Source organism: Poromitra crassiceps, assembly GCF_964638095.1.
Source record: "Poromitra crassiceps genome assembly, chromosome: 10".
NCBI lineage: Eukaryota > Metazoa > Chordata > Actinopteri > Beryciformes > Melamphaidae > Poromitra > Poromitra crassiceps.
The window spans coordinates 30557187-30701365 of NC_139631.1; the positions used below are offsets into that span (position 1 = coordinate 30557187).

General features: G+C 43.5%; 5 protein-coding genes across 5 annotated transcripts; 1 reads left to right on the top strand and 4 right to left on the bottom strand.

The window, feature by feature from the left end:
* Positions 1 to 24233: 24233 nt before the first annotated feature.
* tmem230b (transmembrane protein 230b) lies at positions 24234 to 26264 on the bottom strand. The gene is made up of 3 exons (XM_083643915.1): positions 25798 to 26264; positions 24846 to 24968; positions 24234 to 24763 (listed from the first exon to the last, which is right to left on the bottom strand). Exons 1-3 carry the CDS (start codon positions 25894 to 25896, stop codon positions 24626 to 24628), a joined length of 360 nt encoding a protein of 119 aa, XP_083500041.1. The 5' UTR covers positions 25897 to 26264; the 3' UTR covers positions 24234 to 24625.
* Positions 26265 to 61532: 35268 nt separating this feature from the next.
* adra1aa (adrenoceptor alpha 1Aa) lies at positions 61533 to 66051 on the top strand (the record flags this gene model as incomplete). The annotated part of the gene is made up of 2 exons (XM_083644156.1): positions 61533 to 62439; positions 65510 to 66051. The coding sequence occupies exons 1-2, from the start codon at positions 61536 to 61538 to the stop codon at positions 66049 to 66051; spliced, it is 1446 nt and encodes a 481-aa protein (XP_083500282.1). The 5' UTR covers positions 61533 to 61535.
* A 5855-nt stretch (positions 66052 to 71906) lies between these two features.
* On the bottom strand, positions 71907 to 80046 carry dpysl2a (dihydropyrimidinase like 2a; the record flags this gene model as incomplete). The annotated part of the gene is made up of 14 exons (XM_083644265.1): positions 71907 to 71998; positions 72122 to 72308; positions 72501 to 72680; positions 73731 to 73901; positions 74048 to 74189; positions 74804 to 74960; positions 75087 to 75207; positions 75635 to 75703; positions 75788 to 75868; positions 76005 to 76066; positions 76552 to 76716; positions 77471 to 77655; positions 77842 to 77930; positions 80005 to 80046. 14 exons carry the CDS (start codon positions 80044 to 80046, stop codon positions 71907 to 71909), a joined length of 1743 nt encoding a protein of 580 aa, XP_083500391.1.
* A 1271-nt stretch (positions 80047 to 81317) lies between these two features.
* bnip3la (BCL2 interacting protein 3 like a) lies at positions 81318 to 85251 on the bottom strand. The gene is made up of 6 exons (XM_083644088.1): positions 85184 to 85251; positions 83954 to 84227; positions 83766 to 83847; positions 83576 to 83682; positions 83303 to 83452; positions 81318 to 83201 (listed from the first exon to the last, which is right to left on the bottom strand). The coding sequence occupies exons 1-6, from the start codon at positions 85233 to 85235 to the stop codon at positions 83153 to 83155; spliced, it is 714 nt and encodes a 237-aa protein (XP_083500214.1). The 5' UTR covers positions 85236 to 85251; the 3' UTR covers positions 81318 to 83152.
* Positions 85252 to 86081: 830 nt separating this feature from the next.
* ppp2r2aa (protein phosphatase 2, regulatory subunit B, alpha a) lies at positions 86082 to 105442 on the bottom strand. The gene is made up of 10 exons (XM_083643931.1): positions 105172 to 105442; positions 104675 to 104752; positions 99924 to 100021; positions 99183 to 99348; positions 98865 to 98977; positions 95894 to 96071; positions 95234 to 95398; positions 94761 to 94930; positions 93565 to 93656; positions 86082 to 89871 (listed from the first exon to the last, which is right to left on the bottom strand). Exons 1-10 carry the CDS (start codon positions 105176 to 105178, stop codon positions 89592 to 89594), a joined length of 1347 nt encoding a protein of 448 aa, XP_083500057.1. The 5' UTR covers positions 105179 to 105442; the 3' UTR covers positions 86082 to 89591.
* Positions 105443 to 144179: the final 38737 nt, after the last annotated feature.

The window sequence follows — 144179 nt, forward strand, 5'->3', positions numbered from 1 at the left end:
GTGTACAGTACTACGTGTCTGGTGTAGGCATCTCCAGGCCGTGTGTACAGTACTACGTGTCTGGTGTAGGCATTACTGTCTGCCTCAGATCCTCATATCTCCCCTCCCACTAGAGGCAGATGGCAGCATGTGAAGCGTGTCAGTGCTGTGGGCTCTAATGTATTCTACCCTCAAATTAAAAGCTAGGGGGATTTCAGATTGAACCAGCAGACAGGGTGCAGGGTGGGCCGCCATTTCCTGCTCTTTGCCTCGGCATGCCTGAGATCAGGGACGAGAGAGCCGGGACGACTCTAACAGTTTCAAGACCGTGAAAATGAATCGTGGACATTGTAGAGAGAGTTGTACTTCCGTGTGGACCTGGATAGCATTAGGCCTGATTAAGATTGAGAGTGCAACAAGTAAGCTGCCAGTCACAGATGGTACAGGACTAATACTGACGTGACTTTGAAGTATTGTATCCTGTGACTGACTTCACTTTGTGGCACTTGTTGCATCATGGCAAACCCCACATTTAATAGGCTAAAATAAACCATCGAAAGCTTTTAGCGATGCTATCTGCCCGCCACGTCGGCTGCTTTGCCTCAAGCTCACTGATGCGACTGTCCATTTATAGAGTGTCAGATGAAAGAATCAGAGGCCGCGTTATCATTGGTTGAGTGAGTACATTTAAGTCATCCATTTGTCGATATGATATCAGGTCTATTTGAGATTGCGCTCTGTATTGCGGAGTGTTTGCTGTGTCAGTGCCACACAGAGCATTGTCCGTCTGTTGACCCCGCTAGGAAACCGGCCTGTCTAAGTCCTGGAGTGTTTCTGTTGCCTGCTGGCTGCTGCAAAGCTACAAGTTTGACAGTGGCCCAGTCTGTCTTGTGTGTGTGTCTCACATGCAGCACGTACCTACGGCCCGGAGGGCTGAACATCAGTTAACTCACACAACAAAGAGGCAGCAGCCAGATAAATGCTCGCCGTTCTAGTCTGCCTGAGTCAAGTCTGTGCAGTGTCAGGGCAGGTTACTGTTGTGGGGGCGAGATCAAATGTCTCCTGTGTGCTGAAGTAAATCGGTAGAGACTGTGTGAGGAGGAGACTCTGACCTGAGGCCAGTTCTCAGCAGGCCTCCATCACTCTCTCAGTATGAGCTCTGAACACTGGGAGAAGTTATGGCCTGGATTTACCACACACACACACACACACATGCGCAAACTCGCAGGCAGGGGCGCACGCGCACACACACACACGCACGCACGCACGCACGCGCGCACACACACACACACACACACACACACACACACACACACAGTTGAATGCATGCACGTGCACGCACACCAAACGTTGAACTCTCTAGTCTAACCACAGACCAAGCTGGAATTTAATATTTGCCAACCGTGCTTTTTGCAAACACAAGTCTGTTTTGACAACACAGAAAGCAGGAAAATGGCCAAATAGAAAAAGGTGGCCGCTGAAACTGATCACCTTAATCTGTCACCAACCAGTTTTTCTGCTACGACTGGACCAGGGAGATTTGCACCCAAGCAGTGACACAATGAGAGAAGAATGGATGGCTGGGGATCTCATGTTCTCCTGCTCAGGGCAGCAGGTCATTTACACACACAGGCCCTGTTACCTCATCCCACAGCCCTTAAGGTGTTTCATATGAATCATATGGCCAGATTCATATAGGAGCAGGATGAGATCATGCCCGTTCCAATCTGTATGCATTTAAAGGTATATTCAACTCTGCTCGCCTTTTGGGGATTAGAGCTGCAACGATTCATCGATTCATCGATTAGTTGATCGACAGAAAAATAATCGACAACTATTTTGATCATCAATTAATCGTTTTGAGTCTTCTTTTTTTGAGAAAAAAAGTCAAAATTCTCTGATTCGAACTTCTTAAATGTGAATATTTTCTGGTTTCTTGACTCCTCTATGACAGTGAACTAAATATCTTTGGGTTGTGGACAAAACAAGACATTAGAGGATGTCATCTTGGGCTTTGGGAAACACTGATTGACATTTTTTCACCATTTTCTGACGTTTTATAGACCAAACAACCGATCGATTAATCGAGAAAATAATTGACAGATTAATCAATCATGAAAATAATTGTTAGTTGCAGCCCTATTGGGGATGCAGTGTAAGTGACTGTTGTGTGGTAGCTGTCGTCTCTATCTACTCCTGTAAGATTATTGAATAATGTTCTCTAAGGTGGTGTTTATTTAATAAACATGGCTTATGATTTGCTTAACAGTAGCATTCCTGCCCTGCACTAAGGACCAGGATTATCCTTGGCGATTCTAGGCATATTTCTGGATTTTCTTTCCAAATGAGTAACTAACTACTACAGCAGCATATGTTTTAAGCAACTGGCAATGAATTATTAACTATCTCTTCTACTATAGAAAACAAATCTTATGAAACACCTGCACATTCCCGTTAGTCACGCTGGACGCATACCTCACTTTATATTTCCGTATTTTCAATGTATTCAATAGGTTTTCTGTGCTTGCTGTACTATTTAAGATGCCGGCGTCTACTTGTGCCAGTGTTTAGTTGGAGTTGCTCCTGTAGTGGAACTGGCGTGTGAGCTGTGTGTGTGCGCGTGTGTGTTGTTGCAGGGGTTAACAGAGCCGGACAGAGTGAGAGGGACAGAGTTAACTGTAATCTATCACACGACAAAGAGCTATTCATAAGAGGGTTAAACTGATTAGGGAGACAGGAGGATTGAAGAGAGAAATTTGGGGGCGAGGGAGGGGTGGGCTGTCAGGGGCAGGGGGCCGGCACCAGACGTATGATTGTATTCAAATCAAAACACATCCCATAATGCACCTCTGCCTGGCTCTCTTATGCACATAGGGATGGACAAAGGAAAACAACAGTGATGCCTCTCCAAACAGAATGTATCTGTCTTCCTCCATGGCTGCCGGGGCTATTGTATCATACGAAATTCAGTGTAACCCCACGCAGGATATGTCAGTAATAAGTAGCAGTGGGAACCGCCCCCACTAAAATCACATTTCCTTTGAACAATAACAGCCTTATCTCAGAGCTTTACTGGTGAGAAGCTGCAGAAACACAAAATGGACTGGCTCAACTCGGGAACACCACAATAAGCAATATAACAATACGCTCTCTACGTACAGCGGAAGTAGTGTTGTCAGCGCGACCCGGGTGGAGGGGAGTCATGTGAGGCGATTGTGCTCGGTATTGCAGTGATTTCATCCACACAAGTTCATCATAAAAAGCCTCGTTCATCTTGACTATAATGGGAAAAAAAACACGTGTTATCGGAGAAGAGAAAGCACAAGACTAGGCCAGCTCTCTGCCAGCGGCTCCGCTCTGAGAGCGGAGTGATTCCTAACCTGCCACCCACTGGGAGAGAACCTGACTCTGGCTAATATGAAGGAGGGGGGTGGTGGTGCGCCTTAGAGGTTCACACAGCACACCACTGGATTAGCCTTTCCATTTTCTACCCTTGGCTGCACTGCTAGACCTGTTGGAACGGGTGCTCATTTGAAGGTAGACTGGAGCTGTCATGTGATAGCTACTGGTGGAAAAACAGTGAGGATCGGCACGAGGAAGGGGCAGAAGGAGCAGCTATTGTTTTGGGCCTCCGTGTCCCCGTAGAGTCCAGTGATGCGCGGCTCCTGGAGACGACTCATGGACATTCTCCATGTCCCCGTAGAGTCCAGTGATGCGCGGCTCCTGGAGACGACTCATGGACATTCTCCATGTCCCCGTAGAGTCCAGTGATGCGCGGCTCCTGGAGACGACTCATGGACATTCTCCGTGTCCCCGTAGAGTCCAGTGAGGCGCGGCTCCTGGAGACGACTCGGGGACATTCTCCGTGTCCCCGTAGAGTCCAGTGAGGCGCGGCTTCTGGAGACGACTCGTGGACATTCTCCGTGTCCCCGTAGAGTCCAGTGATGCGCGGCTCCTGGAGACGACTCGTGGACATTCTCCGTGTCCCCGTAGTGTCCAGTGATGCGCGGCTCCTGGAGACGACTCGTGGACATTCTCTGTGTCCCCGTAGAGTCAAGTGATGTGCGGCTCCTGGAGACGACTCGTGGACATTCTCCATGTCTCCGTAGAGTCAAGTAATGCGCGGCTCCTGAAGACGACTCGTGGACATTCTCCGTGTCCCCGTAGAGCCAAGTGATGCGCGGCTCCTGGAGACGACTCATGGACATTCTCCGTGTCCCCGTAGAGTCAAGTGATGCGCGGCTCCTGGAGACGACTCGTGGACATTCTCCGTGTCCCCGTAGAGTCAAGTGATGCGCGGCTCCTGGAGACGACTCGTGGACATTCTCCGTGTCCCCGTAGAGTCCAGTGAGGCGCGGCTCCTGGAGACGACTCGGGGACATTCTCCGTGTCCCCGTAGAGTCCAGTGAGGCGCGGCTCCTGGAGACGACTCGGGGACATTCTCCGTGTCCCCGTAGAGTCCAGTGAGGCGCGGCTTCTGGAGACGACTCGGGGACATTCTCCGTGTCCCCGTAGAGTCCAGTGATGCGCGGCTCCTGGAGACGACTCGTGGACATTCTCCATGTCCCCGTAGAGTCTAGTGATGCGCGGCTCCTGGAGACGACTCGGGGACATTCTCCGTGTCCCCGTAGAGTCAAGTGATGCGCGGCTCCTGGAGACGACTCGTGGACATTCTCCATGTCCCCGTAGAGTCAAGTGATGCGCGGCTCCTGGAGACGACTCGTGGACATTCTCCATGTCCCCGTAGAGTCCAGTGATGCGCGGCTCCTGGAGACGACTCGGGGACATTCTCCATGTCCCCGTAGAGTCCAGTGATGCGCGGCTCCTGGAGACGACTCGGGGACATTCTCCGTGTCCCCGTAGAGTCCAGTGATGCGCGGCTCCTGGAGAGGTCTCGTGGCCATTGTGCTAATGTAGAACAAGGGGGAGTGATGAATGTGTCTGCTGGAGGGATACGGCCCTCAGAGGTCACAAAGGTCAGCCTCTCATTGGTCGTCAGTGGATTATCAATGCACACATTCTGGGTAACCTCTCCCTAACCTCTCGTTCAATTCCTCTTGGAATGAAACAAGCATTGGTTTCGGTGATTTGGTTAATCATTTTTCAACTCTTCTTGTTCAGTTATTATTCGAATATATTGGGTATTGGAATATATGTGGGTGAACATTTTGAAGATAGAATAGAGTATAATATATAGTGTTCTTTCTTTCTTTACCACCTCAGTGCAGAGCACCTGCTGAGTGCCTTTTGAGATTCCAGCCCAAGTCCAGAGATGCAATATTCAAATTCAAATCAAAGAGCATTTGTCACACAGTGTCAACCTTTTGTCTGTGGCAGATTGAAATGAAAGAAAACAAGGTCCTCTCTTTCTCTCATTTATTTCTCTCCGTCTCCTTTTGCGTCGTTTGCCCTGCTGGATGTCACGAGCCATTTGTCTCTATTTCAATCCAAACATGTTTTTCCCACGATGTGATTTTTCAAATCTCTGGCAGCAGCCACTACAAACCCACTCCCCCAACGTGGTCGACCCTCCCCTGCCCATGTTTGGCCCCGTTGCGTTTCTACAGCAACTGAATTCAAATCTAAACTCCCGGCTCGTCTTTCCCCCTCTTGGTCTGATCACTATGGCAACCTGAGAGAATGAGGAGTGTGTGTGTGTGTGTGTGGGGTGGGGGGGTGGGGGGGGGGGACTGCCGTCTCTTTGTAGTGATGGACAGGAGGGAGGCCGCGGGAAAGGGTTAAGTGTCGGACCAGAATTCCCCTGCCGAGACCCAGGGGGGGCGGGGCCACACATCGAATTTTGAAAATCAACACACACACCCACGTGCTTTTGAACCTGCACACGGCCAGTGAGACAGAGGCTCAGTCAGCCACTGGGATTTCCATAGGTTGTGTTTTACTCGTATTACAAACTATTAAAAGGGCTTTTGTTGGCTGCGGCGAGCTTAAAATATCCCATAATATTTAGCCGCATGGGGATTAGACGTGTGTTAACGAGGGTGTGTGTGGTGTTGCACGTGAAAGTGCTTCGTTCGCAGCGGCGGCGGCGAGTTGATTCCGCGTCCGACTGGAGAAGGAGGGAAGCTCGGCTCGGGGAGGAAAATGCCTGAAGTTTTCCCCACACCTGTTCTCATCTGGGTTGCACATCATTTCCTCTCTCAGAGAGCCCTGCCCTGTGGTTTCAGTGATGCTGCTGACCTGGAACCAGGCCCAGGGTTTTTATGGAAACTCTTAACTGAACAGCGCCCATCAAAGGCTCAGTCTGTCGTTTAGGAGGTCGGTCAATCATTAAACCCGACTATTAAGCACGGCAACAGCCCCGGTCAGGAATGCAGGGTTAATTGTTAGCCATTGTTGTCTCTCTTTTTTTTTTTTTTTTAACCACCGTGTGGTGTGTCACCCTGTCCTGAGGCTATGTGTTTAGCTCCAATCATTTCCTCGCCCTCAGGCTGTGTTCCAGCCAGCGCTGTCTGAGGGGAAAACCAGTCTGAACAGTGAGGATCCAATGTTTCTAATGTGATATCGTTGGCGGCGTCATTTCAACGTCGAAGTGCGTTCACGGAATATCTCTCCTGTCATTTAAGTCCCGCACGGACGGAGATGACCTCAGGTGCCGAAACTCCCAAGATGCACAGAGAAAAGATTCAACGAACAGAATGTCATTTCATTTTCTACCTCGTGGTTATTCACTGGCCCTATTGAGAGGTCCCTTTCAAAACAATGTTGTTGTTTTTTTTAACGTGGATGTATTTATTAATCAGTGTTTCATTCACTTTTTGCGGAGGAATGTGTCTTGCCTCTGACCAACATGTGAACCTAATATCCTCTATAAGCTGCTTGTTGGTAGGATGGTGGGATGCGGGACGTTTCTCCACACAGCTACCTTGTTTACTTTCAAACTCGTTTGCTCTGGTCTGGCGTGAGCAACGTGTGTGTCTCCCCCTCGCACGCACCCTCCTATCATTTAAAGGCCCTGAGATTGAAGGGGGTGGTGGGGGGGGGGGGGGGGGGGGGGAGTTCATTGAGAGACAGAATAAAAGGAAGGGGGCGGGTAGGGAAGGGAAGGGTAACTTCAGTACCCTGAAACCCAGACTGCAGTCACCAAGCAACCAACAGATCAAGTTTCAAAGCCTGACAAGGAGTTGTAAGAAGTATAGAAAGAGGGGGTGGGGGGGGGGGTATGAGTGTGTGGTAGAAAGATGTGTGTTTCTAAGTGTGTGTGTGTGTGTGTGTGTGTGTGTGTGTGTGTGTGTGTGTGTGTGTGTGTGTGTGTTGTGTGGTAGAAAGATGTGTGTTTCTAAGTGTGTGTGTGTGTGTGTGTGTGTGTGTGTGTGTGCGTGTGTGCGTGTGTGTGTGTGCGTGCGTGTGCGTGCGCGAGTTCATACAGTGCGTCTGCTGTTGCTCCGCGGTGCCAAATGTCCCTCTTCGATAAACAAAAACAGGTGGCTCATTTCATAACGCATCTCTTTTAGAAATCTATCTTCATCTGAAAACTTTGAAGAAAAAAACACAAACATGTTCATAATAACGCTGCGTTCAAGCGTTCCTCTCATGCCGCTGGTCCTGCTGGCTCTTCCCCTCCACAACCGTCAAACCTAAATGATAGGACATCATCTCCAGCTACAGTATAATCTCGCACATCATTACAACCATCACGCGGGTGATTCATGCGTTTGCACTTCTCCCACCCAAAGCCACCGGCTTCTCATCTTCTAAACGGCGCAATTTGCCTGCCACCTCTCCCATCTCCGTAACGTGACCAGAGAAATCTGACGTCGTTATGTGGTCATTTGCTGCACACATGAAAGCTCTAGTGCATGATCGTGCACACTGTGCGCACAGATGTGAAGCTGTAGTGCACGTGCACACACACTGTGCACGGATGTGAAGTTGTAGTGCACGTGCACACACACTGTGCACGGATGTGAAGTTGTAGTGCACGTGCACACACACTGTGCACGGATGTAAAGCTGTAGTGCACGTGCACACACACACTGTGTGCGCTACCACAAGGTCGGTGAGGTTTGACTTTGACGGTGGCCTTTGTGACACTGGATGCCTGTGTCCTCTGCGTGGTAAGCCCTCTGCCTGCATGTGCTGACTCTGCCTGTCTGGCCGTGTGTGTGTGTGTGTGGGTGTGTGTGTGTGTGTGTGTGTGTGTGTGTGTGTGTGTGTGTGTGTGTGTGTGTGTGTGTGTGTGTGTGAGTGCTGCTGACCCCGAGGTCTCTCTCTCTCTCTCTCTCTCTCTCTCTCTCTCAATTCATAGTGTCTTTATTGTTATGAAATACCGGAGTACATGTTACCAAAGCAAACTTATACAAACATTGTTAAAGAAAATATAGAAAGATGAGTTACATATTGCTTATATAAATAGGAAAACATTAATTGGAATAATAGTCAAATGTAAACAGACACATATAGCCTACATAGGGACGAGCTCTCTGAACTCTCTCTCTCTCTCTCTCTCTATCCCTTCCTCTTTACCCCCCTCCTCGCCCCTCCTCCCCCCAGGCCGTGTGTCTCTGACCCGGGGAGCCTCTCTGCTGGTGGAGCGGCTGACCCTGGAGGACGAGGGCTGGTTCGAGTGTCGCATCCTGCTCCTGGACAGCCAAACCGACGAGTTTCGCAACGGCACGTGGACCTTCCTCTCCATCACAGGTGCAGCACCGCAGGGTTTGGGCCGGGACTCGGGACGGGAGCTGTTCCTTTGCCTACTCGTCCCTGGTGCCGTCCGTGTTTAGAACAGCCACAGCATGGGGCTGGGACTGGCAAAGGCCTGGCATACAGCGTTTCCTGAGTGTGTGTGTGTGTGTGTGTGGGGGGGGGGGGTTCTGCTTAATGTTCTGTGTTGTATACGGTGATCACATCTTGTCTGGGTGACTGGGTCTGTGCATGGCCTACTGCGAGTGGATGCCAACATAGGAGCAAGCAAGCATAGATTCAGACAGCGTATGTGGCCTGGCCTGTGTGGGCTGTGAATTCAATGTTAAATACTCTCTCTCTCTCTCTCTCTCTCTCTCTCTCTCTCTCTCTCTCTCCCTCTCTCTCTCTCTTTCTCCCTCCCTCTCTGTCTCTGTCTCTCTCTCTCTCTCTCTCTCTCTCTCCCCCTCTCTCTCTTTCTCCCTCCCTCTCTGTCTCTGTCTCTCTCTCTCTCTCTCTCTCTCTCTCACTCTCTCACACACACACAGCAGTCATGCCCCAGGTGATTTTATAGTTTGAAGTTCTATCGGGAGTGGGACGTAGGGATTTGATCCGATTGTACTAGAACGGGTGAAAGCCTCAACATGTGTGGCGTCAGGTTCCAGATGAACACTGGACACCTTTCTTGCACATAATAGCATTACATCAGTGCATGTGTTGTGTTACATTTGCATACATTTCACCGCAGGATGTGCTGGGTAATCCCAAGGCCACACTTTCCACTGTGGCTGGCAGATAGAGAATGATGACACGACACATGATATAGGCCCACTTGGTGGACACAATGTATCCAAAAAGCATAAGAGAATGTGTGCGTTCACGTTTAGCATCGATAGCCCCGGTGGGGAAACAAACTGCCTATACACCCACTGGAGCATGGGGCAGAATGTAACTAAAGACGCTGTCCTACTGGCAGATGTTGGGCTCAGGTTCTTCCAGGTAAAGCGTGGCGTCTTGAACCGTTCAGTTACCGCAGCCAGAGTCAAAGATCACGTGATCGAGTGACTTATCATCTGTGCCTTTGCTTTCTCTAGCGCCACCTGTGTTCATCAAGACACCACCGAGCTATGTGGAAGTTCTGCTCGGGGCGTCTCTGACTCTCAGCTGTGGAGCTCATGGCAACCCCCGACCAACTGTTGTCTGGCATAAAGACGAGAGCCCAATCGAGAGACACGACAAGATAAAGGTGAGGCAGATAAAACGTAGCACCATGATGACTGTAGGAGTTGTAGCTTTGATATTCCTGCAAACTATTTTGTTGCACTACTGTAGGTGTGGTGTTGGCCTTGACTCCCTGTCGAGAAGCTATTTACTACAGGACAGCTACATGAGCTGTCTCCACCCTTTCTCTTTCACCATCTTTCCGGTCCTCTTACCATTCTCTCACCACCACCCTCCTCCTCCTCCCCTCTTGTAGGTGCTCAATGGTACCTTGTCTTTGGCCACCGCCACAAGAAATATCTCAGGAGTGTACACATGCCACGTGTCCAACTCCGAGGGGAACCTGACCCATTATACGCAGCTGCAGGTCAAAGGTCAGTGTTGAATCATCCTCCAGCCATCTGAGCCATCTATCTCAGTGTGTAGCCTACTGTGTGAAGTGCAGGTAAAGAGAGACCACCGCATTAGTTGAATAAAAAGCGACATCTGCTGAATATGTTTTTACTGGGACACAAAATCTGTCCAGACAGATTAAATGTCATTGTCTCCTCATGCCGTGTCCTGCTTAAAGGGTTTAACATGTTGACATGTATTACTGAAAACCGAGTAAGTGTAATAATCTGGATCACATAGTCTATACTGCCACCTACAGTTCATCCCTGGCCTTTGCCATAGTTGACTCGGGAGACCTACCTACTACACTCAGCATTGATTGCCATGACTGGCTGCATCAGTGACGTACGTTCATATGATTCAGCTTCAGAGGTGTGATGACTGCATCAGGGTGACTCACATGTTCTCCCAACTTGCCAAAACAGGTCCTCCAATCATCATCATCTCCCCAGAGGACACGGCTCTCAACATGTCCCAGGATGCTGTTCTGCAGTGCCAAGCCGACGCCTATCCCTCCAACCTCACCTACGAATGGTCCAAACAAGGGCACAATGTTTACCATATTGAGTGAGTCAAGGTCTTTACATTATCCACAAGCCCAAGAGTCAAGGTCTTTACATTATCCACAAGCCCAAGAGTCAAGGTCTTTACATTATCCACAAGCCCAAGAGTCAAGGTCTTTACATTATCCACAAGCCCAAGAGTCAAGGTCTTTACATTATCCACAAGCCCAAGAGTCAAGGTCTTTACATTATCCACAAGCCCAAGGTCCATAATGTGTCAAATAAAAAAACAAGTGTGAATTTGCAATAGCCCCAATACCCCCCCCCTCACTGCCCCCTTTTAGCCAATTAGCATGAACACAACACACACCTACACAGACTTGTCCTCCACACCAAATTTCTGCCCCTGCCATCCTGCATTTCGAAAAGTACCCCACCCCGCACACACACACACACACACACACACACACACACACACACACACACACACACACACACTCACACACTCTCACACACACACACACACACACACACACACACACACACACACACACACACACACACACAGCCCAGTTTTAGCCAATTGGCATGAACACACACACACACTTGACCTCCATGCCAAATTTCAGCCTTCTGCTCCTGCCACCCTGCATTTCGAAACCCTGCCCCCTTTTAGTCAATTGGCATGAACACCAACACACATGTTCCCACACCTACACACACACACACACACACACACACACACACACACACACAAACACTTGACCTCCGTGCCCAATTTCAGCATCCCCAGGCGAAACCTGTGCCCGCTAAGGGGTGGTGAACTTTTATCGACCGACTGACCAACAGAGTGACTCAACGAGCTGCTGGTCGCAGCTAAACAATAGTTGACCTCAGTGGAATGCTGTGAAGGATATTTAAATGACACCTATTAAATTGTATGTACATGTATGTTCTTGTAGCGAGCATATCAGATCAAAGCAGCTGCCAATTCAATGGGGTCTAATTAGATTGTAAGTTAATTACCTGTAGAAGATAGGGACACGGCCGCCCTATAAACCTTAGACAAAGGAGATTGACGTTCAGATTAAGGTGGCATCATTCTAAGGTCATGCTCTAATATATATAAGCATTATAAAAATAAAAATAAATCTCAAGAAAGTATGTATTTTAATGTCCATCCTTTAGGTCAGATGGCCAGAAAGACATTTCTTAAACCACTTGTTAAAGATGTAAAGCATACTTGTGTCTTGTGTCTTCCGGCTTTAGGTCCCTAAAGTCCCGAGTGAAGATTTTGGTGGACGGCACACTCCTTATCCCTAATCTCATCCCAGAAGATGCTGGCAATTACACCTGTATTCCAACCAATGGGATATTGACCCCGCCCTCTGCCTCCGCTCATCTGAAAGTCAAACGTAAGGGTTTAATCTGCTATAAGCAGCAGCACCTGTTTAGCTATTTATTGTAGCTTACCCTCCTTCTTCTTCTTTTGTTTTAGACCCTGCACGGGTGAGCCGAATGCCCAGGGAAACATACTTACCTGCCGGCATGGAGGGGGTCATTGTCTGCCCCATCCAGGCTGATCCCCCTTTGCTATATGTCAACTGGACCAAAGACGGGAACAATTTGAACCTTGACAATGTAAGTTATGAGGCATGGATACAATTGTCTCAATAATGAAAAATGACACAACTAAACCAAGACTGCGTGCCGTGTAACTTGTAAATCACAAATGCTCTCTGTTGACCTGTCCAGTTCCCAGGTTGGATGGTGAACGTTGAGGGCTCCGTTTTCATAGCGACATCCAATGATAACGCTGTGGGCGTGTACACCTGTACTGCCTATAACAGTTATGGCACCATGGGGCAGTCTGATCGCACCCAGGTCATTCTGAAGGTAAGGTGACTCTACCTTCAATTAGAGAGACATCTTTTCCTATGAACGTGCACAGTGATATACTGTATGGGGAGACGCAAATCTCTCTCTCTCACCCCCCCTCCCAGGACCCCCCGTCGTTCCAACTGCCCCCTCGAGCTGAGTATCTGCAGGAAGTGGGCAGGGAGTTGATCATCCCCTGTGAAGCTAATGGAGACCCCGCCCCCAACGTAACTTGGAGAAAGGTAGAGGAGGGCACCTTCCACACAGTAGTTAAGGGAGCTGTGTGAACTCAAGTGTATGCACAGTGCACACTCATTATATCTGTCCATTTATTTATGTGGTCTTCTCTTCTTCCTGACAGATTGGCCCCACCCCTCGTTCCCCGTACCCTGTGCTGGCCAATGGCTCCCTCCTGCTGTATCCACTCAGTAAAGACCACCAGGGGGCGTGGGAGTGCCTGGCCACTAATCGCGTAGCCACTGTTCGTGCAGGCACTGTGGTCATGGTGCTGGGTGAGTGGGCCAACCTCTTTTCTGCATAGATACAATATATGTGGCACTAGATCTGACGGACACTTTATTTGCATGTATATATGTATTATCTAGAGTTTTAGATCATTCAATGCATGTTAATTTAGCATTGTCTTACTATTATTATTTTCTTACACTGATTCTATGTACAACCATTTTGAATGTTGGTAATGGTAAACATTTCACGTCAATTATATTGAAAATCAAAAAGAACACGCTCAACTCGGAAATAATATTAACTGGGTGCTGGATCCTAAAGAGTTCAAATGATAAAGAAAGATAAGGACAGCACTCCAAGTTAAAAGAATTTATTGCCACACGGACGTTTCGGGAAACGTCCGTGTGGCAATAAATTATTTTAACTTGGAGTGCTGTGCTTATCTTTCTTTATCACGTCAATTATATTGAAATCTGTCAGAGGGACTTAAAATACACTGATCTGGAGGACTGACTCTGCTTCTCCTCCCCCCAGGTACCAGTCCTCATGCTGTGACCTCACTATCTGTCAGCACTGAGATGAACCAGGCCAATGTGTCCTGGGTGCCTGGCTTTGATGGTGGATACACCCAGAAGTTCACTGTTTGGTCAGTAACATACCACACATACCACATCTTCTCAGTTGTCAACAAACAATCCTAATGCCCCTTCTGTTCTGTAAGCTGCTGTTTATTAGTTTGACGCCTCTTTCCAGGGTCAAGCAGGCATCCAGAGGGAAACATGAATGGGCATCTTTGCCTGTGCCAACATCCAAAAACAACCTGCTGGTGACTGGGCTATTAGCTGGCACCAGCTACCAGTTTAGTGTCCTACCTCAGAACAAACTCGGCTCTGGGCCCTTCAGCGAGATCGTTCCTGTGCGAACCCAAGGTCTGTGCATGTTCAAGAATGTTCAGTTTTATTTCCCTTCTCCTGTATCCAACACTCTGTGTCTGTTTTGCTGAACATATTGCACAAGTGTGAGCTCATTTTGGGTCTTCTCATCAGCTGTGCCAACACAAGCACCTATAGTGGTCACCACTCTCCCGATCCTGGATCCTCCCATACTCCTGTCTGCCAACCGGACCAGTCAAGGCGTTCTCTTGCAGTGGGCGCCACCTGAGGCCCCGTCCTCTCCACTGACCGGCTATGTGCTGCAGGCACGCAGGGACCAGGGCCAGTGGGTTATCCTCCACAGCAATGTCAGTGCCAACCAGAGTGACATACTCGTGAAAGGACTGCTAAGGGTAAGGATAATTTTCTCTGTCAGATTTAAAGTGGTAATCTACAATTTTTTTTTTTTTTGCAACATTATGCATTTCCCTCACAACAACACACTACTGTAAAAAAAATTGGGCCTCAGAATTGAGTGCATTGAACTCCTGATCTTTCCTCCTCACAGGACTCCAGTTATCATCTGAGGCTGATGTCTCGCAGCAACAAACTACTTAGTGAGCCCAGTGAGTCCGTCAATGTATCCACCACGGGTAAGTACTTTAGTTAGTACCTTATTTTACCTTCAGTAAAATGTTGAGGTATAATTATATAAAAGGATCTTCAAACAATTTCGCATTCGTTTTCAGTAGCACCGGGATTTGTGGGCCACCATGTGTCTGATCTAATCAATTACAGGGATGGAGATGTACCCCCTACGCCCAGGTTTCCTGGCGTTTGTTCCTGAGCCCCTATTGGCTGGTGTGTTGGGTGGAGTGTGCTTCCTGTTTGTGGCCATCATCCTCTCCTTGGTGACGGCATGTTACATGAGTCAGAGGAGACGACGTCGACGTAGAAAGAGGAGAGAAGGTAAAGAACAAGATTGGAAAACACAAATGATTATTTTTCAGAATGTATGTAATGTGTTGCTGTTAAATGTATACTGTATGTAATGTAATTGTTGTTAAATCTCAAGTGTTTTGATATCTGATGGTTTGTCATAAAGAGCATGTGATGATAAAAGGAAGACATATAAACATACATTTGAAATGTATAGGAATTACTACAATTGGTCAGCTGAAAGCACCATTGATACACTTTTAACTGCCATCATATTTTGTTTGTTGAGTGTTGCATTTTAATCATCCCATTTGCCATGTGCCATTGTTTGACCTTTAACCCTCCCCTCCCCTTTTCAGATCTCCCTTCAGCCTTCCTGAAGAGTTCATCTCCAGAGTAAGTGTCCATCTTTACCAGACCAGCACGGGTCCCTCGTGACATTTTCTACCTTCTCACAAATCCACTTCCATTTATATTTGTGTAATTTGAATTTAACAGGTATTTATCCATAGCCATGTTTTTCTCTCTCCATAAAGTAACAAATGTTTTGATCCTTTTGTGTTCTCTCTCTATCTCTCTATCCTCAGAGGTCGCTCGCCCTCTCACAGCCCCGACAGTGTTCTAAAGCTGAAGCTGTGTCCTCCCCTCCCCTTCTTCCCCAACAACTCCTCCTCTCAGTCTGACCGCTCCTCCTTTGATAAAGGCAGCCGTGGGGAATACCAGGACCAGCGGAGGCAACTGCTCTCCAATTCATCTCCACCACCCCATTACACTCTCTTTGAGAGTCACCTTGGCTCTCAGGCGCCCTCACCCACCGCTCTGGAGTCCATCTCCAGGGGCCCAGATGGACGCTTCATTGTCCAACCTTTGCCAGAGGGTTCCAGCCCCACCAATAAGAAAAACTTCAAGAAGGACATCCTACAAAGTAATGGTGGAGGGAGTGGCACGGGGAGCAACCGGACATCATTCAGGGACTCTCCAAAGTCAAGCCTCTTGAGCGCTGAGAGGGATGAGACACAGGATTCTCCACTTACTGTGGATGTCCCAGAGTTGAGCAGGCCTCCCTCCTCCCCTGGGAGAGTTAAGGCAATGGCCAAGAACCTCTCCCGTCACGGCTGCTTTTACTCTGATGACGAGCAAGGCTCAGAGGCACTACTGGAAAGAGCCAGCTTTTATTCGGACAACAGTGAGAAAAGACCAACTGATTCCATCAGAAGGCATCGCATACCTGGCCACACTGAAGACCTATTCCCCAGTTTGGGCAGGGGAACCAGGCTGCTAGATAGGGAGAGAGACAGGCCACATTTTCCAGGCTACCGGCCTATGCAGAGAGAGAGCCAGCTGACCAATGCTAGCACCCTGGTCTCACAACTAGACAGTGAGCTGGAGAGGCATAGCATTAGCAAGTGTGTCAAACTGGCAAAGGAGAGGGAAGAAATGGAGAGGGAACTGGAGAACTATACAGCCAGTCCAAGGACTCGAGGGAGAGAGGATCACCAGTCCAATAAGACAGAAAGCCCTCACAAGGATGTGGCCAGGTCAGAAGATGACCCTGTATGGAAACCACAAGATGTTACCTTCAGACAGAAACACAGGCCCTCGGGTCAGACTACTCGGGTGTCCGACTATAGGAGGGCCTGCTACTTTGGGAATACTAGCAGTCCTATGGACCAGCTCCCTACCTCTCATGTACAGTGGGACATTAGCCCTGTTACATCTGTCACCAGCCTCATTCCAGTACAGAGCCCACGGGAAGCCACCACACCCAGGCACCAACGTCCTCACACACGCGCTGTTAGGGAAACTACAGACGACTCGCTCCTTGTTGAGTCGTCGCGCTCTCCAGTAACTCAGAACACTTCCTTACCCATGCTTTCCCCTGATGTCACCTCAGAAAGCCTCGCTGTTCTTTGTCGAGGAACGCCTGACAGGGCCAGGTTAAAGAGTCCTGACAGAGAACCAGCATGCATGACCGAGGAGGGCTGGAGGGAGAAGACACTGGGCGAAGGCGTTGCTTCAAGTCCCAGAAGGACATATGCTGCTTGTGGTTCTCAGCTTTGGGAGTCAGCTATCAGAACTCCTCCAGTAGACAGTGAGAGACCTGCAAGTCCAGCCCGGCCTTACACTGATGCTGCACCATATAATCAGCCTGAGCGTACAGGAGAAATAGATTACACAGATAGAAGAGATCCTAGTCCTTCAAGTTATTCGACCTTACCCTATGAACGCAGTGTAGGAGGGCAAAAGGCCAAAGACAGAGAAGATCAGGGCAGGGATGACCGTCAGAGTTCAAGGTTTTACACTGATTTGGAGAGAGAAGGGGTGAGAACACGCTCCAGGAGGAGCGATAAATGTCTTTTCTCTGATAGTCCCAGCCCTATCTCTCAATTAATTCTTGTCGAGGAATGTGAGAGTGAGATGTCCCAATTTTCTGTTCCTAGAATGTCAGAGTCCTTTAAGGCCAAGCCTGCAGCCCCATCTCCCAACATGTCCCCACTGCAGACAAGTGCAATTCTGGAATACCTGAGCCTACCAGGTTTCATTGAAATGAGTGTAGATGAACCTGTGGATGAGGGAGAAGTCACAGACACCACTGGGCAAAGTTCAGAAGTACAACCAGAAAGACCTCTGGTGGCTAAGCCAGACGTAGTTCCTAACTGGGAGGTTGATTTTCAGGAAAAACTACAAACGGTCTCAAGACAAAAGTCCGTTTCCTTTGAGAAAACTCATTCTGTGGGTGGTGCAGAGGCAAGCTTAGATGCTAGTGAAGAACCAGACTATCGACACTCAGTCAAAGTAAGATTTCCAGACCAGACAAGACCACAATCAGTTGGTCCAGAACAAACTAGCAGGCAACTTTATTATCAGAAATCACGAATTCCACTTGGTAATAACACGAAAGGCACAGACAGACCTCAGTCAAGACTTGGATCCAGTTCAGCCCACACCTTGTTTAGTGCAGCTACAGGCATGGCAGATATAGTGTCAAGTTGTGAGTCTCTCACAGAGCAAACCCAAAGACAAGCTTCTCAGGGCAGAAGGACTAATAATATTGCATCACGAATATGTCAAGCTCCAGTGCCATTTCTGAAGAAATCCTTAAGCATAGGTCCCTGTAGAACTCTCTCAGGTATGGGACAGCCTCGTCCTTTCCTAAAGAAATCCATTAGTTTAGGCTCACAAAAATGGGAACACTTCGAGAGCCCAAGGACATACATCTCAGAGAAATGTTACTGGGATGAGTTCCCAAACCCAGATGTCAGGGCAAAGTCCTATAGCTTGGGTCACAATCCGTCTTCCCTCCCCAGGCCAGGCCCCTCCTGGAGGGAGTATGTTCCATTCAGGCACCCCAGCTTTGGGAGCTTGGAGAGGCCACACCCTGCACAAAGACCTTTAGCTAGCCCTTCCTACCTCACTCCTATGTACCCACCCAGACAAACCTCAATCCCCAGTAGGCTGGAACCCTCCGATCCACGACGACAGGCCTCTGTTTTCCCCGAGTCCTCCAGGTGGCATGTCACTTATCAAGACAACCTGAGGTCTGCTCAGCATAAATATGTGCCCATGGCCTCTGCCATCCCTGTATCCCAGTACCAACACAGGCCAGGCTCCAGAGGGGACGGTATGAGACCGATGGAGCCGAGGAGGGCCCCTCCCAGGTCCTTCCTGCCCAGGGGTAACAGCTGGCCCTCACCCTACCATGCCCCCTTCCCACCAAGGGAGGTAGAGAGTCACAGAGAAATAGAGAGGGTATTAGGGAGGGGAGGGGAGACTGAGATGCGGGAGGGCAGAGAGGGAGGGAGGGCCAGTTACGCTAGCCAAAGCAGTGGCAGGGGGAGCGTGGGTCTCCTCCGGCAGTCCCTGTCCATCACTCCCACCCTCCTCAGCTCCCCCGAAACCACTGAAGAGAGTGAGCGATACAGAGCTGAGATGGAGCTACGTGAGAGAAGAGCGAAAAGGTGAAACACGACCACCAAACACACTGGAGTGTCTTCTTGGCAGAGGGATTCATGGATGTTGCCAAAATGTTATGTATTTTGTGAGTTCAAGGAGTACCGTAGGAATCAGTCCTAAGACCCAGATGTTAGCACTTCCCGGTTCCCTCGTCTCAAAGTCAATGGGATTTTTGTATGGGGACTTTGGTGAAATGCCTGAAATAATAAGGTCCGTGGTTAACAAAAGTTTATGAAACTGCGCCCTTTGTGTTCAGCAAGGTAATCTTGGTAATCATCTCAAATGAGGACCACTTTTATGATTTTTGAAGCGTAAATGTGATTTTTTTTAAATTGTGATTTTCAGACAACGCTATGCTGCATACTTGCACTAAGTCAAATTCCTCATTTGTAATCTGATTACTTACCGTGGGCTATTAAAGTGAATCTTGATCTTGATGACTTCTGGGTTGGCCTACAAAAATACATCATCCCTGCGGTACTCTATTGCTCCATTTCTTTGCTATTATCTGACCGCTTGTTTTGTATGTCTGTCATTAGAAGGAACACATCAGTAGATGAGAGTTATGAGTGGGACTCTGCCGATGCCTGTGTGGACTCGGAGGTCCTGGAGGCCATGGAGGTCGATCAATCACAAATGGGTTTTGGGAAAGGCAGGGGGGAGCTCAGATATGATCGATCTCACTCTACTGGCGGCCTCCAGGACCCACGAAAGAAAGGTAAGAACTGTTTTTCATTTTGTTTGTTGCATGTGTTCTTAGCGAGTGTAATGCTTCTTGGTATTGCAGTTGCATGTGTTCATCTTGTGCTGTGGTTATTGTGAGCTTAGCCCGTGACATTCCCATCCATGCATCTCGTCTCCCTGCCACCCTTCCCAGGCCCGTCTCCCTCAGTCAGCCCACCAGTTTCCAACCCGCCTCGCTGCCAGTACAGCCGCTCCCTAAGCGAGGCGCGTTTCAACGCTCTCCGCCTGGAGTACCAGGAGTACAGGCGGGCTCAGGAATCTGTCTGTTCCCGTGAGCCCTGCCTCACCCCTGGTCCCGATTCAGACTCTGACTCCAACTCGGCGCTGTTCTAGCAGCTTACCTCGGTCCGTTATCCTGCCTGCTCTCTCACCCTCTGGCCTTTCTTCCCCACCTCTCACCAGTGTTGCAGTCGAGTCCCAATCCAACTCCACTCGAGTCCAAGTCCTGGACACATGTTCAGGACTCGTGACTTGACTTGGACTTGAGCACTGATGACTTGGACTCGGACTTAAGCACTCAGGCACTCGGACTCGGAAGTTGGAGACGAGGACCCAAGGACTCATTTTGATCATGTTTTTTGTTCTATTTTGTTTTTGTAATTGGCCCTAATAATTTGGCATAAGATATTGATAGCTATATTAATACTGTGACATTATTCAATTTTGTGCAAGGGCAGGCACGTGTGTTCCACCTACATGTGGATTCACGCTCATGTTCAGGAGGCTATCTCCACAATCAGACTCAGGTAATGGGGACTTGACTCGGGCTCTTCTTTGATGACTTGGACTCACACTTGGACTTGGACTCGAGACTCGACTTGGAATCGAGATATAGTGACTTGACTACAACACTGCCTCTCACTGCTTGCCTGCCTCTCTCATTTCCCTGCCTGCTACTTTACCATCCATGTGCAGTGCCTTTGTACAGGCTATTAAAGCTGATGAAATCACAATGCTACTATTAAATGTGTCTGTCTGAAGACAATTCTCTAATTGTATGCTGCTCTGTCTTTCTCTTTTACAGGTATTTCCAAGAAACCAAATAGACCTGTTTTAATGCACAGAAGACTGCACTGTGGTCCTGGACACACTGTTTCACCTCACTGGAACTTTGTCATATTGAAACATCTCATTGATGAACTTTATTTGATCCTCTGTTACAACAGACTAAAGTCTAACCCATTTACAGAGACAATGCCCATATTCTATATGCCATCAATTGCCACAGACTACAACTGCTCAGTTGTCCCGATGATACTTGTTATTCAATTGAAGTTCTTATCAGATGGTGGATATTCATTTTCTTGTACTTTTTCCACTGTGCTTTGGGTACTGAAGATGAGAGGGGATTATTTATTTTGTTTAATAAGCGAGTACAATGATTTGGGGGTTTTGGTTTACCTTGACAATCACATACAGAGGGCCCCCATTAGAAAAGACACGTTCACCACTGAAGATCTGTTTACACAAAGTTGCCAACAGCATGCATTGCTTTATAAAAGCATCTGGATGCTGTGTGAACAGCTCAAATTGAAATTGAAATTGTATTTCTTTGTCAATGCCTATCACATAACACACTGCCCTTTAATAATAAACACATTGGAAAATTGAGGTCATGATAAATATGTAGGTATGTGGTCCAAGATAACCTCTGTTTGTTGAAATGTCTGTATCTGTAATAATATATATGTTTCTAATCAAACAATACTTGACACAACAGCATTTTCACTTTAGAACCACCGTCTCGCATTGCAAATGGCATTAAGCACTCAAACAGCGGGACTTTTTATGCATTGGAATATTCTTTTTGTTACTATAGTAACCATTTCTTTCCAAAGGAATTCATGTTACCTATTGTTCATTATTCCAAACAACAATCTATTGTAATTAAAAAATAATTATTATTACAAATTAAAACTTACTTTGATTTAGGCTACCTGATTTAAGTCTCCTAAAATCATTTCCTGTTTTCCGCAGAATATGTCACCATAGCATTCCACTCCTGAGACATTTTAAAACTAATCACTTAAAATAACATCCCAGTATTCTCTGTTAAAGTATATGTACAAATGTTTATATGTACCCTAACGTCAATCAACCCTGACCTTGTATATTTTCCATTAGTAAATGTTCACCATTTCATCGTATGAGAAAATGCTACTTTACTCCTCCTGGACTGGTCAAACCTCGTCTGTACATTTAAATCACAAATGATAAAACTTGAAAAGCTAGAGAATATCCTTTGTGAAACACAGAGAGAAAATATGATTTTTGCCTTGTAAATGTCACAATATAGTTGATTGACCATAAGAAGGTTGGTCATGGGCACCTGTTGTTCCATGAGTTCTGCTGGCATGATTGAGGATTTCTGTCTTTTTCAGGGGTTATGATATGCAACAATGTTTACAATTCACATGATTGATGTGGAGGCAACACTGTGAATATTTCATTAAGATGACTTATAGTTCTATGTTTGAATTGCAGGTCTCTTGTTATTAATTTTATGCCCATCAGCCTACATAATATTTTACTTTTTTTTTTTACTGCAAGATGATAAAACTTGTACTTTTGTACTTTCCCTGACAAACCTTTACACAGTGACCAAGAGAGATTAGATTTTTTTTTTTTTTTTGTATAACTTGGAAAGAGTCAACACTTGTATTATACAGTATAAAGATGGACATTTTCATATGGAGTGAGCATGCATTTCGAATGATGGTGTTGGATGTTTTGTACAAACTGAAATTTTTTATATCTTGTCACCTGGTTGTTTTTGACATTTTTATATGTTTGTAATGAATAAATTGATTCATTCTGAATGTACCTGACTGCGAGATAATGTCGTGAATCTGAGTCTCTCGATAAAAATCATGTGATAGTGACAAGTCATTTGCTCTTTAACTACATAATTTGTATTCATATTAATTTAATTACAGAAGTATTTGATATGGAGTTAAATATTAAAATCACTTAAGATTTGTAAATAGTTTTGCCTCTTTCCAGCCAAGAAAAATAAATTGGGCTGCTTTTCACCATTAATTTGCAAAGATTTACAGTAGGCTATGGGAAATCCAAATCAAGAACTGTCTTGAGTGTACAATACAAAGTAGAACCTTGTTCTAGACCAGAGGTTTTCAAAGTGGGAGGCGGGCCTCCCCAGGGGGGCTCCAAACAGTCTCAAGGGAGGCTCAGTGAATGGAAATGAAAAAAAATATTACATTAGTTATCACACTAGTTATCAAAAGGAGATCACATAGAATAGCCTAAATGTATGTGATTTGGTTAGTTTAGACATAGTGACATTCCAACTCAGTTCACATTCCCTTACCTTACAGCTGGGTGGTGTCTTCCTTCAGTCACACTCTGTTACCAGTAGCATGGTAGTGATGAATAGGATTAAGGTCAAGGGTGGCTATAAAGCACACAACATTATCAAGGTAATGAAACATATTGGATTGCTCATGTGCAAACAGCTGAGACAATAACAGTATGGATGCCGATAGAATATACAGTCAATCACTGCCGTTTATGGTGTTTGACCTCTACTGAGTAACAGTGGGACGTTTCTCTCAGGTTGTTGTGTGGGTGGGAATGTTTAGCAGCAATAAAAAGAAACATGGAGAAGCCAAAACTGTCCTCTTCACCGTGCTATCAGAAAATATTATTTAACCGTAACCACCTTTACTTGGAACCTTCATTCTCACTGCATCTCTCTCCTTCTCTCTCCATATATATATATATATATTATGTCTGTGTGTGTGTGTGTGTGGCATTAACTTGCATTATAATGGTCCTACCGTATCAAATGAAAATGGAGGGTGATGGGTCTGTTCCTGTGCTCCAGGGCCTATAACCAGCATGAATATTAAGGAAACGTTAAGGAAAATGCATTTGTCATGGGTTAACAGAGTCTCAGGTCTTGTGTGCTCTTCGCTCTTTGACAGTTTACTCAGTCAGGCCAGGTGCAGCATATTGAGATCAAAAGATTGCCATTATCAGATGAAATTCTCCAACCTCTGGAAAGCAAGGGGAATTAACTGGAAGACAGTGGAAATGTACTGTACTATATATTGGGTTTTGATTGATATATCAGTTTGCTGATCTTTTGGACTTGTACTTTCAGATTAGATATCAGCCAATCAGTGTCTTCCACATCCATATGGAGTTTCCTCTGTGACCACAGCTACAGAACTTCTGTAAAAGCTGCAATGATTTTTTTACACAATGAAATGTTTCTGTGAACCAATTCTTCATTTAAAGGTAGTAGTAATGTATCCATGTAGCCTGCCATCTTTCCCTAGTACCTGCTGCTGCAAACCCACCTAAAATAATTTAATTTGTATTTGTTGTACTGTCTATTATGACTCCAGTCTACAAATATTGATATTGTGTCGGTCTTCAAAAACCTCTAACATTCACATATTGTGTCAGGTCTTCAAAAACCTATAAAATTCAAACCTATACTACATACAGTATCATGAGCTAAGCTAGATGTGTCATACTCAACTGTCACACCCAGCCCAAGTCTATCAGTGACAGCATACAGAAGTTAAGCAGTGACACTGTGTGGTCTTTACCATGGCTTTATTTTCTATTCTCTACAGTAGTGTGCATGTCGATGGAATTGTGTCAATGTTGCTCCAAGTGTCAGATGGGCCAAACAATACAAATGTACACAAGTTAATGCAAACAACAGCAAGTTAATTGGAGACTGATCAAGGAGAATTATCAAATTACATGTTTTTATTATGTATTCCCAAGCTAACAAAAAGAATAGATGAACAATTGAATAAAACAATTAATAGCTAATCCAGATGTGGCTTTATACCAGGAGGTTGGCATTGACTACCTCAGAATAATGACTGATGAGAATAACATCAAAATCCTTCAGATTTAGATGTAATCCGAACAGAAGCCATATTCAATTCTATTTTCTTCACATCATCACAGCCTGAATATCAAGCATAGCAACATATGAGTTCATTTAAGCACAAAAAGAGTGAAACTAACGCTATGGGGGCGGGGTTGTCTGTCTCAGTCAAAGTCTGGGATATCATCATAGGAGTAGCCCCGGTAGCCCTTTGATGCATAGTACGCGATCCGTAGGTGGTAAAAGCCAGGAAGGAAGACGAGGATTCCAATAATAAGGACCGGCACGGTGCGGTCGGAGTGCTGAAAGAGAAAGACATGAATTCAATGGATGTAAATATACACTCTGTTGGAAATACTGTCTAAAGTGTGTGTTCATACTCACTGTGACACCAAAATATCCAGCCAGGAGAAGAGCGCCGATGATGATCAACAGAGAGCCGATTAAGAAGAGGACAGTGGCGAGTGCTATGGCTTTGTATGGGACTTTGGGTGGACTCCTTTTGAACTGTGGAAGAGGAGAAATCTGTCATTGCAACACTTTTGTGACACACTGTAACTGCCTGCTTTTGACTCATGCCTTATACTGTATTGTAGACTAGGTTAAACTGGTTTTGGTCATAATGTACTTGAATAACTTGTGGAATATTTAAGTCTACTTGACATGACAAATATTTTCTTTGCTTATCAGTGTGTGTGTGTGTGTGTGTGTGTGTGTGTGTGTGTGTTGATCCAAATGTAAACCACCACATATAATACAGTTAAACTATGGAGCTAGTTAAAAGTGATACTAGGATTTGACTCCATGACTCTGACAACTTATGTGCTACATGTATTTGAAGATGTGAAAGAGTTGATTAGCAAATTGTAAATACTGGATTGGAGTTTCCATGAGAAGTCACCAAGGGGTCATAACACATTTTGTCTGTCTATATGTATACACATTGTGTTTTAGTAGTTCCATTGTTTTTGAAGTCCAATCACTCAAACAATCTGGTATTGGGAGGGATTGTTGAAGCCTCGAGTCCAGTTAAGCAGTGTATGGCTGAAGTTCAGCCGCTGAACTATGACCTTCAGTCTGTGACGACAATAAGCCATACAAACAATTATTAGGCCTACTACTACAAGCAAAATTCAACCCTACTGCCAGAAAAGTGATTTTAGACTTTTTCACCCCCATTTTAGCATCCTATCCTACTCATCATTTTGATACTCAGATGTAATTTCTGAATTTCCTGTTATATCATATTAACTACTACTGGTGTGTGAGACTGCCCTGGCCTGCACACATGGGTAGTTGGGTGGGTTCACCCCACTCCAAACTCGGTCGGACTCACCTGTAAATCAATGTAGCCGTCATCATCACTGGCTAATCTGGAGTACCTAACCTTGCTGTTAGGAGTCCCATGATCGGACACAATGTTGCGAGCTGGCATCTTCAGGTGGGCAGGAACAAACAATGTTGTCAGAGCAGCAACACTGTAGCTATGATCATCACAACTACCGCGGGTCTCTTCTTTCTCAGGAGCGCGACAGCATCAGCTCTCATTTACCAGCACGGGTTAGTCAAAGAAGACGCCAGTACCTGACATGTACAGCTGAAAGTGATTTCTAAAGCGAGGGTTTTGGCCTCAGGTTACAGCGGGATCAGATGTTGGGATGTTGTCGTCTGTTTAGCTCATTGGTTTAGCTGATCGAAGACCTTCCGTATTATCTGCTCGCCTCTGCGCGCTTGCGCACACTCAAGTGTGATTGATTATCGGTATTACTAGGTTTTTGCAGAGGACCCCGTTTTATCGGTCAACGCGATATGATTATATGGACGAGAAACTAATATTTATTCGTCCAACGCCTTTTATCTGTCAAACAACTTCGAAAGAAATCGACGAGAGGGAGAGCCTTGGGAGATTTGAATGGTTTCCTGAATGGCGATTTGCACAGCTTCGTGTCTACCACAAGAGGGCGCTGTCGAGCTTTATAAAACACGAGAAAGTCGCTTCAGAGACTACACAGGCTCCCTCCCTACTAGTAATACACCCACCAGATATCTTTCTTGATGACAATGGAGGAAAGACTTGGTTTTAGGGAACAATTGTTTTAACAGAGCCGAGTTGAACAGGGTTGAACCAGCGATAGAGGACAGAACAGGCCACACCGAGGTATCTTGTAGCCTTGTCAAGTTGTTATTTGTATTACAAAAATGCTAATGTAGCCTAACAGTTAATGTTGGATCTAATTTTATGATTGTATTATCCCATTATTTTAACTCCCAGTGTGTATGTGTGTATTTGTCTGTTTTATATTGTCTGTTTTATGCTCTTTTTACTTTTCCTAGTGAGAGTGGAGTGGGAGTGATGATGCTGAGTGTGACAACCTGCCTCCCTGATCCCCTCCGCCCTGAAGAGGACTCTGTCCTGACTGAGGTACCAAGGTTTCCAATTCCAACTAACCAAAGGCTGTCTCTCTACAGTACACCAATACTCTACACTTTTTTTTTTAATTATTATTCCAACCAAGCACTGCAGGAGCTGATTTCACTCGCTATTTGTTTTGAATGAAGACCTGCAGACTCAGTCTGGCACATTGGCACATGGTTGCCCATCCCTGATCTAGTCTAGTGTATAACAGTGGTTCTCAACGTGGAGTCTGGGGACCACCAGGGGGAGGCTACTTGTGAGTGTTCCAGGGGGTCCCGAGCAAACTGATGAAATGTCACCAATATTTCATTTACAAGAAGTACCGTATGTAGAATAACATGGTAAATGGTAAATGGACTGCATTTATATAGCGCTTTTATCCAAAGCACTTTACAATGTGTCTACATTCACCCATTCACACACCGAAGACGGCCAGCTGCCACGCAGGGTGCTGGCACAGCCATCAGGACAATTTGGGTGTCTTGCCCAAAGACACTTCGACATGCGGACTGGAGGAGCCGGGGATCAAACCACCGATCTTCTGGTTAGCGGACGACACGCTCGGCTCTTCCTCCTGAGCCACAGCCGCCCCAGCCGAATAGCTGTTTTGATCATAGTTTATCTGTGATTTATTCACCTACAATACAGACAGTCATGGGATTCTGGGCAAAATCATATCTAACAATAAAAAATATTCTCAGATTTGGATCAGAGACAAAATCTCATCAAATGGGAGTCTGGTAATAAATCAGGGGTCCTTGATGTGAAAAAGGTTGAGATTTACTGAAGTACAATACCCTGTGCTACAGAGGGATTTATTTCCCGAGCCAGGTTTCTGCTCTCACTGGGTTGACTGATCCCTCCAGGCCAGAGTTCTTGCCTGGGTATAGGGTCCAAATCTTAATATGGTTTCATGTGACAGAAGCTGGCACATTGTAGTCTTCCTCTAAAAAGCTAGCCAATATACATGTGAATGTTCCTAAATCAAGTGGTTGGATCAGAACCTAAAGTCTTTATTAGCTATTAACCCAATGTATCAATATTCCCCCATGGCCCCATCAGCACAGGTCACCCGCTGCTGAGTCTAGAGCCACCAGCCGAGAAACCCAGAAATCAATGCAAAACTCAGCACGAAAGTCATCCATTTACTACTTTGCTACTTTTCCGCCTATAGAATCACAAGGGCATGTGACTTTCTAATATTGATTCGATTTTAATCAAAGTCCTTATATTAATACATGCAATTGTTTTTTTTTAAGACAAAAACAACATACCCTCGAAGAGATTTCATTTTTGGGAGGAACTGTCACTCCTTCAAATTGTGTGTGTATGTCACGTATAGGCCTAGGTCATGCTGCGGTGGGTTATTGATTCTCAGCCAGTGAATTGTCATCTGTCTGGACATGCACAGCCATAACGTGGCCAGGGAAAGACCAATAGATGAAACACGGCACACAAATAATAATAACTAGAGACTATCTTGTGATGGGATCACACCAGCCACGATGCCCGTGACTTAAAACGATGTGGTCCATGGGTGTAAAAAGAGATATATATATTTTTTATTGATGTAAGGTCACCTTACATCATATAAAATCAATAATATAACATACAATAAACAACAAAGCACCAGTAATAAGACATCAATACAATCAACAGTAAGACATGCAATAAACAACAGAGCGTAGCTCAGCAATGAGTTACAAATCAATATTCCAGTATGAAATAGGATGCAGTGGGGCACCCCAGTGGCTCACCTGGTGGAGCGCGTGCACCAAAGGCTCGGTCGTTCACGCGGCCGACCCGGGTTCAAATCCGACCCATGGTCCCCTGCTGCAAGCCATCCCCTCCCTCTCCCCACCCACCGTCCCATCCAATACAGGCAAAAAATCCCCCCCCCCCCCCCCCAAAAAAAATCTTTAAAATAAGTTGCAGTTGATGCAGACGCCGTTAAAGTGAGCAAGCTAGTTAAAAACGGGGTTTTAAGCTCACCGGTCAACAGACTTTCGTGGAGACTATTTTTAACCCTTTCTCCTGCTGTGCTCTCGTTTGGTAAATTATCCCATTTATCTCCCAAATGTATACTTCAAATGGCTGTCACGGGGTCACGGGGTCAGTTCACCATGTCATACTAGCTTGTCGGCAAGGGGCTAAATAATGCTCCGAAGTTAGGCCACATTTTGGCGAGGGGAAGACGGGCATGACCATTTTCAAAGGGGTCCGTTAACCTCTCACCTTGAGATATCAGAATCAGAATGGCTTCTCGAGGTACACCAGTCTCCCCTTACAGACAGGAGAGCAGCATGATCACTTTTCAACAAGGCAGCATAAATGGACAGAACACACTCATGTTACTGACAGAGTTCAGACAGACTTGACGGATCCCATTAAGGGGGTGGGGGGTGCATTTGCAGATACGCCAGAAAATCTCCCTCTTTTTTCCAGCCTAATGTTGCCAGGTATGCTTTTAAGAGCAGTTTTGAATTCTATAATGGATTCCAGTATGTGGATGGGAGGGGGAAGGGAGTTGGCCCTGGCACCCATCATGCTGAAGTTGATGGCTGGTAGTGCCGGTAGACCTGCTGCTGAAGACCACAGGGGGCGAGAGGGTGCGTAAGTCTGAAGGAGTTCTGTGAGATGAGAAGGGGACAGATTATGGAGAGATAATAATAATAATAATAATAATAGATAATAATATGCCTTTAAAGGTAATCCATAGTGACGCAGGGAGCCAGAGTCAGTGAATCAGCAGAGGAGTTACATGGCCAGTGCACTTTGAGTGTGTAATCATCTGTGTGTCAGATTTCTGGATCAGTTGGAGTCAGTGGGGATGCCTGCCAGCATCGCATTGCAGTAGTCAATGAGTGATTTGAGCATTGACTTTGTGGAGTGTTGTGTTAAAGCAGGGTGCAGTCTACTCTGGAGACGTTTTGCAGATGGAAAAAGGCAATCCCGGAGACATGACTGGACAGTCGAGAAAGAAAGGGTACTGTCCTCAAGGCTCTTAACCCGTGTGGAGACAGGTATGGTGGCTCCAGCAATGGGAAGTGAACTTATATTAGGTTTTGTAGATCTAGAGCCAATGAGGAGTAGCTCAGTTTGACTACGGTTGAATTTTAAGTAGTTGTTTGGTCATCTGTATATGTAGCCTACATGCGGGCGGCTGTAGCTCAGGAGGTAGAGCGGGTTGTCCACTAATCGCTTTGGATAAAAGAGGTTGGTGGTTCGATTCCCGGCTCCTCCAGTCTGCATGTCAAAGTGTCCTTGGGCAAGACACTGAACCCCAAATTGCTCCCATTGGTGTGCCAGCCCAGCACCCTGCGTGGTAACCTGCCGCCATCGGTGTGTGAATGGGTGAATGTACCTACTGACTGTAAAGCGCTTTGGATAAAAGCGCTATATAAATGCAGGCCATTTACGATTTACCATTTACATGCAACAAGCAGTGAGGGCACTGGAGGGGAGAGTAACAAGTGGCCTTAGTGGAGACTAATTAGTGTCTTGCTTGCACCTGTGTTACTTCCTGCCTTTTAGACACACACATGGGTGAATTGGGCGGGAAGTGAAATAGGCTAATGCAGGGATTCATATAAGCCAGGATGATGGAACGGAAAATGAGCCAAGCTTATCGAGATAATTAAGCCAGGCTAGTTCTGCAGCATAGGTTACCATGGTTACTGAGCTGGGATTCAGGACTTCAGACAAGCAGAGGTTGATGGAACGGAACACTCACTGAAATGAGCCAGGCTTATCGAAATAAGCCAGCGTTTTCTTACCCCCCAGTTTGTTTGTTTTTTCAGAGTTGGTCTGACTATGGCAATGTTCAGTGATGGGGGACTGACTCAGTGTACCAGTGGACAGAGAGGAGTTGATAATGGAGGTTATTAGGGAGATGATAGACAGCAAGCATGCTATAACTAGGGTTGTGGGGACTGGATCCAGGTGACAAGGTATTGGACTTCCGTCTGCATGATGTCAGCAGAGGCCAGCTGCCCATGGATTGCAGTAATTTTTCATTTGATATGAATTTTCAATTTTCATATTATATGAGTAACCTTTTCACTGTGGAGAAGAGAGTTCATAGCCTAATAGCCTGAATTGTCAACTCGTACAAAGTACATTTGGAGTGGGTGGATTTGATACCGATGATTCACTTGTATCGATGCTATTTGCATAATAGGTTTTGCTAAGAGCATTTTTTTGTAGTTGAGTGTAGGATCAAATATAGGCAGACATTTTCTCATGAACAAGCCCAGTCTTGGTGCAGAGCCTCTCTGGGCGCCGACTTGACCTCTCTGACATTTCCCCTGAAATGAATAATTAAAGCAGTTGGGGCAGTAATATGACTGTTTTTCCAAAAGTGTTTTTCACATTGACCTGCTGCTGCTCTGTGGAGAATTGGACTGTCACATAGACAAATATTGAGGCTCCTATGTAGGCAGAATTCAGATAACGGCAAAGCCCTTCGGCTGCAGAAAAGTGCATCGGCTTGATATTCTGCCAGGGACGTGCGCTACATGTAAGGAGGAGTAACTCTCCGCAGACTGTGAATAATCTTGAAGTACATTGTGTTTTTTAGGCAGCGGCGGGAACGCGCTAAATTCCCATTTCCATCAAATCTGCTTGCGGCATCAATAACAATGCTCTTGTTGGCACTGAATGAGTCTCCAGTGATCATTATCACACTCTGTGACCTTGACTGCCGGTCTCCGCTGTAGTTACAGGCCATAAAATGCAGGGTCTCCAGAGGGGAGAATCAGCCCTGAAATCATTTGATTCCCGCTTCATATTCTGTGTTCATTGCAGAGGAACATAATGTCATGCATTTGTATTGTAGCCTACGTTCCCCCATCTCCCTGTGTGCACGACTCATCGCCAGGCCTCCGAAAAGATATTATCTGTGCAAATCAGCTCGGGAGCCGACTGGATTTCATCTTTATTTTAAGGGTATTAAATATGCCCCGCCGTTTTGTCTCTCGCTCGCTGACAGTGTAGAAAGAAAATGCATCAGAATGGTAAATTGCTTAACGTGCAAGAAAAAGGGAGTAGACACATTTGGCTCAGTAGCTACAGCAAAGTCCTGCTGTTCCTCTGACAAAAAAAAAAGACTGTGTATAAAACCACCGATGCCTCTTCCAATAATTGATTTTGTAGACATTATTGATGGCTACCTTCTCCACATTACCTGTTACTGACAATAACATAGGTAAACTTTGCCACTGCATGTGTCCTTTGTTTTATTAATGACCGATTCTCCTACTCATTACTCACAGTGTGACTGCAAATTGGCTGTACTCATTAGCTAAGTCATTAGTCAGGCGGAATAATTGCTGCGTATTCCTCGATACGCCAAATACTTCCCTCTTATCTGTCCGGCTGTCCGGCTTCCTCACTTGGAAGTCCAATCAGTAGCGAGGAAACAAGGTCACCTCTGAATTTAGAAACATGGCGTTTGATTGATTTGCCCCATGACCACAAAACAATTGATTATAAAACACCAGATAAATCTGCAATATTATTTTATTCGCAAATTGAAAATGAATCTAGTTACAGAGGGATGTAACTGTAAGTAACCCTGCCTTTGTTTTCTATTGTGAAGCTGTGTGAAGCATGCATGCATGTGTGTGTGCACATCATTTATTCTCTATCTGTATATACAGCTTTTTGTTTTGATCTAGTTTTTTTTGTGTTAAAGCAACATGGGTTTCAATGGGTTCTATTCACCTTATTTATTAGTCTGACTCACCTAGTCTCACAGTGCCAGCCGTAGATTATATCTACGTCTCTGGAAGCTTGATGACGTCGACGGTGGGTCTGACTACGTGAGACTAGAATCACCTGGTCAAACCTAGTTTGACTCACATTATGACTAAGACTAGGTTTATGAGTGACAGGAAGTGTAAATACAATCGGAACTTCCGATTGTATTTACACTTCCTGTTAGTCTCTCAAGCCGGACGGTCTCTTTTAGATAAGGTGAATGAAGTGACTCAAAAGAATCAACGGATTAAAGCGCCTTTCTAAATTCTTTATTCAACACAGTTCAACTTTATTCAATATAGTACAACATTTCAACCCTGAGGTATAAATACACAGAATATAAAGGCCAGGTCTGTGTATTTATTGCATACGCTACTATTCTTAGTATTCTGTTACATCACCAAATGGCCATCTTGGTAGGAAAATAACAGGCAATTCTAATCAAATGACAGCCACAGTACCATTTTGGTAGGAAATGTCTGTGACATGGGAATTCTACGAATAGCCTTTGGATCTTGTAACTTGGTTTGTGTATCACTATATGGCAATGTGATCACCTGCTTTGACCCTACTCGGGCCCGGATGATCCACCGGGTCGATTGGGCCAGTGTCCCTTACCAACTGTGGTCTCATCCTCATCAGCGGCTGCAGCGGTCTATCTATTGGTATTAACCATGTCATGCTAGCTTGTCAGGAAGGTGGCTAAATAACTAAAATTAGGCAAAATAATTTTGGTGAGGGCGTGGCCATTTTCAAAGGGGTCCCTTTACCTCTTACCTCAAGATATCTGAATGAGAATGGGTTATATGGTACCCACCCACGAGTCTCCCCTTTACAGACATGCCCACTTTATCCCATGCAGTTTTTTGCAAAAGCAAAAACAAACATGCATGCAATATAAATATAAATGTGTTATTTTCGCCTAATCTATTTGAATATTTATGGATACTGGGGGTCCCTAAACAGTCTCTAAATGACAAAATGATTGATACCAAATCACAGCATACATTTTACTATGGTGTTCCTACTCCTGTTAGTGGCCCTGATCAATGAACTGGCTGCACTGCGGCTGCCCACTGCTTCTAGGTTCTAGGTAGGTATACCTACAGTATAGGGTGGGGGTCAAATGCAGAGGATACGTTTCCCCACAGGGATAATAAAGTATACAAATACCACCAAACTGAAACTTCACTAAATAATGAGGCAAATAAATAATTCACACACATTTTCGTCTGTGTTTCACCTTCTCTGTTTAAAAGAGAAGAGCAATTATCTGAGTCGACCATGCAGGGGCAGTGCAGCGGGTGCTGAGTTTGAAAGATACAGAAATCAATTAGCCTATTTCACAATGCCACCCAAATCAGCCATTTGTGTCTAAAGGCAGGAGCTAAAATAGGTGCAAGCAAGACATTGATTAGAGCCGCGGGACTGGAACACTTAAATGGGTGCAGTGCTGGGGCTCTAATCAATGTCAATTTAGTTCCTGCCTTTAGACACAAAATGGCTGATTTGGGTGGCATGTGAAATAGGCTATAGGTATACCATGGCACTCGAAGAAACATTTCCCTTCATGCAGGAAACTAGCTTACTCAAGCATTCACACTAATGTTGACATTTACACATGGCATTCATAACTGCATATGAAGAGATTTCCCCTCCTATGGTTTTGATTGACAGCATCCAGTAAAATGAGCACAGGCACAATTGAGTCTAAACAACAATCAAACACAGCAGAGTAGGAATATGCAACCAAATTATATTATACTGCATTTATTTAAAAAACACTCACAAGAAACACATTTTTTCTTGGGAGTTTGTGTGTCACTCCCAAGTCCTCAAATACTGAGGTCCGATCAGGGCCCCTTGCCGTCACTTTTTAACGCAATGGTAACAGAGATTGGGATTCGTGTCCCAGTGTGTTCAAAGTTTACAATCAAACCATGTCACATTTAACATTTTTGTTATTTAAAGGAAAACCACCGATTTTCAACCAGCTTTGTATCATTACAAAATCAGTAGTATATCAGAAGATTATGAACAGTTTTGCAGCCATTCATTTAGTTTGACAGTTATTGAGAGTTGATTTGAGTTAAGTTATGTATGAATGACATCACTGGTCCACAACTTCACTCAAATGAACTCTCAATATCTGTTGGCACTCAGAGCTGATTGGGTTTCACATTTGAAGTAAATACATGCATGATGGGTTATATAGCATTTTTATTAACATTCCATATGGAAGTGCTACAAGGCAGCATTTTATTCTGGGAACACTTGTACTGGAACTCACCTAGCTGGGAATTGGATAAGGCAGCATTTTAGTCTGGGAACAAATGTAAAGTGGTTTATCACGCTGAAGTGTACAGTAACATATATCTGTGTTTTGAACTCGTTTAGGGAAGTCGGAGTAGATCTATTTTTAGAGGAGTAAGAAACCGACGGTTTGAGGCCCGCAACAGGCTGGTGTGTGACACTCATTTCACACCGAGAGGGGATCATAACGGAACAGAGCCTATAGGAAGCAGGCTATATTTAAGGGAAATACATGTTAGTTATTTACTTTGATCTCAGCTGGATCATTTCAAGTCTTGGATAATAAGATCTGGTGGAAGCGTTACTTTGAACAAGGAGTTTTAGACTTGAATAGGGGAGAGAAAACACTTCCTCTTTTCACTGCATGAAGCAGGTTAACAGTGGCCGGACTGAGCTATTATTAGAATGGGTGCAGAAGGCCACATGTAGTCATTCAACTTTTACTGATACAAGTTACAGTAGCTATGATTCCAACCAGGTTAATTAATATTAAAGTGGAGCACCACACCAGGAGTATTTGGGCTTGAATAAAAAGGGTTTATTCAATTTAAGGTTAAGAAAGATGATTTGTGTGATCATGTTGTGTTTAAATGTATGCCATGTGAATGTTTGATAATGGTATTGAGATTGTATTTGTGCTGTGCTACGCTATGCTCTAATTAAAAAGCAATTTATTTGCGCCAACACCTGAGTCATCTCTCTTATTTGTATGAAGGTCCATCTAATAGTTAATAGCAGCTTCTTCTCGTGATGTGAAAATACTAGGAGAATTTGGTTTAGCCTGAAGTATCACGTCTTTTAAGGTTACTCTGGAGGCCTTTGTGATGACAAGCTTAAAACGACTACCTGACAGAGAAGGTGTATTAAAACATCACCAGGATTAAGCAAGAATTGTCATCTCGAGGGAAGAACTTTTAACATGACCTTAACCAGTGCAGATTAACACATAGTTAAAATTCATTTTCCAACAAACACAACAACAGAAAGTGCTAGAGGGAGCCACCGTTAACTCGAGTGATCACCCCTAGGGGATGAGGAGCCACTGCCCCCGACGGGTGACCACAGCAGGTCAGACTTGAGAATGAAGGTGGTGAAAAGTTGGATGAATCCCTCTACCCCGCGGGTTACTAGATGAGCTAGTCATGATATACCGTAGCAGATGTCCTTAAGAAAATAAACCAGCGGATAGGCTAGCTATAGAAGTAAGAGTGTAACCTGCGTCGATACGCTGTAAGGCATATCGAGCATTATTAACATGGAAGACTGTTTACAGTTTTCAGATACAGTAGCCTATGTGTGAGATTATGTGCAAAATAAATCATCATTGAAAATCTGCGGAGTGTCCCTTTAAGCCTAACCCAAATAATTTCTCTAACCTTAACCAAATTGTTTTAGTTGCCTAACCATAACCGTAACGCAAGTTGTTGGCTATACCGTCTTGTGGCGTACGTCGAAAAACGTCGAAAAACAAATAATGTCTCAGACTATATTTTCAATGATGCAAGACTACTTCTCCTAATCAATGTCCATCTCATTCATTAACCCATTGATACCTGATGCAGCATTTGCGTGTATATCCCTCATTTGTGTGTGTATCCCTTTAAGACCGCGAACCGCGTCACGCGGTCTTAAATGGATACACACACAAATGCTGCATCAGGTATCAATGGGTTAATCCATTGTTCCTTTCACTCATCTCTCACTCCCCCCTGCCGCAACGCCCTGTTCAGGTTATATCACTCATTCATAAATATGCATGCCCCGTCATTCCTGTCCAATCAATGTCTCCCACGCTTTCCAATGCTCTCCCTCTCTCTGGCCTGCTGGCCAATCACCTAACTGGAGTTCTATATCATTCCTTCATATTTTAGAGTGTTGTAACACTTTGTGTGTCTCCCCTCAGTGATGATCTTCACCGTAGCAGTTGCTTCACCCCACCTCCTCCCCTGAACATAATGTCATGACTCCTGTAGAATTCCCTATGGGGGGGTTCTCTATCCTATAAATCATTGATGTCCTCCTCACGTCTCAGGAGGAGCGTCATCATACCATGGAGTCATATGCCAAATCTAAGTGTTGTTTGTTACTGGGGTGGGAATCACCAGATGCCCACGATACGATACGCCCTTTACTTTTACCTTTACCTTACCTGAATATTGCGATATTTCGATATATTGTCACTCCTACTGTAACTCCTTTTCCATCCTACCTTTTCCTTGACCTCACCGGAAGGAAAACATGCAGTGTTTTTTTGTTTTGTTTTGTTTTTGCCCCACACGTAGGCTATACATTATTAAGCTTCTATGGACTCAATACGCCACTGCAGGTGCGGACTGCACCATCGGGCGCTTCGGGCAGATGCCCGGTTGCCTGGCATGGCCTGCATTCTTTAAAAAAAAAAAAATTAATATCGATACTTGGCGTCCAAATATCGATACAATATCGTCAGGCAAAATATCGCGATACTATGGTGTATCGATTTTTTCCCCCACCCCTATTTGTTACATCATTAAAGTTTATTGTACTTTCCTTCTAGTCTCTCATCATTGAAATGACGCTAAGGGGCATCCTGACCAAACGTCAGTATTTGATGACTTGCAACTGGTGTGTCATGCTGTGATTCTATTGTAGAGTACAGTCCCTGAGCGACAGTGGCTTGCAGTGATTGTTTTTTTGTCCGAAAAAGGAAGGAAAAATACGAGCTGACATTTTCAAATAAATATGATCGACTTCGTCATCATTTTGATGAAGCCCTTCATGTAAGGTGTCCATCACAGTTGTTCAAAAGTAAGCCGATCGGATTTCGGATAACGGATTGGATCAAATCTTGAAAATGGGTTGTTCAAAAGAAAAATAGGATTCTGAAATCGGATTGGATTACGTAATCCAATCTTGGTTTTTATCCGGATCAAACCTTCAGTATGCGTTGGTCAAAAGTTACCTTTTAGAAGGATTGGGATAACTTTGATCCAAAAAATCAGGATTAAACTGATCCCAGCAAAAGGGTGGATTCAGGGTGGATTTCAGTCACAAAATGTAATGAAACTTTAAATTTAGTTAAATAATTCAATATTTGGATCATGCAGTATACAGTATATACATTTATTTATAAGATTTTCACTTAATTTGTTCATCCGTTAGGCTACAGTGATTAAGTATATAAAATAGACATAGGCTACGTATTCAGCCTTTCAGTACAGCAAAATAAAAAGATGTTGGCCTCATAAAATAATCCTCCAAACAGCTGTCAATATTGAACACAAATAATATATTTAATTCTAACTGTCACTTATCACTGTATATTAATCACACTGATACGATCATCAGTCATTAACCAATCAAAAATAGTGTCTAACTATTGCATGTCCAGTCATTCCCCCATTCTGACCAAACACCGGAGGTTGGTCAGAGTCTCCAACGGGCTCAGGTGCATCACAAATGTCATCACAGAGAGGGACATTGCGCCTGGTCGTGATGTTGTGCAGGACAATACAGGCAAGTATTATGTTGCATAAATAAAATAAAATAAACTCTTGAAGTGACGCTGGCTATTCTACCTGTTGTTCTTTACATAGCTAGTAGCCTACATTGTGATAGCCTATATACCATTTCGAGCACTGGTTATCCGGATTTGGTAATCCTGAAAAGTTTGTATCCGGATCAGAGTAATCCAATCCAATGTTGCTTTGAAAAACCGGCACAAAAATAAGATGGATTACGTGATCCTGGATAGCAAAAAATAGGATTTCCAAATCCGGATCAGTTTTATCTGGATTAAACCTTTTGAACAACTGGGCAGGTGTCAGCTCTCCACCCACACATAAACGCACCTAACCTGATGCCTCAGCCCTGAAATGCAGGTTAAAGAACAATAAATCACTGGCTTTGATTGATCAGTGGCAATTGACAGGACTGCAAAGCAGAGAAAATACTCCTCTGCTGCAACCATACATGAATGCTGAACGGCGCATGCTGAATAGTGTGTGCAGTCTAGTGTCTTAACAGCAAATTTCCCCAGAATCCCCGGATCATTAAGTTTCATTATCACATCACTCTGCCATTATTGTATGCCCTGTTGTCTGATCATGTGTCAGAATGTGCAGTGATACAGTCAAAGATGACGAATTCATGTGTTGTCCTTGATTCTGACACTGATACAGTATAATATACTGTATTTTGTTTCAAGTAGCTTTTAGCGATGAAATCCAAATCAGAGAGTAATTTTATTGCCTTTTTTTGTGATGTGACTCTTTATTGAGACAACAAACTGTAACCAGTTTAAATTACTTCAGTCCCTTTTTAAGACTTGCTTTCTTGTCATCAAATGATACACCAGAGAGAGACATTAAAACACCATAAAACCTCCAGTCCTATAAATTACCCATACCCGCTTCCTCCTATACGTACAATACTACTGGGCACAGCTGTACGAGCACACACATATTACAAGCGAAACCATAAATCAACCCAATCATTTCCTCCCGCATGCTGCTTAGGAGTCTAAAAATAGCAAAGCTATGATATTTATCGGTGCAAATTATTTCACATTTGGAAAGGCTCCCTGCCGTGGCACCTGTGCACCACTCACATGGCACATTCGATCATTTCTGCAGTGAGTCTAAAGAAGTGAAAGCTGAGCCAGAGGGAGATTGCATGATGCTCAAGTGGTATCGTGGGTCCTCAAAGTGGGGTCCAGGGACCCACAGGGGTCATTCAGGGGGTCCCAGGGGGTCCCCAGCAAAAAGGCTAATCATTTATTTTCACTAGAATTCCAACCATACGTAACACAATGACAGAATGTATGACTATTTTGGTCATGGGTTTCATACACTTTCTGTAATAAAACATCTAAAAGTGTGATGACCCTCAAACTCACCTGGAGTCTGGTGTTGGGGTCGTTAGACTAATTGGGTGCACCTTGGCCTGGTGCGCTCATTGGGCTTAAGAAGACCTTCAGACCGTTCAGTTTCTTTCCCTCCTCACTCATGCACCTTTTGTTCTGTTTGTTTGTTTAATGTCGTTTGTATTGTCTATAGTTATCTTCCCTTAGTTTTAGTTCATAAATTATTGTTTTAACGTTTACTTTGTTGTATGACTCCCCTCATTGTTACAACCAGGAAGTAACAAATGAGGGGAGTCGTACACCAAAGTAAAAGTTGAATCAATCATTTATAAACTACGGGACAATTGTTAGATAACACAAACTACATTAAACAAACGAACAGAACAGAACAAATCGAGTCAAGTTTATTTGTATAGCCCTAATTCACAAGCATGTCTCAGAGGGATTTACAGAGAATATGTCTAGCTAAATCTAGCTAAGCACTAACCATAATATTAATAAACATGATTGAACAATCTTATATTAGAGAGAGACAGGGGGAGAGAAGGGAGAGGGGAGGGGGAGAAGGGAGATAGCAGGGGGGAGGGAGTTGGGGAGGAGAGAGCTGGTGCTGGCCGATACGGTTGAAATCAATATCATGATAGTCACAGGTCAGTCCTGTCCTAACCTACTCTAATCTAATCTAATCTTAGCCTGAACACTGTAACAATTAAAAGAAACTCTAGTTCAGAGGTTTTCAAAGTGGGAGGTGGGCCTCCCCAGGGGCTCCAAACAGTTGGAGGCTTAGTGAGTGCTTTTTTAAAATTATTTCTTTATTTTTCATTACTTATTACATTAGCTATCAAAAGTGATCACCACATGAACCTGTTTGCATTGACACCTGGTAAATGTAAATGGTAAATGGCCTGCATTTATATAGCGCTTTCATCCAAAGCGCTTTACAATCAGTAGGTAGTCTACATTCACCCATTCATACGGCAGGCAGCTGGGAGGGAGCGGGGATCGAACCGCCAACCCTTGCGTCAATGGCCGACCCGCTCTACCTCCTGAGCTAAAGCCACCCCTTATTGACACCTGCAGTATTAACATGTGTTTCCACTGTCCACATTGAGATCTGATTGTGATCTGTTCATGCAAGCTCCATAGAGTAGAGTGGCAGAAAAAAAGTGGTGACTATTGCTGTATGTGGTTTGAGAGGACCCATTGCATTTATACGTGGGTTCAATGTGGTCACAATGCGTATCTGACCACCGCTGGAGGTGGTTTGGCCGATCAGATCGCAACCCATCCTCAATGTGCCTTGGGAGCATTTACACCTGTACTTTCAAGTGGTCAAGCACAATCTGATCACAGAAAACGCATGTTAGTGCCAGGTGTAAATGGCCTCTCTGATGGTGGGACAAAACCGGAGCACCCAGAGGAAACCCACACAAACAGAGAAAACATGTCAACTACATACAGAAAGGACCTGGGATGGACCGGGGTTCGAACGCTGGATCTTTTTTGCTGCAGGCAACAGTGGTACTAGCACTGAGCCACCGTGCCATGGTAAAGGTTGTTTTACTGCCCTGCAGCTTCTAATGCAAACAACAACAGCAACAGCAACATGGAGCGAAATTGATCTGTTGTGAGTTCCATCTTTGTCAATCAATAATATTAACTCTAGTGTATGCATGGCAATCATGAACAGTTACACATTCATAAGACATCATGGCCATCACTTTTTATGACAATCATATTTAGCTGCTGAAAATTGTTCATTTCCATAAAAAAAAATTGCTTGTCATAATATAACCAATTTATTTTGAACTCAAAATAAAGATTTCACATATTTATGATACATGCCTTTTGCTCGACTACTTTTTCGAAGTTTGGATGTGTCATGAGTGATTTATGCTTAGACACAAAGAAGCAAATTGTCCCCAGGATGTAGCAGCAGGTGCAGAGAGAGAGAGAGAGACAGTATTTAATCTTCAGTCCACACAAGTAAGAGAGAGCGAGAGAGTGGGCAAGCACACTGCAAGATGAAAATAAGCCTCATCGTATAATAAGCAGAGGAGCCGCACTGTAAATGTAAATGTAGCTACACTTCTTCCTGCTCTGGAGTCTTCCTATGGGGACAATCAGCACTCTCAGGTATAAAGCCTTTACATCTGGAGCTGTCTGGAAGGCAGATAAGGATTTAGCCAAAGTGGGAAGAGAGGAATCAATCAATGTAGTGTTTGTTCATGTAAGCGTGTGTGTGTGTGTGTGTGTGTGTGTGCGTGTGCGTGTGCGTGTGTGTGTGCGTGCGCGTGCGCGCGCGTGTGTGTGTGTGCTTCATCTCTTCCAAATGGCTTGAGTGAAAAAATACAAGCACAGGCGGCGCTGGATAATCAAGTCCATAGTGAAATTGGAATGCTAGCCTACATAAATTAAAACTGTCTGCTACCCTAGGCCTTAACGAATGCATATTGAATTGCTCATGCAGTAGATAGAGTTACACCTGAGTGAGAACCCTTGGTTTTGATTTCTTATATAGGCCTAGGTGTCCTCTCTAATAATAATAATAATAATAATAATAATAATAATAATAATGAAACAACAATCATCATCATCAATTTAAATTGCCCTTTTCAAAACAGTTACAAAGTGCTTCATGAAGGGTTAAAAAAAAACATCTAAATTCAACAGCAACATAGGCTATAACAAAAAAGATAGAAACAAGGCGTAAAAGGGAATGAGATCACAACAAATTAACAATAATACAGAGTCTATAAAGATGATTTAAAAGATGATCCAGATTCAAGCAGCTTGAGCTCCTCAACCTGAAAGAATGCCACGAGGTAGCCTATCATAGCCTCTTTGGCAAAGGGCGCTATAAATAGCCTCTACAGGCTATACGTATTTAGTGCTGATGATGCACTAAAATTCTACAGGAGTGTTACAGTGATGCCATATAAAGTAGCTGCTATGGTCTCGAGTCACGACTTACTATACAGCCACACACTAATAGCCTATAGGAATATTGTCGTGATTTTTCTGCTGCACCTGCAAGTTCGCTCTTTCCACTTTTATTCACTTGCCATTTGAATGTCAGTTAGATGAATGGCTCGTTGGCACATTTTCTGAATGAATAGGAATTTTGCATTATATGCCGGGATAATGACTAGTTTTGATGACGCACCGCCTGGGCGGGATGCTGAAGGGTGATGAGGAGATGCAAGAATGGGGTGGTGGTATTGTTGTTGATGGGTGGTGGTGGTGGCTGGTGGTGGTGGTGGGGTGGGGTGAGGTGGTGGGTGGCAGGAGAAAGTGGGTAGGGGAGGAAGCAGAGTGACTCATTTGGTAGTCATCATCATTTCAAGAGAGTTGTGTAGCACCTGAAGGTCGGCTATTTATCCTGGAGGATGTGATGTGAGAGGACTCCCCATGATGAGCGCACTTGGCTTTCTCTGCGCCGTGTCACAAGAGCGGCGCGGCAATCATTCAGGCGTCTTCTTCCAGCGTGGCTGTAGTCAAGCCGGCGGGACCTGGAAATCAGCTCAAAGTTAGGTGAGTCGGTCCCCGCAATAATGCATTTCTTGCATCTCATTTTTCATTTGATATTTTCTCATTTTCTATCTTAATTCTAATTGTGTCTTATAAGTGTTCATTAGGCTAGTAGTCCAATAATTGGTCTCTTGAGTGCTATCCATGCTGTTGCATGCACTTGCGGAATTAGTGCAGACGGATGCAAAAAAAAGTATTGACAAGTATTTGTCAATATGAGAGAAGAAAAAAATTGAGGGGGGGGCGCGACAGAAATGACTGATAATGCGCTGCACAATAAGGTCACTATAACCGACTACTGAGTAGGCTATAGCTACTACAAACAACGTCCCTATTAGGAATATAGGAACATTAGATTGGCTGCCACAGCCTACTGTAGTTGGGAAAGAGGTTGAGAATATATGCCTCTCAGCCAATCTAAGCCACATGGATGTTTACTCCTGGCCAAATCAAATAATTTCACTTCGCATATAGAAAAGCTGCACGTCTCAGGCATTCCTTCTGGATTCCAGCCCAACAGCTGTTAGTTAAACCAGTGAAAACATTGTTGAAATTGTGATTCTGCCTGGAAGGGGGTGGGGGGGGGGGGGGGGGAGGCTGCATGTCCATTCTGTGGTGGAGAAGTGGACTTGAGACTGAACGGGCCGGTGGTTGGAATCCCAGGGATTCCTGCTCCCGCCCTGCTGAGAAAATGTGTTTGAGGAAAATAAATGAATAATGTATGTGTTAATATGAATGTGAATCAATGGCTTTGCTGGTAAAGAGCATGTTGTCCTATAGTATGCAGGCTAGCTATGTTATTCCACATTTTGCTATCCACTTCACTCCACTTGCATCCCAATCCAAATCCCATATTTCTCACCCCACTTGTGACGGTGTGAGGAGCTCCTGTGGATGATGATGATCATACCGGTAACTACCTTAGAGGGAACCCCAGTGCACAGCCCGGCACGGAGCGCACATTTGTGGGGCACAGAGGAAAAGGTCAGCCGGTGGTTAATGGTGTCACGAAGAGAGATTGAGGATAGGAAAGGAGGGGGAGGGAGGGAGGGAGGGAGGGGGTGTTAGGCTTGAGGTGACTATAATGGTTTATGCCCCCACCTTTATCCCTGCACAGTCTGTGTGTGTCAGTATGTGTTACTGTGTTTGCTACTGTTGTCATTGTGTAATTGCATGGAGCTGGGGGGCTGCGGAAAACGAGCAAGACCAGATAGACAGACAGACAGACAGACAGACAGACAGACAGACAGACAGACAGACAGACAGACAGACAGAGAGAGAGAGAGACAGATAGACAGACAGACAGACAGACAGACAGACAGACAGACAGAGAGACAGACAGACAGACAGACAGACAGACAGAGAGACAGACAGACAGACAGATAGACAGACAAATACGATAGATATTTTCTATTCATTGATTAACTGTCAAATGTCAACTAGTACTATAGCAATGAAAGTGGCCTGGGCTTTGAATGACCCCTTTATATAGGCTACAGGGATAGAGTCAATGAAAGAGAGAGCAGCTCAAATTAACCTTTAATTTGATCTCAAATGAAGCAGCTTAACAAAGTTTGAAAATTGCCAACATAGCCCCAATACTAGTAACATGTGACCATCTAATCCACAAGCGAAGGAACATCCGCATAAGAAAATTAATGTCAGTAATCTGCATGACGAGATTAATTTCACATCTGTCAAACAGTATGTGGGACCAAGACCTTAACTGAATACAAAAATGTCAAATTGTAACAGTGTGCGTTTCCTTGACCTTCGCTTGTGTAGAAGCCACACTCTAATTACCATGCAGCAAAATAGCTAGAATGGGGTTTATTGATTTGCGTAGTGGTGGGATGATTAACAAGGAGGTGGGGATCAGCGTGATCCAGGCCACCTGAAGATCATTCAGTCTTACTACGAAAAATAAATAAACAAATAAATGATAATGACAATGACAATGACAATGATAACGATAATGATAATGATAATGATAATAAAATACTGTGAAATCCACATTTGACCTGATCTGAGTGCTGTATGGTTCACTGTCTAGTTATTTCGTTTGGGTCAATGCCATCTGGAGTTTTTGTGCGGTGTTTCCCCAGTGAAGTCAATGACACAGTCCACCAGTCAGTCTTGATATCGGCTTCTGTATCCCTCAAGCTCACACGGGTGTTTAGTCGATAAGTGCTAGACGAGGCCATAGTCACATTGATCTGAAGGAGGCTGTGGCTGAGACGTCGTCTCACGCCCACAGTGGCGATGGATCTGAGCCACAGAGCCATGGGAATTCAAAAGAAAAATTATAATAATAAAATATAGCCGCAAGCTATACATCATATGACATCATATGATGTCATTTATGATGTCATTTATGATGTCATTTATGATGTCATAACTGACGTCGTCATAGAGAAGGTGACAGTCTTGTGACATCACTGATGATGTCATCTATGATGTCATCTATGATGTCATCTATGATGTCATCTATGATGACATAGTGTCAAAGTTTAAACATTTATCATTTCAAGACGGTTTCACGTATCCAAATTCTTTATACAACTTTAGATCAGGGAAGTCCAGAGATGACACAGAAAAAGTTTGGGCTCATTCGGGCAAATGGCCTAGGACGAGTTCGTTTTTTTTTTTGGAAAATCTAGCAGGCTTAAATGGGTGTGAGTTATGGGTCAATACGCAAAAGGGTCTGTTATAGCGCCACCATCTGGCCAATATGGCTAATTTTTTGTCTCTGAGCAGTGGGGCACATTTCCAACCTATGTGCAAAGTCTGGCTACTGTAGCCCTTACGGTTTTTGACGTGCATGCTGTTTTAGGGCAGAATAATAATAATAATAAATATAGCCGCAAGCGGCGATGCGGGGTCCAAGCTTCCGGTGACTTGGGGGGTGTATGTCAGATAATATAGACACTGAATTGCACATTTAATCAGAGTTGGTATGTGCACAAGTGCACAAAGTTTGGTTGAGATTTGGTGACCTGACCGGGTTCAAGCAGTAGTAGCAGTAGTAATAGTAGTGTTAGTGTATATGTGTGTAAGTGTGTATATATATGTGTGTGTATATGTGTGAGTATATGTGTGTGTGTGTGTGTGTATAGGTGTATATGTGTGTGGCAATGTGCACTGGAGCTAGCGGCTGAATTACACCAACTAAGGTACAACCTTGCTACAGTGAACATTTAAGCTAGAATCAGGGTGTAAATGACATTTTCAAGTCAACTTGGCATCTCAGGGCTTGTGGAGAGTTTGATTACACCAGCTGAGCAGTATGGAAGCATTCTATGTATTTGTTTTTTCTATGTTTTTGCTCATGGTCAACTTCACTCAGCAGACAGCTCTGTGCCTGTTGTGGTTAGAGTACAGTTCTATCTCTGTGTGTGATGCGTCCAGAGTGCTTTACCCAGTACACCGACTGCATGCAAGTACCGCATAGTACCCCACTTCAAATAAACCAAACTATACCTTTCACAAATCAACTCAATAAGTGTCAAACTAAATGAATGCCTGCTAAACTGTTTTCGGATGTGCGAGATGTGCAAAATAAATAAGCATTGTTTCCGTTTTCGGTGGAGTGTCCCTTTAAGGCCAAAACTAACATCTCAGTTGGCTTTAATTAAAACACAAGATAGGAATACATTTCAAATCACAACACATTGCCGTCACTTCAAATTACCTTCATACCTCCCTTTACATAACATTGAAAATATATTTCAGATTGTGTAAACCTCCCTTTAAACTCACGGATTTGGCTTTTGGAGGTTTCATTCAGCAGGTTTCAAAGATAAGTTGAATTGGATGTTAAAAAACGTTCCCTCTATACTGCCAACTGTCTTGCACCATCTCCATTCATCAGTGATTCAGTGCACCTGGTACAGAGCCTGACCACAGCCCAACTCTGATTGGCTCAGATTGATGTCAGTCACACTGCAGGATTACAAGCCCGCCAACTTCTGTTTCATGTAAAATACATTGGTGATACATTTTGCAGTGTAAACATTGGTGAACTGGGTTTACAATTATCAAATTATGTGTTCTTAAGTTAAAGCAACTCTGCTCAACATGTGGTAAAATATCAGCCAGGATGAGCGGTTAATGCGTGTCACACCTATGAACAGGTGAGGGCAATGTGACCCCTCAGCACTGGACCCAGATAAAACCACAAGGAAAGATGGCAGGCACACAGCAGGACAAGGTGCAGGGTGATTTTATTTTCCCAACATCAAAAGTGACAGTGAGGCAATCAGCATGTTGTCTGTGGATAAGAACACAAACAGAATTATTTACCCAAATACACAATGTTAACAAGCAATCCAAATGACATCAAATTAGCAATAAACAAACAATGTAACAATCAATTAAAGCAACAATAAACAATATATTTTAACCATGCTAAAGAAAAAAACATTTGCAATTCACCTTTAAGGTCAGCATGAGTTGGACTGGCTCACAGCACCTCTGTAGCAGCAGACTGGGGTTTGGGGCAAGTTTTGCACTTCTTTTATAGCCATAGCTCCACCCATCTCCCCACCCACATGGCATAATCCACAAGTGAGTGAGTGAAGCACTCTGGGAGATGAAGTACACCAGTGGTGGCCATTTTAGTGTGCGTGTGCGTGTGCGCGTGTGTGTGCGCGTGTGCGTGTGCAAACAGACAAAATAGTCATAGGAAGTAGTATGTTTAGCAATAAAAAACAATATAACAATCAAACAAACAATAAACAATATATTTTAACCATGGCTAAAGAGAAAAACATATGCAATTCACCTTTAAGATCAGGATGGCTTGGAATGGCAATTCAACAATGGCTAACAAAACTACAACTTACTTAATAATGCATCTGAAGGGAGGATAAACACCAACTGAAACACCAACACAGCCTCTACTGCAGTAACGGACACACACTGAGTGTAGAGGCTGATTAGCATCTTAAGTGCAGGTGTGTGGTGATCAGTCCAGAATTAGGTGCAGGTGTGGTGTATATGTGTGTGCGTGTGTGTACGTGTGTGTGTGTGTGTGCGCGTGTGTGTGTGTGTATGCGCGTGTGTGTGTGTGTGTGTGTTACTCACGGATTTGGCTTTTGGAGGTTTCATTCAGCAGGTTTCAAAGATAAGTTGAATTGGATGTTAAAAAACGTTCCCTCTATACTGCCAACTGTCTTGCACCATCTCCATTCATCAGTGATTCAGTGCACCTGGTACAGAGCCTGACCACAGCCCAACTCTGATTGGCTCAGATTGATGTCAGTCACACTGCAGGATTACAAGCCCGCCAACTTCTGTTTCATGTAAAATACATTGGTGATACATTTTGCAGTGTAAACATTGGTGAACTGGGTTTACAATTATCAAATTATGTGTTCTTAAGTTAAAGCAACTCTGCTCAACATGTGGTAAAATATCAGCCAGGATGAGCGGTTAATGCGTGTCACACCTATGAACAGGTGAGGGCAATGTGACCCCTCAGCACTGGACCCAGATAAAACCACAAGGAAAGATGGCAGGCACACAGCAGGACAAGGTGCAGGGTGATTTTATTTTCCCAACATCAAAAGTGACAGTGAGGCAATCAGCATGTTGTCTGTGGATAAGAACACAAACAGAATTATTTACCCAAATACACAATGTTAACAAGCAATCCAAATGACATCAAATTAGCAATAAACAAACAATGTAACAATCAATTAAAGCAACAATAAACAATATATTTTAACCATGCTAAAGAAAAAAACATATGCAATTCACCTTTAAGGTCAGCATGAGTTGGACTGGCTCACAGCACCTCTGTAGCAGCAGACTGGGGTTTGGGGCAAGTTTTGCACTTCTTTTATAGCCATAGCTCCACCCATCTCCCCACCCACATGGCACAATCCACAAGTGAGTGAGTGAAGCACTCTGGGAGATGAAGTACACCAGTGGTGGCCATTTTAGTGTGCGTGTGCGTGTGCGTGTGCGCGTGTGTGTGCGCGTGTGCGTGTGCAAACAGACAAAATAGTCATAGGAAGTAGTATGTTTAGCAATAAAAAACAATATAACAATCAAACAAACAATAAACAATATATTTTAACCATGGCTAAAGAGAAAAACATATGCAATTCACCTTTAAGATCAGGATGGCTTGGAATGGCAATTCAACAATGGCTAACAAAACTACAACTTACTTAATAATGCATCTGAAGGGAGGATAAACACCAACTGAAACACCAACACAGCCTCTACTGCAGTAACGGACACACACTGAGTGTAGAGGCTGATTAGCATCTTAAGTGCAGGTGTGTGGTGATCAGTCCAGAATTAGGTGCAGGTGTGGTGTATATGTGTGTGCGTGTGTGTACGTGTGTGTGTGTGTGCGCGTGTGTGTGTGTGTGCGCGTGTGTGTGTGTGTGTGTGTGTGTGTGTGTGTGTGTGTAGATCCGGTGACCTGACGGTTTCCAAGCAGTACTAGTAGTAGTAGTAGTAGCAGTAGTAGTAATAGTAGTAGTGTTGGTAGTAGTGGGAGTGGTAGCAATAGTAGCAGCAGAAGTACTAAGAATAGTAGTAGTAGTAGTAGCAGCAGCGGCAGTAGTAGTGGTGGTTGGCTGTTATAGCGCCACCATCTGGTGGATTGGTGTAATTTTTTTACTCTGAGTAGTGGGTGATGTCGTGAACCTGTGTGGAAAGTTTGGGTGATGGGGGGTGTATGGTTTCTGAGATCCACACACTTTTAGGGCAGGAAAAGAACAAAAGTAAATACACAAAAGTTTAAACATTTATCATTTCAAGACGGTTTCACGTATCCAAATTCTTTCTAAGATTTTTAATCAGGGAAGTCCAGAGATGACACACAAAAAGTTTGCGCTCATTCGGGCAGATGGCCTAGGACGAGTTCGTTTTTTTTTTTTTTGAGAAAGTCCAAGATGGCGGAAAATCTAGCAGACTTAAATGGGCGTGGTCTATATGGATAGATGCGTATTGATCCAGGGAATCCAGCAGATGTGGAATTTTGATTCTACGCCTCACGGTTCAGCAGTTATGGTCCAATACGTGAAATGGTCTGTTATAGCGCCACCATCTGGTCAATATGGCTAATTTTTTGTCTCTGAGTAGTGGGGCACATTTCCAACCTATGTGCAAAGTCTGGCTACTGTAGCCCTTACAGTTTTTGCCGTGCATACTGTTTTAGCGGAGAATATGAAAAATAATAATAAACGGAACAGATACAATAGGGATCCACGCACTTCGTGCTTGGACCCCTAATAATAATAAATATAGCCGCAAGCGGCGATGCGGGGTCCAAGCTTCCGGTGACTTATGATGTCATCATAAATGACATCATATGATGTCATTTATGATGTCATTTATGATGTCATTTATGATGTCATAACTGACGTCGTCATAGAGAAGGTGACAGTCTTGTGACATCACTGATGATGTCATCTATGATGTCATCTATGATGTCATCTATGATGACATAGTGTCAAAGTTTAAACATTTATCATTTCAAGACGGTTTCACGTATCCAAATTCTTTATACAACTTTAGATCAGGGAAGTCCAGAGATGACACAGAAAAAGTTTGGGCTCATTCGGGCAAATGGCCTAGGACGAGTTCGTTTTTTTTTTTGGAAAATCTAGCAGGCTTAAATGGGTGTGAGTTATGGGTCAATACGCAAAAGGGTCTGTTATAGCGCCACCATCTGGCCAATATGGCTAATTTTTTGTCTCTGAGCAGTGGGGCACATTTCCAACCTATGTGCAAAGTCTGGCTACTGTAGCCCTTACGGTTTTTGACGTGCATGCTGTTTTAGGGCAGAATAATAATAATAATAATAAATATAGCCGCAAGCGGCGATGCGGGGTCCAAGCTTCTGCTTCAAAGCTTCAAGCTTTATATAGTACCAGGAGAAGGGCATTTATGATGTCATTTATGATGTAATTTATGATGTCATTTATGATGTCATTTATGATGTCATAACTGACGTCGTCATAGAGAAGGTGACAGTCTTGTGACATCACTGATGATGTCATCTATGATGTCATCTATGATGTCATCTATGATGTCATAACTGACGTCGTCATAGAGAAGGTGACAGTCTTGTGACATCACTGATGATGTCATCTATGATGTCATCTATGATGTCATCTATGATGTCATCTATGATGACATAGTGTCAAAGTTTAAACATTTATCATTTCAAGACGGTTTCACGTATCCAAATTCTTTATACAACTTTAGATCAGGGAAGTCCAGAGATGACACAGAAAAAGTTTGGGCTCATTCGGGCAAATGGCCTAGGACGAGTTCGTTTTTTTTTTTGGAAAATCTAGCAGGCTTAAATGGGTGTGAGTTATGGGTCAATACGCAAAAGGGTCTGTTATAGCGCCACCATCTGGCCAATATGGCTAATTTTTTGTCTCTGAGCAGTGGGGCACATTTCCAACCTATGTGCAAGGTCTGGCTACTGTAGCCCTTACGGTTTTTGACGTGCATGCTGTTTTAGGGCAGAATAATAATAATAATAATAATAATAATAATAAACATTACAGATACAATAGGGATCCACGCACTTTGTGCTTGGACCCCTAATAAATATAGCCGCAAGCGGCGATGCGGGGTCCAAGCTTCCGGTGACTTGGGGGGTGTATGTCAGATAATATAGACACTGAATTGCACATTTAGTCAGAGTTGGTATGTGCACAAGTGCACAAAGTTTGGTTGAGATTTGGTGACCTGACCGGGTTCAAGCAGTAGTAGCAGTAGTAATAGTAGTGTTAGTGTATATGTGTGTAAGTGTGTATATGTGTGTGTGTATATATGTGTGTGTATATGTGTAAGTATATGTGTGTGTGTGTATGTGTATATGTGTGTGTGTGTGTGTGTGTGTGTGTGTGTGTGTGTGTGTGTGTATGTGTGTGTGTGTGTGTATATGTGTGTGCATGTGTGTGTGTGTGTGTGTGTGTGTGTGTGCATCTGTTTGTGTGTTTGTGTGTGCGCGCGATGTTATGTAGAGGAAGGATGACATCATAGATGACATCATAGATGACATCATAGATGACATCATCAGTGATGTCACAAGACTGTCATCGGTGATGACATAGTGTAAACATTTATCATTTCAAGACGGTTTCACGTATCCAAATTCTTTGTAAGTCTTTAGATCAGGGAAGTCCAGAGATGACACAGAAAAAGTTTGGGCTCATTCGGGCAAATGGCCTAGGACTAGTTCGTTTATCAAAAGTTTAAACATTTATCATTTCAAGACGGTTTCACGTATCCAAATTCTTTGTAAGTCTTTAGATCAGGGAAGTCCAGAGATGACACAGAAAAAGTTTGGGCTCATTCGGGCAAATGGCCTAGGACGAGTTTGTTTATCAAAAGTTTAAACATTTATCATTTCAAGACGGTTGCACGTATCCAAATTATTTATACAATTTTAGATCAGGGAAGTCCAGAGATGACACACAAAAAGTTTGGGCTTATTCGGGCAAATGGCCTAGGACGAGTTCGTTTTTTTTTTTTTGAGAAAGTCCAATATGGCGGAAAATCTAGCAGACTTAAATGGGCGTGGTCTATATGGATAGATGCGTATTGACACAGGGAATCCAGCAGATGTGGAATTTTGATTCTACGCCTCACAGTTCAGCAGTTATGGGTCAATACGCAAAAGGGTCTGTTATAGCGCCACCATCTGGCCAATATGGCAAATTTTTTGTCTCTGAGTAGTGGGGCACATTTCCAACCTATGTGCAAGGTCTGGCTACTGTAGCCCTTACAGTTTTTGACGTGCATGCTGTTTTAGGGCAGAATAATAATAATAATAATAAATATATATAGGATATTTATGGTAGTGACTTCTGCCTCTGATTGGTTGCCTTCCATGGCAGCAGCAGAGCAATCTATAAGGGAGTGGCGTCTTACTAGATTGGTCTGCTGCTGCCATGGAAAGCAATCAATCAGAGGCAGAGAGTGGGTCACTACTGTAAATATCCTAAAGAACATGCTGTGTAATTGCAAATGGTTGTTTATTATGTAATTTGACAGGTCACTTCCAAAAATGTACAAAAAAATCTGAATTTTGCACTTATTGCTACTGTGTGTTGCCGTGCCACCCTTCACGTGCCAAAGGTGGCACCTATACTGTAGGTTGCTGAACCCTGAATTACAGTATACCTTTAAAAAAGATATTGCTTTTACTTTGGTCTATGACTCCCCTCATTTCTTTCTTACTACTTCCATATGTTTATATAGTCTATGATTGTAACATATGAGTGGAGTCATAGACCAAAGTAAAAGTTACAATAATAATATAGGTCTACCATTGCATAAATACAACATCGCATTCATACAATAAAACGTTATAAGTTACCACTCATACTAGGGTTGCAAATATATTATTATTTTTCCTCTCCAGAAAAAGTGCACAGACATACAGACAGTCACCCACACAAGTTACTTGCCTCCTTGCTGTTGTGAAGGAGTGGATGAGGTACTGCGAGAGCTGATGTTAGATGCACTGGAGACTGAGAGAGCTGATGTTAGATGCACTGGAGAGGGTGGCTGAGTGAATAGTAGCCACTTGGGGAGTTTGTGTCTTCTCTGTCCTAGGGTTCAGCTGAACCGTTGCTTCCTAAAACACAAGAAAATACTATTATATGTTAACACTCATTCTAGGGCTAGAAATATTTCTTCATCTCCAGAAAGGTGTACAGACAGACTAACAGATAGACAGACAAACAGACACTCAGACACACAAGTTACTTGCCTCCTTGCTGTTGTGGAGTGGATGAGGTACTGCGAGAGCTGATGTTATGTAGAGGAAGGATGAGCTACTTTACTTGCCGCAGGTTTGCTCTGGAAATGCTGGATGAATGCAGGATGCTGGCACGAGGTGAGTGATGACTGCACAAGTGTGATTTAAGCTGTGGTGATGGGGGCTTTATATAGTACCAGGAGAAGGGCATTTATGATGTCATTTATGATGTAATTTATGATGTCATTTATGATGTCATTTATGATGTCATAACTGACGTCGTCATAGAGAAGGTGACAGTCTTGTGACATCACTGATGATGTCATCTATGATGTCATCTATGATGTCATCTATGATGTCATCTATGATGTCATCTATGATGACATAGTGTCAAAGTTTAAACATTTATCATTTCAAGACGGTTTCACGTATCCAAATTCTTTATACAACTTTAGATCAGGGAAGTCCAGAGATGACACAGAAAAAGTTTGGGCTCATTCGGGCAAATGGCCTAGGACGAGTTCGTTTTTTTTTGTTGGAAAATCTAGCAGGCTTAAATGGGTGTGAGTTATGGGTCAATACGCAAAAGGGTCTGTTATAGCGCCACCATCTGGCCAATATGGCTAATTTTTTGTCTCTGAGCAGTGGGGCACATTTCCAACCTATGTGCAAGGTCTGGCTACTGTAGCCCTTACGGTTTTTGACGTGCATGCTGTTTTAGGGCAGAATAATAATAATAATAATAAATATAGCCGCAAGCGGCGATGCGGGGTCCAAGCTTCCGGTGACTTATGATGTCATCATAAATGACATCATATGATGTCATTTATGATGTCATTTATGATGTCATTTATGATGTCATAACTGACGTCGTCATAGAGAAGGTGACAGTCTTGTGACATCACTGATGATGTCATCTATGATGTCATCTATGATGTCATCTATGATGTCATCTATGATGACATAGTGTCAAAGTTTAAACATTTATCATTTCAAGACGGTTTCACGTATCCAAATTCTTTATACAACTTTAGATCAGGGAAGTCCAGAGATGACACAGAAAAAGTTTGGGCTCATTCGGGCAAATGGCCTAGGACGAGTTCGTTTTTTTTTTTGGAAAATCTAGCAGGCTTAAATGGGTGTGAGTTATGGGTCAATACGCAAAAGGGTCTGTTATAGCGCCACCATCTGGCCAATATGGCTAATTTTTTGTCTCTGAGCAGTGGGGCACATTTCCAACCTATGTGCAAAGTCTGGCTACTGTAGCCCTTACGGTTTTTGACGTGCATGCTGTTTTAGGGCAGAATAATAATAATAATAATAAATATAGCCGCAAGCGGCGATGCGGGGTCCAAGCTTCCGGTGACTTGGGGGTGTATGTCAGATAATATAGACACTGAATTGCACATTTAGTCAGAGTTGGTATGTGCACAAGTGCACAAAGTTTGGTTGAGATTTGGTGACCTGACCGGGTTCAAGCAGTAGTAGCAGTAGTAATAGTAGTGTTAGTGTATATGTGTGTAAGTGTGTATATGTGTGTGTGTATATATGTGTGTGTATATGTGTGAGTATATGTGTGTGTGTGTGTGTGTGTGTGTGTATGTGTATATGTGTGTGTGTGTGTGTGTGTGTGTGTGTATGTGTGTGTGTGTGTGTGTGTGTGGCGTGTGTGTGTGTGTGTATAGGTGTATATGTGTGTGCATGTGTGTGTGTGTGTGTGTGTGTGTGTGTAGAGGAAGGATGACATCATAGATGACATCATAGATGACATCATAGATGACATCATCAGTGATGTCACAAGACTGTCATTGGTGATGACATAGTGTCAAAGTTTAAACATTTATCATTTCAAGACGGTTTCACGTATCCAAATTCTTTGTAAGTCTTTAGATCAGGGAAGTCCAGAGATGACACAGAAAAAGTTTGGGCTCATTCGGGCAAATGGCCTAGGACGAGTTTGTTTATCAAAAGTTTAAACATTTATCATTTCAAGACGGTTGCACGTATCCAAATTCTTTATACAATTTTAGATCAGGGAAGTCCAGAGATGACACACAAAAAGTTTGGGCTTATTCGGGCAAATGGCCTAGGACAAGTTCGTTTTTTTTTTTTTTGAGAAAGTCCAAGATGGCGGGAAATCTAGCAGACTTAAATGGGCGTGGTCTATATGGATAGATGCGTATTGATCCAGGGAATCCAGCAGATGTGGAATTTTGATTCTACGCCTCACGGTTCAGCAGTTATGGGTCAATACGCAAAAGGGTCTGTTATAGCGCCACCATCTGGCCAATATGGCAAATCTTTTGGCTCTGAGTAGTGGGGCACATTTCCAACCTATGTGCAAGGTCTGGCTACTGTAGCCCTTACAGTTTTTGACGTGCATGCTGTTTTAGGGCGGAATAATAATAATAATAATAATAATAAACGGAACAGATACAATAGGGATCCACGCACTTCGTGCTTGGACCCCTAAATATAGCCGCAAGCGGCGATGCGGGGTCCAAGCTTCCGGTGACTTATGATGTCATCATAAATGACATCATATGATGTCATTTATGATAAATGATGTCATTTATGATGTCATAACTGACGTCGTCATAGAGAAGGTGACAGTCTTGTGACATCACTGATGATGTCATCTATGATGTCATCTATGATGTCATCTATGATGACATAGTGTCAAAGTTTAAACATTTATCATTTCAAGACGGTTTCACGTATCCAAATTCTTTATACAACTTTAGATCAGGGAAGTCCAGAGATGACACAGAAAAAGTTTGGGCTCATTCGGGCAAATGGCCTAGGACGAGTTCGTTTTTTTTTTTGGAAAATCTAGCAGGCTTAAATGGGTGTGAGTTATGGGTCAATACGCAAAAGGGTCTGTTATAGCGCCACCATCTGGCCAATATGGCTAATTTTTTGTCTCTGAGCAGTGGGGCACATTTCCAACCTATGTGCAAAGTCTGGCTACTGTAGCCCTTACGGTTTTTGACGTGCATGCTGTTTTAGGGCAGAATAATAATAATAATAATAATAATAATAATAAACATTACAGATACAATAGGGATCCACGCACTTCGTGCTTGGACCCCTAATAAACGGAACAGATACAATAGGGATCCACGCACTTCGTGCTTGGACCCCTAATAAATATAGCCGCAAGCGGCGATGCGGGGTCCAAGCTTCTGCTTCAAAGCTTCAAGCTTTATATAGTACCAGGAGAAGGGCATTTATGATGTCATTTATGATGTAATTTATGATGTCATTTATGATGTCATTTATGATGTCATAACTGACGTCGTCATAGAGAAGGTGACAGTCTTGTGACATCACTGATGATGTCATCTATGATGTCATCTATGATGTCATCTATGATGTCATAACTGACGTCGTCATAGAGAAGGTGACAGTCTTGTGACATCACTGATGATGTCATCTATGATGTCATCTATGATGTCATCTATGATGTCATCTATGATGACATAGTGTCAAAGTTTAAACATTTATTATTTCAAGACGGTTTCACGTATCCAAATTCTTTATACAACTTTAGATCAGGGAAGTCCAGAGATGACACAGAAAAAGTTTGGGCTCATTCGGGCAAATGGCCTAGGACGAGTTCGTTTTTTTTTTTGGAAAATCTAGCAGGCTTAAATGGGTGTGAGTTATGGGTCAATACGCAAAAGGGTCTGTTATAGCGCCACCATCTGGCCAATATGGCTAATTTTTTGTCTCTGAGCAGTGGGGCACATTTCCAACCTATGTGCAAGGTCTGGCTACTGTAGCCCTTACGGTTTTTGACGTGCATGCTGTTTTAGGGCAGAATAATAATAATAATAATAATAATAATAATAATAAACATTACAGATACAATAGGGATCCACGCACTTCGTGCTTGGACCCCTAATAAATATAGCCGCAAGCGGCGATGCGGGGTCCAAGCTTCCGGTGACTTATGATGTCATCATAAATGACATCATATGATGTCATTTATGATGTCATTTATGATGTCATTTATGATGTCATAACTGGCGTCGTCATAGAGAAGGTGACAGTCTTGTGACATCACTGATGATGTCATCTATGATGTCATCTATGATGTCATCTATGATGTCATCTATGATGACATAGTGTCAAAGTTTAAACATTTATCATTTCAAGACGGTTTCACGTATCCAAATTCTTTATACAACTTTAGATCAGGGAAGTCCAGAGATGACACAGAAAAAGTTTGGGCTCATTCGGGCAAATGGCCTAGGACGAGTTCGTTTTTTTTTTTGGAAAATCTAGCAGGCTTAAATGGGTGTGAGTTATGGGTCAATACGCAAAAGGGTCTGTTATAGCGCCACCATCTGGCCAATATGGCTAATTTTTTGTCTCTGAGCAGTGGGGCACATTTCCAACCTATGTGCAAAGTCTGGCTACTGTAGCCCTTACGGTTTTTGACGTGCATGCTGTTTTAGGGCAGAATAATAATAATAATAAATATAGCCGCAAGCGGCGATGCGGGGTCCAAGCTTCCGGTGAAAGTTTCAAAGTTTCAAAGTTTCAAAGTTTCAAAGTTTCAAAGTTTCAAAGTGTCAAAGTTTAAACATTTATCATTTCAAGACGGTTTCACGTATCCAAATTCTTTATACAACTTTAGATCAGGGAAGTCCAGAGATGACACAGAAAAAGTTTGGGCTCATTCGGGCAAATGGCCTAGGACGAGTTCGGTTTTTTTTTTGGAAAATCTAGCAGGCTTAAATGGGTGTGAGTTATGGGTCAATACGCAAAAGGGTCTGTTATAGCGCCACCATCTGGCCAATATGGCTAATTTTTGGTCTCTGAGCAGTGGGGCACATTTCCAACCTATGTGCAAGGTCTGGCTACTGTAGCCCTTACGGTTTTTGACGTGCATGCTGTTTTAGGGCAGAATAATAATAATAATAATAATAATAATAAATATAGCCGCAAGCGGCGATGCAGGGTCCAAGCTTCCGGTGACTTGGGGGGTGTATGTCAGAAGGTGACAGTCTTGTGACATCACTGATGATGTCATCTATGATGTCATCTATGATGTCATCTATGATGTCATCTATGATGATGTCATTTATGATGTCATTTATGATGTCATAACTGACGTCGTCATAGAGAAGGTGACAGTCTTGTGACATCACTGATGATGTCATCTATGATGTCATCTATGATGTCATCTATGATGACATCTATTTATTTATGATGTCATTTATGATGTCATTTATGATGTCATAACTGACGTCGTCATAGAGAAGGTGACAGTCTTGTGACATCACTGATGATGTCATCTATGATGTCATCTATGATGTCATCTATGATGTCATCTATGATGACATAGTGTCAAAGTTTAAACATTTATCATTTCAAGACGGTTTCACGTATCCAAATTCTTTATACAACTTTAGATCAGGGAAGTCCAGAGATGACACAGAAAAAGTTTGGGCTCATTCGGGCAAATGGCCTAGGACGAGTTCGTTTTTTTTTTTGGAAAATCTAGCAGGCTTAAATGGGTGTGAGTTATGGGTCAATACGCAAAAGGGTCTGTTATAGCGCCACCATCTGGCCAATATGGCTAATTTTTTGTCTCTGAGCAGTGGGGCACATTTCCAACCTATGTGCAAGGTCTGGCTACTGTAGCCCTTACGGTTTTTGACGTGCATGCTGTTTTAGGGCAGAATAATAATAATAATAATAAATATAGCCGCAAGCGGCGATGCGGGGTCCAAGCTTCTGCTTCAAAGCTTCAAGCTTTATATAGTACCAGGAGAAGGGCATTTATGATGTCATTTATGATGTAATTTATGATGTCATTTATGATGTCATTTATGATGTCATAACTGACGTCGTCATAGAGAAGGTGACAGTCTTGTGACATCACTGATGATGTCATCTATGATGTCATCTATGATGTCATCTATGATGTCATAACTGACGTCGTCATAGAGAAGGTGACAGTCTTGTGACATCACTGATGATGTCATCTATGATGTCATCTATGATGTCATCTATGATGTCATCTATGATGACATAGTGTCAAAGTTTAAACATTTATTATTTCAAGACGGTTTCACGTATCCAAATTCTTTATACAACTTTAGATCAGGGAAGTCCAGAGATGACACAGAAAAAGTTTGGGCTCATTCGGGCAAATGGCCTAGGACGAGTTCGTTTTTTTTTTTGGAAAATCTAGCAGGCTTAAATGGGTGTGAGTTATGGGTCAATACGCAAAAGGGTCTGTTATAGCGCCACCATCTGGCCAATATGGCTAATTTTTTGTCTCTGAGCAGTGGGGCACATTTCCAACCTATGTGCAAGGTCTGGCTACTGTAGCCCTTACGGTTTTTGACGTGCATGCTGTTTTAGGGCAGAATAATAATAATAATAATAATAATAATAATAATAATAAACATTACAGATACAATAGGGATCCACGCACTTCGTGCTTGGACCCCTAATAATAAACATTACAGATACAATAGGGATCCACGCACTTCGTGCTTGGACCCCTAATAATAAACATTACAGATACAATAGGGATCCACGCACTTCGTGCTTGGACCCCTAATAATAAACATTACAGATACAATAGGGATCCACGCACTTCGTGCTTGGACCCCTAAATATGTATAATATAGCAATATGAAGAAGAATGTCCCCGTTTGTTTTTCATCCATTGAGCATGACTTATCTCACAGCAGATTCTGTTGTGTGTGTTTTTTCCCCAAAGGTGCCGCGTACCCTCGCCGTGCCTGCACCCAGCTTTGTGTGCTCAAGCTGAATCCGTGCCCTGCGTTCAACATGAGGAGCCTGGAGCTTCCCTGCTGCTGCGGTCAACACGGGGAGCCTGGAGCTTCCCTGCTGCTGTTTCGTACAAATGTGAAGGCACTGCTTATTACTCCTTGCCACATCCAATATGGATCCACTGCAATTACAGCCTCGATTGAGCAGAAATTCAATATTTTTAAGGATATATGGACTGGGATTTACATTCCATATACTGCAACTTTGCCTAGAGTGCTTTAGGTTATATATTAGATGTATACAGCTATCTTTTTGCCACTAGTATAACACAATAATATTCCACGTCTAAGACTGTTTTGTCCCAGCTGCATAATAACTGTCGGTTTTAACATCGGCAACATTTTCAAGATGGATTATCTGTTGTTAGCTCATCTGCATGCGTTTTCCCCTCAATTGTTTCTGCATGCATTCTGTTGTTTGTTTATTTTTCCTGATTCATTGCCAACGACGTAATGGCTCATTTGATAGAGGCTCCATCATTCACATTATGTCTTGACAGAACAGACTTAATGTGACCATTACTTTAATGGCTTTTATGAGAGTGCTCTGATGTCCCTTTTCTCCTGTAGTGAACTTAACTAGGTGGTGTATTTCAGTCCACCTTTGCTGTACAGGGCAGTGTAGCGCATCAAGACAATATTGGAACAGATGGTTCCTGTGGCGGACAATATGACCCCGGCACCTCTGACTCAGAACTGCACCAACTGCAGCCAGGTATTAGTCCCAGAAGTCAATGTGGTGAAGGCCGTGCTGCTGAGCTTGGTGCTGGGTATCTTCATCGTGTTTGGCGCGGTGGGAAACATCCTGGTCATCCTCTCGGTGGCGTGCCACAGACACCTGCGGACGGTGACGCACTACTTCATCGTCAACCTGGCAGTGGCGGACCTCCTGCTGAGCTCCACCGTGTTGCCCTTCTCTGCCACTTTTGAGATCCTGGATCGCTGGGTGTTTGGACGGGTCTTCTGCAACGTTTGGGCAGCCGTGGACGTGCTCTGCTGCACGGCCTCCATCATGAGCCTGTGCGTGATCTCCGTGGACCGCTACATCGGAGTCAGCTACCCGCTGCGTTACCCGACCATAGTGACAGAGCGCCGGGCGCTGCTGGCACTGGTGGCATTGTGGGTGCTCTCTGTCACTATATCCATCGGCCCTTTGTTTGGCTGGAAAGAGCCGGCGCCGGAGGACGAGTCCGTCTGCAAGATCACAGAGGAGCCGGCCTACGCAATCTTCTCCGCCGTGGGCTCCTTCTACCTCCCTCTGGCCATCATACTGGCCATGTACTGCCGGGTTTTCGTGGTGGCTCACAGGGAGAACCAGGGCCTGCGGGAGGGCCAGAAGACGGAGAAGTCGGACTCGGAGTGCGTGACGCTCAGGATACACCGGGGCAACACGACGACGCTGGTGTCAGAGGACGAGGCCCTCCGCAGGCGCACGCACTTCGCCCTGCGGCTAATCAAGTTCTCGCGGGAGATGAAGGCCGCCAAGACCTTGGGCATCGTGGTCGGCTGCTTCGTGCTGTGCTGGCTGCCGTTCTTCCTGGTGCTGCCCATCGGTGAGTATTCTCAGAGCCATCTTCTTGTACGTGATCCTCATCGTTATCGCTCGTTCTGGGCAAAGCAACCTGTTGTGAATTAATTCAGCTCAGTACGGAAGAAACTGTTGGATGATTTTTCAATACTTCTGATATAGGGTTAGGTACTTCTGTTACAGGGTAAAATACTGGCACAAATTCTTTGTGTCAAGCCAGTACTTGAAACCCATTATGAGCAGTGAACAATGTAATTTTCATCAGTAAGATTTAGTACATTTGGAACAGGGGCACATGTGCAAGCCCCTGCATGCATACATATGAGGCAGACTATTTTTAGAGCGCTATTTCACATCGACATTAATTCATTTTACAATCTCTTTCATTCATTGCTGCTATGGCCAGAATTCTAAGTGCTGCTGAATGAAGTAGGTTGACGATGTTAATTGAATTGCTCTTCTGGGCGAGCACATAGCGGCTACTGTAATTCAGATCCGCTTTCTGGCTCACGGGGCAGCTGTAGTAAATGCTTTGGCATCATGGACCAGGTAGCTACTTACTCCAATGACTCCCATTAGAGAAACCCTCTGTAAAGAGGCCGTTCTCTCTCAGACAGCCTCTGCTCTCCAGTGCTCCTCTCTCTCTGTAGGCTCAACAAAGGGCTGCGGTAATAATAGCCTACTGAGCCTACTGAGCGCACGCCGCCAGGCCACCGACCATTCTTCAAACACGCGCTTGAATTAAGTGTCAAGTCTTCTCTCTGTTCCGCTCCTTTCATCTATGACTCAATTCATCACAATGCCATCACAGGAATGACAGATAATCATCACATCGATGTCATGGCGTATAAGTTGCTGGGCTCCCCTCACCGAGGACGCCCAGGTTGAAGATGACAAGCTTGAAGAGAGATCACATGGCGAGCCAACCGTGTATGTGTGCTAGTGTCAGTGTGAATGTGGGAAGGAAATCCAAACGGAGTATTATTGTGATGGCAAACCCCCCCGGGGGTTGGTATTTATTGCACACTCTCATGCTTATAAATATAGCCGCTGGCTTTTGCCGATTGGTTTCCTGCTCCCTCGCCACGGCTAGTCTCTCTCTAAAGAAACTAAAAGACTTCAAGCACAGCATAAGGACAGTCATAGGTTTGGCATAAATCACCCGGCGGTTTTTCCGTTTCCGTATATAGTGGCAGAACATTTCATCATTGTTTGATTAGATTTAAAGTCAACATTATTTTGGCATGAAAGAAAAAAAACAATCGTGGGAATTGAATCAAGTCAAAAGTGTAAGAAAGGTGAGTCCTTGTTTTGGCTCGGTCGGCATTTCAGAGAAAGGTTTTGTTTTTTTCCCCGTCTGTCCTTGACATTTCAGAAGTCCTTCACAAAGGAAGGAAACACACAGCAAATCGTTGATCATTTTAAAGGCACAGTTCACCCCAAAATGAAAATTCTGTCATCATCGGCTCACCCTCATGCCATTTGAGAAACAGGTGAAGTTTGTCCATATAACACACAGAGAGGTCACCATTGACATCAGTGCGCTACAACTGAAGTCAATGGTGACTGGCTTTCCCTCGAGCTGTGCTGGCAACCTCCCTGTGTGTTATATGGACAAACTTCACCTGTGTTTCAACTAGCATGAGGGTGGCAGATGATGACAGAATTTTCATTTTTGGGCGAACTGTTCCTTTAAATACCAACAAGGGTACTACTATTGCCATTCTAGATGATTTGCTATCACTTGATCAGGCGTTATGTACATTACATGTGGCATCGGGAGTCAAACTTAGATTTCACATTATAACCTATCATTTATGTTGGTGAGTGTTTCCCTGATACGATGCTGGATGTCTGACAACATGCATGACGTGTTCATTTGGCCTCTCCCAGCATGCATCATTTTGTCACTGTTGGGTGAAAAGCTTGGAAGAAAAACAGCCTAGTTTCCAGTTAGACCACCATGCATTTTGGGTTTTATAAGAGCAAGGCACCATAGAACTTTCTCAACTGATAGAGAGAGGCATGTGACACTTAAACCCAAGTTAAATCTGGAAAATCACAATTGGTGTTATGAGATTTTCACACACAAGCAGCAATTGACTTTTTGCTCAGTAACACATTTATTTGGACAACTGCAATCAATCCTTCAAAATCAAAATCCAATTTCAGCCCAAAAACGAATCAATCACGGGTGCAGCCAATAACAGAACTGTTGTTTTTGGCGCAGTGGGGGATAAAATAAATGAGTTGAACACCAAAGCCCAAAATCATTAGCCCTCTCTCTCCTCTCTTCATCGCACCTCTCCTCCCCTCTCCTCACCTCTCCTCCCCTCTCCTCCCCTCTCCTCCCCTCTCCTCCCCTCTCCTCTCCTCTCTATCCATTCCCACATCACGATCTCATTTGTCAAAAGCACACGTCTAACTGTCTCCAGCAACCTGCCCAATAAAGACGGACAAGACAGCTCCTTCCTTTCTATCTTTAGATGCTCAATTTTGCAGCCTTCCCAGAAATCACCCATTTAATTATTTTAATGTGCGACTGGCAGCCATTTTAAGGAGTCACCTACATTACAGTGGCAAGCGCACCTGCATGTTATGTGCCCGTTAAGCCATTTTGCTCTGCTTCTTCATTAACGGGCCCTGCTCACACTCTCCGCCCTGGATACTCAAGCAGCACAATTTACGACAGCAATTTGAATGAAACTATTAACCTTGACGGCTTTGACGGCCAGTTGGTAACTCTTGACTTGGAATTAGATAAAACAATTAAAGTGACTCAAGTGGATCTAAATAAGTGATAGGGTGTTCCCCATTGGCTGCTGATCATGTTTCTTTCACCATTAACTTTGAGAGCAAAATTGAGTCAATAATGATCAACAACCAATTAATAAGCAATCAATCATAATAACGCAATTTTGCTCTCACACACCCACAATTCATTCAATATTATACATTTTTAAAACTGTGAACTCTGCCTCAACTCAGACTCAGGACTTCAGACAAGGAACCCAGTGCAGGTTTTAGATTGTATTGCTACTTGTGCTGTTTGGCTTGTAATATCAATCGCCTGTCTGTGTCTGATGTCCATACAGGCTCCATGTTCCCGGCATACAGACCTTCAGACACTGTTTTCAAGATCACCTTCTGGCTAGGCTACTTCAACAGCTGCATCAATCCCATCATCTACCCCTGCTCCAACCAGGAGTTCAAGAAGGCTTTCCAGAGCTTGCTACGCGTGCAGTGTCTGAGAGGCACTCCCAGACCTCCTCCTCACCACCCGAGTCCGGGTCAGAGTCACATCCAGGGCCACAGCCAGTCGCTCAGCCTGGGCCTGGACAGCAGGGGGGGGCCCTCTCGCCTCAGCCCCTCCTCCTCTATGGCTCTGTGCAGGACCCCGTCCTCCAGGGACAGCAGAGAGTGGAGGGTCTTCTCGGGCAGCTCCGGAGTTGGATCCGGAGCAGCGGAGAGCAGCAAGGCGAAAGTGGCCAAACTCTGTAGCAAGAGCCTCCGCAGGGGCTGCTGCTGCTGCTTCCTGGGCAACAGGACGCCTCCCTCCCAGCCCCCGCTAGCCGGAAACCTTCCCACCATTAAAATCCACCAACTGTCCCTGTGTGAAAAAGGAGAGGCTGTTTAAGCACAGTGATCCTTCATCACATTGTCACCTCGAGGCCCTGCGCTATTCATAGGAAAGAGAATGCTTTTCTTGGCTCTGTTAACACTAGAGAGGCCAAGCCGTGGTCACTTTGGAATTTAAAAATGAAATATCTCTTCAGCTTTGATTTTTTTTTCCTAGAACAAATTTCTGAACAAACCTGTTGTAAGATCTTCAAAATCATGCAAGAAAACAGTAGTTATAATTATATTTATCCCTGGGTGGCATTCAGATGCTCAAAATCCATTGGCCTTTCTAGTGTTAAAGGAGAAAACACAAAATGTGGAATTGTCAAGGTCAAGCTATGTTTCCTCATATATCCTGTAATAGATTTGATGGAGGTCAAATATATTGAGGGGTGGTGAAGACACTCCTTCAGGCGGGCCAAAGAACGTTTGACAGAAGAAACTGTGAAAGCATTCCCTGAAAAGGACCAAAATATTGTATCATGTTTACATATTTTATACTACAGAAGATTAGATATATGTAAAAAAAAAAAAATTATATATAATTTTGTATATTGCATGGTTTCACCAAATGTTACAAAAAAGATGGTCATTCTCTTGTTGTCTTCACTGTTTGCCTAACACTGTTCCTGTTGACAAAATGGTGTATGTGTACCGCTCTGTACACCATGAGGAACACAGGAAGCTTGCAGTCTTCTGTGTCACATTAAAGAAATATATATATATATATTGCTGGCAAGGGAATCATAAGAACATTTTTTGGAACTAAATAAATAATCCATAAAAAAGAAAAATCCTACTTCAGCCATGAACATTCTCACAGTGCCTCCTCACAGTGCCTCCTCACAGTGCCTCCTCACAGTGCCTCCTCACAGTGCCACATGATGCACTAATATATACAGTGGAATTGACTGACCTTGTGGCTGCCGACCCGAAGCCCCCAATCCTCTTAAAAAGCGACCAGATATCGAGATGTCAAGTTCAATCATACACAGTCTCAGACATTCGTCTCTCAGGCAGCATTCCCAGTTTCTGTTATTTGTAGTTGCCATCCACACACACTCGCACACACACACACACACACACACACACACACACACACACACACACACACACACACACACACACACACACACACACACACACACACACACACACACACACACACACACACACACACACACACACACACACACACACACACACACACACATCTCTCGGCCTACACCTCTATGTGGGCGCTGTTTACCAGTGCAAAAGGTGTAACTAATCCCCGCTGGTACCTCTGGGTGGGAGTCTGTTGTGCTTAGTGTGGGTTCAAGGCTGCAAAGTGTGTTCTATTTATGAGGAGACATTAAAGGACAAGAGGACAACTTCTAGCAGACGGTATTGATTGATTTTCTTCTCCTCCTCAGGGCTGTTTCATCTGTAGTACAGAGATGCACTGCCTTGTCGTCGTGAGAGAGGGAGGAGACGCTCATGGCATTAAGTTCAATCTGAACAAGATCAAGAACTGGAATCGACGGGCCAGAGTGTGTGACCCCATTGTCATTGACTGGCATGTCTGTGTGCACCTGTAAATCACACCATCTCTGTGCAGACACCGTTAGGAGGAGGGAAGTCACGAGCCGCAGCCATCAAACGAAACTAGAGACCATCTTGGGATGGGATCACGCCAGCCGTGACGCCCGTGACTTATAATGAAAGTGGTGGTGGTGGTGGTGGAGGGGGTGGTGGTGGAGGGGGGGGGGGGGGGGGGCTGTAGCTACAGATAGGAAGGTCAGAGAGAGTCTGGATTCAATGAGTGGGTAGGGTGAGTGGCTAGGGGGGTGTGGGTGGTGAGTGGGATCAAGCCAGGGGGCATGGCAGGAAATAGGGGCCTTACCTAGCGATAGCACGGTCACATAGAGAGTCTCCTTTCGAACAGGTTTCGAAGGGTGCGTAGGGGGAGTGGCTAGGGAGATGTGGGTGGTGGGAGGGGCATGGTCAGGAAAGGGGTGGGGCTGTAGCTAGGGATAGGAAAGTCCTAGAGTCGGGGTTCGAGCCGATGGGTGCGTAGGGGGACGCGGGTGGTGGGAGGATGTGTGTGGTGAGGGAAGGGGTGGAGGGAGGGGAAATGGGCTGTAGCTAGGGATAGGAAGGTCATAGGGAGTCGGGGTTCGAGGGGCGGGTAGAGGTAGTAGCTAGGTGTATGTGGGTGGTTGGAAGGGCATGGTGGAGTAAAGGGGGAGGGGCTAGGGAAAAAGGGGCCCAGAGCCATCTAGACTAGAGGACACTAGCAATAGCTAGGGATAGAGCACATAGCATGTTGAGTAGTAGAGAGTCTGGGTTCGAGGAGACTAGGGTTCGAGGGGTGGATAGGGGGAGTTGCTGGGGGAAGTGGATTGTTTTATGGTTAGGACCATTTTCCATGTTGAAAACACCCAAAACATTGTCTAAACTAAAGTGCCATATAGGCTGAATGGCCACACCACTGCGCCGAGGGCTTCAAGTTGCACTTGTTACTCCCTTCGGCTATACAGACAGAAAGTGATAGCAATATGAGCAAAACCTCTGTGTGCTATGCTTTTTAAAGATATATCATCTTCAAAATGAGCCAGCTGTAGCCTAATGAACCCCCTAAATCACATATACAGCCCTGCAGGAGTCAGACTGCAACAGAACAAGTGCGCCCCCCGTGTTTCGGCACTGTTTATATTCATGATGAAACATAGAGAGATGCTTAAACCAAGTTCCCACAGTCCCCACTATCTGTATTATTATGTTTTCTGTTCTAAGGGATGCAAAAGCCCACAGTCTTGATATGACCGCTGGATTCTAACAACATAATGACAACACATAATGGTGAGAACAGTCAGATCAATGGTGGTGGCTGTCTTACAGTGGATTGAATGCATACCGAGTGCCGATGACTCACACTGTACCAACAGCTCCCCAGGAGGTTTGACTGAAAAGATTCCCCAGTGTGAGAGTGTCCTAAGCTCTCATCAATGGATGAATAAGTTAAGGCTTCCCCTCACACACACGGTTTAAACAGTGTGTGTTCATCATAAGTCATAATTGGGCAACTGTCAAACAGCCACGGGTATCACTGTAACTAAGCACAAAACTGTTGTTGATGTGTGCACACTGCATTCACTGTGATGTAATTAGTCTAGCTCAGTGGAAGTGGCCCTGTGGGAGAATCGTCTGAGGAGCTTGTGCAACAGAGCTGCTGAGCTACATACTGTTACTTGCCAAGTCTCTGTCTCCACCTGGTGTCAAGATACAGATATTGCATACTCCTTGCAATCTTATCACAAATTCGAAGATTGTGGAAGAGATATAGACTGGCTGGAGAGACTACAGTGCAAGTAAATACACACACACACACACACACACACACACACACACACACACACACACACACACACACACACACACACACACACACACACACACACACACACACACACACACACACACACACACACACACACACACACACACACACACACTTTGCTTATGATAAAAAAATAACTGTGGTTCTCAATGTGGGGTCTGTGGACCAGGGGTCTGAGGGTGTTCCAGGGGGTCCTCTCAGAAAATTTATGAATTGCTAAAGGTCACCATTATTTAATTTACAAGTTAACTCAATTAGAGAATGTAAGAGTATGACTATTTTTTTAATTATGGTTTCACTGTAGTCTATTCCTAGTACAATACAGATAGTCATGGGACTCTGCACAAAATCATATCCAACAAAAAAAGTATCCGATTTGGCTTTAATGTGTATTCAATTTGGGGCCCTTGATATGAAAAAGGTTGAGAATCACTTATCCAAAATCCATAGTTATCCAATTATTCACCTATAAATAAAATTACTCAAAACGCTTTTCATTCATTTTTTTACTGCTTTAATCCATTGAAGTCAACACAGATAGAATTGATTGCCGTCAGAACCGATGGTACGCCCAAATCCTGGTAGCCTACAAAACATATATAATGAAGAGTATAACACTAGTTGGAACTGGGGGAAAGGGGCAACAACAGTGCTCAACATCAAAACTGAAAAAACATTACCAAGAAACCTCCCCAATTGCAGTTCACTTCACATAGGTACTAGCTTGGCATACCAAACCTACACTTGGCAGGGAAATGAAGAAATCATAGTTTGACAGTATGCAGAATATTGGTCGCACACAACACTTCTCCCAGTGCTGCATATCGAACAGGCTGTGGCTTGGTGGTGGACATCGTTACTACCTCGCATGGGTTTGGTGCCGACAGTGCAGGGCAAGTGAAGGAGAAAGAGAATTGGATATCTGAAATTCATTGACAACACGAACAGGACTTCGAGGAGGCGCTAGTCTAAGAACCATATGACCCAGAACAATGGACACATCAGCACACTGTTAACAGATTTCATATACATACAGAAGCACATTTCATCAGGTCTCAAAAGCTTGTGGTTATAATATTCTTCAAAGAACCTTCATAGATGCATGACTCTTACAGTGTGCCATCAATATCTTACAGCATAGGCAGGCAAGTAGTTAAAACAAATCATCTAAACATATCAATACAGCCATATCCAATAGAAATAAAAGTTGCAACCTCACATACATATTTACCATTTGGATCGGTACAGGTGCAAGACAAAACCCAATTCTGTCAGAAATGGAAACCCATACTGCTTTTATTACAATTTCAACGTTTCTTTTTTAAATAATTGCTGTGCAGAAGTGAAGATGCCAGACAGTGTCATAACAACATCTGCACATATTATATCCAGCAATGGTCGTATAGCACCAGGTGCAGAGAGGCTGTCGGCAAATTGCTATCTACTGTCTTGTCAGTATCTTCAACACTAAACACCAGTGTGATTATTGGAAGCTTGTTGCACTGACAACCCTCTAACAAGCCAGAGGAGGAAAAGGATGACATGAAGCAAAAAGGTGGATGTTTCAGACAAACGCAGGTGTGCTAATGCTAATTATTTGTTGTTGTCAATGGTACCCATACTCAGGGCAGAGTTGAATGAGTGGTTTAACCCTAAAATACCCTTTCAGTGCAATCAGTGCATTCCAACACTAAATATCGCAGCGCTAACGCCTTACTGTGGATCAATAGATTATTTCAAATAATAAAAACGGAAAAAAAACATCATAAAACATCACAAAATACAATAAAAGTGAAAGTGCGACTATGAGACAAAAAGGAAGACCGAAGTGAATTGTTCGGTTGAATATACGACGACACACACACAGTATGCTGTAAGACCAAGAAAAGTGTACGGTAATACTGCCAACTTTAAGAACAAATGAACCAAACAACAAAATAACGAATGACCAAAAGTGCAGACTTTACTTTCAGTTGACGTGTAAACACCACCGTCAACACATTCTATCAAGCAATGTCTGGGAAATGAAAGGATGAGGGGGAAAAAATCGTCAACATGCAGTTGGCAAAATGCCCGCTCATAATACCTGATCACGTCTTGGACGCAATGTCTGTCAGCTTGCTGACCTCAGCTAAATTGCACAAACAGCAAAAATCATATGAACAATACAAACAAATGTAAACATTTCACCAATAGTCAAATTGATAAACGCAGCAAAACAGCCATCTCAATTCACTTGACTCTTCCTTGAAAATGGAAATGGAATATGGATGGAAGGAAGAACAACACAAAATAGAACGGTGCTTCAATTTTGCATCAGGTGATGTAGCAGTGAGTGCATAATGGGTGGAGTGGAGTGTTTTGTTTTTTTGTGGGGGTGGGGTGCGGGGGAGTCAGAGGCTGTTGCGGAGGGACCTGTCATGTGACAGGGGTGAGAATGCCGTCTGGTCCCGTGTCGCCCTGCACCCTGGCGCGGTGGAGAGGGGAGCTTAGCCGAGGCTGGTGATGTTGGCTCTTCCACCGGGGGGCGCCACAATGCGCTGGGTGCTGCGGCGGGGCACGTTGTCATCAACTTGAGCACCTAGAAATGGACAGATAATAATACATCACAGGGTTGAAAACTACAGGTCACCTTGCTTGACAACAGCCTCCTGTTAACCGTTGCATAGTTAAATGATAAAGATGTGGACAACAGGACACTTACCGGACAGACTGAAGCCGGACTGGTGAAGGTTGCGCACTGGCTGGGCAGCTTGCTGCTGTTGCTCCTGCTGCTGCTTGGCAGGGGAGGTCTTCACTGAGGAGACCGTGGACATCGCCTTGGGAGTCACAGCCACCTCGCACACGGGCCCGTCATACTGCCCCCTGGGGACTCCACGCAACTCTGTCAGCTGGAAATACACACCGTTTCATCAGTTGTCGTGACATATATAACACCTGTTGGGTGGGCTGCTCAGCAGTTAACTATGCCGTATCCGAGCAGGCATTTTATTTATCCACACCTGGAAGAGTATCCCTGGTAGGTTTGAGTAGAGTAGTAGTAGTAGTAGTAGTAAAAGAGCAGACTGTGGGAGAAGACTCACCCTGCTGCGAGCCTTTATCCTCTTGTACACATGGTCTGGGAAGGGCTTGCGGGCGATGTAGCGCCCGCAGCCCTCTGTAGTGTGAAGGTTGCCTTCCTCCAACACAACCTTGCCCTGGCTGATGACCACCAGAGGGCCTCCACGCACCTCGGTGCCCTCGAAGATGTTATACTCCACAGCCTGGGAGAGGGAGAAGAAGAAGTGCTGGTGAGAGGAATACTACCTGAGATCAGGACGAGAAGTTATCGGGTCTGCATGGTGCTCTGTGGCGTGGCATAAACGCCAAGGTTTGAATGAATGAAAATGATTTGAAAGCACAAGTAGGCAAAAAGTATTAGCCGTTCACAATAATGCTGAAGTGTGACAAATGGCAATAACAGACACTCACACAGTCTATCTATAACAGCACACATTTTAAAAATACATTTTCTGAGCTGACAGTCTGACATACAAACTTACAAGTGACATACAAGTTCTTCCCAAGTCCAAAACTAAACTAGAGGGGTACTCGGAGCCAAGGCAAATTATTCACTATCATTTCTTGTTTGTGGGTCGGATCCACTCCAAAAAAAGAAATTGGGCCAGTAGTTTTCCCATAATCTCGCTGACAAATAGACAAACGGCACTGAACATAATCTCCTATCACTTAAAAAAAAAACTATTTACCAACTCATGTGAACTCTGATAATAAATGCACTGGAAGACAGAACTCTGCAACATGAGCATGACAACATGACAGCAACACGAGCCACGCACAACGCTAAAACAGGCTGACTCACAGGAACCTGGGCAGGGGGGACACACTTTTTGACAATGACTAATGAATTCAAAAATGTACCAGCTGCTAAAGTTGTTATTGTTGTTGTTACACTGCAATTGAATCTCCAAAACCAGCTATAGAAGCGGTCAGGCTCACATCGTTATTGGATATTGTTAATTATGTAGTCATGATGCAGTCCAGCCACACAGTGCACAATGGAAAGATACCGAGAAGATATTGAGTATCGCAGACAGACAAATCTAAATAAATACATCCACCACAGGAGAGGCATAGCAGCTATTTTCAGGCCGAGTGTGGACAGACGCTGGACAGATGCGGTCTCATGAAATCAGATCTCAAAATCATGTCGAAATGACGAGTGCAGCCATATCCAGGGATACAGATCAATGACTCCAGAGACATTGTGAGCAAGAGCCAAGACAAGCGGGTAGTTTTAATTCTTCTCTCACCAGGTTGTGGCTCTTGGCTGAAATGATCTTGGTGACGTCTGGGTCCCACAGCACAAGGTCGGCGTCGGAGCCCACAGCGATGCGGCCCTTACGGGGGTAAAGGTTGAAGATCTTGGCCGCGTTTGTGCTGGTCACTGCCACAAACTGGTTCTCATCCATTTTTCCAGTCACCTTGAGAGAGGACAACAGATTGTAGACTGCAGCTACACATACACAGGTGTACGCGCTCATTTGCCCCTAGCGTTCTCGATGATAGGAATAGGTGTGTGTGTGTGTGTGTGTGTGTGAGAAAGTGAGTCTTGTCTAATCTCCCTCACCACACATTTGTCCCAGACAAGGGACATCCTCTCCTCGGTGCCGTTGGTGCCCTCTGGGATTAGGGTGAAGTTATCTTTGCCTACTGCACGTTGAGTCGTTTGGAAAGTGCAGTGAGCGCTGCCAGTCACCTGCAGGTCCCCACTAGAGAGAGAAAACAAACAAGATTCAAGATTCAAGTTTATTATTTGTCCCAGAAGGGCAATTTGTGTGCAAGCAGATATAAAAAAACATAGCGAATACATGTAAAACAAAACATGGACAAGTGAGACAACATGGAGCATATGCAGCGGTTTTACAACAGAAATGGATCAAGCGAACACAGAAATAGTAAAAGTAATTGTCACACATCAAAGAATCCGTACGCTGTACTTAAAAGTAGTAAAAGACACGTACAATGTACTTAAAAGTAGTAAAAGACACGTACAATGTACTTAAAAGTAGTAAAAGGCACGTACATGAACTTAGAAGTAAGAAACAAGAAACAAGAAAACTCAGGACAAGTTTGATCTGTGCAAGAAGTCACTGCAAGATTTCACCCATTTGATTTCTCATTTCATTTTTTTTTTTACGATTTGATCATTGTGTCAGCTATGCTGCACGTATTATTTTGCTGTCCGGTCCCTGCAGAACATTCAATAAAAAAGAGGTGTCAAAAAGAGGAATGAAGTATAGCTGTGTGGAAAAGCAATGTAGCGCACATCTGTAACACATTTACTACCCTGTGTGTGTGTGTTCCAGCTATATTTAGGCCCTACCAGGAGAGCAGGGAGTTGAGGTAGTCAGGGGTGGTGGGATCAGGGCTGAGCGGTGGAGAGGTGACATAGGCTGCCGCCTTGGCCCAGTTCTTGCTCCAGTAATGGGTGCCGTCTGTGCCCAAGCTGGCAGATATGGGCTCTCCATAAACTACGGCACCTATGGGAGCAGAGCGGAGAGACGTCAGTATATCAACACATCAGTAGAAGACGGACTTGTTCGATCACAGAATAAAAATAAATAAAAATAAATAAAAAGGTAGAACATTTAGTTGTCCTGCCTCACCCTTTTTCCTGGCAAGAGCAATGACATCAGCAGCACTCTTGCTCATCACCTTGGTGATGTAGAGGGGACAGTTGGTCTGATTGGCTATGGTGACAGAGCGATTGACTGCCTCCGCCTCCACCTGCAGAGCAGAACAGGCACACACACAGAGGTCAGACCAAACACCTGGCCTGGCTTTCATTACGGGCTCCTGACAGCATCACTTCTCTTCCAGACACTTCCTCAATCAATCAAAGTTATTGGTTCTTAGTCACTGTTCATTATTAGATTTTTTTGATTTTTTTTTTGCCATTTTGCCTTTATTGATAGGGTGCTAGACTGCGACAGGAAAGGAGGGAGGGAGAGAGGGGAGGACATGCAGCCACAGACCGCAGGTCAGATTCGAACCTGGGTCGGCTGTGTGGAGGACAACACCTTAATGGTACGCGTTCTACCCTGTGAGCCACCGGGACACCCTGTTCACTATTCATTACTTTAACAGTACGTTATGGCCTGAACTTTTTCTCTCGTGGCTAAATAGAGTTACTGAGCAACTAAAGCAGTCTTACCTCCTCTGGACGGCTAAGCACATGACCCTCAGGCCCAGTGATGCCCAGCTCCAGAATGCGGCGCTGCTCCTAAAAGCCCATACAAGAACATTACAATCCAAAAATAAGTGGCAATAACCATTTACAATTCAAATTTGACAGTGGGTCTGTTACCTCGGCAATGATGTCTCCATTCTCAGCATGCACCTGCGCAATGGCTCCCAGGTCTCTGATGACACTAAACACCTCATACATCTACAAGAGGATGACACGTTGATCAGAAGAACACAGGTGAACACAGACCCAAAGACAGCAAAGCAGAATTAGAAAAGGACAGACAACTCAGTACAGCACGCAGGCCCACTAATACAGATACATAAGCCAAGCATACCTGGGAGTCAGAAAGTTGGAAAAAATCCTTATAAGCCAAATAGACCAGGAAAGAGTTGACACCTGAAGATAGAGAACTCATGAGAAAACAGCCAAAGATGGAATAAAGAGAGCAAAGGGGGGGAAACCCAGTGCAAAGATGAAAGTAAAATCATAGGATACAAATCACAAACCAGAAAAGTTATTGTTTTAGGCTTGGTGCAAAGTGATTTCGTTTCGCCCCTTCTAATGCAAGGACGAGAGAAACGTACATGATCCTCTTGACTAAACTATGAATTGTTTGTACATGCAACCAGAGAGCAATACGCTTGCATAGTCTCAATAAGCACAACAGAGTAGACTAGAATAATGCCAGATTTGTTAGTCATGCTAGCAACCCAAGGAATTTAACTGATCCCAAACTCTTGCAGCCTATGGGCGAGAGTGATACCCAGACATTTGTGTTAGAAAAGACATAATAGACACAACAGAGCAATGGCAATATTCCACAACTTGACTTGTTGCAGTAGCCTCCACATAACAGACATGAGCTGAGACGCCATGTGTACCGTGATCCTTCACGAGGGTCTCCATCTCTTCTTGAGTGCCTTTGTGCCAGTCGGTGATGTCCACATGCAGGGAATAGTCACAGCAGGACTTGCTGTCGGCCCACTCCCTCCACTGGTCGAAAGCACTAATCAGGCTAACGCCGGCCTCCGGCACCACATGGTCAACTATGAACAGAAAAATGCAGGTGGGTTTTCGTGTGCACAAACAATGGTACAATAATCATACGCTTGACACATCTGCAGCATTTTTTTTTTTTTAAATATGTATATTATTATTTTATATGTATTTTTTCTTTTTCTCCATGTATGTATGCACACATGTGCATGTGGGTATGTATAGTGAGTATGTAGGTATGCATGTATGTATGTAGGTATGTATGTATGCATGTATGTACAGTATGTAGGTATGCATGTACATTATGTATGTACAGTATGTACATTATGTATGTATGTATGTATGTATGTATGCGTATGCAGGTATGCATGTACATTATGTATGTATGTATGTATGTACAGTATGTATGTATGTATGCGTATGCAGGTATGTGTGTAATAGACGTAGGGGACGGGGTCTACTTTTTATTTTTTGTCTGTTTTTGTTTTTTTGTCTTGTGAGGGGGCGGGGGGAATGGGCTGAGGGGTGGGAGGGAGGTGGTGGGAGAGGGTATATATACTTGTTTGCAAAATAATATATTATACTGTCATTGTTACAATCATTTGCAAACTGAAACGAATACAAAAATACTGTAATAAAACCGTACAATTCAATCACACGCTGGACGGCATCGTACGCCCGACGGCACGCACATCTGCAGTCAATGACCACGTTAGCACGTTTTGTAAACGAGTTGAAAACACGTGTGGGAAATGCTACTTTTGTGTTGGGAATGGGATCGCAGTGTCCTCCTGCGATACATACTGATCATGGTCGTCCCCCCAGCCAGGGCCGCCCGGGTGCCCTGGTAGAAGTCGTCGGCTGCGATCATGCCCCGGTCGGGCATCTGGAAGCGGGTGTGCACATCGATACCCCCGGGCATCACCATTCTCCCATGGGCCTCTATGATCTTCACTCCGCCGGGAACAATCAGGTTATCTCCTATTTGCCTGAGAGAGAGAGGGGGATCAAAGAAAAACAGTCAAAAAGAGAGACATAGAGAAATGTCTGAAAATAAATAAATACCAGTTTAGAGTCGCAGTATTTCTCTGTCATCTCTGTCACTGTGGCACTTTTAAGCTACAAATTAAATGTCCAGGGAGTCCAGGGATATAACACAAACAAACTGAACTTACTTGATAACTCCATCCTCCATGTAGATGTCAGCCAGGAAAGACTGATCATCATTCACTATCTTCGCCCCTTTGATTAGGAGACGGTCACTCTAAAAGGAGGAAAAAACATTTCATGTCATCCACAAAGCTGAATTTATAGCTAAACTGCTGAGTACCAGAGTAGGAAAATAAAAACTATATTTCCTGAGTCTCTGCACACGACACTGTAATGACTACAAACAAGACATGTATGAAGGCAGGAAGTAAAGCTGACAATGGTCACCGCATCAATTCAGGTTCAAGTTAAAATTTATTTAATCATGCTTGTGTGCTAATAGAAAGCCATATAGCCTTTAGTATGTTTCCTCCTGTGGGGCAGGTAGAGCACTGATAAGGGCTATCCTTATCCTATATGATTTATTCATCCTTATCCTATATGATTTATTCAGACAGTAGACATTATAGCTTGAAGAGCGGGAGCAATGTTTAATGGAGAACCTTGCGTCAATGCAAAAACTCTTGAGGGGCACAAATAGCTCCATCTATATGTGAAGGAGGAGATTACACTACAGTCTAGGCTGGCCTACTTCTCCTGCAGGCGTCCCGGAGGCCTCTGAGGGGAGTAGGGATAGCTAATGAAGATGGAAAAAGCTTTACAAACCACACAGGACAGTTCATTCAGTGTGTGGACACAGACAAGAGGGAATACATTACAAGACGTGGCTGACAGTGACGTGACCTAGCCGGCTATTATTCTTATAAATGGGTCATATTATAGCTCCTTTCTGTGTCCGAGTGGTCAAAGTGACATTATTGAGTTATGAGGTAAGGAGTGATGTGCCAATTTCAGGATCATATTTTGTGCCCTTGTACCTTAGCTCCAAAATGTCGCAAAATGTGATTACCCAAACATCTGTGTTTAAATTAATGTTGGGAATCTATCTGTAGTGTAAAGCCACAAAACAGACAATTGATTACATTAGGTGTCGACTCGAGTGGTAGTGTTACAGCTAAGGTAAATAATATACCACCCACCCCCCACCTCCATGTGATGTAATGTAAAATAAAATCAATTGATGACAAAAAAAAAACAAGCAGCAACTACTGTTCAAGATGTGATCATGCTTATGATCATAATGACTAAAATACCTTGCAGCAGCCTGCATTATCACCATAATGACATATATGAAGCAGGTTTAAATGAGAAGAGGGAACCTACAATAAGGGACCTCCCTACCTATAGCAGGCCTCAGGCCTAGGCTAGTTCAGTGCCCTGCACAGTGAACTGTATGTCGGGGACTTTGTGTTGATAATACTGCCTCTACCTGTGTGAGGGAGACCTGACAGTTGCCAAGAACACTGCCTAGGAGACATGACAGCAAGCCTGAAGTAGGCCAATTCAAGTCACAAGATACTTGGCTGTTATTTTATGATCTCCGCTAAAGCACTTTATTACACTATCCGCTGCACCACTCTGGCTATAAAAGCTGCATGATCAAAGCTTAGGGCAACCAGCTTGGGTGGGTGTTGTCCAGTGACCTACTTACAAAAAAAAGAGAGGGTTTACTTCTTTTAACTATAATGTCATCCCTAGTGCAGGGCCCTACAGTACCTTCTGGTTGAATGAATGGATCACACAGAGCAAATTAGAAGCTGCAATTTCAAACCCCATTTTCCAGCAGTATTTCACAGGGTCAGGGCAAAACAACCCAGACCTTCTAGCCACAGCACTAATGGAGATCTTAGTTCACTTGGTTTGCAATAAAGATCACTGAAGGTGACAGAGGTGTGAGAGGAGATGAAGGCAGAACCTGTTCACTACACCCTGCATGCAGAGGATGCTGACAGACAGGGGAGAGCTTTAACGTTCCAAATATCAGGCGAGCTCAACTGCACGCAGTGAAAGGAATATAACGTTATACGGGTTTGAGGAAAGCTCCAACTATGCATACAATGAAATGGAAAAATAGAAAACACTCAAACACGGGACGGACAATGGCCTAATCCATATCATTGTTCATCCCAGTCTCAGTGCCTGCATGGATGGTGGGGTGAATCTTGCTAGTGACAGCGTCAATGAATGGATACGACAGCTTTAGTGTGGGCTAGCTGTTGGTGTTTGGCTAGAACCATATTTAACTACAATAATGCAATAGCATTTTCCCTAAAAAGAGCAATACTCACTGTAATTCGTGGAATGTTCTTCTTTCCCTGGTAACCCGACATTTTGACGATCCCTCCGACACAGCGGTCCCTCTTGGCTAACGCTAGCTAGCAAGACTGGAAACCTTAGCCTGCCAATGAAAGGAATGGATGCTCTGCTTGTTGGCCAGTCGACGCCCTGGGCGAGCTGTGGCTATCTAGCAATTTCTGTCAATAGTCAAAGGTACAATTTGCACAGTGAATAAACAATCTCAGCTTAACTGTTATAGGTTTGGCTCACAATTGAGTGCTGGGATTTTACTAGATCAGGTCCCTGAAGACCAGACAGGCACCAAAACGCAAAGGGCCACAAAAAGGAACCGCGCATGCGCAGTGCCCCGCCCTGCTCAGCTACAGATCCATGCTGCTTTGACGTTTCTCATCATCATGACAGAAAGGAAAGCAGTATTTTTTATTTATTAATTTGCAACCAGGGACCCCCGTCCCCACACGTCATTGGAAGGGTTCCCAGCAAAATAACAATTGGCCTAGTTCAGTGATTTTTTTCTCTAGAAGCTGACACAATAATATCATTGTTGTAATGATTAGTTGTTTCACTCTCTCTCTCTCCACTGTTAGCCTATCTCACCACCTACAGACAGATGTGAGTCCCTGGATTAAACACATCATCTAATGCTGTTTTGTGGTCTAAATCAGTGGTTCTCATACTTTTTGAAGGACCCATAAACTGACACAAATTAGACCACAGACCCCCATTTGATAAGATTTTCTCCCAGAGGGACAGAGGAGGGAGAGAGACTCAATGGTCTGAAGGTCATCTAAGCCCAATGCACCAGGCCTAGGTGCAACCAAGAGAAGGTCGTGACACGTTTGGATGTTTACAGAAAGTGTATGACCAAAATAGTCAAACAGTCTGTTACTTATGGAATTCTAGTGAAAATAAATTACCCTTTTTACTAGGGACCCGCTGGAATCCCTTGGGGTCCCCAGACCCCACTTTGAAAACCACTGGTCAAATTCATAGTCTAGGTGTTAGGAAGTTAGGAAAGTCCTCCTGGATTACTACATGACCACACACCTGTCTGTAAAGTGACTTTCAAACCCTTGTCCTGAATTAGATTAACAAGCTATTAACAAGCTACAAGATGTTGCTTTACTTCAGTAAACAGGCTACACACAGACAGTTATCAAGAATCGCCCATGCTATTTTGCTCTGATCTCACACACACACACACACACACACACACACACACACACATTTTTTTTTAATAAGTCTTGTATTTGTCTTATATATTGTGCATTGATCATTTATTCTGGCATTAAATACCCAGTTATTTATTGTAAAGATTTAAAACACCACTGCATATAATTGTGAGCAATTTTACATTTTAATGTTAGTTTTCCAATATGACGACAATAAATCTAGCAATTTTAGCACACCCTTCACGCCTTGCTACTTATTTTATCACTGCTTGAATGAGATAATACAAGAAATACTTGACATTTCTGGGGGCCTGCCCTTCCTATGAACAAGCAATGTTTGGTCTATCAAGGTTAAGAAAAAAAAAGTAGCAACAACAATGTACATCAGGATAACCCTGACCTCTCAGATGCAACACAAATTAATCTAGACTAGAAATGTGCTAGTATCAAGTTGAAAGGCATGCAAAGAACCAGGATTAGAGCCAAAACTTCATGGCACCCATCTAATGTTGTCATACCCATTCAGCTCTCCCCGGTCTGGCAATTAAATGACAGAGGTGGAGTGCTAGCGCCTCACATTTCTAAACACAGTTTGTGCTTATGACAAATCCAACCCAGAGTTGTGATTTATGATAAAGTTATCATGTCAAAATCAGAGTTACTTTGATTTTCTGTGATATATCAAAAACTAAAATGAATGTATATCTCCATTTCTATTTCATTTCCATGAGTTCATACAGACATTATTTTCTTATGTTTGTATCCGTTTGAAATGATTGTACAGTGAAAACTACAATAAAATCAGATAACACTCTTAAATGAGATCCCTGGAAGTGTCTTTCTCTGTGGTGGCTTCTACCACTGCCAGTCCAGCAATTATATGGCAGCTGTTACACAAAAAGCAAAAACAAACATTACTTACTGCCACAATGCATTAGATATACTGTGCATGGACATAAAATAATAGTGTATAAACAAATTATACAATGTCAAAAATGTATCTATTACAGGGGGCAGGTCACAGCTTGAATTATTTTCACATCTATTTAAATCTCTCAACATTTCAGGAAAAAAAAAAAAAAAAAAGATAAATCACCAATGTGCAGAGGTGAAAGATATAGAAATTTGGCACTTTGCCATCACTGCTGTATTGTTATGTTAATGAAAAAGAAACAAAAATAGCATATGGCCTGGTAATTTGTCATCCAGCTTATTTCTGCACTATCATAAATCTATCCAACTAACAACACTCCCCATTGGAAAATCTTGGAGCCACACACGATCACCGTTTAAGCTTCCCAACCTTCAAAAATCCAAAGCTTAAAAACAATCAGTCAATATAATACAATGTCTGCAAGGAAAAATGTGGGATTTAAAAACGAATCCCACTGTGCAGCTTTATTTTATTTCTCCCTATAACTGTGGCATTAATATTAAGCTCAAAAAGTCAGGGAAATTTGGGGGGAAAAAATCCCTTCTACTCCCAGAGCCAGTTGAATTATTTTGCATCACAGACGCAATGCATATTTTTGGTACAAGCACTCTGCCTACTGGAAGACCAGTGGAGAGATGCATCTTGGGAGAAAGGCCAGATTTCTTATGACATAACATCTCTGTCAAAAACACAAGTATAGCAATTTCAGAGAAAAATCCCAAACCCTGGCCTGAACCCTTTTTTGTCATTTGATACGATGACGAACATAATATTCTCTAGCTCAGGCAGGGGCTGTTATCTATCACCATGGTGACAACTGTTGGATGCGATACTGCCCGGTGTCAACATCTGAAGGATTGCAACCACATTATGCAACGTTGTCCTATAACTAAATCTTAGAATGTGACACTCTAATGCGGATCGGGAGGGGGGGGACGTAGGCGTACGACAGAGGCGGCAGATGAGAGAAGGCTTGAGCACAGGAGGATGTTCAAATGACTTGTAGACAGGAGGCACTGCTTAGCTTTCTATTCAGTAAGAGCTGGTGGAGGCTGTGGCAATTCTCTTCCCGATGTACACCCTGCAATAAAACAATCCACAAAATGCGTGAAATTAGACAAATTCTCACAAGATGAACCAAATGACATTCCTGAAAGTTTTCAATAGAAGGTTTCGTCTTACCCAAGGCCAAGAGCGAGAATGTGTGAGATGAGTAAGGAAGGAATGAAGACTTTGAGGAACTCGGCGGAGAAGACGCCGCCTTTCTTCATAACCCCGCTCTTTCTCATACTAAGAGATACTGAACGTCGGGGGTGCCTAAAGTGGAACTCCCTGAAAGGAATGATCAAATCAATCAGTCAATAAAGACACAATTTGTTCAGCTAATAAATATTCCGAGAAACCATTTGCTTCTCAATGGACAAAGCTGGAAGCGCGAGTCTGGAGTCCGCTTACTTTGGGGGAATGTTTTCTGGCCTGCTGGACCAATCGGCAACCCAGTCTACTCCCTTGTTCATCAGGATATCTTCATCTCCGTCCTTCTCTGAACTCTCTTCCTCTGACTGCAAATGACACACATTGTGTAGTGTAAAAGCAATGGTCAAAAAACAAGAGGTGAGAGGGGTATAATTTTTTTATATTTTACCTGGCTGTCTCTTGCGCTTGACATCTCTACATCAAAGGTTATCTGACCCTCATCGTGATCTGGACTTGGCGGCCTATGGGGACTGAGGCAACAGAAAGAATGTGGTAAGAACAAACAAATAATAACGACAGAAAAAGCCTACATTGCCTCCATGCGTTCAAACATGCTTTTCTGCCCTTTAGCCTTACCTATCGGAGGGGGAGCTGCTCTGGCCGGACTCGTGCTGAGCGTCCAGCAGGATCTTCTCCATATCCCCGTTATGGATGGAGGAGGACGACGGCACGTGCTCCAGTCCTCCAACCAGGCTTTCATCTATTTCTTCGGGGACAACTTCCATGGGCTGCAGGGTCTGACTGCTTCCAGCATTGGCGTTTATTTGGTCTGTAGCGGGTGTCGCTGGTGCGTTGGTCTGCATGCCCTGCGCCCCCGGGTTCCCATTAATCTCCAGCTCTACCCAAGAGCCTGAGCAACACGGCAATTGAGAGGGAGCAGGACGCATAAATTAGTCATGTGTTAGTGCTATCATGGCAGTCAGTAGGTCTAAAACCTTGCAGAAACAGATTATATAATGTCTACTCTGTATCCCATCAGACAGAAACAACTAACCTACATTTTCCTGCACCATGCATTATGCATCTAAATGAACTGGGTGTGCATCCAGGGTAGCAATGTATTTGTGCCACTGCCCCACAAACAGCTTGCACATCCAGGCAGGAGGGGGAGTTATTATGTAATCTGAAAGCCAGCAGGCTTGGGTGAGCACAGAATGCAAACCTTGGGACGATGTGAGAGATGGCGGTTTTGTCGTCTTTTGACCTCGATAAAAAATGAAATCAAATTCGTGTCTCATTGGACAACAGCACACTGCAGCTAATGTTCACATGCAAAAGCAGACTCCCCCCGAATGTTTTCCGTTTCGGTCTAAATTCACATTGTCCCATGTTTGGTGTTTTGAAAAGCTGTTTAGGAACTGTTCTCTGCAGACAATCGAGCTGTGTTTTTTCCTAACATTTGATTATGTGAATAAAAAGGCAAAACCAATCACACCGAGAAACATATTAATATACAACGGTCAATTAAACGATAGCGTCGGAAGGTACGTTTATTTCGTCTATTGTCCCAAAGTTGTTTTTATTTTGGCTAGAGCCCACCCAACGCAAATATTATGTAGAGTAGCTGGTTGGGCGGAAAATCGATCCATCAAAGATTTGGAGCCACTCAATTGGTCCATTCGTGGTGACGTCAGTCAACATCATCCTCCACCCCGCCCAGAAGAAGAGGAAATTCCATACCCGATGTAACTTTTACAATAAAATCTTCATAACAGCATTGTTCTCAGGGAAAACACGCACACCCACGAGCAATATGTAAGCAACACTTTACAACACAACACGCGGAAAATTGACAGTGGTACGTACCGTGTAGCCCCGGGTCTTCGTTATTGTTTTGTTGAGCAGCGGCGGTAGACATGTTGACTTGACTACCCAGTTTTTCAGCATTTATCAACAGGACACGCAGACAAACTACATTGTGCGCAGGCGCAGAATCGGTCCAGAGTCCTCGAGACCATCGTCCAGACTCCATGACCCATGGGTCCAGACAGAATTTGTGAATTCTTTCTGGACCGTGGAATTCTCTTTCCCTGTAGTACACGTGTATATGATGTACAGAATATAAATAGACAATAGATTTTTGTTTGTGGTGTTCACCCCCCCCCCCCCCCCCCCCCAATATATAAAAAAACGACTAAACACAAATAAATGGGAAAATGGGCCGTTGCATCAGATGGTGGACCCTGGGACAAAATCTTGTCAAATGGGGGTTCGTGGTATCAGTATCAGTTTAGGGGTCCTTGACATGAAAAGGTTTGAGAACCACTGCCTGAGAAAATATGCTACTGGACTTCCAGGCTAGTGATATCAACCTGTTCCCAAGGTTGGGCATCCTATGAGGGTAGAAGTCAGATTAAGACTATGTACAATCATTTCATAATTAATTGCTTGGATATCCCTCCAGGGAGCATCCATGTTATCAAGAGCCTGATACTGGATCTGCCCCCAGCTATTCTAGTCAGTTGATAATCACATTATGTCAAATGGACTTGGCTATAATAAAGATGGCTCAAAGTGGAATAGTGTGGAAGGCCAGCAGAAGTATGTGCAATGTGTCTTCAGGGTCTTATAGAAGCAAAGGTTAAGGTTGCAATTCAGTATTATCAGTCAATATTGAAGCTTCTCTGAATGAGATGGCTGTTGTATAAATGTGCAGCATGTTCTACACACAAATCATGGATCAGGTTAATCATTTTATTCAGAATTCAGGTTTGAAATTCTTTATTACTTTGCACCTAAATTGTACTTTATTCCATTTGACAAAGACAAACAGAGCTATACAGTGAACCTTTTGTATTTTTTCTTTTTTCAACAGATCGCCAAAAATCTCCTACAATCTTTATTCGAGCCCCTTGAAAGAAATAAACAAAAACAATACAAATCAATGAAATTCACAAAAATAAAAGTGCATTTTGTTTTGACTCCTGTGACACATTATACATGTATATAATGCTGCTGTCGTGGAAAAACCTCATAACTCCAATTTGGGTGACTTTCATGCGTTTACTTGAACTGGAGAGCTCATGGTCCTTTATTTAGGTACTAGGGCAGGTTTCATCGACCCAGGGCTCATGAAAGCCATGATAGAAAACTTTCAAAAATGCAAATCTGTAAATAAGGCTGTTCTTATAAATTCCGGAAAAGTGGATTTCTTGAAGATACAAGGTTTTGATCACACAGCAGCTGTAATTCCCCTGAGCAGTCTCCTGTCTGGCGTGCCAGTAAGTTCAAGAAACGTACTTGATTATCGTATTTCTTCTAATGCTATGAGAAAGGCAATAGGGTTCTTCTGAACAACATTTTTGTGGCCTTGCACCATAGTCTTGCACAATAGCTATGAAGACAGTGTGGGGAAAGTGAGAAACAGATTATTGGTGATTATTGGTTAGTCGTTTGTTAGTATCAGTCACTTTTTGAAGGTTCTTGCATATTATGCAGCACCCTCATATAATGCGTGATAACCAATTCAGCTGTACCAACTGTAGAGATGCACAGACTGGATTTACAGACTGGATTTTTTTTAAGCCACAATGTTAATTTAATAGATTTTGTTTAAACAGAAAATTTGGCAATACTGATCCATACCATTTTGTAATACGGAGTATGATTTTTTTTTTTTTCACATATCAAATTTGAGAAATAAAAACAAACATAAAACAACATTGGGCAAGTTGAGGAGTTAATGTGAACAGTGAAAATATTAAATACTTTGGATGGATGTTAGTCAAAAGACAGCTTCTCAGCTCTTGTATGGTGACGTTTCTCCACTAGCTTGAAACAAAGGCTGATCATACTGATCATATCTTGAATAGATATTTCAACATTGGTCAGCGGCTAATTGATTGGAGCATCCTTAGTGAAGTGCTACCAGCGTGTACTGTCCTGATGCAATGTGTGTGAGAGAGTGGAATGGGATAAGGGTACCACAACATTAGGCAGGTTTATGTACGTATAACATTAACTGAGGCTCTCGTGTTCTTGAGTCAGAGAACAAAGAAATAACCATCTTCAAAAAGCTGCAAAACAAAAACGAGATCAAGTGTCTCATGACTTGAGGACGTTACCCAGAGCCCTGAGGAGGCGATAATCACGACAGTAGCATGACACCACCCTATATGGAGAGACCATTAGAAGTGGTGTTTATATTGGTGGCATTGCTAGTGAGTGGGAATCAATTCTCCAACTTCTCTAAAGGAGGAGTGAAACATGTTAACTTACATAAATATGATCCAGTGGACCAAGAAGTTTCATGCCCTGATTCAATGGCTTAAATTGTCATCCAAAGGTGTTTAAAAGAAAAGAAATAAAATAAAATATAAAATTGTGCTATAATCAACTTGCTTGCTCCAGAACATATTGGCAGCATGTGACTGAAGCATAGGGTAGTACAGAAACAGCAGAAAGGGCTGCTGTATGTTTGAAGTATTTTCCCAAGCCAGCACCAAAGACAAGTTCCATAAAATAATGCCTGCAAACCAAGTGCTTCACAAATTCTCCTTTTTAACAAGCATTTATAGAACCAGCCTTGCATCACAGGAGAGAGAATACATTTCAATTCATACAATAATTCAGAATCGGTAACTCCAGCTAGGCAATTACCTTGACTAACTTCAGAGTGAACCAGATTTAACAGTTTAACATTACAAGTTGATTAAAATGCCTTTCCCATTTAGGCCTACAGGGGCCTATTCTTTCACAGCGAGCAAAATGATTCATAAACACAACCATGGCACACAGATGGAACTTTAAAGATCCAAACTCCTTTCAAAACTAACCCCGAAGCATCCAGATAAGTTCCATATAACAATTACAGTAAGCCAAATTAAAAAAAAATAAACGTTCTAGTGCTTATGACTACAGAGGTACTGACAACTGAAAATACTTTTCTTTGGACATCCAACATTGGAAACAAGACTTCCATGATGCCACATAAACGTTCTCTAGCTTTCAACCCCGCTTTCAATACCCGCCGGAATGAACAAATTGTTCCACAGTCATATGACAAAAGATCGCCAAAGCAGGCAACCTTTGTTCTGCCTACAGATCAGTCCAAGATAGACAGCTAAAGAAACTACAGTGATCAGACTGTAATCCTATTGCCTTAATTCATACAAAAATAAACCAGCTATAGTGATTATTCTCCTCTTTTGCCAGGCACAGTACAAAACATCATAAAAAACTTCTACAAACAAAAACTAGTTCCAGAGGGTAAAGCGATCGACCAATCAGCGATAACACTACAGGCTCGGTAGGGAAGTCGGCAGCAGGACTATACTTTGGTGCCACGGACCATGAAAGAACGCCACTGAGCGTCCACAGCGGTACGTAAAGGCCCGGTTCTGAGCCAGCGTGCCTTCAATCACATTAGTTTGTTTTCCGCCATGCTTACCAGGCAGCTTCACTGCGACTATAACCTCAGACTGTAAGACTACATTTATTTTGCCACCATTAGTCTCCATTCTATTCCCTAAGCCTGCAAAGCGTGTGCATGCCAGGCTCGTGTACTGTACATTAAGGAAGTAGGGGGGTAAGTCAACTTGGCAACTTGACACAGAATCGGGGCAAAAGTGGAGTGTGGACAGCTTGTATTTGCAGTATTCCAGGCCAATACGAAAAACATAAATTTTGTGACAGAAGAATTATGAGAAAACAGTTGAAGTAAATCCCTACCCAAACGCGGTAGCTACAAAAACATATAAACACATGGTAGGTATGACATACAAATGAATCATGTCATGATGGCACCAAATAATAAAGAAAGAATAGAAAAAATAGCCAAATAAGTGTATTAAAAAAAACATGGTTTCCCTTTGGTTTGGGATGTAGTGGACAAGAGTTGCAGTATGGTAGCATTGATGAATGGAGTGCTCCTACCAGAGGAATCCCATAACACCGAATCCCAAAGTCTGGACTGAGAAGAACGGGACCCTGGGTCCTGCATATTTTTTTTGAGTGCACTTGGAAATGCACTTGTGTGGGCCTGGGCCTGCTGGGATGTATTATGCGATTGCAACTAGGTTTGTTGCTGACAGAGTGCATCAGCCTGTCACATTATATGCAATACTAAAATAAGCAAGGGCAGATTTCCGCAGTCAAGACAAGGGGATTCAGCCTAAGATAGCCATTAAAACAGATCGTGTGTTTTTTTTTAGGTTTGTATCAGAGCGGTGGGGGGCTTAAGTGGAAACTGGGATCTGAGCGGTTCATTGAATTGCTAGTTCAGTTTGTCCTGGAATATGTACAGGTTGTTGGTGGTGGCCACGGCGATGATGTTGTCCAGGGGATGCCAGGCCGTGTGGAGGATCTTCTTGTTAAAGTCCAGACTGTCTACACTGATCTCATCCTTTTTGCGCTTCCCACCTGTGCACACTTTGCGAGGTTTCAGGACGGACCGCGGCTTGCTGTTCTCCCGCGACGCCTCCAGGGTCATGTCCTGCCGGTAGCCCCGGTCGAACATCCGGAAGAAGTTGTTGTAGGAGCCGGTCATCACGACGCTGCGGACGGAAAAAACAAGGTAGGAGTGTGAGGTGCGCTGCGTGAGCAACATCAGTCAAAAACAATGAGCAGAATCATTCTGGCATTACGAGCAGATGGACCTCTCTGCCTCCCACTCTGACGGAGGGCAGCCTCGCGCTCTGCGAGGAGCAGATAACGACAGTATTTGATAAGGGCCCATGTTGCTGCTGGCTTGAGTGGCATCAAATGGGAGGAGGACAACCCAAATCATCTTGGCAGCATCATGTCGTGCTTTTTGCAGGTCTCCGACTCTTGAGGCATTGCAATGGCATGACGAAGAAAATGATGACGCGTCACAAATGCATGCTTGGTGTTGCTTTTACAATAGACCAAATCAGCGGGATGTTTACATTTACTTCCGGGTACCCCTGAGGTCCACACATTATAATGGCGGTGGACGGCACAAACTGACGTGTTGAAGACAAAAACAGACAAAGAAGACAAAAATGGTTCGTCCGTGTTGTGTTGTTGTTTAATATCATTCATAACAACACTTTCACTAACGTTAGTGGAGACCAGACTAGTTAATTTACCTGTTGGACCAGACCAGAGTAGACTTGAAGCTAAATTAAATTAACGTGGCGTCAGTAGCTCTGTCTGTAACGTTAACGAGTCTGCAAAAAAACAGCGAGTTTGACAGACAAACAAACGTTATTAGCTAGCTAAAGGCCATGGCACACCAATCAAACATTCTCAAACAAACACCAACAAACACCAACAGACAATTGTCTGTGAATGTTGGCAGATGTTGGAGATTGTTTGAAAGCATGGCACACCGACCAAACATATTCAGCACAACAGTCCCAAACATGTAAAAAAGAAACACCAGAAAAATAGAAACTGCACTGTGTTAAGGCCATGGCACACCAATCAAACATTCTCCAACAAACACCAACAAACAAGAACAGACAATTGTCTGTGAATGTTGGCAGATGTTGGAGATTGTTTGAAAGCATGGCACACCGACCAAACATATTCAGCACAACAGTTGTTCTAATTTCAGCCAAATGGTGGCGGTAATGCAACAATAACTATGCCAACTGCCGTAAAACCACAAAGAAGAAGAAGCTGACCAAATGCGATTAGCGTTTATGGTGGATTTGCGATTGTGATTGCGATATAATAAACAAGAGGTATCTAGGGATGTGCCGGCATGAGTTTTTTGATGGTATGATTGGACAAAAATGCCACGGTTTCACGTATCACAGACTAAAATACATGAAATATGTTACAATTTAAAATATATTAAAACTAAATAAATAAAACAATTTGAAATAAAATTATCATTACAAAAAAATAAAACATTTTGAGACATTTGCCTGTCCCACACATGTAAAAAAGAAACACCAGAAAAATATAAACTGCACTGTGTTACAGGCAGCACATAGAAGATGGCTCAGACTGGCAAAGTTAGTTACATGTCTGTCGAATAATACAATGATACACCCGTTTATTTATTTTGTAGCGACAGATGGCCTTAAACGCCACACTCACGTCACGCTTCTTGAGAGAGGGAGGTAACGTGCTTCTTTCTGCAGACTTTATCAAGGGACCATGAAGGCATCATGTGACAGGCTAGCTAGGAGCCTGGGAGGTGCTGCTGCTGGCAGCCGACAGTGTTTTCTCTGCTATCAACATTGTTAATCTGGTTATATTCTTCATCACAGCGGGTCATTACCCACTGTGCACTTAATCGCGCACTAGTTCTGCATAAGCACCTGCAGCTCTCTCCTTATTTTACTGACGTTCACTAATCACACGGCTGTTTACATGCGTTTCTGAACGGCTAGCTAGTTATGTTATGTTCTCTCTCTGCCTCTCGGTAAGATATAATGACGTAACCTGCGCATAACATTACTTATTTGCGGGAGTGCATGGGATAAGTCTCCCGCTAGTGTTGATGCCCAGTGTGATGGCACATGGCAGAGAAACGTGTGTTTGCTGCGTCGCGTGTAACGTTAGTAGAGGAGGCTCTGACCAGACGACCGCGAACAGCGAACACCGAACAAGCACGGATTGAACATGTTGAATCCGGGCGAACATCACCGAACATCGTCGAACACGAACAGACAAGGACAGACAGCTATGGCACACCAAACGAACATTTGTCTTTGTTCGTGTTTGTTCGTGTTTGTTTGTGTTTGTTTGAGAATGTTCGTTTGGTGTGCCATGGGCTTTACAGCACATAGAAGATGGCTCAGACTGACAAAGTTAGTTATACATCTGTCGAGTAATACAATGATACACCCAGTTTATTTATTTTGTAGCGACAGATGGCCATAAACGCCACACTCACGTGACGCTTCTTGAGAGAGAGGTGAGGTAACTGCATCTTTCTGCAGACTTTATCGAGGGACCTTGAAGGCGTCATGTGACAGGCAACGCTAGTTAAAGCCTGGAGGTCCTGCTGATGGCCGCTGCAACAGTGTTTTCTCTGCTATCAACCTGGTTAATCTCGCTATATTCTTCACCACAGCGGGTCATTACCCACTGTGCACTTAATCGTGCACTAGTTCTGCATAAGCACCTGCAGCTCTCTCCTTATTTTACTGACGTTCTCAGTGATCACACGGCTGTTTACATGTGTTTCTGAACGGCTAGCTAGTTATTAGCATAGCTCGCTGTTAGCCGTCATGGATGTTCTCTCTCTCCCTCATTATGTAACCTTGCTGCGCATAACATTACTTATTTGCGGGAGTGCATGGGAGAAGTCTCCCGCTAGTGTTGTTGATGCCCAGTGTGATGGCACATGGTTGGCAGAGAAACGTATGTTTGCTGCGTCGCGTGTAACGTTAATTTAGAGGAGGCTCTGCCTCTGACCAAACTGACCAGACAACCGCATGCATTAGGCGCGCATGCGTGAGCTCCGTTTCCATGGATACGCGACTGAAAACATGGGAAGTTACCAGACAACAGCGAACAGCGAACAACGCCGGATTGAACAAGTCGAATCCTGGCAAACATGACAGAACATCGCCGAACACGAACAGACAAGGACAGACAGCTATGGCACACCAAACGAACATTTGTCTTTGTTCGTGTTTGTTTGTGTTTGTTTGTGTTTGTTTGAGAATGTTCGTTTGGTGTGCCATGGGCTTAACACTACATAAAACAAACACAGAAGAAAGGCTAGATACGTCGGACAAGCATGTTTACCAACCGTTTAACCATTTAAATTGAAAGTAGTCGGCCGAAAACAACGAGAGGGTTTGACAGCATTTATTTGACAACACGCACATTTAAACCTGCCGCCTTCCCCAAGTGGTACCCGGAAGTAAATTTGTTTACATGGTGACGTCACGGTGATTTGGTCTATAGTGACCACTACCAAAGTAACAACCCTTCTCCAAATGAGACCTATAAACTCTGTTGGTACATGTTAGAGCAGTGAGTCTCAAACTTTTCCCTGATTTCTGAATCCAAGTACCCCCTTGGCTTTACCCGACTACCAAAAAAAAATCTTAGAAAAGTGCAAGAGAAAACAATAGCATATGATATGATAGCATATGATGCAATGAATGAATGATAACCCAGTTTTGCAAGAATATATAGTGAAAGAGTTGCAATTGGTGCCTCCTGAGCAGATGTATTTTAACATTGTATTTATTTCCCTAGGGGTACGCGTAGCCCAGTTTGGGAAGCAGTGTATTAGAGAAAAGGTGCCAACCCACCTGTCGTTCCCATTCCAACAGCACTCAAACTTGTCAAAGATGCAGTCGTTCTCATAGAGTGAGCACAGCTTACTCCGGAGATATTCATGCACCTGTTAGGAGAAAGTCATGCCGTCATTACAGAGTCAGCAATTATACAGGGGTGAAAACATCACATAACAAAATGACCTGAATCTTTTAGTTGTGGCTTTTGTAAAACACCTCCCCCTTGTGGAGGACCAACGGGCTGATTTTGGGCAAATTGATCAGCAGGAACTTGCATCTGAAGCAACGAAATGTATTTAAAGTTAAGATTAAGAGACAATGAACTAGAGACAGTCCAGGAATACACATATCTGGGAATTGTTTTGGACCCTCAGTTAAGGTTTGACAAAACATCAAAAAGGTTGGTAGAACTATTAGGGCTACTCTCCACATCTTTAGGCAAATTAGCTTACCATTTCATACAGCTCTATCCTTCAGGCATGCCATTTCTCCCCCTCCTTGCTCATATTGCATAATTTCCTTGTCTCAGGCACCAGCCTCCGCCATTAATCCACTAACATCCCTTAACAACCAAGCTATTAAAGCTCTGGCCAAGAAACCACAGAGAAACCACATCACTGTAGTATTCTAAAAAATATATCATTTTCTCAGTTTTGATAACCTCATTAATTGCTCTAACCTTACACTTACATTGAAGTGTCTTCACCATCTAGCGCCACCCATTTTCACCACCTTTATAACTAGACTACATTATATTGCCACTAACACCCGAAACACGTCAGTAGAAACTGCAGAGTTAAGACACTGATCAAGACTTGCTTTGCACAAACTGCATCCTCAATTAAAGGCACAACCCTCTGGAAATCCCTACCTGCAAGCTTGAAGCAGATTCAGGACTTTAAAACGCTTTGCAACACAACCAAGTCCCGGTTCAGAACAGTAATCATGACACCTAGTTATTTGTGTATCGCATTCATGTGAAAAATGTGTTGCATTTTGTTTTATATGTCCCGCCTTCGTTTTATATGGTAAAATGTGTGATTTGTTCTGTTCTGTTGTATTTGTCTTGTGCCTTGTTATTCAAGGGCCTGGTGTTGGAACTTAGCTTTGGCTATATACACATGTACAGTGTATCGGACGTTGCTTCTGCAATTGTTTTTCTGTTAATTGTCCCTTACAAATAAACAATTAAAATGTGAACAAATACAGACCTGGTACGTCTCTACTGGCCGGGTCTCCATGTTGAGATCCCAGATTTTGACAGAAAGGTAATCGCGGGTCATCATGTAGCGTCCACTGTGGCTGAACTTGACATCAGAGATGGATGAGATGATTTCGGAGAAGAACGAGCGGTTGTTTGGATCCTCTGGCTCTTCAAACACTGAGAAACGACAAGGATGTGTCACATGTCCTCAATACACTCTTGCCACGAACGGCCTTGGACAGGTTGGAATTGTTCTAAGGCTGTGCTTAGGCCCGTCACAATAATCAATCGATCGACTTATAAGACATTATGGGCATGACCTCAATAGTTGCCCATTGTGTTTGCCTGCTTGTTTACATAAGAAAATATCCCCAAAATCCCAAATCAAACATCCCCTTTCCCTTAATCTAACCACATTATCGCAACTCGGCAGTCGGGCGCCTCACGTGCGGGCACAGAGCGCAGACTAGATCAACTTACTTTTGGAGTGCTGGTCGCACAGCGCCGATGCCCTCATGTCACACAGGCGGATGGTGCCCTTGCTACTGCTGTAGACAAAGGTGTTGCATTGGTTGGGGTGGAACTCCGCTGCCGTGATCACCTCCGTCAACTCCTCCATATTAGCTGGCTTTATGTCAACAATGTCTGAAGAAGTGAGGGAGGTCAAGGGGCTAACGTCAAAACGTTTTCCCACTCTTTAGCTGGGGAACCACAGCAATTCTTCTAAGAGAACAAGACATATTTTGAAGTTTCTCATGATCAAGCTGGTATTAAGATAGCAGCCGTCGTCACTTCAGAAAAAGAAGTTGACGTGGCTCATAAAGCCTAATGAACTAATGATGTTCAATAGTATGTTTAATTCGGTATACGCTATTTGCACCTAACAGAATGTTATTATGTTTAAAGTATGTTCATGCCACTATGGGCAGTGAATACGCCACTGTCTGTGGCGTGTCTTACTGCTTTATTGCTTGTTGCCTCTTGTTTTTTATTTATATATCTTTTATTTTTTGCACTATGTTGTAACGGAGCCTACAGCACAAGAATTTCACACGTGATACTTGTACTACGGAGTGACAATAAAAATCTTGAATCTTGAACAATGTCTGCATGGAAATCAGAGAACAATCAAAAGGATACTAAAGCTGCGATCAGTGATCTCCAGATGCCATAGGTTAATGCGAAGGTCATCTGCAGACAGGTAGGTCTCATAATCACTGTTGACTGAGATGGAGTTGATATGGTAGGTGTGAGCGTTGGCAAACACTCGTCTGGGGCTGGCCTCCACCATCAGGTCCATGGGCCTGAACACTGGCACCTGAGGAGAGGGGCGGGTTTAGTGTCAAGAGAAAGAGTAGATATTTCCGTAGTCATCCATCACAGACTTCTGTGATTGTGAATTTGAAATCGGGAGTCACCCCCCCCCCCCCACCCCACCAAGTACCATAAATGCCAATGAATTTATCTTTGTGGCACTGGTGCAGAGAGAGACAACAATTTGTATGTATCACAATGCTTACTGATAATGGTACAAGAACAGGATCTGACAGAGCAAGACAGACAGTGGAGTAGGGATGCAACGCTTTGCGATTCTGATGGTGCAATTAGTGAGACAAATGTATGGCCATGTTTTTGATTATTATGCAGCAATTATTTATCTTTACAACAGGATGGGGATAATCAAATGAGCATTTTATCATTTATGGTTTTAGAGTTTTTCAAGAACATTTCGGTCACACACCCACAGGCACACACACACACACACACACACACCACATTTAAATACGGTGGGGAAAAGTATGAGAATGCGCAAATGGGAAGTGAATGATTGCACTCAACTTCTGACGGCTGAGACAAACAATTGGAGGACACACGATGAGAATAAACAATGGAATCATTTAACTTTGGACAAGATTACACCTGTTTAGGTTGAGACTTTAAAATGCAAAGTAATAATGGATGCTGCAACTGAATACGTTCCTGCTTTGTTGACGCTGGCTTATGGTGCATTGAAAGGCTTAAGCTTAATTTATACTTATTAGAAAGTGTCGCTCAGCACATGGTCGCAGACGAAAAAGAAAGTGTGGCTCAAATTGTTGCATTTATACTTCAGTGAACGTTCGCCTCGGTTCAACGGTCACGTGACACTCGCTATAAGTGCAGACAGCCAAGAGAAGAGAGGGAATGCACAGTGAAACCACGTCGGAGGCAAGATGAAACGTACTTGTCTACAGCTGCATATAAACGACACAATCACACAACTCACCACCTCTCTCTCTGGGAAATTGGTCACGATGTTCTTTGTGATTTTCACGAAGTCATACATCAAGGACAGGCTGATAAAAATAGCGGGGACACGTTCATTCATTTCAATTGAGCGAAAACCAAAACAAGGAAGTCAAGCGCGCGTGCCGTCTACATAGTCAATCAGACTTACGCAACACTATGTGACGTAGTCAGCGACACTAGAAATTGCACTAGGTAGCAGACACTGCTCGTCATGTCGACTCAAGTCCTCATTTCCGTCGGCGACGGTTTCAAAAGTGTCACCAGACCAAGCATAAATTGGGCTTTATGGTACATTGAAAGGCTTAGCCCTCGTTCACACAGGACGCCGAACATAAGCAGAACTGAAGCTTGAAACAGGCACAAGCTGAACGTACGCCACTGTTCACACAAGACACCTTCTCTTTTCCTCTCAGCGCCAATATTGACTTCATGCCTCACAGCTTCAGCGTCACACTTGGAAATTCTGCGTCAGGCCTGAGTGATTGCTTCGGCGTGAGCGTGGCTTCAGCACGGCGTCAGCGTGGCACGCGCGCGGGTGGTGTGAACGGCTTCGCCTGTTAAGGATGCCAAAATGAAACTTGTGGGTACAGCGTAGGTACAGCTTCGGTTGAGCGTTGCTTCGGCGTGCTGTGTGAACGGGGGCTTATGGTAGCCTGGTAAACCAGCCCGTCACGTGAACTCACATTTCATTTGGCTCTCCGTGAGGGTCTGGCCCCGGCGCCATGGGGGAGGGTTTAGCAGGGGCGGGAGCATGGGCGGGCGTAGTTGCCTTGACAGACAACTCCTTCAGCCAATCAGCGTCGGATCCAGTCAAACCCAAATCCACACGGGAGAATGGCAAAAACATATTTTCCGCCGTGAATCTCTGCGGTTGCGGCGATACTCCTGTACTTGTTTAATTGTTGTTATTGTGTCTATTTCTGCAATAACTGCACTTTATGCTGTTTAAACTAGACAAACGCTGACATGACTCCACGAGACTATCAGGCAAGGAGGCGGCCATTACTGTTTTGTTAGTGCAGTGCTAGTGGCGTTCCTGATTGGCCAACTTGCGCTGTCAATCACAGCGGAGTCGCTGATTGGCTCTTCCGCTCTTCCGCTTCTGCTAAACCCTCCCCATGGCGCCGGGGCCAGACCGTCACGGAGAGCCAAATGAAATGTGAGTTCACGTGACGGGCTGGTTTACCAGGCTAGGCTTATGGTACAATGAAAGCCCAACTTTTAATTCACTGCTACTTCGTTGAATGTAAGCAGCAATTGTATATTCAATCCCCTACTAGCTTTTCAGTTTCATTAAGCAAACTGCCACCAAACTAAACATATCTCAACTTGTTTTTATTACCTTGACTTGATCGTGCACAGATGATCGTGATCTGGAAGATGCTGGTGCAAGTTAAATGCGTCTGCGCCATCGGCATCGACTGTTCATTGGCATGTTTAGCAAATTGGATATTGTGTTTTCTTCAACCCTGGGCATTTTTAAGGTATGGAAAATGCTGATTTAAGGTACTTTTTTGGTGGCTATGACTGGGTTGTTGTCTCCTCCTCTCTGTCAGCTAATGTAGCCCCCATACAAACCCCCCAAACAACGGGATACTCAAGTTTTGCCGGCCACAATCTCATTTGAACACAAGGCTTCTAAAATGCTTACGGTTTGAAATCTGTTGCATTTTAAATAGCGGTTCATCACACTTCTTCGCTGCATCCATAGAGTTGACCATTACACATATAATTCTACGTGTATGTATGTTCAACATCACTGGTACTGTAATACAGTTTGTGTGAGGAGGATGTAGTGTGGATATGTCCCGTTTCTACACACCCGTAGTGTTGTGACAGTGTTGGGATCTCTAAAGCGGCCATCTTCTTCCTTCAAATTGTAGCCCTCTGGTCTCTTGTCTCGTTCGCTGATTTTCCACAGCTTTATGGTTTTGTCTGCCAACGAGAAACAGCAGAGATCATCATGGCAAACTTGTGTTGGCTGACAGATGAAGAGGGGTGAATATAATTATCATCACTTGACTGCCCACTGGTGCCCCAGAGGGCAGTCAGACAGGTTTGAGCCGAAAATAGCTTAAATGCCAACAAGTCACAATGACGCCAGTATGTCTCTTGAACTAGAACACAATATTTTACTAACCATTCGTGGACAACAGGAACTGCGCTGCGTTCTTCTGGGGCAACCACCGAATCTTGTTGATCTTCTCCTCAATCTCGAGGCTTTTCAGGTAGTCAAACTCGGGCTCGTGGCTCTGGAAGGTGCTGTAAACATTGTACTCTCCACGGCACTGTGGCTGATTCTTACTCTGAACAATGATAAGAGCACAGACTCACAGTCACATCATGGCACAGAATACACAGTTATGGATTAGTCTACATGAAAGCTAATGGAGAGCCGCAGGAATGAGTCCGGAAGTATACTTCCGGGTTCTTGAGAGGAAAAGTCTATGAGATTTAACATGAGGGTTTCGCGTCAATGCATAAAATAAGGTCTGTGGTTAACAAACGTTTATGGGAACGCAAATCTGGGTTCAGCGTGATCATCTTCACAAACGTGAATGACTTTCATGACTTTTGGAACGTAAACGTGTTTGTTTTTACAAGATTTTTAGAAGATGCTTCAAAAATGCATACAAGTTATTCAGGTTTGTGAAGAGTATCATGCTGAACCCAAATTCGCGTTCCCATAAACTTGTGTTAACCACAGACCTTATTTTATGGATTTAAGTGAAATCCCCATTCTAAAACCCCATAGACTTTTCCACTGAAGAACCAAATGGCGGCGATTTCTGGATAAAGCCTGCAAAAATACATCATCCCTGCTGGTACTCTATACTCGAGTCCAGAATGAGTTGAAGCCTGATGAGTCACAGCAACGTACCTCTGGCTCCTGCTGAAAGATGACCACACGACCCCCCTTGTCCCCGGTGGCTAGCAGCTCCCCAGAGTGGTTGAATTCAACAGTGGAGATGATGTCAGCTGTCAAAGAGGTATTGCAATTAGATTATCTTAAAGTGGTTTTCTTTCTTTTCTCTGGCATGTAGGCCAGCTAGCACATGCTCTCATTCTCTGCTTGCCTGCAATGAATCCGTATTGCACTATGGAGCCTATTCTGTCCAATTGATATGACTGAAGTTCATGTACACACACCAATAGGATATATATTTGTCTTTTTGATTATTATTTTTTGTCTCAAGTGATTATTGGTTTTGTCTTGTGTGTTGCGTCTTGAGTTTAGTGAGTACGGTAAGTTTTTGACTTCCTTAAATTATTCTGACAAAGATTCTTATGACTTTCAAACCACTTAGTCGTGTTATGTTAGGCTTGAAATGAATCATGATATATCACTTTGGTAGAATACTGTCACGTTTTTGAAACAATACTGCTACAGGAGATCATAAATGGTCACCACCACTCGCGTTTGTTTGGAAAATGTAGTCTACAAATTTTGTGTGTTTTGCAATTATTGATTTTAAACACTGGAGGAAAGTTGAGTTCTAATGTTGACAGTTTAATCCAATTGCTACAAGTGAAAAGTAGGGATGCACTATTATATATCGAAATCAAACCAATAAATTATCGTCCAATAATGGGAAATGTATCTTTATCGGCTATTATCGGTATTGGCTATATAGCCAAAATATATTGGCTAATAATATCTATACAATACAAGTTGTTTACGAGGAAACTCCTTTGGATACCTGCTAGGGCTGTGCAATAAAATCGATACGGCAATATATATCGCAATACTTTTTTCCGTAATACTGTATCGATATTTCAGAAAAATATTGTGATGTATCGCCATATCGATTTTTTTGCACATCCGTGTGTTCAGTGACACAATAAGAATACTTTTTATTTCAGTGCATTCAGTAAGACACTCAACACTCAGTAGTTTTTACAAAATTTGTCCACTAAGTTGTCAATATAAAGTGATGTACATATTATTACACTACCTGGGGGTGGTACACAGGCAGCGTGTTGTATTTTTAGCTCCATTTTAAAAATTTCAGTAAATTATGTACAGTATTGCAATATAATCACAATATGTATTGTATCGCAATGTATCGTGATACAATCGTATCGTGACCCATGTATCGTGATACTTATCGTACCGTGAGGTCCTTGCCGATACCAGCCCTAATACCTGGCCTGCATAATTACGCAATAAGCCCCAAGAGGGCGTGGTTTCACGGCGTGCCTTAAAAACCTCTTAGTTGTTGTAAATCACCGTAAATCACAGCCTCACTGGCTTATTGCTTTTATAAAACAGTTACTACATATAGCCTACCTGCTAAGGTTTGAGCAACAAATAAATGCAATACCGATAACAAATTATCGTTCTATCGTTCATTATCGTTCTTCCACCAAGCAATGTAGTCCTTAAAGAGCCCCTCCAGTCAGAAAAGCAGAGAAAGGAGTGCGTCTTTGGTAGGCCGAGTAGTACAATGTCAAGGTGCTCTTTGGTCAGGGGTAGAGTTGAGACTAAAAAGGCTCTCTTATAGGTGAAAAAAGTTTAAAAGCCTTTATTGTATGGCTAATGCATAGTAGCAAGAATAAAAAATGCACCGACGCATTGCGCCACACAGGCCTTCATCAGGGTGACAAACAGGGATAAACTGCAACACAAACATATTTAAGGTGTGGCAGGAAAAATGCCAACATAGTTCATCTGCATAATGAACTATGTTGTATGTTACACCTACTTGGTTACTTCTTTTTAGTCTCAACCCCCTCCTCCAGTCAGTTCAATGTTCTATGAGCGCCTGCTAGTCGCACGTCATCTGTGCTACACACTAAAGAGCAAATTATGCTCGAGCGAAATCGACGGCGCTGACTGCGCCGAGGGGGTCGCCGCAGCTGGGCGTCCTATCAGCGCAGCTCGCCGTAGGGGGCGTGCAGCTCCTCGAAAATGTCACTCAGCGCCGTCTAGCGCCGTCAACTCTTTGTTGTGAGGAATGAGGAAATGCCATTTCCTCATTTAACGTGCCTGTCCCTCATCTAGCAAAGCCTTCTGCAGGCTCACCGGAATGAGTTTTGAAATGGAGGGACAATAAAATGCTCCCCCACCGACATGATTGCAAGTTGTTGATAAATGACACGATAACGTTTTGGACGTGTTTTGGACGAGTTACGTTCGAGTATGCACAGTCTCGCTGTTGCCGCTCGGCGGCGGCAAGGCTCCAAGTCGTGGCTGCGCAAAACCATGCCGGGCGCTTAAGGAGATACGCCCAGAAAAACAGTGCAAGTTTCACAGGAAACAGTATTCCCTCCATAACTTAGCTGCAAGGATAGCCACATTATTGCTGAGATATCAACAACCAGACTACGGATTTAAAAGCTGATCTGCCCCATAGGAAGTGTGTGACTCGAAATGGTTAACAAGCTCATGTTTTGGTCACCTAGTGGCGTTTTGAGGCTGACGAATGTCACAGGTGTGTGTTTATAGAGTATTTTACAATGTATTTGAATGTGGCTCAGCCAATCACAATCAAGCACGGGGATTTATCGGTTTTATTAAATTCCATAGAGGCCAGTGAGTCTATGCCTTTTTTCAGTGTTTTATGTGCAGACTAAGCAGCAGCCATAAAAGCCTTTATTTTTCTATAGACTGATGTGCTTTACTACTAATAATCACCAGATGCCCCACAATACGATATAACCATGATACAGTTAAGTCACGATACGATAGTATTGCGATATGCTAGGATTGCGATATTGCAATATATTGTTTGTGATCTATTACCTTTTTTCAACTGCAAATGATGTCCCCCAAAGGAAAAAACCTTGTGATCAACATGTTTTATCTAACGAGATAAAGTTTCCAGTCTGTTCATCTCACTTCAATCATTTTTATTGCAGTAAAATGGGATTGTCAAGCAGACAAACTGACCAACACTGCCATAAAACCATGTCATAAATGTTGCATGCACTTGATATTTTGTATAATAAAATATCATGATACTTGGCATTAGATACGATACATTGTCCACAAAATATCGCGATACTATGCTGTATCGATTCCCCCCCTACTAATAATAACCTGTATTAAATGCATTGACATGTCTGATTTGACAGATTATGTCAAATATTAACCAATTGTGCACTGATTTCTCCTGATGACAGCTTTGATAACCTGAAGTCTAATGTAAGTGAAACAGTCTACTACTCGCCTTTAGCAGCAGGAGAAAAGATAACTTGCCATCTGCAGCTATTCAGCATTATCGCTTCTCCAAGACGAGCGTTCTCATCAGATCCCACAATGCAACAATCGATCCTTTATCAGAAGCTGGCACAAATGTGAGCTAGTGCTATCCTTAATATAGGCGAGGCGAACAGGAGTTGTTCTGCTTCTTATTACACAGCAAAATTGCCTGATACGACCTGACTCCATACACTCTGTCATACAAGACAAAGGGTGCAAAATAAGTGTTTGTGTGTGTGTGTCTGGGGGGGTGGGGGGTTGGGGTGAATGAAAGGATTTTTGCAGGAGTCAAACAAAACTACTGCACAATTGGTAGTGGCGATTATTTCTATGTATTGCTTTGTGTATTGACACAATAAGGAGAGGCTCACATTTATGCTCGTTCTCAGGCAAAGCTTACTGTAAACAGCCATGCAGTCCTTCACACACAAATAAGTCCACCACGTACTGTAAACAGACGCGTTTCAGCCCCTTGTGAATATACTCATTGGACAATGGGACAAGGGGCGGTGGCCACTCCCTCCTTGGAAAAAGTATTCCCGTTCATATGGAGAGATTTTTTTTTATGGAATCACCTCTCCTGATCATGGGTACTTCTTTCACATTTTCTTTGTGTTATGCATCACCATGACCTGTGTGAACATTGGCTAACGTATACAATTACAACAAGTTCTATCATAGGCTTTGACGTCTCAATGTCAAGACGGTTATTTGAAACATAACAGTGCAGCAGGCACCGCAAGGCAAGTTTCATTGTTATTCCACCTGCTAGGTAAAACTAGGAGGCTCACTTGCTTTGGTTTTGTATAAAAGTATTTGAGTACCAGTATGTAATGCCTAAATACAACCACACAAACTGATCAACATGCTCAACCAAATAAGTACACAGGTTTGAGAACTTCATACTCGTCTGCGGATGGTCCTTTCCCTGGAAAAGTGCAAAACTGGCAATGATCAATCAATTCTGATTTTAATTTCTCTTCCAAAACTATTTACATTATGTCAGGCAAACCATTCAAATACTGACCTCACCTGGAGGACATTCCAACTCTAAGGAATTTTACAAATATAGATTTTGCCGTTTACTACAATAATGCCAACCAGCTGCTCTGTGCTGAACACAATCCACACATTTCACCTGTTTAGGATAACGTTAGGCCCAATGAACTAACCGCCAGCATGTGCCAGACCACTGACTCGTTTCACTCAATCAAAAGTGGTGAATGCCAAATATCTGACCACCTGCTGTCACCGAGACACCACTGAGACCCATATTGATATGACGGCCTACATGAGTCCAAACATAACGTTAATGGGTTTCGCAGAGTAAAACGTTACAATCCCGCTGCCAGCCCAACCTGCCCAGGATGCAAATCATCAGACAATGGATGCTGCTAGCAATTGATCAATGACCACCACGGACTTACCTTCAGCCACATCGTCATCTATCGCTCCTTTGACTTGAGAGAAGCACCACTGCACATCATTGCTCCCACCACCGGCTCCTGCACGAAACACAGACCCGTTTGAAACACCACCAGACAAGTTTGCACGCGTTAGCTTGGAGCTAACGTTAACTCGGCTCAGTTATTAATATGAGAACATGGCCACATCGGACTTCATACAAATGATAAATTGTCACTACTAGTGTAGCAAATCCCCTAGTCCCGGAAATGGGTTGGGTGTGTTGAGATATCCGCGCGGGACACACTTTACAAGTTACTGTCAGTGACACACAAGCATATTGCTATTAGCCTAGCTTGCTAGGTCGCTATAGCTAGCGTTAGCTATGGCATCGTTAGCCACAACAGCAAAGACAACCCTATCGTCTGTGTGTTAAACAGGGCAAGTTATGCACTGTTGTACTGAAAAATACCTAAGCCACATACTCCACATCAGGCTTTGCTTTGCACTTTTAGGTTACCTGCCATGGTGAGCGACTCAGAGAGAGGGGATCTCTGCAGCGGGCTTGGGCCCTGGGCTGGAGCTGTGCTGACTTGGGCTGGTTGGGTGGTTCTGACCGAGGAGCAGTGGAGGAATGAAGCTGTGAGTGCTGGTTAGTAACTCGGAAGACCTTACAAGTCCTCGACACAAGCCAGACAGGTAGCACGAAATAGCTTTCAACCAAATGAAGTAAATCGCAAATCCTAGTAAGGGTTTCTAGACTTTGTACTCTACTTTGATATTTCCCTCGCCTCTGCCTCTCCCTGCATTACACTTTCAAAATGGCGCAACGCGGGCGGCGTTCAGCAAGCATCAACCAGGGAGCACAGTTGGATGCACAGTGCGATTTTAACCAATTAGACTGACACCTGACGCGACGGGTCCCCTCCTTCAGCAGGCGAAGTGTTGATTCATTTATAGTGCGTTTGTTTTTCTACAAAGAAACATCCAAGACCTTTAGAAAACCGACAAATGGCTGAACTCCGCCCATCCGGATTACTTTTCACTGGAATCGAACTCACCCACACAGGGTCTGTTCAGTCCACAGACAAATTTGGTGAACTTGTTTTTGAAATCGAGCGTTCCTGTTAAAAGTTGTCTTGTTCAGTGTGAATTAAATTCCTCATTATCGTGAGTCGTGATGCACTGTGGTAGGCTATATTCAATAAGCCATGGGATAAACATAGTATCCTAACTATAAACTAATTTAACAGACTGACTGAAACAATGGCATCAATTAGGCTACCTACAACAGACACTATAAACACCTACAGAAATATTTCTGAATGGGGTACAAAATGGAAAATGAGATTTAAAAAAAAGCACAATAATCAAGAACAACTCAAGAACAAGAACCATTTTTGGAGAAGAGGTGGTGAAAAACCCACAAGGTGGTGAAAACCCAATAGGGAGTCTCCATGATAATAATGGTGGACAACTTTATCCACAAGATGGCAATATTGAACTACCGGTCCATATGCAGTCTGGTGGTTCAAAATCATTGCTCATCATCAGGAACTCTCTTAGATCTCATTTTTGAACTGGTGAGGGACAAAAGACAAGAGAGTGGGTGTTCTCTCTCTCTCTCTCTCTCTCTCTCTCTCTCTCTCTCTCTCTCTCTCTCTCTCTCTCTCTCTCTCGCTCTGTCTCTCTCTGTCTCTCTGTCTCTCTCTCTCTCTCTCACACACACACACACACACACACACACACACACACACACACACACACACAATTTGTTGGAAGTTTAGCAGTCAGTAGATGTGTACAATGACACCTGTCAGAGTTGATATTTTTGTAACGCTAAAATGAAACAATTAAACTCTTAGTAGGTTTGAGTTAGAATAGGCTAAACACAAGCATGTATGTCTTTTGTACAATTTCTACAATTCACAAGGGACTATTGTTTCATGATCATTTTAAAGGACCTGGAAAATTACTTTTACAGTGGTCTTTACCTGGTATGCTCTGATCTGATGCAACTACCCTTTGAGCTATCTTGGGCTCCTTTGTAGACACATGGCTTGGACGGAAAAAGAATGAGAGCAGCAGGTATCATTAGGGCTTTTCACACTACACTTTAGCCAGGGTTAAGTCAGTCTCTTAGCCTGGGGCTAAGAGAGCTGTTAGCCCAGGGCTAAGAAAGCGTTCACACTTGCACAATCCTGGCCCATTCCAAAGTGGGCTAACCCCCGACTTCAGCCCCAGCTAGCTGGCCCTGCTCTGGAGTGGGTCGGAGATAACCCCGACTTTCCATCTCAACACACAGGGCTAAAAGTTGCCAGTGTGGAACGGGGCTAAGTTAGCCCCAGGCTATTTTAGCCCTACTCTTAGCCCAGGGCTTAGATAGCCCCGGATTAAGAGTGTGAAAAGCCCATTTGTTGGAGAGATCAAGCAGACGCCTCCCATCACAGATGTTTCATTGAATTGAAAAGACCCACTCCAGAAGGCTCAAGAAAGAGGAAACTCTGGCATCCCAGAGTGAGGTATCTTTTTGGATATCAAATTGTCTGCTGTGTAGCCGCTTACAGTAAATCATAACAAAGTAGTTAGCTGTATTAAGAAATTGCAATAATACAGCTGGCATGATGGTTTCCCTGCCAGCTTGATGGCTATTTGTGCCATAAAACTCAACAAGCTCTGCTTAATCATCATTTAGCTCTTAGTGAAGTGGCCGTGCTCCTATACGCTTCAACATCTCTTAACTCTCTCCATGTCTGTGTGTCGTTCACAAGTTTTTGTCACACATTATGTTTGGATGGCAACTTTTTCTATGCTGTAATCACAGCCACACTGTCTGTGTCTCCTCTTAATGGAGGAGCTAAGAAGAATGTCACAGACTCCTGTGCCCTCAGCCAATCTTGGAACAAGACCTTATTAATTAACATATTGAGCCGTTCCATTTTCAAAAGGTCACACTACCCTTCTCAATTCAAGGATTTGTGCATAACTTCTATTTTGGGGTCAAGTCAGTTCTCTGTTTGAAATTCACAGAGTGGGGCTATGACACAGTGTGTTTCAATTTTCAAAGTATTTGTGTGTGGAACATCTTTAGAGCCGGATAAGCTTTCCGCGCCGCACACTTTTAATCATCATGAGACTGATTTTATTCTCCTCCTGCCGTTGTATTGTTTTCTGTCGGACTCTTAATCACGTCTGATACATTAGCGTAGATAAACTTATTGTGGCTCGTGTGAGAAATGACAGACCTCTGTGTACACTGACCCTGAGTCAGCTTCCGGCTGCTTACTCGCTGTCTCTAAATGGATTAAGTTGTCAGTTGGACAGCCCATCTGAGATTTTTAATATCCAGCCTGAGGTATATCAAGCGACCGTCTGCCAAATGGTATCAGAGGGATTTACTGCACTTTTATTGCAACTTTCTCTCTCCCCCCCTTTCTATCTAAGATATGGCCATGGCCCTCCGTGGTTTCTTGGGAGTGTTTTCACTTGTATATTAATAACACACTGAACAGAGCAAATAAAAACGTATTCCATGAAGACCGGTGCAAATGTTACACTTCATAATGCCCATATAACACACTTATGCAGCAGGTGCGAAGCAGCGAGATTGAGACCGTTGTCACATTTGACCCTTTGCCTTGATTGGTACCCTGCTGCGCTTTACCTCTTGGATGCTGTTGACATTAAAAAGGCCAAGTATGAAATCAAATGGAAAATGAGCACATGCTCATTAGAAGATGAAATGTCAAGTGTCTTTTTATGTGGATTCATACAGGCCAGCTTGTTGTTAGATCAGCTATCCGTTTGATCAAAGCTGCAGGGTCTCTTGTTAGTCTGCGAATGAAAAGTCAGATGAAGCGGAGATGGTGAAAAACGAAGACCGGAGCCTCCTCAGGACTTAATGGATTCAGAAAGACGGAGAAATCAGACCTGTTAGCTCATTGGACCGCAAGAAACACCCGCCTCTCTTTGTATGCAACAACTGCTCATTTGAGCGTCTTTGCAAAGATTCAATCTCTTTGGATGAGGCCTGAGCACTGTCATAACCTCTGTCCAGAGTGCAGACATTTTAAATACTGGGCTCTGGGTTTGCAACAATGCATTTGGCCCTTATTTCATTAGGCTATATAGGCTATCAGGCAACCACAGAGGGCTTTATTAGGTTATGTCAGTTGCGTGTGTGCTCAGGTTTGCAGTCCAATATGGAGCCTTATTAACTTTGGGGCACCGATTTCAATGTTCACACTACTGTCCACCGACCTTACCCTCCCATATCTACAAAAATTAAATTCACCCTGCGGGGCTCCTCCGACAAATTTTACTCACACTGGAGACCGCTGATCGAATATGTAAATGGCCTTCCCCCAGACGACGTGGCTCCATAGAACAAGGGCCTGGGCCCTCCCAGGGATGGACGAGTACCTCGCTGCCTGCCCACCACACTTACAGCCGCGCGGTATCCTTCTAACCTCATGAGGCCTAAATAGGCCAATATGACCCAGATGCTTGCAAGTATAAACCCAGATAACTTGAGTTATTACTGTTTTCACTGTTATACTACCTCCTACTGTATGTACGTGTGTATATGCGTATATATATGTATATGTTTATGTATGTATATTATTATTATTATTATTTTTACTGTCTTATTTTATGTATTTTTGTTTCTGTTGGAATGGGACTGGGTTGTGGGGAGGCAAATGAGGGTAGATGTGTTGGTTGGGATGTTTCAATGTAAAAAAAAAAAGAAATTTACACTTGTTATTGTATTTTAACGCCAATGCTCCCTGCTCAAAAATAAATATTAATTAAAAAAAAAATGGCTCTATATGGCGTTTTTCAGACCAGCTTTTCAAGGGTTAAAAACCAGTTACTTCAAATTCACAACCTATCTCCAAAATGGCTCTATGGCATTTTTCAGACCAGCTTTTCAACGGTTAAATCGCCTTGCGCCACTCAAAACACAACTCTTCCATACTAACAGGGGCATAGACTGTCTGAATATGTGGAGTACAGTCTGGCCCAAACTGGTTCTCATGGTCTAATAGACCTCTGAAATGCATGAAAAATCAGTTACTTGGTTCATTAAGTCTGTTTATTTGTGTGTGGTTGTTTGTGTGTCTGAATGGGTTGCCTGACCAAAAGATCAAAAGTTTTCAACTCCCTAATCGCAGTTCCTAAAAGAATGGAAAAAACAAACGAAACAAAATGTACACATAGGAGCTGACATTGCTTTCACAAAGCTCTTTTAAACATTTTTAGAAGACATAGACCAGCAGTTCCCAACCTTTTCTGACTCATGGCCCACTTGAAAATCTCAAAAATATTTGCGGCCCACAGCCGACTGTAAACAGAATGGAGGCCAAATAATGCGTTCTCAGAACACTTTATTTTAAAAAGGAGCTGTCCGTCAGCACCACACAGAAATCAGAAACTAGAAGTGAGGGTCTGTCAGCAGGCTTTATTAACAAATAATTGATTACAAATTAAATAACAGTATCATTCAACAATGGAGAAATGCATTCTAATAATAATAATATTTTTACATGAAAATTGCAATGTTTTGCAAATGATTTGACGGCCCACTTGCAATACCTTTGTGGCCCACCAGTGGGCCCCGGCCTACAGGTTGGGAATGGCTGACATAGACTATAGTATGGACTGACATAATACTGTACTGTATGGTCTGGATCTCATGTTGGCTAGAAAGTTGCAGGAGCCATCATAATACAGCAGGTAGCAGGCTAACTAACATGGGTTATGCTAACTAGCTGGTGCAGTGGTAGCTGTTGTCAATCCCATGATGCACTGCCAGTCATGTGACCCAGTCCAAACCTGCACTTGTGGTGTATGTCCACTCCCACTAGAGTTCACTAGCAGTCAATTTGTGGTCACCACATGATGGGACTGTCTGCAAACATTATTAAAAGTCCAAAATTGGATAACGCAAATTCCAAAAACTGTATTTGACTCTGGTTAATTGAGTTTGATGATGCTCGTGGGCCAATTTATTAAATGGCTTCTAATTCAAGGTGGAATTACACTGTCACTTACACTCAGCACATGTCATGACCTCTATTTTGATCGGATACACAAAGTCCCACTGAGGGGCCGAGTTTGACTATTGGCTTTTGGAGTGTCAAGCCAATAAAAGCTAATTTTACACAAGGATATGTGCAAATTTTAGTGGGCCATAACTGTCACAATATTATGGGATGGGTGTCTTTATGACAGTTAAACTCGCTTTTGAGTCTTAAATATAATCTTTGACTATTCCTAATTCTGTTTACCCCTGAAAGGGGCGAATCTATAACATTTATACAGTCGCAACATACCATGTCTGTTTGTTTTTTATGTTGTGTGTGTCATATCTCTCCACCTTATGGCCATTCAATATAGAAGAACCACGAAACAAAAACCGCAACGCTCATTGTGGCAATTAGACAATGCAATAGTTCTCACCCTTCACATTCTAATCTATGTTTACTCAATGTACAGTTTCATAGTTTCATCTATGGTATATGGCAGAGAAACCTCAGTGAACAATGCCGTGTAGGAGTTAAGGGAATTCAATGACAAGGGATACAGGCAAAGCTTTGTCGGAAATCTTTTGCAGCGCCATAAAGCAGGGTTATTTGTAATTGTCTATTTTGTGTTAATCCATTGTGCATCTTTCTTGTGTTCAAAAGCTCAAGGACACCTTTCTCCAGCTCCCACCCACAAAACTGCCTTCTCCTTGTCACAGCATTCAAGGTAATTTATTTAATACATTGCAAAACCATTTATCACTTTTAAGGAGTGACAAGAACAAGGCAGCAGCAAAGGCCACATGATTCTTTATGCTAATAAAAGTACTTTGATCCTCATTAGCATATCCTGCCTTGCAGTTTAAAAGCAATGTGAGGGGGGGGGGGGGGGGGGGGAACTGAGGGGGGGAACAACATCAGGGATACTCACCAGTGCAGCCATGGCAACTCAGACAGTCATCTTTTTCAGGGATGTGTGTGGCTGTTTTCAAAGTGACTGAAGCTTTGTCAAGCTTCTGTCACAGTTGAAGGTTACCTCAATCATCATGAACTGAGCTGACAGCCTTCAGTTACAATGGTAATATCTTCAGCAGTGATACTCATTTCCTTTGGTGAGAAAAAGAATTGCACATGCAGGGTTTAGTGAGAATGAATCAATGTGAACCTGCTCTGTCGCTGCTGCTCAACACTCACGCATGCGTCTTTCAACAATGGGGAGTCAGTCAGTCAGTCAGTCAGTCTGTCAGCCCCTGAGACGTTCCTCGTCCGCCGGCCCGTCTGGCAAACATTCAATCATGTTTTCTTCTTGTAAAACAAAACATGCAGTGCGCTTATGTCAGCAGGGCAACAATTTCACCCAATAATATCCACCCGGCAATCAATCGATAAGTCTATAAATCATTCTTCAGGGCTAGAATGCTTGCAACATGGCTACATGGGCTAACATTGCTAGCATGGATGCCATTGCCTGCCCATAAATGTTAATGTAACTTCAAGCAGGCAAAAAGAAAATATCTTCGTTTAATGTAGATGCAAAGTGCATCCTGGTGGCTCACATGTACGACGGAGGCTCGGTACTTCGCGCGGCCAGCGCGGGTTCGAATCCGACTCGAGGTCCTTTGTCATCCCCTCTCTCTCTCCCCACCTTTTCTGTCTGCCTACTGTCCTATCTGAATAAAGGCAAAAAAATGTAGATGCAAAGGATATAATTGGTTGGTTATAGCTCACATTCCAAGAATATTGCTATTTACCGCGACTCGTGGGACGCGTCCTGGCCGATGGCCGGCCCTCTCTCTTGGCCAGGTGCCTCTCTGCCCGGGGGGAACTGCCCGCCGGTTCTCTGCTCTGGGGCCTGGGCGCAGTGAGCCAGCCAGTGAACATGCTGTCCAAGGTGCTGTATTCTATTGTGTTTTAATATAGACTGAAACATGACCAGTACATTTCAGATTTGTCAAAATCAATTCTTTAGCGGACTGCTGTGTCTCACTCTTCGCTCAGTAGACGTCTCAGTCCCTCGTCCCAGACACGCCCACTTTTCAACAGTCAAATAATCAAATTCCTCTCAATGATATGTCCCGCCTATCTATACTGTTTCTGCTAGACCTGCTTAACACTCACACATGCGTGTTTCAACAATGGGGAGTCAGTCAGTAAGCGCCCCTGACGCGGTTCTTGGCCCGGCCCGTTCAAAAGTAACCTTAAATCAACTGTTGTAGCTATCAACACTTATGTTGCTCTTTGTCCTTATGCCAGGACTCTCACCTGTTCAATTTCTAGTTGACCCATCAGATATCATTATGTGTAGCTTGACAACTATGAAACTGTCAAACAATAATTAATGTCATGGAATGGGTGTTACTCAAGCTATACATCATCCGATCTCAACCAACGACCTTTCTTTATGATAGCACCATTAGGACATAATAAAGCAGCACCATACAAGCTACACTGGCTGTCCACAACATTTCTTGCTAATTAAAAAGTATACTATTATTTATTATTTTAATGAGGGGTGATTTTGAGGTTTCTTTTTGGGTTGCATGGCATATTATATAGCTGGTGATAGCAAATGAGCACAGAAGAGAATGCATTGCATTTCTAATCACTGTCCTAACAGCCCTTCTCTCGTGCTTTTTCCCCCATGTGAAATGTTTGGGCATCCATGTGTTTAAGCATTTACTCAAACAGATTTTGTTATACTAAGTAGTGTCGCTCTTCAGGGAAATTGCCTACATAATTGCAACTTATAAGGAGTTGTTTATGGTTCTTAAATGTCACCCAGTGTTGGAGTCTTCTGGTACAGGGTCTTTTTCTGCTGCACCAGCATCCCCGGGAATGTCATTAAATGGAGCTGAGCCATTGGAAATTATCTCTCCATTCTGCTGATGAACTAATTGTAGTCATATGCTGTAATAATGCCATTAAAATGTAATCCACTAGGGATCATTACTTCACATTTTATATAGTTGTGGTTTGCACAGGGGGAAGTAAGAACACGAGTGCTTCAGTTACAGCAGTGTTGATGCTCGCAATGAAGTTCACTTTTCAAATCAGGAAGATCTTCTCTCGGTGGGATACGTGACGACTACAAAGGGAACCGCCTTCGTTCTTCTTCATTGTTGAAGATGGTTCTCCATGGGTGCACTAACTAATCGGATTAAATAGAGGGAGAAAATTCCGTATTATGTTGTAGAACTAAAGATAAGCATTCATCCAAGGTTCATGCAGAAGAGGCACATCCGCCTGGAGTGAATGATATGTGCTGTCATCTCAGGCTTTGAGGAAAGATCTTTCATTTTCCTGGCCAATAATGGGAATTCTCCCAGTGTCAGCGAAGCCTTCATTTCAATTCTCGTCTTTAATTCATCATGTAATTTCTTCAGGGCCAGGATAATGAAAATGTTTGCCAAAATGATCTTCCCTTTTCAGGGATTTCGAATTAAAATTGCATTCATTTTATTCAGGAAATTAAACCGAATATTTTAGGAAAGAAAGGCTAATTATTGCACACCTACATACACAAACACACGCGTGTGCGCGCGCGCACGCACGCACGAACGCACACGCACACACACACACACACACACACACACACAAACTCACACTCACGCTCACGCACACACACCCCACCAGAAACAAATAAACATGGCTTCGGTAATTTTCCCCATGAAATGGGAAAATAAATACAATTATAGTAGCCAAACATTTTGCCTTTGGCACCTCTGCATATCTATGATATCAGCTATGTAATATGATGAGAAATAAAGTGGTCCTTTCCCAAACAATACAGACAATCTTATTTAATCAGATCATCTCTCTAACTGGATCACTGCCAGAATTGTCTGTTTTTAAGTACCAGTATGGTTCAATTCAATTTAACTTCAGTTCCGACAAAAAGCGGAAATAAATTACATTTGTTTCCCCAAGCTGGCCGGATAGCCTGCATTGAGAGATGTTCACTGACTTCCAAAGCGTTTGAACAATTCTTTGTCACAGTATACGCCATGGCATGTATTAATAAGGTGCTGGGATTTTCAAAGTGCTGGTATAGCAGATGGGAGGGGGCCTTGCCAAGCCTAATGAATTCAAATGTGAAAAGACTTTAGCTTTGACTTTACACAATTAGGCAAGATGGAATAACACAGTAACCTTGGAGTAGCGCACCTGGCTAACGAGCGATCAAACAGCCCCATCCATCCACACTATTTTTATAAGCATTTTACAAAATGTAGATGGAAATGAATGGCGGATGAAATCCCTTGGTTTGTATGCTGAACGCGGAAGAGGGCGTGGCGTTAGGCGCGACTTTGGCACTCTATAGTCACAGCGACCACATGTATCATTAAATTAAAGGTATACTATGCAACTATTTCATTATTATTTTTATTATTTTTTATCCTTATAGAAAAGTTTCCCCTCAAAAACATCAATTCTCACGCACACAATACCGTGGCAGTGTGTTTATGGACAGACGCTGCCCCCTGCCTGATTTTGCCGTTGTTTACATTTGTTTGGCTGTGGCCGGGGCATTTTCAGGCGGAGGCATTGTAGAGCTCCCCACGTGGGGGCCCAGCCAATAATATCGCTCACAGCGCAACAGTCCAGCCAATAGCGCCGCTAAGATGTTCTCAGAGGAATCAGCTCAGCACAGTGGCGTCAGCGTGGACTAAACGTGCAGCACCTTCGCAGAACACTCCAAACAGCTGTTTGTAGCTAGGTACCGGCACCACCAGCCCTGGAACCACGACGGAGGTGGTACCGTGGTACTGAAAAAAGTATAGACTTAGCTCACTTCAGCCTGGAATTTGGCCAGTGGAAAACAAAAAAAGGCGAGTATAGCCTGGCCGAGCCGAGCCGAGCCCATACCGGCGGTCGAAATGCGCCAATGCAGAGTCCCAGCTCCTCCAACTCCCTATTAGTCTCTATGCTGCCAATATGGTGTGAAAATAATGTTAAAGCATAAGGCTATTGGGAATGATTTATTTTGCACTGACAGTATTTTCGCCCATTTTCCCCTACATCTACAACCCTATATATCTGCATACAATGACCAAAACATGACAAAATACAAAGCGCCAAAAACACTAAGACCCACCTGACTTGAATATCACATGAGTGCAATTGATTTATAGGCTCTTATCAGTTGAATTATGCTCTTTTTCTGTTTAGGGAACCCAGGTGCAATCATTGAAGGGGGTAGAAGTGAATCTGTTTCTTAATTTATTTATGTAAACTTGGCCTCCTTCCAGTTGCAGCAGATGATTTCATTTGTCTGAGCAGAGTGCCTGATATAATAAGATTACAATCTGCCTGTTGGAAAATTGTCTGTGGACCTCTGTGTTCCTGAAGGCTTGAGCAGGTCTATTAGCCCCTGATGGCATCCGCATGTTCTGTCCATTTTGGGTGAACAGCCTAAATATAGGACTCCCCCTTTATGCGGTGGCAAAGCACACTTTGTATCAGATAGGTGTAATATGTAGATATGTTGTAGATATAGATGTAGGTAGATAGATCTAGATAGGTGTCCTGCATAATGTTCTCATCCAAAGGATGATGCTGGACAGACAACGTAGCTGACCTCTGGTTATTGTTTTGGTCATATAAAGTTGAGGTATTGAGAAACATATTGCCAACATTTTGTTTAACGCATCCATCTCTCGCTCTCTCTCGCTCTCTCTTACAATAATATTCCCCATTGCCAGGGAAGACATAGCAGGGAGGATAGTACAGGAAAATTGTTTAGCTGCTCTCAGCACAAAGCCAACATGGAAATGAGGTTCTGTAGAGGAGTTGTCATCAGAGGCAGGAACGAGCCCATGTCTTCCCAGGCATATTCCGCTGAGGCGTCCCCCGGAGATGTTTGGCAGCTTCAGGAATGTCCTCGGGGTGGGATTGAGGAAAAGCTGTTTCACACGAGGGACACATCTACAGGGCTGCACATGCCACAGTATGAACACAACACTAACACCGTGTCAACGGGGGGAAATATATTCAAATGCACTCGACTCCTATTCAAAGATGCATTATTGGTTTCGTATGGAGACCAAATATAAAAACAGAGCTATAACAAATGAAATATGCTATAATTTGCAATGGAAATAATATCATCAACATAGGGACAAATCCTCCTTCTGCAGTATTTCTTTTATTTTTATTTAACACAACCAGCTTGCGGTCATTCCCAAATCATTGTCTGGGAGTGTTTCTCCTATATAGCGTGAAAGTGATTTTATACTTCATTCTGAAAGCCTCATCTGCCTGTCCATCTAAGTCAGACAAATCCTATTCGGGGTGTTTATTCATTTTGATGTTTATGTTTAGCATAAAAAACAGTAAGTGATTTAAATGTAATGTTTCAACCAATACATGCCTCCAGTACACGCTAACAACATAGCACAATGTCACATAATTCTTGAGCAAATACACAAGTCAAAGAATATCTAGGGATCTGGCATATACCTATATGTTAGAATTAAGGACTGCTGTCATCTTACAAGCAACACACTGCACAGAGCTGCACATGAGTGAGTGCACACAGTACCAAAGGAGACAGGAATCTGCATTTTATTCCCTAGGCTACCTATTCGGAAACGCAAGCTCAGATACTGAAACAGGGCAAGACCCGGGGAGCAACGAGGGTGAAAATATCTAGCAGGAGGAAGATATGACAAGATAGATGTGTTACGACCAGAAATGAGGTGCAAATAGAGGGGAAACAGCTTGTAAGCGTTGCTCTCGAAATAGACCGGGGGGGCCTGCTTGCTCTTTTCTGTTCCGCTGCCATCGAGACAGCACATCCTGGATGACATGGCAAATTCATCCATCAGCAATTAGTCCGGGGACGCAGAGAGACGACTTTAGTCTTTGACTTTAGGCCCTGAACACCTCCACACCAGCTTCAATGGCTCCTCTCTCTCTCCCGTCTGGTGTTTGGAAGAGCCCACTGAGAGCTCCCCAAGCACTACTTCATCTAGTAGGGATGTCAAACATAATGCTGACAGTTAATGTGGTCATTTGGTGCATGGCTGGCAGTGATGGCTTTTCAATTAATACAGCCCAAATGGCAAATATGCTCAATTAGCTTTAATGTATTCTACTCTCTGATGAATGCTGCACAAGTGGATGAGGAAAAAGGTCATTTATCAACTGCATTTTACCTATAATGACTTCCCCTAAAGTTTCATATTCTCAACACGGCACCAGGACCCATGTGGATTTTATTTTTTATTTTTTACACTAAGCCATTTTTTCCCCCCCATTTTGTGTCAACTTAAGCCACGGACATGAGATAGATCGTTGTCTGGAAGATTTACTGTAACCTCTGGGGGGACGGGCAAGAGAGAAAGACGCGCTGGCAAAGCCGGGTAAATGAAAAGAGGATCTTGAGTCATTGCACAAAAAGTTCCAATACCCACATAGGAACAGATGTGAACATCCTGGTAAATATCAAACACTGACAGCCTCCAGAAGCCTTGTGAGACTGTAGGCCCCCTGAGTGCCGACTACAATTAGATGGCACATGCTGCTTGTGCTGTATTGAGTTCTTTCTTGCTGTTATCCCTCTGCATATTTTCATCCTTTCAATCCTTCATCAGTGGTGATCCTGGAAAAAAGAGATATATACTGTATATTCTGGTTTGTTGATATCATCGACCGGAGTCTTTGTCTGGCGTTTCTTTCCATCCAGATGATGTTTTTGTCTGTGTGAATATGCATGCAACAGTGGCTCTGGCCCAAATGTAGCGATGAGCAACTGCAGTGTGTCTATAAGACTCCATCGCTGTATAATCCTCAAACTGCCGCTGAGACCAATCTTCAAGTCTGCCACTCGGAGTGGGATTAGAGAGCGCTAACAGGATTGCCTTGGAAACATAATATTAATGCCCCAAAAACAGGACAGCTAACACTTCATGTAGGCTACTGCTCCGGGGGCGATGTGCTGCAGATGTCGAGTCGACGTCCCCCTTTGTAAAGTGGCTGCTAAATAGAGTTTTTCTGGGAAGGAAACCAATTTGATAAAATCAGAAAGACTCTCCTTGGGCATCAGTTCCAGATGTTTGGACTGATGTTTGGACGTACCGTGGCAGTTTGAGTGCGCGCGCGTGTGTGTGTGTGTGTGTGTGTGTGTCTGTCTGTCTGTGTGCCCATGTGTGTGTGTGTGTGTGTGTGTGTGTGTGTCTGTCTGTGTGCCCATCTGTGTGTGTGTGTGTGTGTGTGTGTCTGTCTGTGTGCCCATGTGTGTGTGTGTGTGTGTGTGTGTGTGTCTGTCTGTGTGCCCATGTGTGTGTGTGTGTCTGTCTGTGTGCCCATGTGTGTGTGTGTGTGTGTGTGTGTGTGTGTCTGTCTGTCTGTCTGTGTGCCCATGTGTGTGTGTGTGTGTGTGTGTCTGTCTGTGTGCCCGTGTGTGTGTCAGTCCGTGAGATTTATCTGCCAGTGCTGTTCACTTGAGCAAAAGCCAACAGCAGGTGTGAGATTATGGCGTGCTCTTATTGTGAGGTGAGCAGATGTGGTGCTATTAAAGCCTTAGCACAAACGCTGCTCTTTTGTATCGTTCTCATCATCCGTCTAATCACATACAGGCTTCCAACATGAAGCCAGTCAGCGTGCGATAAAATGCAATCTTTGACCACAGGCCCGGGGCCAGATTCACAGAAGATCTCAATTTACCTAAGAAGAACTTTAAGGAAGTTGTTAAGAGGACTCCTAGGGACAACTCCTCAGTGTGATTGGATTGATTGGCTTTTTTGCTAATTTCCTGCTTTCCCTTACAGTTTTACATCACTGTAGTGCATTTTCAGTGCTTTTATTATGATGAAATACTGGTATTTGTGTCCCCCCCACCCAAAGAACTTTGCTTTCTCATATACACTTTATTATTATGATTATTATGATTATTATGATTATTATGATTATTATGATTATTATGGTTATTATGGTTATTATGATTATGATTATTAATATTTTATTAGGGACCCAAGTAAAAAAGACTGAAAATCAGGTTTTCTTAACTTTTTTCTTAAGACTAAAGTAAAAGCTTGACTTAATCATGTTATATATTCCATTCCATTCATATGTTCAGAAAGATCCAACTAGAAACTAATAGGTGCTTGGCCTCTGACAGACATTCTCTCTGCCACTTGGGGCCAAGCATTTGGCAGAGGAACTCCACTCAATGCTCTGGTCATTAGTTCAAGATCATTGACTTGATAATCTCACCTGGGAAGGACAGGTAATGGTTCCTATCGGCGCAATTACGGCTACTCACGCAAACAGCCATTCATACCCGTCATGTACAGACCCACTCAATTTGTGTGAAAATTACTTCACTAGTTAATTGGTGGTTGCCGAGACCTGACATTGACAGAAAAAACACACATCTTGTTATGTGTATATTTTTGTTGTAAGTTTAATGCTAGAAATAAATCAAGAATGAATGTCTCTTAAAGCCCAATATGAAGTTGTCTATACATCAAAATGGAAAATAGTCTATGTTGTTATTGCTTTGAACAAAATTTGAGCTTACTGCTGAGACAATGTCATTTATCTATTTTCTCTTTCCCTCTTTTTTATCCTTACGTAGTTGGAGACCCTGCCTCCATGCACTTATGGTCCCTCCCCCCTCTTCTCCCACCCTTCCAAGAGCATTGTGTGATGCTAGGATTATCGCTAAGGTCATGATTGGAACTGGTGCTTCTGACTGTGATCAACACAGATCAGAAAGGTTTTGTGAAAAATCACCAGGCCTTCCATAAGGTCAGAAGGGGGTTGAATGTAATACATGTGATGGCTGACACTGCCATTCTGTTATTAGATGCTGAAAAACCATTTGATAGAGAGGCGTGGAGTTATTTATTAGGTGTGTTATCTCGCCTTGGGTTTGGTAACTACTTCCGAAAGTGGATTGAGATACTTCACCCGATGGCAGAAGTCTCCAAACTCTCGAGAGGTGCCCATCGGGGGTGCCCGCCCTCTCGTTCTTGTTTTAGCCATGGAAACTTTTGCAATATAGGTGAGATCACACCCCTCAATTTCTGGTATCAAAATATTGGGCTTAGAACATCGTATTATAATGTATGCTGATGATACCCTTTTGCTCCTAACTTAAAAACTTAAACTTAACTTTAAAAAGACGTAAGCAACTCAACTCTCAATCTAACCAACTTAATTGACACATTTGGAAAATGTGCAGGCTAAAGTAAACAAAACGAAATCCTCGATCAATTTTTTTTGAATAAGTGGGAGCGATTAAATCCGGTGATAAACCATTCGTTTAAATGAATGAATGCAACTGAATCTATGAATAGTTGGTCATCTGATGCCAATCTCCCTTATACTGTAGAATGTATAAATGTAATCAAGATGAATATACTGCCGAAGTTTTTATATCTATTCCAATCTGTCCCTCTACCAGTCTACCCCCACCAGTTCTTAAAAAAGAAAAGAAAAGAAATACTATTTACAAAGTTTATTTGGAATAACAGAAGGTCATGGTTGTTATTATCACTTATTTATTTGCCATATAGAGAGAGGTGGGTTACAATTATCCAACTTATAATGGTATTTTGGGCTGCTCAACTTAGGGCAGCAGTACTGGTTCTCGCCCGAGCCTTACTTGCCACGCATACAATTTGAAAGTATTTGTACCAAAGGCTTGTGACTTGACACTTATTTCGATGGTGGCCATGGCTACCATCGACGAGAGCAACAGGGATGCCCTGATTGAATCTCCCGTCTCCTCGTTATTCAGCCCCTCCATGTCTTCGCTCAAGCAGATCTGTGAGGTGAAGAAGAGGGACGACGAGGCGCTTCAATTGTTCCTCCGTGTCAGAAGGCCCAATCCCCCACAACCTTCCCAGCGCAAGCGTCTGCCCAGGCCTCCGCCTCCAAACTCCCGGAGAAGCGCCAGGGCAACCAGGCTGCTGCCAGATGGCTCCCTCACCCCGTGAGGGCTCAGCCAGCAGCACCAGGCCAGCAGGCTTCCTCCTCTTCTGCACCTAACTGGTCTGGCAAGAAGAAGAAGACGGGGTGATATTCACCATATCCCCCCTGTTCCGCCAGAGTCCCTTTCCCCCGGCTTAACTACTTGGGTTCCAGTGTGCCAGAACCGTTCCGGGTTCGAGTCCCACAGTGAGAACCGGCCCAGAGGTCTCCAGACATTACTACAGAGGATGCAGGGCGATGTTCCAAAACTGCTGCCCTCATGGGATTTGGCTGTGGTTCTGCAGGGGCTGAAAGGCCCCCAATTTGAACAACTCCAGGAGGCGAGCTTAACACATCTGTCTTTCCAGACTGTGCTGTTGCTGGCTCTGGCCTTAGCTAGGAGAGTCAGTGAGTTACACGCACTCTCTGTCCACCCCTCGTGCACTCATTGCCCCCAGGGGATGGGAAGGTGACTATGATCCGTAAACCTCTTTGTGCCTAAGGTCGTGGGTTTGTGTTCTCCTATCACTCTAGTGGCATCTACTGCTCCTCCGGGGGAACAACAGGCCCAGAGTTTATGCCCAGTCCATAACCCTGCTCTGAGAAATGTTGTAAACAACTTAAAAGCGCATAATATGGGACCTCAATATGGGAACTCAATAAATACATGTATAAAAGAGAAAGAAATCAGTTGAGATGAGAATAACCTTCACTACTGCAGAAATGCACATTACTCTCATATTGCTGGTATTAATAAATAGTCACACAGAAGGAAACAAATGGTGTTTTGAGGCAGTCTGCTTACAGTGTCAAAAGGGTCGTTTTAATGAAGTAAGATATAATGCAATAAGAATAGAGTGGAAGTATAAGAGAAAGAAAGACAGAAAGAAAGACCGAACGAACAAACAAACGCACGCAGGAATGGGGAAAAATAGAAAGAAAGAAAGAATGAGAAAGAAAGAAAGAAAGAAAGAAAGAAAGAAGGAAAGAAAGAGAAAGAAACCCAACTTGCGTAACTTGACCTTTGCCTGACCCCAACAGGTGCCCGTGGCGCGTTCCATATAAACGCACAACGGTACTTCCAACACACAAAGTGGCGGTGCATGAGAAAGCTGGGATATACAACACCGTCAGAATGAGAATGTGTTGACATTATCTGCAAGGACAAACAAGAGTATGGCAGAGACAAGCCTACGCACATAGGCAGAGAAACAATTAAGTGACAGAAAACAGGTAGGCAGGGATAGATTTAGGTCAACAAAGAGACGAATCGACAGATGTACATGGGCATAATGAACTGCTGCGTGGGCTGAGCTATTAGTCTTTCTATGGATGTGCTTTATACCATTGATGATAGTAGTTGTATAGCAGAAAGTCAATCAGGCTTTCTTTATATGAAGAGAATTATAATTGAACAAATACTTAAATAAAACCAATAATGGTATAATACTAATAGACAGTAATGATGGTGATGCTAACAACAATAAGTATAACAACAAACAACAAAGATGGATGCAAATAATGTGCCACAGTCATTGAAGCCTTTTTGTTGGGTTGTTTTATGGGAGAGTGTGTCTGCTTGTGAAAGGGAACGGGGGGATGGGGGGGGGGTGTGAATCTGCTCTCTTCTCTAATTGTCAGTTTATCGCTGTTCTTCCAGAAATGATGCCTTGAAATAATTGAAATATTTGAAATGTTTTTTCTTCAAAATGCAATAATATAGACACTCAGAATGCTCCTCTGACATTTCACAGGTAACTGTTGGTCTTTTCCTCCACTCACATAAAGGTCAAGTCCACCGATGAAGGGAATCAGTGCAATGTAAGGCATTATTCCTGGATGAAATTCATCAAAACAAAGGCTAAAAAAGACAAAGAAGAAAAATTGAAAAGCAATTATTAATTAAATCTGGAAACGGCAACAATAACAAAAACAACAAAGCAAATTAAAGAAACCACAACATTTCCGCTTGATAAATCACTTTCAAGTTAAAACTATATATGAGTTCAATACATTTTTGGCTCAGATGTAAAATTGACCCTACACATGCCCCATAAACCAGCAGTGATCAGTGTTTTAAATACATGTATTTTGATTAAAGTTTTCTGATTAAAACAAATGCTGTTGTCCATTACTGAAGAAAGTAGCAATTCTCAGATTGGGAAAGGTGATGGCATGTAGGATTATTCTGAATGGGGAAACAACATTTTACTTGTGAGAATAATGAGCACAAATATACACTCACTGAGCACTTTTGGAACACAGGTACTGGGTATGTACATGTATCAGCTTTTGGTTCAGTGTCAACCGGCTACCAAAGTGCCATCCACCAGGTTGGACGTCTTGCGTTCTGAGATGCTGTTCTCTGCTCACCACAATTGTAAAGAGGTTATCAGAGTTGCCTTTCTGTCAGCGCCAAAGAGTCTGGCCATTCTCGTCTCTGACCGCTGTCATCACAGCGTTTCCATCTGTAGAACTGCCGCACTGAGTTTTTGGTTTATTGCACGTCACAATTCTTTCTAACCTCTAGAGACTGTTGTGTGTGAAAATCCCAAGAGACTAGCAGTTTCAGAAGCTACTCAAAGCAGCCCGTCTGGCACCAACAACATGCCAAATTCACTGAGAGCACATTTTCCACATTCTGATGGTTGATGTGAACATCACCTGAAGCTGCTGACCTGTATCTGCATGATTACAGGTGTTCCTAATAAAGTGTGTGGTGAGTGTAATTTCACACAGTTTGAAATATTACTACTGGTGGCAAATATTAAAGATGTTATTGTCTTAATACTGGTTTTCATATTCTATGAAAATAGCAGCAGGTAATCCAAAGATTACAGCAAGTAAACCGATAATTTTGCTGAGTTTCAATCATCCAATAGGTTGACATGACTGAAGTAACTTAACGGGAGCCTGTAACCGCTTCCTTTTTGAAAGTAACATGCCGACTTCCAAGCCAAGGTGGCATATTCTTTTCCCAGCACGACTGAACCTTCAGAATTCTAAAATTGATTCTTGCTCAGTTCGGTGCCCTACATTTCCCGCTTTTCAAATGGAATGTTTCGGATTTGATTGATTTCCAACTTGATCTATCTTTGCACCTGTACTCCAACCACCTCCATCAACTTGGCAGAAATGCAACTAGAAAGATATTGATTTTTGTACCCCTGAAATCACTTAGAAGTGGATATACACTTTGCTCTCACTGTACCAAAATAATTTTATCTCTCCAAAATGGTCTCCTATATTCTCCATTGCACAAACCCATTTAATTCAAAGGGACATTACTGTGGGGAAATTGAACATGGAGCGCGGCTGCACCCGGCTCAATGAAGCCTTGAGATATAAGACTAGCGTTTACAGTATGTGGAGGAAACATGAGACCTGCTGAGATCACAGCCACTTTAATGGATAGGTTGTATTACCTATAGCTATTCAATGAATCTTTGCAAGAGAATCATAACTAGGGGATGGCTTGGTTCACATATGATTGCCCTTTTAATAAATGCTATTTCACAAGTGTGAAAACTCCAATGGGGTTTGTAATGGGATCCTACGTAATGGCAATGACAAAATATGATGTATTGGTTCTACTTCTGCAGATTGTCCCAATCACTATCGCCCGAAATCAAAAAGATTTCTATAGTCATATTTAGCTAGTCAGACATTTAGGGCAGTGGTTCTCAAAGTGGGGTCTGGGGGGACCCCCAGCGGTCCTTGAGGGTGTTCCGGGGGGTCCCCAGAAAAAAAGGGATAATTTATTTTCACTATAATACCATCCATATCATGACTATTTGGTCTATTGGACTATTTTGGTCATGGGTTTCATACACTTTCTATAATAAAACATCTAAAAGCTAAAATCTTATCAGATGGGGAACCCGGGACAAAATCTTATCAACATGGGGGTCTAATTTCGGTCAGTTTAGGGTCCTTGATGTGAAAAAGTTTGACTGATTTAGGGTGGGCTGATCCCTATACAACCTGAAGTCACTTCCCTAGTGAAAACCAAACGTCAAACTGACAGGAGTTGGGAGTGAGAATGTGTTGGAATTACGTTCCCCGGCCATTTCGTATCAGTTTCGCAGGAAGTTATAAACCTACCGCATAACTCCCATAAGGTGTTACGGGACACTTTGAATGTGTTATCTCATCTATTATTATCATTAATTTGGCATCGTCTTACAGTCTAGTGGTGTAACACAATCCAAAGTCCACCATAACATAATAATAATAATCATCTTAATAATCATAATACTACTACTACTACTACTACTACTACTACTACTAGCCTACTACTACTACTACTACTACTACTACTACTACTACTACTACTAATAATAATAATAATAAATAGAAATGTACATTGGTTTGGGCTGAAGTTAGCAGTGATTTGACCATACAACTTAGCGAAGGCTTTCTGCCCGTTGCGTCGTCTGCGCTGAACCACACCACTTCTCCGGTGTCTCTTGGCTATCCGCCAGCTCCGTCTGAGCTGCTCGGTCTCCGCTCGGCCTGTCCAAGCATCTGTTGTGTTGAGCTGGAATCTCAACGCGCAGAAGGACCCCCGGGTCCAAGACATACAAACACATAAATGTCCAGTTGCTTCAGTTTAAGGGGAAAAGAGTTAATCCATATATCTCCATCAGAGTTCAGCATCCAGTCGTGACGCCCCACGGGCAAGTCGATCCAAATTGCACTTCCTCACATGCTCGCACCTGGAGCTCTGGCTCCATTGTGCTGTGTGTCGCTATGAGTCTCAATCTCACTCAATCATCTGCAGCCTCCAAGTTTTGCGGGGAAATGATGATTGACAGCTCAAAGGGCCACCCACTCAGCCAGGTCCGAACCATCCACAGCCCAAACTTGCCTAACACACGCGAACACTTAGCCTATCGCTCAAACGGGTGACTTTGATTGACAGTCACTCTAAAAACCAATGGCTGATCCTGAATAAACGTGCCTGAATGACATGACCATGTTACGTAACGACCATGGCCATCACATAAGGAAACAAATTATTTTAATGATGATATGGTCAATTTTCTTTTTATAAAGTTAGTTAGGCTACAATACATTTGTATGTGAACTGGTCGCTGCCTGTCGTCCTGTCATCCGTGATCATCACCTATAATCACTCAAAACGACCGTTGCATACATGTAGGGCAGAGTTTTAGCTTTCTCACTGGGAACGATTGCTTTCGTTCCGTTCCGCACCTGGGAACGATTGCCCCCCCCTCCCCTCTCCCCCGCTGGTCAGCTTTCACATTATAACATTTCTTGCTTGGAAACGGAACAGAGTGCACTTGCGTCATCAACTATGCGTGGAGTTTATCCTCGCCCGTGTGTTGTCTATGTGGTTCGGAACGGTTGGCTTTCACACTCGCAAGTGTTCCATGCCCGGGCACGCCAAAGTGCTCCCCAAACCATCTTTTGGTGGATCCTGTCACGGTTCCCCGTTGTACGACCGGGCGCGGAACGCAACGCAACGCAATGGAACGTTCACACTCATCAAACGTTCTGAAACTGGGGTCAATTTGGGGACAAGTGTGCTCGGGAACGGTACCGGGCCGGGGTGCCAGTGAGAAAGCACCCTTACACACTTTGGAATGCCCTTCAAGTGGGCATGGGCCTGATTATGCTCACTGTAAAGTGAAGAGCCCTACATTTTGAAGTTGTGGTCAAAGTGATTAGATTTCACAAACCTTATTCAGAAGCATTTCAGGTGCTTTATTAAAATCCAAATGAGCACAATGAACACCTTTTGGAGAGTAGACAGACTGATGCCACTCTTATTATTATGTGTTGATGGACTGAAACTGTAAAAAAAAAAAAAAAATCATATGACAGAGTCATCCGCCTGCTCTACTCTTTGCGTCAAAGGCACCTTTCGTGTCACTGCGTCATGGAAAGCTGCCATGACAAGCTGCCAGGCATTAAACATTTTTAATCTCACTTAATCTCCCCCGAGTTTCATCCAACCTTCCACTTTCAAGGAGTTAAAACTTTATGATTGTGATTCACATTTATGATCCTCGTCCTGTTCCTTCGCTTCCTCAAAGTGACATCAAGTAACCTACTGAGGCTACTGTAGGCTACATATCCCTCGTTATAGAGTCACTGCGATGTCGAAGAGAACCGTTCAGCCAAGAAGCACACAACAAGCATTTTCCTCGTTATTAAATTTTGCATGTCGTGCAACTCTTGAAGCAAGATCAAAACTGATTAGTGGTAAATTAGGTTTGAAGAATAATCCCATCTCCAAGAAGAAGAATCCTATCTTGTTTTTTCCAATTGCTGGGTAATTTGGTATTTTGTGTGATGATGACCAAACATGTCACAGGCACGTGCACACATCATGAAAGGGGGCTTGAGCCCCTGCCTTTTTTTCAGTCTGTAAAAAGTGCCCTTTTTATTTTTTTATTTTTTTTTATTTTTATTATAATACATTTTTCATTTTCATTCCAACAACACATGAACAAAACAAACAGCTCAGACACATGAAAAAATAAAATAAAAAGTGCCCTTTCCTGACCATGAATGCATTTCTAATGATGCTTTGTATGGAAATTGCCCTTTCCATGCCATCACTGAAGGCAGCATTCAAAGAGAAATGCCTTTTCCGAGCTCTCTTGGCCTTGAATGCACCATTTGTAATAGGCCTCTGCATGGAGCAGTGTTTTTCTAAACCGCCCCTGAAGACACCAACCCAAAAATGCACGTGGCCCGTCCCCACCCACTCCAGCAGTGCGCACTCCACTCAGCCAGAGCAACCATGCAGACGGACAGCAGCAGCACAGGCGCACACAGTCTGACAGATATATCAGTCAGTCAACGTGAATCAGGTATGTATGTTTGTCAAAGTCTCATCCTAAAATGAGATATTCCTCTAAATCTGGTTAAAATTGGAATATTTAAAATGAGTTATACCCCTAAATTGGCCTTCAAATTGCCTCAAATTTCCGCCGCCGCCCTCCGGACGGCGGGTGTAGTGCCCTTTTATGAATTTGAGCCCCTGCCCCTCTAATGTTCTCTGCACGCCCCTGCCGAGCCATATGTCCAAAAGATCCTATCTAGACAGTACAGAAGCGCTTTAGCCAAGTTTAGATGTGGAGTAGCTCCTTTAGCCATAGAAACTGGTAGATATACAAATACCCCAGCTGATAGTCGTTTCTGTACTCTTTGTAACAATGGTTCTATTGAATCAGAAATCCATGCACTTATTCATTGTGAACTTTATGTGGACATTCGTTCAGAACTGTTTCTACAGCTCGCAAACTACGTTGAACATTTTAATGATCTAGATGATATAAACAAGTTGTGTGTAATTTTAGCTGGTAAACACTGTATCAACGAATGTGCCAAAGCCTGCCATCTCATCCTGAACAGGAGACAATATTTTCTGTGTATTTAAAACATGTGCTTTTTCTTTTCTTTTCTTTTCTTTTCTTTTCTTTTCTTTTCTTTTCTTTTCTTTTTATTATTATTTTTTTCTCTTCTTTTTGTTATCCTTCTGTGTATGATGGTGTGTGTGTGTGTGTGTGTGTGTGTGTGTGTGTGTGTGTGTGTGTGTGTGTGTGTGTGTGTGTGTGTGTGTGTGTGTGCGTGCGTGCGTGCGTGCGTGCGTGCGTGCGTGCGTGCGTGCGTGCGTGCGTGCGTGTGTGTGTGCGGGGGGAGGGGGGTGAGTGACATGCATCTAATTAGCTGATCACTGTATGCTGTTACTTTTTATTTCTTTTTCTTTTATCTGATGTGATTTATTGTACACTACTGTGTGTTTTTCTTTTTGTATTTTTAAAGTCTGTGTCTCATAACTCCTAGTGAGTGGTTCGCAATACTTGTTGTATGTACCGAATTGTTTTTATGCTGTTGTTGTATTGAGGAGTGACACATAAATAAACTTTTCTACTCTACTCTACATTTATGTCTATGTATTTATTTGGTTACATTTTGTTTGACAAAGTTAGGAAGGCAATATTTAAGTCAAGCCTAGTCTGACTCACTGGAAGCAGGCTGCCGGGATAAGCTCTGCCATAGAGAGACGCAGTAACAAGTCCGGAAATCATCGATGCTAACAGCCCTGGTTCTTCACAGTTTTCGCCTATGGGAGTTTTGAATGGGTTTTTGGCGCGATGCTTCTAATAATCTCTCTGGGCAACGCTGGCTTAATCAAACGCGAATCAGTGTTTAGTAACATCATCTTCACACATGAAGACCACTTTTATGAGTTTTGAAGCTTGTATGTGCCATTAAAAGGGTGGCTAGCTAGCAAACGGCTAAATGAGACTACACTGTTGAGTCGATGGGGATATATACACGTCAATAACGTCACCACTTCAAGGACGAACACGGAAATTATCTTTCCCTCACCTGGTTCAGCCCCGTTCAGCCCGGGGTAATCAGTGCACACATCAACAACAGTCCAGGGCCCCGTTCCAATACCCATACTTCCATACTATTTAGTAGGCAAAAAAAGAATTAGTATGTCCCAATACATAGTATGTCAGATGCAGTATGCCAAGAGTACCAGGATGTTGTACTACATCAGCTCCTATTTCGGAGTATGCATCGATGCATGCTGCACCAGCCAAACTTCCCCACAATCCTTTGCGCAGCGGAAGTTCTTCTTCTTCTAATGTTTTATGGCGGTTGGCAAACAACTTTTTGTCCATTACCGCCACCTACTGGAGTTACGTCGCACTGACTGAGCTGCGTGTATAATACACGCCCACCTCCATGACGCGTGAACGCGTCAATAACTATGATAAAAACACTGACAGAAATATGCACGTTATTATACTGTTAAGAATGAGACTGCATGTAAGTATCATCACATCAGTTTATTAGAAACAACAACATACATTACAATATAACAGCAATTTGTTTATTTGATTGTCTGTTCCAATTTTGTAAATGCTTAGTCTGAATTTTTTGTATAATGTACTGTTTGTTATTGCCAAACTTTGTTTATTGAAAAAAAAAACTCAAATGTGGCGCTGCGGACGTCGGCGGAAGTGAGCAAGAAGTCGGAGTTCAGGAAGCTCACATGACGACAGATGTAGTGTGTCCCAATAGTATGCATTTTGCATGCATGCTACACACTACAATCCATACTTTGTGAGGGCAGCGGCAGTACATACTACAAGAAAGAAGTACAAGTATGGGTATTGGAACGCAGCCCAGGTTGAGTGCTGACGTGACGTGGAAGCCTATGCAACAGTGTGTAGTTCTGGATTAGCTTAGCTCGAGCTTTTTACTTCTAGGGCTCGCATTTACGCTACAAAACTCATGCAAGTGGTCCTCATGTGTGAAGATTATCCCGCTGAACACTGGTTCGCGTTTGATTAAATTTGCGTTGCCCACAGACATTATTTGAAGCATCACGCCAAAAACCCATTCAAAAATCCCATAGACAGAAACAGTGAAGAACCAGGAAGTTCGGGACTTCCGCATTCAGCCTACAAAAATACGTCATCCCTGCGGCTCTCTATTGGCTCTGACCATTTCAGTCGGAGCGAAGGGAAATCCCTTTCCCCTCCCTGCGTGTCCGCTCTCAAATGCCTCCCGCCGCTGTGAAACAATGACAATGCTAGCTAGTAAGCTCACCCATACACGCTGAAAATGGCAAGTTTTGATGAAGATTTGGATTGTGCAATAAAGCAGTCTTGCTTGGTATTTTCGGTGGATGCTGTGAAGACTAACCTGGGTTCGCACGAGATAATCAGATCTCACGCGACAATCCATTTGGCAGCGTCAGGTTATGTAAAGACAAGGGAGCCTGGCTCTCTCCTTTTCGTGGTGGTACAGCGCAACATGGAGAGAGTCTGGCAAGTGAGAGTCAAGCCTGATGTTGCCTTACACATGAAGAAAATCACACCCAGGTGAGGGTGTGACATCATCCACTCCATTGTGATGTCATCCACTCCATCGCTGGCAACAGCTAAATCACTAATGATGTCATTTGTGCTGAGTTATGATGAATGATGATGAACAAACCATTTACAGTATGGCTTTCAAGTAGGCCTACACATCAACTCATTTTTAGCTCCTACAAACTGATATTCCTTGTATCAAGAGCTCTGCTCTGTCAGAGCTAAAATATACCGTACTTTAAAATGTAAAAAAGAAGAGAAAATAAAAAAAGTTGGTTTACATTTGAAGGGCCCTTAAAAAGGTGCATAGTATAGCCTACCTGGTATCAGATCGGTAGTCTGTATCGGACGACCCCCGAAGGCCCCCCCGCCACCCAATCACCCACACACACACACACACACACACACACACACACACACACACACACACACACACACACACACACACACACACACACACACACACACACACTCACTCACTCACTCACTCACTCACTCACTCACTCACTCACTCTCTCTCTCTCTCTCTCTCTCTCTCTCTCTCTCTCTCTCTCTCTCTCTCTGTCTCTCACACACACACACACACACACACACACACACACACACACCTGCAGCCACGAACCTGAGGGGTCCTTTAACAACCGAAGACGGTGGTCTGTAAAGCCCATTAATCAAATCATTTGTTCATTTTCGTTCCAAATGATATTACTTCCAGGGGGGGTATAATTAAGTAAATGGATTCTAAAAGAAATGAAATTGTCGAACCAATACAGACTCGCTGGCTTCAGCGACATAGCACGGCCCGTTTTCTGCACGGCAATGCTGATCTGCCCTTTCTGCACTGTCCCTCTTCTTCCCTTTGCTATTCCTCTCTCTTCTGCTCTCCTCCATCTCTCTTCCTTTGTCTTTCTTTCCCTCTAGTAACTCGCACCCAAAGAGGGGCCAAGCCGGGGCCACTGTGCAGCACACCAGCTCAGATTTATGTATACTTTGCATAGGTCAGCCCAGTCGTAGATGCAATCGGGAAAGTGGATACCGGCCCTGGCAGGGAAACGGAGCTCGAAGACAAGATGAGCGAAAAGAGTCACAGAAGAGGTATTCCACACGGTTTCTTCTGACAGATAGGAGATGAGATTTGTATAATAATAACCACAATATTAGTCACAATTGTCTGTGTTTTGATGTGATGCTTGATGGTAACAACACAAATAGATTAGGGTCTTAACATCTGCGCTACCTTCCTTTTCTGCATTCCCACAGCTTATAGTGAATGAATGGAAGCATTTCTGCTGGTCGGTAAACAAAAGAAACACAAATAGATTTTTAGTCTTCCGGTTTGGTTTTGTGTGGTATTGAAAGAAGATAATCGGTGTGATGTTATTCTGCTATGAAGTGCACATAATAATTATGATGGATGTGCATGGGTCTGGGTGGCAGCGGAGGTGGTGGTTGTGTGTGTGTGTGTGTGTGTGTGTGTGTGTGTGTGTGTGTGTGTGTGTGTGTGTGTGTGTGTGTGTGCGCGCGCATGTGTGTGTGTGTGTGTGTGTGTGTGTGTGCGTGTGTGCGTGTGTGTGTGCGTGTGTGTGTGTGGGTGGGTGGGTGCCCACAGAGCAGGTAGCTGATGAGCTATAACTCAGGGCAGACAGACAGACATCTTGTCAGAGCGATTCTCAGAGTTGACAGGTGTGAAAGGTGTAGTTTGTATAGGACTATTTTCTTTATACAATGCACTTACTCAAAAATAGCCTACTGATCTCCATTCCCCTCCAGAGCAGCCTGTATCTCCCTCCTTCTCTCCACTCTGTGCTACTCAGGATGAAAACAATTAATCCACTTAGTAAAGCATCGACTCATCGAGGCATCTCAGCGTTTCAAGTGTGGACATGCAGTTCATACACCTGTGACATTGTTTTATTTGATTTGCTGGTTTGTTCTCCAGTCGGCCTTCTGTGCAAGCCACTGAAGCACTGCTGTGTCTTTCCATATCGTCGCCATCGAGGAAATTCATTTATGCATTGCAATTCTGCATATAGCCTACATTAATACACATAATATTTTTCAAAGTATTACAGAAAGTCAGAGCAAAAGTAGAATTTACTGACTTCTTAATAACATAAAGACAAAGTGGCAGGGAAAACAAACGAATATGATAGAAACACAAGACGATCAGATCAGAACATTTTAATCGATATCATCTGAAGTTCACTGCTCTTTAAAGTGGTCATCCTCAAGATTCTTCCCCTCGCTCAATTCTGTCTCCTTGTTGCTCAGCGCTCAACGGTGTGACAGGGTGTGCACCTGCACTTCCCAAAGATCACCTGTCCATCAAACAGTGTGTCCAGTACTGTGACCTGTGTTTCTTCCCCGTTAGATTTTCTGTTTTTCTTCTTGGATTTTCAGTATTACTGAAATTAAATTCAATCTAATAACGTGTAAGGCCATGGAGTGTACAGTTAGGAGGCTGAACCAATCTTGTTCCCCTGGCTCAATCGCTATAAGACTTGTTAGGGGGAAACTGAGTGTATGGGTCCCATGTGATGCAACAAAACCTAACAACTAAGTACTAACTACTAACTACTACTACTACAACTACTAACAACTTTGGCCTGCACCTATCGTATATGTGGCCTGCACCAGAAGTAAAACAGTGTTTGTCTCTTTTTTCTTCGTACTAGACACTAAAAAGTGCTACCAGAATGTTTTTTCTTATTCAGAAAGAAGATAATCAGTTAGTTTAACTTCTGCTATACTTAAATCAATAACTTGTCATTAAAAAGCCATGTAGAAAATGTGTTTTTTTGGCCACTTAAAAGTATAGGCAGTAGACTTGCTGGATGTCCACATCAATGCATTTTATCATCATTCGTCATTGCATGTGTGAAAATGACATGTAAGAGACCTGTATGGCTCAGCCTTTACTAATGTGTTGTAATGGAAATCCAAAGGGTTTCAATTCAAATACAGAAAAGAACATCAGAAAACAGGCGGCTGTGGCTCAGGAGGTAGAGCGTGTCGTCCACCAATCAGAAGGTCGGTGGTTCGATCCCCGGCTCCTCCAGTCCGCATGTCGAAGTGTCCTTGGGCAAGACACTGAACCCCAAATTGCTCCCGATGGATGTGCCAGCACCCTGCGTTGCGGCTGGCCACCTTCGGTGTGTGAATGGGTGAATGTATAGGCACATAGTAAAGCACTTTGGATAAAAGTATAACTGCAGTCCATTTACCATTTAGTCCATTGGCTAAATAATTAATTTGAATTAATTGAAAAGATAGATCAAATCCAGTGGGCAAGCTCTGCCCCTTTCCCACGAGAACATGGAAGTAACCCCGAAAGCTGTAATTCCTTGAATGGCCACTTGAGGCAGGGCTCACAAGTCCCCTCGTTCCCGTTCACCCCCATATTAAAATGCCCCACTTTTAAGCATCTTTAATAGCCTGGGCCTTAACACGGTTTTGGTCTATATAGCTAAGTTCACCTTTTCATAACAACTGTAGGGGGGTCATTTCTTATATAACTCGCCCGTTTGGAGTAAAATAGACGATAGAAAAGGGGGTGATTGACAGGTCGCCTGTCCAGTGATCGTACAGCTTGCTGATCACGGACCAATAGCAGGCGGAGCTGCGGCTCTGGGAAACGTAAAGACTCAACCCATTCCCTCCCACTCTGTTGATGAAAAATCAAGATGGCGACGGCCACCACTTCAACTCAAAGCGGGAGTCGAAAATCAACGGGATAGCTTTGCCTTTGACACTGAAGGTTTTGGATGTGAAGAATCTCACTATTCACGTTTTTATTTTTAGTCACATTTTTCATGCACTTTGGGAGATCTACATACGTATGGGTGTATGCATGCATCCGTGTGTGTGTGTGTGTGTGTGTGTGTGTGTGTGTGTGTGTGTGTGTACATGTACCAGGATGTTTGTTGGCTGTACTTGATGTAATTTATCATTCGGTGGCCCCGATGCACCAGTCAACAGTCTCCAATTCCCCTATAATATGGGGGATGTTTGTGGCTGCTGTGAGGCAAACAATTTAATAAATCAGTTCATTGCAGTTCACACAACGCCCCTGAGCCTTACACATAATAACATATTTCAGCATCGAAAGATTCCAAAAGACGGATGAGCAAACAACTCGTATTAAAGGACCTCTTTAGGGAAGGCTAATTTCCAGTTGCTGTCCGCACACTAACACACATTTATATTCCTAGGATGCTGTTGAAGAAAATTAATCAATAGCTGTAATGGGCTAGACTTAACATCAATTAAAATAATATTTTCTATAACTACATTTGCCATCCTTTTCACATATTCAAATGTATTATAAATTAATTAAGCTACTCTCATCAGAGTAATTGAGTAACAGGAGATTAGCTGTAGATTAATTTGGGGGATAAATGTGGGAATGGGAGAATGGTATAAAAAGGGAGCCTCATATCTTCAAATGAAAAATGCTTTAGAATGGGATTCTGGCCACACACGCACGCACGCACATGCACACACATGCACATACACACACACAGGCACAGACAAAACATACACACACACACACACACACACACACACACACACACACACACACGTGTGCACACAGGCATACGCACGCACGCATGCATGCATGCGTGCACACGCACACACGCAACATGCATGCACAAAGCATTCATAGCAGGCGCATGACATGATCCATAATGTATTTATGACAGAACAATACTTATTTGTAAGAGCTTCATTACACATTTTACATTATTTAATGATTAATTCCACAATAAAAGTCAACCCCAGTTGCAAAGTGAGGGGACTTGACATAAAAGTCAGTAGAGTAAATGTGCTGGCTCAATAAACTGATAAAATAATAATAATAATGTTTTTTTTTTAAATTCCTGATTAACTTTTATTTTGAAATTTGCTGTTTGCTAGGGATTTCTGACAATTCCTTATTCATAGTAGGCTAAATGAATCATGAAACCTATAACCTTCTCTGGCACTTATTTATCAACAGGCTCTGCATAGCAACAGGTCCTTTCTTCACCACCATCACAACTCAACAGCCATCACATTACGAGCACATCATATGGCTCTGTGTGGCTCGCCCAGCATTCTAATTCATTCTTGAGTAAATGCGCAAGTGACACCCTGATTAAAGATGATCAGTGGAGATCCCCCCAGTACCATTTCTACAAGTTCTTGTGCTTTCTGATTAAAGCTGCTATGATAGATTCCTAGCCATGTGGAAAAATAGGGGGGGCGGGAAAAGGGGGGGGGAGGGGGGGGGGGTGCTGGAGGATTTCCGCAAGTCATGAATTGCCTTGTGTCGGGGAGATGTAAATCAATGTAGCAAGCTTAAATTGATGGAGCATCTTCTGGCTGCGCGTGGTTTCATTCCTGGCTCACCCCGAGTGCTCCGGCGAGCGCAGACACACACTGAAAGATGGATGGCAAACAAAAATGAAAAGTGTGTTAAAGTAACAAATTCCGTGTCAAAGCTATCCAATTGCATCGATCCGATGGAGCGCGTGCGTGCGCTTTCCCGGGTCTTAGCTCGTTACGCAAACCGTAATTACGGGAAACAGTCGATGGGAGAATCGGAGGCCTGCATCTGTGTCCAACCCCATTGACAGTGCTTATGTTGAGTTAATTGAGCTCATATCCCAGGATACATGGTGTGAGGCTATAACATTAGCCATTTCCTGCATGCAGCTCATTGGGATGCAAGGGCAGTGCTGGCAGAGCAAACTGCGCCTTGGCAGAGATGCTGAGCAGTGGTAGGTGCTGCTGCTTCAGGGACATGACAGCTACAGTCTTCCAGGCCATAAATCCCCCACACTCCGCAGGGCACACAGCCACACCTGTGTATTAAGTTGAAAGACAGCCAAATTCAATCTGCCCCATCTCGCCGTGTCAGTGGGTGAGCGTGGACTGTAAGTGCCATTTCATCAACACCGTGTTATTTTTTCTGGGTGTTTTCTCTCTCTCTCGGGGGGGAAAGGGGTTTGGGGGGTTGCTGAGTCCCCCCCCCCCCCCCCCCCCAGAATGTGAACCCAATTATGCAACTTTCTTCAGTTGTCCCCCACTCAAAATCAAAGCAATTAGCTCAGAACCACAATATAAGCGTTTTCTTATTATGTCAGTCACAGACAGTGTTGGGAGTAACTAGTTACTAAGTAACTAGTTTCTAAGTAACTAGTTACTCTAACTTAACTACTTTTTGCAGTAGCTAGTAATCTAACTAATTACTTTTCAAATTTGGTAACTCAGTTACAGTTACTAAAATAGTAACTGGGATAGTTACTAGTTACTTTAGGACATGAAAATAACGGACAACTTCAGAGGATTATCCAGTTTCTGATCCTCAGACCTCGTTCGGGGAGAGAGCTGCAGCTGCAGCCAGGGCCCCAGAGGCTAATGACCTTGGGTAGGCTATAAGCCTCCCCAATAAGCAACTTAATGTTCAATGCCACACTGTAAGACAATCGAAGTGGACTTTTAAAAGTAATGCAAAAGTTACCTTCCCTAGTAACTAATTACTTTGGAGTAACTAGTAACTTTAAAGTAATTCAATTACTTTTTGAGAGAAGTAACTAGTAACTGTAACTAATTACCAATTTTCAGTAACTTGCCCAACACTGGTCACAGATATAAGCGTGTAATGTATTCTCGAGAAAACAGACTCGAGGGTGTGATGAATTTTAAGCTCGTAATTCTTCTTCTTTAAATTAAGCAATCAAAGATGTTCAAAGACAATCATTGACTGATTTATGAGGTGTACGTAATTGTTCATATTGCCTGGTGATCCACTCTCTGCTGCGATAAGGAAGCGGAGGCAAACAGCTTCATCCGTGCCTTCTCATTTTGCCTCCCAGCTGAGTGTGATATGACTTTGTCTAGCAATTTACCCAGCAACTGCCAGCCCCCCTGTCCTCGCCAGATCTCATACAGACCTTCTCTTAGATCTCAATGGATTGCCTAGCAACCTTTTCCTTCAGTACAAATACCAATCTATGCACTGTACACTCGTACACAATGACCAATATAAGTGTTGTGCAAGAGACACTAACCAGAACAACACAAGTAATAGAAATCCCCATTTGAGATGATACAATACTTTATTATTCTCATTCAATGTTAAAGAAATCAGTAACAACTGTTTTTTTTTTTTTTTTTTTTTTTTAACAACTGTTAACTTAGTTATACTGGAATATCATTACTGGACAGTTGAGCTGATACTGTACCAATGATGTTAATCGAAACCTTGTTCAAACCGAGAAGAGCGCTAAGGAGGGTATGCTATGCAATAGAAATCCTCCCAAGTGAACCACTTTGATTGCCTTTCATCTCAACTGCAGCTAAATATAAAACTAGATTAAGCACATGTATGGGAGGTGGATTGATGGTGAATCTCCATATTATGCAGCACATATGGCAACTATAATCCTACAGCGAGCATGTATCAGGTATAAAGTGGGATTCAGCCCATAATGCAAAGCGAACAGCACAATACTGGCTTGATTTGTATTTTAGATATTAAATGTGACGTTGGGGGAGATGGATTCCGAAACCATTTAAATACCAGCATTAGCTATCACACTGGCTTTCAAGTCTCATCCTAATGCTGGCTCAAACAGCTGTGGCTATAGTTTGAGACTTTAAACCTAATTTCATTGCTTATTGAAACGTCGACAACGTGAGCTATGGGCTTCCTTTCACCATGGCAACCCGAACCCCACGCCCCCACCCCCCCCCCCCCCCTCCCCTTCCTCCCACCCACTGCTTTTCAATCAAGTATCATCATCACAAACCTTCTTTTTTTAGCAGGTCAATGTGTCTTTTCCCAGTTGTGTTTTGTCAAAGCCCTCTTCTGCGCTGGAAATCTGCTAAATCAAGGCAAAAATAACAGGCGCATATTGGATTTAGATATTAAATCTGCATCCAATAAAGCTGACATCCTCAGGCGAATCGTTTCTTATCACTTCCAAGTGATGAAGATGCTTTTCTTTATTGAGATTTTCACCTCTGTTTTACTGGTTTGTAACCACATGACAATGATAAACATTGAGTCTGCAGACACAGAGCAGATTTCTGGGTTATACAAGTTCACTTATGCAAGATTGTGTCTGCTCGCATCAAATTGCACAATAATGGCCTAGTGGAAGATAGTTTGAAATGGGGGAAATGGTTGAATATACCTCCAAGCTGTAAACTAATATAGGATTTATAGCATTTATCACTCCACAGAGATCTTTGTTTGAAGCAATAACTTCATGCGACGTAAACAGAGTTCTAATTAAAAAGTGGATACGCCCTTGACCCTGAAAAACCATCATGAAAGCAGTAGATTTGAGCCTCTGCGATTAGAAAAGTTTTAAAAAATATACTCGGAGGTCCAGTGTCATACTGTGCCTGTAAGATGGTAAAGGTAATCTGAAAGTGTGGGGATAAACTCCCCGGGGAAATCAAGCGCTTTCACAGCTGCCCTGCCTGCCAGCAGTTGCAACACACAACTCCAGAATGACAGGGCCAAGTTCACGGGCACGAAGACGGAGAGAAACTTGAGGTTCACCTGATATCAGAGCACTTCAAACGCAGCATCATGTGTGTGTGTGTGTGGGTGGGTGTGTGTGTGGGTGGGGGTCGTGGGTATGACAAACGCAGCATGGTGCCAAATAAACACACGACTGCCTGAAGTGCAGCCGAATATGAAAGAGTCTAAAAAAAAAAGAAAAAAAAAAAAGGTTCTGAATGGTTCAATCCTCTTGCTTGTGTGTGTTTTACAGTGTAAATATTCCTGCTCGTATCGTGTTATGTCAACTGCTCCGCATCCACGCAGAGAGGGAGATAGGTTAGACTATGCCAAGAAGAGCAAAACAACAACAACACATGGGTCCTATTTTATTGTGTTTCAGCTAGTTTGAGTAAACAAGTGTGCCGAGTTATTTATATCACATGGAGGCGTATGCAAAGGAGGAGGACAGCACATAAAATCAAGGAGCTCTCACGACTTTTTAAAATCCTTCTCCCCTTTAGTTTATTGTGCTTTTATGATGCTTGTAAATGCAGAGAGGCCCTCTTGATGATGTCCTGAATCTAACTGAAGATGAAATCAATGGAACAGAATGAGGGATGAGAGGGTTTTCTGAAGCCCACATAATATAAAGTAGTATATATTTGCATGGTTTACTTTGACAGCCGAGAGGAAGTAAATGACTTGCATCTGCTTTCCAAGAAAGTGCCAACAGTGTCAGGAGGAGGACCAATATGTCGTCCAAATAGAGAAACTGTCAACTGGATAACAAACCGCAACAAACATTGCCATTATACCTTGACACTTTTCATTTCTGGAAATGAGGTCTATGGCAAATTCCAAAAGTAAATAAAAGTCAGTCAACCCAAAAACCCCAAAAGTAGTAGGCTACAATTGCTTGTTGTTCTTGCATCATGTAGGATAAACTGGATTCTGGGCAGGAATGGAGATGGATCACAAGGATCACAAAACAAAGATCATGAACTTTGACTCCAAGTAATGTTTCTACCCCCCCCCCCCCCCCAGCTATTCAGGCTATTTAACTTGATTAATTATTAGGGGAAACCCGGGGGTTGAATAATTTCATTATTTCACATGAAGAAAGCATTTTTCTCAAAGATTAATTCTCTATTAGAAATGTTTTTCCCCACCCTCCATAAATCATCCGGTGACCTTGTAAAATACTCTCTGACAACCCCCTTGGTTTAGGTAAACTCCAGAATGGAAAGAAAACACCTTGTTCAGTCACCAAGTTTTTATGAGTCACCGACATTTGAGATGTGCTGTGAATGATAATCATATTCCTAGTCTGTGTGTGAAAAGTTAGGCTGTATAGAAGGGACAAGTCTCTGGAATGGATGGATCATGACTGTTCAGCTTGTTAGTGCCAATGCATATAGACATCCCGTAGAAATCGGAATGCCGCCATTGCTGCGCTGTTGCATCTGTGACAGCTCCCTGTCCCGGTTTTCTCCTCGAGTACTATTCACAATAAAACACTTGAAGTGAGTGCAGGATGCAATCTATCAGTGTCATTAAACTGTTCAAAGTGTGCAGCTACACAACAGTAAATCTTTCGGCAGTGTGCATCTGTCACCGAATACATAAGCAGATATATCTTCGACACATCGCCCTATTCTTACAGATGAACACAAGGCAAAAGCATTTACAAAGTGTCTGTTATTGATGAGTCATTGAAAATCGGAGAGAGAGAAAAGTGTGCAGTTGTACACAATGCGTATTTCATTTTGTGATTAATGCTGCATTCAAGAGGGCTCGCGTTTAACGTGAATACGAGACCAGAAGCCGTTTGGCATTCAAGTCGGTCACGTCGTGAACATGCGCAGTTGACTAGAAGCCACCGAGGCTAACGATTTAGCTACCACTAGCTAGCGAGTGGCTAACTACGTTAGTGCAGGAAATGCAAAGGGATTATGACAGAGAAAACAAGATGAGACTGTTGAGAATATCAACATGTTCTTCAGACATATTATAAAATGACTATGAAAAGCTCTATACAGCTCAAATGTCAATATATTTACTTTCAAATCAACGTCCATGGCGTCCGTCATTTTGTGAAAACGTCACAGACACGTCACAAGTCGTGAGCTTTGGAGCTTTCAGAAAGATTCCACATACCAAGTGGTGAATACCACATGAGGGGGCCTTCAAGTGGATTTATGTCGTATTCACGGTAAATACGAGCCCACTTGTTACGCAGCATATGATTCCAGATGACTGATTCCAGTCGATCAACTTGAAAATATTCAGGTTAGAACTCAGGATTGGAAATGGACACAATTTTGACAATAATGGTGCAATATGTCAACTATTATACATCCCCGGACCACGTTCTGCTCAAAAAGAACAAGAATACACAAGAAAGAAAGAATACATCTATAAAAGTAAAAACATAAAAAGTCAAATAGATATATAATAAATATAATATTGTTCTTCAATTTGTCACCTCACTTGTTCAAAAGCATCGTGTTGTACAAATTCCCAGCTCACAAATGTCCCAATTATGCCACATTTACCATAGTCAAATTCAGACATATTCACAGCACATTATTTGTGTGTGAAGTACAGATGGCCGACGTCTATTAATATCCAGGACTTTAATTGCCTATTGTTTTCTAAACAATTATGCAGTGTCATATGTTCCTTTTTCGGGAAGCCACATAAAAGAAGTCTGAGAGCCACGTTCAAGAGAGGCTAGTGTGGTGTGGCGTTGCCTATAGTGTTGGATAACGGTCACACACACACACACACACACACACACACACACACACGCACACACACACACACACACACAAGGACAAAACAGCAAGTGAAAGTTGCCAGGTCTTGATTACTTAGGGGAATACGAGGCACACATCATTATCAAACACTGTTGTCTTCAGCTCTGTGCTCTGCAGTCTCACTCACCCATGCACTTGTCTAGGCACAGTAGACAGTCGTTTGGGCTGACTGACGCACCACTTTGATGAACGACATTCCAAGTATTGGTCATTTACCATAGTTTATTCATCGTCCTACTATAATGTTACATCTTCTAAAAAGTACACACAGATAGATATATGAGTGTGACTGAAGTGCACAATCAGATTATTGGTTGTAGAACAGATTTTATGACAAAAATATCCTTACGAGAGAGATTAATATGGATGACGAAAAGTACTAAATATGTCAACAGAGCAAACTCATTCCAACTTCCCACGCTCTGCGCCGGGTGTTTATTTTTAACCAAGGTTTACTTCTCAGCTAGATCAAATTAATTACGATGTGATCAGCATCGCAAATCAAGGAAATCAAAAGTCCCCATGTGAACTACATGTACCGCTGGCACCACGTGTGGTTCTGTACATTTTGCATGACAATTTATTCTGATTTGGTGAGTCGTTTCTCTCATGTGGAGTAATTGACTCCGAGTGGCTCGTTTCTTTGCGATGAAAAACGCTACAGGGTCTTGAGGAGGAGAAGGCCCTCTGACTGACGCAGTGTGCGTGATCAGAGAAAGCAGCAGAGAACCTTTTTAACTTCGCTTGATCGTTAATTTGCTCTGCGATTTTCCGTTGCTCGCCACCGTGCTGTTGCCCCCTTCTGCTTTAGAGCATTTTGCATTTAATTACTTCACCTGGCGCGGCAGAGGTGCCCGAGCGGCGAGAAGTCGAGGTAATATGTCCAATAAGAATAACCAATCATTACATTATTATCCTTATTACTCCTCGAGAGGCAGAGTGGAACATGAGAAGTCACACCACGGTTCCATCTCCTCTGCTAAATGAGGACATCAGGGGGTCAGGCGGGGGCGCGGGCTCGCCAATCAATTCCCCCGCACCCCTTCATTTCCACCGAGGAACATTTTCATTTTCATTAGCGTGACCCTGGGTCCACGGTACTATATGCGGCCGATTAATTGTCTCCTTTACTCCTTCGCTCGGTAATCCAATCCCAGTCCCCCTTCACCCACAGGCCTTTCAGCCGTTTCGTTAGAGGGGGGAAGGGGGTACCCCTGGTTCTCTGCAGCAGGCATGTAGGTTCAGTGAAGGAGTCAAGAGGTGCTTCTCCAGCCAGGCGGCGGCTGAGCGGCAGCTCACTGTCGGAGGGAGTGGGACTGGGAGCGAGTAGGCGGCACGGGCTCGGAGGGGAGGGCGTCAGCCTTGAGGCCCGTGGTGTGGCGGCCGGCGGG

Excerpts from the sequence above, each read along its gene's own strand:
- tmem230b (XM_083643915.1), bottom strand. The coding sequence starts at position 25,896 with ATGCCAGCTCGCAACATTGTGTCCGATCATGGGACTCCTAACAGCAAG. Across the intron at positions 24,969-25,797 it reads ACGGCTACATTGATTTACAG|TTCAAAAGGAGTCCACCCAA; the intron begins GTGAGTCCGACC and ends CCTCTTCCACAG. Across the intron at positions 24,764-24,845 it reads CTGGATATTTTGGTGTCACA|CACTCCGACCGCACCGTGCC; the intron begins GTGAGTATGAAC and ends TTTCTCTTTCAG.
- bnip3la (XM_083644088.1), bottom strand. The coding sequence starts at position 85,235 with ATGTCTACCGCCGCTGCTCAACAAAACAATAACGAAGACCCGGGGCTA. Across the intron at positions 83,683-83,765 it reads CAAGCGCAAGAGACAGCCAG|TCAGAGGAAGAGAGTTCAGA; the intron begins GTAAAATATAAA and ends TGTCATTTGCAG. Across the intron at positions 83,453-83,575 it reads CCAGAAAACATTCCCCCAAA|GGAGTTCCACTTTAGGCACC; the intron begins GTAAGCGGACTC and ends CATTCCTTTCAG.
- ppp2r2aa (XM_083643931.1), bottom strand. Across the intron at positions 98,978-99,182 it reads GTTCCTGTTGTCCACGAATG|ACAAAACCATAAAGCTGTGG; the intron begins GTTAGTAAAATA and ends TCTCGTTGGCAG. Across the intron at positions 96,072-98,864 it reads ACACTGTCACAACACTACGG|GTGCCAGTGTTCAGGCCCAT; the intron begins GTGTGTAGAAAC and ends CCCTCTCCTCAG.